This window comes from Rattus norvegicus, chromosome 18 (assembly GCF_036323735.1).
Source record: "Rattus norvegicus strain BN/NHsdMcwi chromosome 18, GRCr8, whole genome shotgun sequence".
Classification (NCBI taxonomy): Eukaryota; Metazoa; Chordata; class Mammalia; order Rodentia; family Muridae; genus Rattus; species Rattus norvegicus.
Window position 1 is genome coordinate 59,839,997 of NC_086036.1, and position 144,179 is coordinate 59,984,175.

Consider the following 144,179-nt stretch of genomic DNA (forward strand, 5'->3'; position numbering starts at 1 on the left):
CTAGCCAAGCAATTCCTGCCACCAACATGCACAAGTCCATTTGCAGAACAGGCTGCTAAAGGGACGATTGGAAGCCTTAAGGGATGAATCCAGTACGTGCATCATGGTAGTGCATGCCTTCAATTCCAACACTTGGGAGCCAGCGTTGGAGGCCATCTTGGTCTGCTGAGCCAATTACAGGACATCCAGGGCTACACAGAGAAACCATGTCTTTGAAACAAAACAACACACACACACACACACACACACACACACACACACACACACACAAATAAAAAGTAAAAATCAAAAACAAAGAAGAAAGAAATGACTCCCGTTGTTAGTCGCAGGCAACATAATATTGTTACTAATAAACCAACCAAGCACATTTTTTCCTGATAGGCCTGTGGATTTATGTAGCAGAGGCATGTCTTAATGACAGACCATCCACATTCCAGCAAAGCAACTGACTTAATTTGCCTGATGTTCTAATGAGTTGAATTTATGTAGTTAGGATTGGTGAGCATGGATGAGACTTCTTATTGCAACAATCTAGACTGCTAAGGCAAGAGGAAGGTGGGATTACAACCCCATTCCCAACCTGCATGGTTCAACCTTTTTCTGAAGAAGTGAGTGAAAAAAAAAACAGAAGTCATGCTTATCAGGTTTCTCAGTATGACTCACGTCTGTGAGAGACAGATAACACAGCAAAAGAACAAATCAATAGCCAAAGTTATTCTGTTAGGTTGGTATGTGGAAATGAGCCAAGAGTTTAACAGGAATGAGCATAATGTCTGAGTTTAAGTTAAATAAAATCAATCACACAGACATAACATGTGGTACTATGGTTTGAGTTGTAGTTAATATTAAAAAATACCGTTAGGGGCTTTGACTAAGACAACAAAAAGAAACAGCAAAATGAGAAGGCTGATTGCAGTATTCGATCCATCTTGCTTCACTTCTCAGAAGCAGATAAGAGTTTCAACACAAGTAATTAATTTGTGCTATGACTCCAGAGAGCATCCTTCTATGTGTGAAGGAGAAGACCAGCAAAGGCTATGGAGTCAGTAATTGTGGGTAATACCATCCTGGTGCCAATGGGAAACTGCAAAGGGTGGTCAATCCAAATCTCCGGATTATCCCGGGGGAGAGTGGGAGAATGGTGGCCTTTATCAGCTATTGGTTGAAGGCTCCCCTGTGGAGTGAAAAACCCACTGGCACCACTGACTGTGGACAAGATGGGCTTTGAGTAAGTCTTTAGATAACACATAAAGGTACCCACAGATGAATCTGGCAGACGTTAGCATGCTGGGGCTCAAAGCGATGAGTACCAGTAACATCTGACACAGTCTCTAAGAATTACAGAAAGAATATTCATCCATCTTGTTGTCCAACCATTATCTGTAAGACTCTGACTCCAGGTGATATGGGCAAGAAGAACTTTGAAAAGCCTGGCTATTTCATATAGTAGGGGCGCAGCTAATAAGGATGTTGATGACCACATTATTTGAAAATGCAACTTAAAGGCTTCTGTTTGGAAATGGAAGACATGTGGGTATCTGTCATTTTGGGTATCAAAAGATTCTTTCAACTAAACAGGTTGAATTTTAACTCATCTCCTCCCTGCAATCCTAAAACATTATAGTAGAAAATAATTGTGGACAAATACACAAAATATTGTATGACCCTTATGTCTGTTTCCCATGATAAGATTATTCTAGAGCAGAAGTTCTCAATCTGTGGGTTGCAACCACTTTGGGGTCATTATCAGATATCTTACATATCAGATATTTACATTATAATTCATAACAATAGAATTTTCAGTTATGAAGTAGCAGCAAAATAACTTTATGGTTGGGGGTCACCACAACATGAGGAACTGTCTTAAAGGGTTGCAGCATTAGGAAGGCTGAGAATCACTGTTCTAGAGGGGTGGTAGGAAAGGATAACTTTAATTTTTTAACCTTATTTTTAATGATAGTTCTTAAATGTTTTAATCTCCCTTTTAGCTCACCACCTACTAGAAGTAGTGGTAAAGAAAGGATATGAGTGAAGTAGACCTATTTTGAAAGGTTCTTTAGAACAACTCCTGTCTGTGTTGTCTAGAAATAGCAGTTTAGTTCACAGGTTAGCAATGGCAATTTGTTCCACTAGAAAACACTTCATGGATACACCCCTAGCCTAGTTCAGTACAGTCAGGATAGCAAACACAAATCAACAACAATGACACTATCTCACAAAGACAGCCAAGCCTCGGTGTATTGAAGACTTAGAACCTGTCTTAATTCCTTTCTCATTGCTAGTAAAGTTCCAGAGAGATATAGCCCATCCCCATAATGGTGGGAAAGCCATGACAGCAGCCAGTGAAGATGAGGCTGAAAGAGGAGTCTGACCTGTCATATTACATCAGCACTCAGGAGGCAAAGAGTACAGGAAGTAAGTCTACACCATAAATCCTCAAGGCTAGCCCCTTGGTGACCAATCCCAGAGGCTCCACAACTTTCTCAAATAGTACCAACAGCAGTGTTTAAATATATTAGCCTGTGAAGGACATTTCACCTTCAAACCCTGTCCGTGCCCAGTGCAATGCTTCAGAAGTAAGACTTGGGCAAGTAACAGGGATTTCATCAATAGATTTTTCCATCAATGGATCCATAATCTGATAACATTATTGGGAAGGGGTAGAAAATATCAGTATTACTGGAGGTAGCCGCTGGCACTGTCCCCTCCCCTTCTCTGTTCTGCTCTTCCCTACTTCCTCCTCCTCTAAGTCAGCCAGTCTTCCCTCTCCTGCTTTTATCCAGCTCCCTGGCTACCACGGGGCAAGGAACCATGATGTCATTCCTCAACACCAGTCTAGATTTATGAAGCCAAGAGAAGGTGGGCTGAACATTATGAAATCATGCTGTAATAAGCTTTTCTTTTTTTACATTGTCTCAGGTATTTCATCACATTTGATGAAAAGCTTGAACATAGATGGAGTACCCAGCTATTATTATTACTGCTCTATTCATGTAATTGCAGCCTCTCAGGAAAATAAAACCTTGCCAAGAGCAAAGGGATTGCTGTAGGAGGATCCAGAAACTGACTAGATGTCTCCCTAAGCATTTGTTGATGTCTAGCTTCAAACTATCTAAGGAGCTTGATCAAAAAATAAACCTAGCCTGGAATCGGTTTCCTGCAAGGATTATGATTCTATAAATGCTTAGCTCCCTCAGATCTGTGTGAACATTTAGTGCCTGATCTCCCTCAATGTGTAGTATTTTAGGCTTTTAGTGGAATTGTCATGGGCCAATGCAATGAATCAGACTAGTGGGAAAAACAGACTGGTTCTGACCTCAGAGGTACAGGAGAGTTCTGAGCCTTTTGTCATAGCCAATGAATCTTCTGACAAAGGTTTCTTTTCTAGGGGTGCAGAATAAAAGCTGGAGGTGTTTATTTGATCTCTTCTCCTCGGCATACCTAACTCCACTAATGATTACAGAAGCACACTCCCTGAACATTCAGTGGATTTGGAGTCCTGAAGAATCATTCCATTCTCTCATTATTCCGGATAGGCTGGTAGGAGTCTCTGAAGATGGCAAAGTGCATTTGAAGATCTCTGTCTGCCTAGGGCTGCATTTTGCTCAGAGTTTAAGCTACAAACAGAAATGTCTTCAGATCCAGAATTTCTGGGAAAGCCTTTATTCAGGGCTGTTTGCTTGTAGCAATATTTTAGACCAATTCTGATTTCTCTGGGACTGGTGGTGAGTGCCTGTAATTTCAGCACTTGAGAGGCTGAGCCAGATTATAATTTTAAAACCAAGTTGAGCTACATCGTAGAGTTTGAGACCAGTCTGTCTCCAGGAGCACTCTGCCTCTCCCTCTCTCTCGCTCCTCTCCCGCCTTCCCTCTGTGGGGTGTGTGTGTGTGTGTGTGTGTGTGTGTGTGTGTGTGTGTGCGCGCGCGCTGTACTGTGAAATTCTTATCTCTACTGTAACATTGACCAAAGGAAAAGGGCTGAGTTGCTCCCTAATCATGATACCATGTGCAAATGTGAATATTGAATTCTCGGTCATATTTTTTCCATGGCTCTTCAGGTTCCTTTTTTCCTCATACAGCCTTCATTTTTATGCATATAGGTATTTTGTCTGTATATGTCTGTGTATCACCAGGTGTGTGCAGTGACCTTAGAAGCTAGATGAAGTCATCAGATCACCTAGGACTAGAGTTACAACACTTATGAGCCACAATGTGGGGATCAAGCCCAGGTGATCCGGAAGAGGAGACAATGATCTTAGCTGCTGAGCCATCGGTTCAGCTCTGAATGTCACATACTTGCAGCCAGTCTCTGAAATGAGGACTTGAGAAAAACAAGGGTAAATGCAAGGAGACAAAGAGCTCAGCCAAGAGGGATACAAGAAAGGGGTCTTGGACCCCTTGGAAAGAGCAGGGGATTGATGTACTTAGGGACCGAGCAAGTCCTTGGTGGTTTTGTTCTAACTCCTGTTTAGAAATGAATAGAAACTGAAAGCGTGGAGTGATGGTGGAAATGGGATGTGACTAAACGGATGATCAGAACCTAGATGTTTGGATCTGACCAGTTTGGGCAACATCAGGAAGAAAGGACTTGGCAGAGGAAAGGGAAGTAGAGCCTAAGAAGTTTGTGCTGATTATGTTGACAAGTGTGTCTCTAGGAGTTTTTAAAATGCGATTTCCAAAACTCCGCTATGTGTGTAGATTAGTTTCTATTGCTGAATAACAAACTAAGCAAATAGGTCTTTCCTGGTTTCTGTAGATCAAGGGACATAGTTAGGCTTGAGATAGCTCATTAGACTATGACTAAGAATGAAGCAGGAGCTGTGTTCTCATGTAAAGATCTGTCTAGGGAAAGCCAGAGATACAGTTCTTTGTGGACTACTGGACTGGACATCTCAGCTCTGTGATGGTTGCTGGCCAGATGTCCTCTATTTCCTTGCCATGGGGATTTTCAGCATGGCAGCAAGCTTTCCTCGAAGATAAATGATACTCACTTTACATCCCCAGTTGGGAAATGGTGTCTCATCAACTCTACTGCATTCTCTTCTCTAGAATCAAGTCACCACAACCCCCCTCAAGGGACAGGGAAGACAGCAGGGCATGAATACTAAGAGGTGAGTAACACTGGAAACCATTCCAGAGACTGTCTATCAAAAACTCATATTTTCAGTTGAAAATACCAATAAATCCCTTGCTTTGTACAATTTCACCCAGGTCTTAATGACTTGTGTATTCTTTATACATATATGCATTTAAAATATTTTTCAAACTATATATTTTCTTGAGTTACATACCCTAGTCTCCCAGAAGCGCATCACAAATTGGTATCGATAAACGTTATTCTATACCATGGGTAGAACTGACTAGAATGTGAGAGAAATAGGTCAAATGTACGGCAGAATGTCAGCTTGATGCCAAAGAGAGATGCTCACTGAAGCCAAAAAGGAACTTTACCCTGGGTGCAAATAGAAGACCTTGATATGGCTGAGGAATTCTAGCAAGGCAGGAACAGTTCATCACTCAACAGTATGTAATAGTGGCAGTTTAGAGACACCTTATAGGTCCTGTGTAAATTAACAGGTGCCCGTTTTGCTGAACTCATGGCCAGCTCATTACTATTTACAAAAGTATTTGAATCACATCAAGCATGTAACTCAAAATATCAGGGTTCCAAGGTGTGACTTGTAGTTCACTGGGGAAAAAAATCCTTGCCTAGCATGTAGAAGGCCCCTGCATTAAATCATAGCACTAGAGGAGAAAGAGAAAAGTGTGACACAAAGAAAGACTGACTACCACAGAAATAAATTATTCAAGCTAATTCACAGCAGTGAAGATAAGAAAAGTCCCAACAGGCACTGCAGTTTCATCTAAGTTGAGGTACACAAAAGAGACCCATAAACTCAGCAGTTCTCAGCCTTGGCTACGTTTTGGAGCCACTCAGGTTTTGTTGACTGTGCTCTGCCCCCAGAAGGTTTGATTTAACTGATCTGAGGTGGAGTTTGGAAAGCTCCCCGGTAATTATGATATGCAGCCAAGGCTAGGCACCATTGAGCCACCAGTGAGGCATTGACTTGGTCAGGTGTGCAGGGCTTGAGAACAGGGAAGTGAGCGCCACCTACTCTCCTTTGCGGGCTACTAAGTCTGAAGAGTCAACTGAAAATCCTGGAGGACAATTTCAGGAGAATGGAAGAAGAAATTTCCTCACACCATTGTCTGCTGGAAGGGGTTTTAGCTTCCCAGTCTCATTCCCGCAAAAATTTGACACTAAAGTTAGAGTCATTCCAGTAACGTATGTTTTTCTTTTGTGTGTCAACTTGACACAAGCTGGAATTATCAGGAAGAAAGGAGCCTCCCTTGATGAAATGCCTCCGTAAGATCCAGCTGTAAGGCATTTTCTCAATTAGTGATCAGAGGGGGGGCAGCCCACTGTGGGTGGTGCTATCCCTGGACTGTAGTCCTGGGATCTACAAAAAAGCAAGCTGAACAAGCCAGGGGAAGCTAGCCTGTAAGCAGCTTCCCTCCATGATCTCTGAATTAGCTCCTGCCTCCTAGTTCCTGCCCTGTGTGAGTTCCAGTCCTGACTTCCTTTGGTGATGAACAGCAATGTGGAAGTGTAAGCTGAATAAACCCTTTCCTCCCCAACTTACTTCTTGGTCATGATGTTTTGTGCAGGAATAGAAACCCTGACTAAGACAATGTTATACCCTGTGTTTGCATGTACATTAGTCTGATTGCATTGCAATAACAGAATACTATGTACTGGGTAACTTCTAAGAACAAAAATGTATTTTTCATAATTTCAAAAGCTGTGACATCCAAGACCACAGCTTCAGTGAGAGGATTTGTTCTATGAGGTCTACTGCCCTCCTCCAAGATGGTTCCTCAATGCTGTGTCCTCTAGAGGGGAGAAGCGTTATGTCTTCACATGATAGAAAGTAAACGGGCAAGCTAGCCAATCATTGTATAAGCTTCTATTTTATTACATATCAATTATGTGAACTTATGGCATTGCCCTATGTAGATAGATGATGCTTTGATTATGTCTACTCTCTTACTACCTTACCCCATGCCTTCCTCTTTCCTAGTAGTTCTTCTATTTTCATATCATCATCATCATCATCACCATCATCATCATTATTATTACTACTATTGTTACTATTGCATGTTTGTGTGTATGATATATATGTATAAATATAGGTGCCCATATGCATCAGCATGCCATAGCAAACCTACAATGATCAGAGGACAACTTTCAGGAGTTATTCTTCACTTTCCATGGTGGGATCCAGGAAACAAGGTCAAGTCATTAAGTGTCCATAGCAATCACCTTTAGGTCCTGAGCCATCTCCCCTCCCATCAGCTTCCACTCGTGAGATAAAACGGGCACTATTTGTTTTTGTGTACCTGGCTTATTCTCTGTAACATGATTTCCTCTAGTTTTATCCAATTTCTTACAGATAAAATGGTTCACTCTTGTTATAACTAAAAAACAACTCTCTCTCTCTTTCTCTCTCTCTCTCTCTCTCTCTCTCTCTCTCTCTCTGTGTGTGTGTGTGTGTGTGTGTGTGTGTGTGTATACTACATTTAGAAAAAGATGATTCCATTAGTTGTTGAACACATAGGCTGATTCTGTATCCTGGCTGCTGTGATAAACACTGTTTCCCTGTTGGTTTTACTTCATTTGCTTCAGATAAATGTGCAGAAGCGGTATAATTGGATCATATGGAAGTTCTATTTATACTTTTTCAAGGAATCTCCACATTGTTTTCCACAGTGGCTAAATGTGGTGGTTTGAATGAGAATGGCCCTCACAGACTCATCTATTTGAATACTTGGTCACCAGTTGGTGGAACTTTCTGGAAAGGATGAGGAGGTGTGGTCTTTTGAAGGAGGTGTGTCACTGGGCTCTGAGATTTCAAAAGAGCAGTGATTTCTCTCTGCCTAGTGGCTGTAGACCACCACTAGGAAGATGTGAATTCTCAGCTGCATCTTTATTCTACAATCACAGATTCTAGCCCTATTTCTTATTTACATTTTGAATGTTATTCCCTTCCCGGTTTCCGGGCAAACATCCCCCTAATCCCTCCCCCTCCCCTTCTTTATGGGTCTTCCCCTCCCCATCCTCCCTCCATTGCTGCCCTCCCCCCAACAATCACGTTCACTGGAGGTTCAGTCTTAGCAGGACCAAGGTCTAGCCCTAACTCTTACCATGAGCCCAATTAAACACTTTCTTTTAAGCTTCTTTGATCACAGTGTTTTGTCACAGCAATAGAAAAGTAACTAACACACTAAACTAATGTGCAGTCTCACCAACAGTGAATAAAGAGTTCCTTCCCCTCCTCCTTCCTAGTTTTTATCATTTATGTACGTATGTATTCACTTATATATATACATGTGTATGTATTGCTATTGTGACTGGGGTAAGGAAAAAAAATCTCAAAGTAGTTATATTTTGATTTGTATTTTCCTGATAGTTAAAGATAGTACCTGTTTTTGTTTTTGTTGTTGTTGTTCATGTATTTTTGAGCTATTTGTAAAAAGCATCTTTTATAAAGCCCTTAATCCCAGTGACAAAGGGTGAGCCCTTGTGGGCCTCACCATCCCATAAAGGCCCAGAGTTTCAGAAGAGAAATATTCACACCATAGCTGCAGGGCTTGGCTCACATTGTCAACTGACCCTTCTTCATTGTTACAGCATCTGTTCACAGAGAAACTTGGGGAAACCTGGTAGCCCAGTGTCACTTATGGACCTCGTCTACACCCCTACCCTTTTGACTTCCCTGCTTCTTAGAAGCTCAAAGACCATTGCCTAGACCCCTGATGCCTGTCAGACCTGACATCCTTGAGAGACCAAGATGGTAATTTTTCTTTTGGGTTATCAAATTTATTCAACTCATGCCTCAGTTTTTCAGAGACTTCATAGATGGTTTCAAGTGTATGGTCTGGGGCATGATAGGAGTTAATTGTGAGTTAATTGTAGCCCATTACTTTCAAGGATGAGACATTTCACCAGAGGGCAACGCTAGCAGAAAGTCCAGGCAATGGGTCAGGAGAGGGCAATGACAGAGGTAGGCAGCTTTTAGTGTGCCTCACTTCTCACAGATGGCTTCACATGCCCAGCAACAGTAAGAGGAAAGACAAATGCGTTTGGGAGCTTGGAGCAAAACAACAGGGAAGAATATTAGGAAGGAAGAAAATTTAAATGGATTTGAAGTTTTGTTGGAATTTCTTGGTTCCTTTGAGAGAAAAGAGTTCAATGATTTCTTCAAATGTGTGCAAGCACAGTGGTTTAAGAAAGGAGATCTTCAAAGAAACTTGATTATGAAGTCTCTCCCTCCAACCCCCATGGGTGTGTGTGTGTGTGTGTGTGTGTGTGTGTTATAGTAGAACATATATTCTAGACTAAATACATTGGTAGAATAAATTACAAAAATTGACAAATTCTTATGGCACATTAGAATCATTTTATGTAATATTAGTCTTTCATGACTCCTGATTTGGGTTGAAGTAGAGATTTAAAGGTCAACACAAAACCACACTGTTACTGATGTAGAAGTTGGAGGAGGGAGAAAAGAGACCCAGAGAGAGAGAGAGAGAGAGAGAGAGAGAGAGAGAGAGAGAGAGAGAGAGAGAGAGAGAGGAAGAGGAGAGGGGAGAGGGGATGGGAGGGAGGGAGGGAGGGAGGAGAGGGGAGGGGAGGGGAGAGGAGGGAGAGAGGAAGAGGAGAGGAGAGGGAGGAGAGGGGAGGGGAGAGGAGAGGGAGGAGAGGGGAGGGGAGAGGAGGGAGGGAGGGAGGAGAGGGGAGGGGAGGGAGAGAGAGAGAGAGGAAGAGGAGAGGAGAAGGGAGAGGGGAGGGGAGGGAGGGAGAGAGAGAGAGACAGAGAGAGGAAGAGGAGAGGAGAGGGGAGAAGAGGGAGGGAGGGAGGAGAGGGGAGGGGAGGGGAGGGAGAGAGAGAGAGAGAAGAGAGAGCACTGTAAACACCCAGGCATCCCTGAGAAGTTTCTTACTTCCAAATAGAATGTAAAAATCAAATCTGTAAAGAAATATGAGGCCAAAGCAGGTGCTCTTGGAACAAGCAGCTTGGGAGACTCCGGAAAACACTGGAAGGTAGAAAAGATGGGAGGAGCAGTAAGCTGTATTCAGGAAGCTGCACAAAGGGGGCTGGAAGCGGGTAGGAGAGAGAACAGGAGGGAGGAGGCACAGGAAAAGTGCAACAGAAAGTGGCCTAACAGGGCAGACTCGGGGCAGAGTGCTCAGACAGAGTGCCCAGTCTTGAGTAAGATGTTACCAGAAGAGTTTTTCATTTACATCACACAAAAGGAGAGTCAGGAAAACACTGGTCCTGATGGACAAAGAGGGCAAGCGGATAACAAAGGGATTCAGAAGAGCAGAGGTTTTAATGTCTTCTTTTACTTCTGTCTTTACCAAAAGATATTATATTTTGATGTAAGGTCTGTGGGTTGCACTCTGAAAGCAACCACAGGCAGACATGTTGTCTCCCAGGGAACCAGTTCCCAGCAACTCTCGTGATTCCTGATCCTCATTCCTGATCCTCGTTCAGCCCCACCCAAGGCTGCTGCTGAGTATGGTAGGAAATTCCTTTGTCTTTTGTTGTGCTTAACTCTTAGGCCTGCTCTCCAGCCATAGCATCTCTGCTCTGTACCACACGACGTGGCTGGGGCCTAAAATAGACTGGAATACCCTCTGCAAAAAGCTGCCTGAAATTAAACCCACGGGGACTCGTGACGCTCAGTTGAATGGACGCCGGGAATTGCCAGCAGTCACTGGGGAGGAAGCAACAATTATTCTGAGCATTTGCAGGGGAGTGGGTGTTGCCTCTGAAGCTTCCCAGATTGCAGTCACCGGCGCTGCCCATCTCTTAGAACGCAGAAAAGATGACCACATTCCTTATAGCCCGAAGAACTTAACCTGGCTTCTGGAGAAGCTGTTAGAGCAGATCATCAAGCAATCAATGTGTAGTCAGCCAGAGTGGGCAAGGCCCGTGTTAGCTGCAAGGAGTAAATCAAGTTGGGCCAATTTAATTTCCTTCTATGATAGAGTGACAGGCTATGTAGATAACATACAAGCAATAGATGTAATCGACCCGAGACCTCAGCAAGGCATTTGCTCCCGACCCACGTGGCAGCTCAGTGACAAGCCAGCTTGCTATAGTTCAGGACAGGGGTCATCAACCCAGGAGTTCTTACACAAGATGGTGGGGGGATCTGGTTCCTGTCACACATTCCTCCTCTCTCCTCCTCACTGCAATAAGGTGTTGTTCATAGTCACACAGCTCTCTCTGGCAAACATTTCTTTTGTGCCTCTTCATTTTATGCACCACTGGCCCTTAGTACATGCTTATTGAATAAACATTTATGTTATAGTCATTGTTATTAGGGGCCAGACACTGGGAGTCTAACGTCAGCCCAGTAAAGTCTCAACATGCCATAACCCACTTATGTGTGCATGGGCGTGTGTCTATATGTGTGTATGCATGTGTGTGTATGTGCACACGTGTGTGTGTATGTGCACATGCGTATGAGTGTGTATATGTGTGTTTAAACTTGAATGACTTGTTAGAGTTTACCCACCTTGTTTTTAGAGATAGAGTTTTTTCATTGTCCTAAAGCTTAACAATTCTGCTAGGATGGTTTGCCCTAGAGTCTCCTTCCTCTGCCTCCACAGTGCTGAACACTACCAGACTAGTATTTTTAGATCTGTCCTGGGAATGGAACACAGGTCTTCATGATTGTGAAGCAAGTGTTTTACCAACTGAGCTGAAAACCCCTTTTGCATCTTTCGCAAAGTGAGAAAAAGTATATGCAATATGAAAAGCAGGATTTGGCTCCCAAAATTTATTAGCCATGTAGACTAGTAGCTTAGATATTAGGGTTTTAATAATTCATACTTGAACAAGACATAGGGAACTGACCAGAGGCACAGGGACATGAAACAAAGTTCAAGACCCACACTGGTGATTCAGGAATAGTTGGTCTATGTTAAATGTCGGAGACACTAGACCCCCAGGTGGCAGAAGACACCAAGAATCAGCAAGCAGCATGAAGTACGAGCCACCCAGCCCTGACAGGAGATCCTGTGCAGTCCCCGGTCCTACTTGTGGGAAGGATGAGGAGAAACTGAAATGAGTGCATATGAAGATGATGGGGTGATTCAGTGGGTAGGAAAATATCAGAGGGTGGAGCTCCAGGGAAACAGAAGCAGCACTCCACTAAAGAGAGGGTGTCAGGTGTAACAACTGTCACCGAGGGCATAGGAGCAGTAAATAGGCCTTGCATTGTTCCTCTGAGTAAAGAAAAAAAAAATCAATCACAGAATCTTATTGTTAAAGTTTTTCTTTTTCCAGCAAATAATACATACATACATACATTTTAATACTGAAAATGCTAGAAGACTTAAAACAGCACACATGGGTCTGGAGAGATGGATGAGTGAATATAGTATTTGCTGTATAAGCGTGAGAACTGAGATTTGATCCCCAATGCTAGGTATTGCCGGACTTAGTGACAGACATGAAGCTATCTGTAATCCCAGAACGAGGGGAGGCAGAGACGTGAGGGGCTCTGGGGCTTACTGCACAGTTTAGCTGAGTCACTGAGCAACAGAGAGCAATCACTGAAGACTCTCCTCAACTTCTGGCTTCTGTATGCCTCTGTGTGTGTGTGTGTGTGTGTGTGTGTGTGTGTGTGTGTGTGTGTGTGTGTGTGTGTGTGTGTGTGTTACACACACACACACAGTGTGATAGGGGACAAGCCACCAAAAAGAAGAGCAGGCCTTTGAGTCCATGAACAACACACAGCCTAGTATGTGTCCAGCCCTCCTCTCCCATGGCAGGGCTACTTCTGGAATAGTGATCTACGTGAGAACTGTGTAAGCACCCAGCCTCAGGTCTACATCGTCTGATGCTTGCATTAGAAACCTCTGTCTGAAGATGGTGGGCCTGCTTCATGAAGGAAGTTGAGGAGGTGAAGAACTGGACACTACATATCCCTTTCTCCCTTCCCATTTATGTTCTCTTTCCTAAGTTACAACAACTGTGTTCCTCATTTCTATAACAGATTATGTGACCGAAGCCACTTAAGGAAGGGTTTATTTGGCTCAGCTTGAGGGGACAGTCCTTCATTGGTGAAGAATTCATAGAAGCAAAGTCTTGAGGTAAATGGTCATGTTGCATGTGTGCTTATGGAGAGAGGAAGGCCAATGCTGGCTTTCAGTTCCCTCTCTTCTCTTTATTCAGTACTGGGTCCCATCTCATGGAATAGTGCCAACCACATTTGGGGCAGGGGGTTCTCTCACCTCAGTTAATCCAGTCTGAAAATGCCCCTGAAGACTTGCTCTTAGGCAGTTCTTGAGGACAACCAACCTTAGCCATCACAGATATTTATCGGGTCTCTACTTCACAGTATAGTGCTTTAGACTGTTCATTTGCTCTCTGAGGCAAATGTGATACAAGGAGATCTCTCCTTGTTCTCTCCATTTCCAGTGCATCGTACAGGGTCTGGCTGAGAGTAAACACTCTGAACTCTAATATCCTAGGGACTCTAAAAGAGAGATCTATCAACACTGTTCTAAGCCAGAAAATTCAGAGAGCACAGAGTGAGCGTGGAAACAGTGAGAGCTGGCAACAGGAGAATCACTTTTGTTGCAAGGAGTTCACAAGTCAGAGACTGAAAGATGTGGAACCCTGCGGAGCACAGAGGCTCTGTGTGATCTTCATGGCCACCCTAATGAAACTCCTCTCTCTCTTCTCGTGGGATAAGTAGCAGCTTTGCCAGGACAGCAAATAGCGTCCCTCTCTCCCTGGCTTTGGAATGATGAAGATCTGTTCTCACTCTTTTTCTCCCACCATCACTCAAGAACAGTGCCTCCCCTAAAGTTGGTAAGTAGCAGGAGAATAGGGATCTACAAGCTCTGAGGAGGCTTCCTAGTTCTTGCCCCCAAATTTCTAGTGAGATGTGGCTTGAAAGCTGTGACCTGTGTGACCCACAAAGAATAGAAGCTGTAGTAATGATTCTTGCTGAGTTTGGGACCCTCTGAAATTTCTCCCCACCATAAGAGCTAGGCAGAGCCATCTTTTCCCTCTAGAACCAGCAGGCCTCTGACTTCCCCAGTTTGAGCCGGTAACCTGTGACTCTATCTCCAAACAGCAGGCCTTCATTGAATCCTTCTCCATCCCCAAGGTGTAGGTCAAGTTCCACCTCTCCATACTCAAGCCTTTGCAGACAGACTCTATCTCTGATGGGGTCAAAGCCTCATCACCAGGACTTTGTTTCCCCTTTCTGTATCTATCTCCATTTAAGTCTTAAAGTGACTTTACATTGTCCTTGTGTCTTCTTATCTGTCACACATCCTGTGGGGACCCCTGGGGAACAGGGGAAAGCCCTTCATCCCAAAATCTTGACAGGAAAATAAGGAATAAAAGACCAGCGAGACTCACCATTAATTCCAGGCTGCCAGATTTCTACACCACCTTTCCTCGTCCCAAAAGTATTGTTGGTTTCAGAAGTTTTGGAACACATAGCAAATAATGTTTGAAAGTTGTGTGTATTCTAGTCTATTTCCTGCCAGGACAAACAGGCATGCATTTTTCAAGGACATTGAAATCCTATCATGTAGTTCTCTGTGCTTCTTTCCCCTTTGATATTTTATGGGCACATATTGTGTTGTTAAACATCTTCCCAAAGTGTAATTTTTTGTGGCTTCAAAACATGGCGCCATACAAATCCACTTTGCTGTTTTGCATTGTGTTGGGCATTCCAGACATGCCTATTTTCCATTTTTAAAGTTATTCATTGTTATAATGACATGACATGACATTCATGTAGAGGTCAGAGGATGATTTTGCGGAGCTGGTTCACATCTCCACCTCCCCATGGATCCTAGGCTTCTATGGCAAACACCTTTATCCTCCGAGCCATCACACCGGCCACATGGATTCGTGGAATCTCTTCTTACTTTCTCAGCCCTACCTCTGCCATCACCTTCAGGCCTGTGCTCCACTATTTAGTACTGTGACTTATTTACTTGAGAAGTTTTCAAACCCTGCCCTGTCTTGACCAGTCCCTCCATCAAGCATATCTCTCTGCTTTGTTCTCAGCTCTAAGTAAAGATGCTAATGGTTAGGCCCTAGACTCTGGTTTTAATTAGGGTTTCCATTACTGGAAGAGACACCATGACTAAGGCAACTCTTATAAAGGACAATATTTAATTGGGACTGGCTTACAGGTTCAGAGGTTCAGTCCATTATCATTAAGGTGAGAAGCATGGCAGTGTCCAGGCAGGCATGGTGCAGGAGGAGCTGAGAGTTCTACATCTTGTTCTGAAGGGAACCAGGAGAAGAGTGACATCTTCAGGCAGCTAGGAGGAGGATCTCATTGCCCACTCCTACAGTGACACACTTCCTTTTGCAAGGCCAAACCTACTCCAAGGCCACACCTCCTAACAGTGCCACTCCTTGGTCAAGCATATTCTACCTACCATTACCCTTTAGTTTTCCTCTGCTGTAACCAGCCCAATGCCTTGAGGACCAGCTCTCCAGGGCTGATCCAATACTTGGTTTACCTGTTCTTTCCCTCTTTCCAGTCTTAGGCCTTTGACCAGCCCCTTCCTTCTGAGTCTTTCTTACCCCATTCTTAATATCATTCTTTCCTTTCTATTTCTTGCCCCAAGTCTCATCCTGTACATGGATTTTCTTCTTGAACAGTCATGTCTCATTACTTATGTGTGATAATGAGGGCTGGTCAAGAAATGCCATTCCACCACAATCTATGGGTGACCCAACTCAACCTGTAGGCATCTCTCCTAAGGAACTAGACATAAAGCCTTTGGGACTCCTACTTTAGGTGGACCTACTGTGGGCCCTGAGCAGGCCTTTTTTTTTTTAACTTATAAAAGGTGAGCTCTCCTCTTTCAAGGGATCTTGGGTGGCTGTGCAAAACCAGTTAATTCTATCTGGAACAAAGGCCTAGCCCTCATTTCTAAGAAGAGACTGGGGCTTCAAAACTACTTGGATTCACTTTCTAGCTGTACACTCTTGGCGTTCAAGCAGGTTATTTTACTTTTTGTACCTTTGTTTGCTCTCTTGGCAACAAGACATAAAGATTAATGGGTAATGAATCTAACATGTGTAGAAAGTGCCTGGTCTTCAGCAAGTGGTCCGTGTATAGTTATACAAATATCCAGACCTTTCTCTCTAAGAGATGAGAGAGTATAAAAGGACACCCCATCTCCTTTTCCTTCATTTCTACCTACAGAACAGAAGAAGGCCCTGCAGTCAGGGAGGGAAGTCAAGGTTCAAATCCGACAAGGAAGGCAGAGTTTAGAAGGTTCCATTCTAAACCTGGAATGTTTGTCTTTGAAAGGGTGTGACTGTGTATCTTGCCAGAGTCTGATAGACCGAAACTATGCTGTGTTCATCTCCAAGTCTTCATGGCACCTAACAGATACTCAATAAACACAACAAATGCGATAAGCTAAGGTTGGAGTTAGAAGGTGAAGCTGGTACTTGAAGAGCTGAGGGTGAAGTCATCAATACTGAAAAACTGTCACCCATCTGGGAAACTGGTGATGCTTCCTGATACTCACGGAGCTACAGCTGTCTGAGCTGAGGAGAACACAAAGAGTTGTACACTCTAAACTGCTGGTGTTTGCTTTCCTTTATCCTCTACTGTTGATTATGAAGGAAGCAAAGTGGGCCTGACTTAGTCATGGTTTCTATTCCTGCACAAAACTTAATGACCAAGAAGCAAGTTGGGGAGGAAAGGGTCTATTCAGCTTACACTTCCATATTTGCTGTTCATCACCAAAGGAAGTCAGGGCTGTAACTCAAGCAGGTCAGGAAGTAGGAGCTAATGCAGAGGCCATGGAGGGATGCTTCATGGCTTGCTTCATGCTTACTGGCTTGCTTCCCCTGGCTTGCTCAATTTGCTTTCTTATAGAACCCAGGACCACCAGCCCAGGGATGGCACCACCCACAATGGGCTGGGTCCTCCCTCCTTGATCACTAATTGAGAAAATGTCTTACAGCTGGATCTCACGGAGGCATTTGTTCATCTGAGGCTCCTTCTTCTGTGGTAACTCCAGCTTGTGTCAAGTTGACACACAAAACCAGCCAGCACATTTGTAAAGGTTGAAAGGTGGGTACCACTGGCTTTTATTAGATTAAGTGGAAGGTTAAAGCAATACTACAGGACTTATCTGGCAAGTAAAGGTCAATTAGCTGTGCCGGAAGCATTAAAATATTCCTGTAATAGGGGAGCTTGAGTTTGTGAAAAGAAAATTTTAAAAAAATCTCAGACTTCATGGAATGGGAAAAAAAAAGATTTACCTTGTAATGGGCATAGAACTGGTGCTCAGGCAGATACCAAGGTTGGTGGGACTCCCCCTTGCTTTTGTGTGCCTTCCTTCTTAGAGTGGCTCTATCACAGTAGTCTACTGGAGCCTACATGTTGAAAAAGGTTCTGTCCAGAGCTTCAGCTAGACACATGACTGTGCGACTGTTCTCTGACACTGGAACCTCGTGTGTGATGGTTGCCAAATGTCACATTGTGGGTAAGTGGTAGAGCGATCACACTGAGGTCTGCTAATACAGAGCGTGGTTCTCATTCCACTGTATTAGGGGAGATCACACCTACAGAGGCAAAAGAATCCTTCCAGGAGTTTATCCCTGCTCTGCACCCCCACTGTATATCTGATCTGGAGGACTCGGGAATGATACTCAAAAGTTACATTTTAAAGAAGTCCTTCAGATGACCATGAGGTCGATGATTTCAATGTGTTGCACAACATGGTCTTAGGGTTGGAAACTGAAAGGAAAACTGACCAAGCATCCAGCTCTCTGTCCCCTGCCCCATATATTTAGTTTCAGAAACTCAGAGGTCAAAAAGGCTATTCTACCAATTCTTGGTTCTTGCTACAGGAGGTGGGGTGGTGAAAACAACTTTAGCTGAAAGTCCCTTCCCCTGGGGATAAAGAATTAATGCTACCTACTGTGGAAGGGACAGTTGGAGTAACCTGGAAGAATCTCCCAGAGGATGTGAGCTCAATGATCTCATTTGCAAGCACCCCATCCCAGACTCCTCTGAGGAAGCTGTTAGCATCATCTGCTTTCCTATTTGCCAGATAAAGGATAGGGTTCTTTTCTAATTCTAATCTGGTCTACTGGCACCAGCCAAAGCCTTTAAAGAACATTCTGGAATCTCAGTGTGCTCTTAGAAATACTAATAGAGCAGCTGGTGATGTGAGTATTGGGAAAGATAAGCAGAATTTTCATTGAAAACTTGGGGGAGGCAGAGCCCAACACTGGTTCTGAAGCCCCCTGCCTTTTCAGAGGAGGCTTAGGGGGGCTGACTGTGCTTTTGCTTTTAGTTATTTCTGTATTTCAAGCTGTATGTGCCAATCATCCAAGGAAATTAAAAATCTCAGAATGCCTTGTCTTCTATTCCAATAAATTATTTTAGACCAGCTGCAAGTCTGCTTGTCTTTCTGCTTCTTCAAACCCAAAGCTTAAAAACCTGTGTGCTTTTTTTTTCACTCCCCCATGTGATTTCTTTGTCTAGCTGAGAGGAAGAAGTGCTCCTATGAATTTTAATCTTTCCAGCATCCTTTTAAGGTGCTGTTTCTGGATAGTTAGTACATACTTCAGGGCAAGACATTCCTCTTTTGCTGTAGCTTCTTCAGGAACTAGAACAGAGATTCACAACCCTTTAAGGGGTCATATACCAAATATCCTGCATATCAGATACCTACATTATGATTCATAACAGTAGCAAAGTTACAGTTTTGAAGTAATGATGCTATGAAATTATTTAATCATTGGGGGTCACCATAACATGAGTAACTGTACTAAAGGATCATAGCATAAAGAAGGTTGAGATCCTTCACAACATGATCAGTAGAGAACCACTGACCTAGAATATTGTCCTTAAAAAATATTTATTCATAAAATATTCATTGGGCCTACTGTGGGCCGTAATGGGGGGCACTTGGTTATTCATCATGCATAATGCTAGTTGTGCAGACGCCTGGCATTTTATATATAAGATATATGTTAAATAGTAATGTAGGAATTAGGTAGCAACTGGAAAGATTGTGTTGCAATAGCTTGTCAAATCTATACTTACTGTGAGGATGAAGAAGAGTTCTTGTATGATTCCAGGATGTTTTAACTGAAAGGTGGGTCCTGAGCATCTGTCTGTGGAAGATGTAGCAGTGGGAGGGACGATGAAAGGGAGGAGAGAAAGCCTGAAGATGATTCTCCAGATAGGCAGAGGCCACACTCCATGTACGGTGTCAATCTTTGCTTGTGAAGCATTCCAGAACCTAAGGGTCTCTCCTTTTCACTTCTGTTTGAGAAGCCTCTGATGAATAGGACTGCACGGCAGGTTAGGAAACCAAGTGAAGTTACTGAGTATTTATCGTATTGCTGTTGTTGCTATTCAGGGAGATTTTATTTAAAAGTCAAAAGCAAAGAGAAACGTGGGAGCTGTAGGCACTGCTCTGTGCAAGGACAATCCGAATTGAAGGATAAGAAAGGACAAAGAGACAGAGGCCTCTGGCCATGTTGGCCAGATGGACTCACTATTTTGAGGCAGAAGTAAACTATGCACAAACAGACTGGTGAGCACTGGGATCGGTTTACTTCAGAATTTTGTGAATTCTGAGCACAGAAACGCATGAACATTTAATTTCCCAGGCAAAACACCATGTGTTGCAATATTTCTTGGTACTGTTGGCTCTGAAACAAAACATTTTATTTCAATCATTTATTAATCTTAATAATTGAATCTACTTCTTGATTGATTGGCAGCCAGAGAGGTAATCAATTATATTGATTAAATTTTTACCCATACTCAGGCTATCTAGATTTTCATAATGAAATTATGATATTTCACAGAATTAAGAATTACAGAAAGAGAGTAGGGGTCTGTCCTGTGTATATTCTTCATTTAGGTGTTAAGAGTAGTTTATGCATCTGATGTTGATATTTAATTATCAACATTGTAATAAAAAAAATAAACATTGAGCCTGGATTTCAAAATTCCCCCAAAAAGGGCCACCAGTAGGCCTACCAATTTATTTACTTTTAATAGATATATTTTGATTGTAAACCCCCAAAGAGGTTACTTCATGGGGATTTGACTGAATTTTATTGGAACACAATTTCCATGAGAATATTTATATAATTGTCTAGGAGTTAATCTTTTAAGTATTTTGACGAAATATTGCTAATAATGAACACTTTACAAAGCCTCACTCTAGCAACCATAATTGGCTTTTTTTTTATTAACTTGAGTATTTCTTATTTATATTTCAAATGTTATTCCCTTTCCTGGTTTCCAGGCCAACATCCCCCTAATCCTTCCCCCTCCCCTTCTTTATGGGTGCTCCCCTCCCCATCCTCCCCCCATTACCGCCCTCTCCCCTACAGTCACATTCACTGGGGGTTCAGTCTTAGCAGGAACAAGGGCTTTGCCTTCCACTGGTGCTCTTACTAGGCTATTCATTGCTACCTATGAGGTTGGAGCCCAGGGTCAGTCCATGTATAGTCTTTAGGTAGTGGCTTAGTCCCTGGAAGCTCTGGTTGCTTGGCATTGTTGTACATATGGGGTCTCAAGCCCCTTCAAGCTCTTCCAGTTCTTTCTCTGATTCCTTCAACGGGGGTCCTATTCTCAGTTCAGTGGTTTGCTGCTGGCATTCGCCTCTGTATTTGCTGTATTCTGGCTGTGTCTCTCAGGAGCATAATTGGCTTTATCATAGACTAAAGTTAATTTTTTCTGTCCTAGGGAGTTTATTTAACTACTGACTCTTAATCCCTCTGGCTCTTGGCCTCTGCTAACTGTAGTAACCAATAGAACTTTAAAGTTCACTTTGTATTTGATATCCTCCAACTTGGTTGCAGGACCGTGAGACTCAGAATTTTCCTTTTAAATAAGCTCTATTTTTACATGGACTATCTCATTAATTTTGTAAGAATTTCATTCAATGGATATCATGTATTTTGATCATATTCACCACCCTCAGTCCTCCTCCAAACTCCTCCCAGGTCCACCTCTGACCTCCCACCCCTTCCGAACTTTACCTCCTTGGTTTTTCTTCCATAAGGCACTGATTGCAATTTGTGCTGCCCAGATACTTATGGCTACAGGGCCAGACACTGGAACATGACTGACTTCCCAGGGGCCATATCTTTAAAGAAAACTGAGTCTCCTTCCCTTAGAAGCCATCAGCTGTCTCTAGGTCTTCAACTGGCAGTGGGGACTTGTACAATAAAGTTTATTAAATATCTTCAACATATAATAAAGTGTGTCAAAGTATATGTTTAGTCAAGTTTTGACAAATTTATATACTCATGCTATCACAATCTATCGAGTTCCTCTCTGCCTTTCCTAGTCAGTTATCACCTCCAGGTAACCACAGATCAACTTTCTGACCCTACCAATTATATTTCTCTTTCCTAGAGTTTACTAAGTATAGTGTCCTAGTCTTTTGTGTCTAGCTTTTTTCATTTAACATATCGTTTCAAATTGAAATGTGTCCATTAGCATGTATTCTTAGCTCACTTCCTTTCAATGTAGTAAATGTGACATTGTACTGATACACTTTTGTTTTCATACATTTGTCTGCTGGTGGATATTTGTGATGCTTTTAGTTTGAGGTTATTATAAATAACATTGTTGCAAATTTTCATGAGCAAGCATGTATGAACATGTATTTTCATTTATCTTGGGTAAATACCTAAGAGAAGGGCTCCATTTGCTGTCCATTATTGCCAACACTTGGTACTGTCAACATTTTACATGTTAGCCAATCCAGGTTATGTTTTTCAAAAGATTTATTTATTATTATATTTATATGAATACATGGTAGCTGTCCTCAGACACACAGAAGAGGGCATCAGACCTATTACAGAGGGTTGTGAGCCACCATGTGGTTGCTGGGAATTGAACTCAGGACCTCTGGAAGAGCAGTCGGTGCTCTTAACCTCTGAGCCATCTCTCCAGCCTCCAGGTTGTTTTGATCTTATATCATGGTACATGTTTATGCAGAAAGGACCTGAAGGACCTGTGGCACATTCATCACAGCTTCTGTGTTTGGCTGCTTAGATACAAGATGGGTTCTGCCTTGTGGATTACAGGGGTCACAGTGTCCTTTGAAGCCCAAATACACTGTTGGATTTCACTAGAAGCCAAGGTCAGATGAGCCTGATGAACTTGTTCTTCACCGCTTTTTAGTTGTAAATCTTTAGGTCCCTTCGTAGTCTTATTCCACAGTCTAACATCACCCCATAGGGTCTCCTGGGCCTACCAACACGTTTGATGAAGAAAGGCCACCAAGGATACTTCCCCTCCCACCCATGCCAACTCTTTTATTCTGTGATGCATTTTAGTGACAAAGACGAGGAGGGAAACGAGTGCCAGATGTATCTAGAATGGGTCTGAACATTGTCTTAGTCAGTGTTTTATTCTTTATTGTAAAGAGGTACCATGACATAGCAACTCTTATAAAGGAAAACCTTTAACTGGGGCTGGCTTACAGTTTCAGAGGTTTAGTCTATTATCATCGTGTGGGAAGCATGGTGGCATGCAGGCAGACTGGGTGCTTGGAGGACCTGAGAGTTCTACACCTGGATTCACAGGTGGCAAGAAGAAGAGAGACACTGTGTCTGGCTTGGGTTTCTGAAACCCAAAGCCCAACCCCAGCAACACACTTCTTCCAACAAGGCCGTACCTACTCAAACAAGGCCACATCCTCTTGATCCTTCTTAAGCTGTACCACTCCATGATGACCAAGCATTCAAATATAAGAGCCTATAGAAGCCATTTTTATTAAAACCACCACCACCACAACAACAACAATTGCATTCAACAGTACAGAATTTAAATTAAAGAAATGCTGGGCTCATCATGCAGTGGCAAAGCTGGCAGGAGGAAACTGCTTCCGTTAAAGCTCAAAACACTAGCGGAAAAGGAAGCCTACCACACTAGAAGAGAAACAAAGTACCATGCCCCTTGTTTTGAAAAAGAAAAAAGGGAAATTCAGTTAAGACTTTGAACATGTAGACCTGTCTTGTAGTAGCTGCTTTCCCATGCTGGATTCTAAAGCTCTGTGACAGTGATGTCTGCATTAGCTGCTTTCTCTTTGTGGTGAGTACATGCTTAGTAGTCAGAAACTTAAGAGATGAGAGGTCTATTTTAGACCATAGTTTGAGAGATCACAATCCATCATGGTTTGGAAAGAATGGTGACAATGGCAGCTTATAACCATGGCAACGTGACTTCTTGCATGTATTTTGGTGGATCAAGGAAAGGGAAAACTTGGAATGGGGCCAGCCTATAACCCATAAGGCCTACCCACAGAATCACCTTCTCTCTGGTGAGATTTTACTTCCTAAAGGTCCCATAACCTCCCCCAAACTGTGCTATGAGCTGTTGATCAAGTACTATAGTGTATGAACCTATGGGGAGCATTGAACAATCAAACCATCACACAATTCACCCCACGTCCCTGGCCTTGGGGTGTGGGGAGCAGAGAAGTCCTTAGTGAATGTGTGCTGTTGACGTGAGTGTAGCCATGTCAAGAGCATAGCCAAGTGCCTCAGATCCAGGGAAATGTCCAAGCCTTCTTCAGGTTAGCATCAGTGAAATGGCAGAGGCTTCCCCAGACTATGTGCATACCCTCTACAAAGGTTAGCGGGTTGGGGATTTAGCTCAGTGGTAGAGCGCTTGCCTAGCAAGCGCAAGACCCTGGGTTCAGTCCCCAGCTCCGAAAAAAAGAAAAAAAAAAAAGATTAGCTAAGCCTACCTTCTCGTTCATTAATAACCCTGTCTCTTCATTAAGGAAGTTAATGTATACAATAACCTCATCTCTTTGATTCAGTTGTATAAAATAAACACATTGAGCTTTCCAGGCTACTGCTGGTACATCGCCATCAGAGCCCAAGGCACACCCGATCCAAGCTTTTCTGTATACACGTGTGAGTGTGTGTGTGTGTGTGTGTGTATAGGTAGTTTCTTATTCCTAGTTGTTCCAGCAGTGAGGCCAATTCCTAATCCATACAAGTGGAGACATTAGAAGAATGGGAATGGGCAAATATTGGTCAAGTTTCTACCCAGACAATAGCACTTCAGTCTCACAGTTCAATTCTCCATATCTCAGGTTTATCTTGTTCTACAGCCAAAGACGTGGGCCTGCCAGCTGCCTTTGGCCTCCTGGTGTTCTGTTTAATGGATGACGTTCATTTTTAAAGTCATAATAGAGTTTTGTTTATAACTACATTTCAAGTACAAAAAAGCCAACCAACCAAACAAACAAAAACAGTCAAAGGTTTTAAAGGTTTTCAACAATCCTCAGTGACTTTAGAAATATTTTTACTGCTCACTCTGTCTTCAGTGAAGTCTGAGGAATAGAATTACATGACATTGTCTAACATGGACAATCCTAGTAACCTGTTTCCATGGGTTTTGGTTTTAACTTTATACTTCAATAGATTTAATTCTTAGAACACCAGTCCATTCTACTAAAAAATTCAATACAGTTTTCCCTTTGATTAAATTAATAGAATAAAAGGTGTAGATCTGGAGACTAATAGGAGCTGCAGTTTAGTCTTGAAGGATGCTTACGAGGAAAGACAACACTCACTCCCAGGGAGAGCTGGTGCACCCATGTTCAGGTCCAGATGTAGCCTCTGCTATTAAAAGCCTGGTGTTTCCTCTGTACTTCTCAAAGGGGTGAGGCCATGTTAGCCCTATACATGATCATCAGAGGCCAACTTAAAATGGCTTCCAAGGGGCTGGAGAGACAACTCAGAGGTTAAGAGCATTTGTTGCTCTTTTGGGACATCTGAGTTTAGTTCCTAGCACCCACATAATGGTTTACAAGCATCCATAACTCCAGTTCCGGGGAACCCCATATCCTCTTCTGACTTGATACATATACACATGTGGTGTTCTATATGCATGCATTCAAAGTACTTGTGCACATAAAGTAAAATAGATAAATCTAAAACAAAAGTTTTATTAATTATATTATTTACATTTCAAATGTCCTCTTTGCTGGTCCGCCCCTCCATGAGCTCCCTACACCATCCTCTCTTTCACTTCAAAGAGGGTTCTCCCCCACCCACTTCTACTTCATCCCTCTAGCATCCCCTTTTGCTAGGTCATCAAGCCTCTACAAGCTATCAAGCATATCCCCTCCCACTGAGGCCAGACAAGGCAGTCCTCTGCTACATATGTAGCAAGGACCGTGGACTGGCCCATGTATGCTTTTTGGTTGGTGGTTTAGTCAGTCCCTGGGAGCTCTGAGGCAATCCCACAAGATCCTCTCATTAGATACTTTTAAAACCTTTGGCAAAATAAAACACCCCTTCATGTCAAAAGTCTTGGAGAGATCAGGAATTCAAGGCACAAACCTAAACATAATAAAAGCAATATACAGCAAACCAACAGCCAATTAAATGGAGAGAAACTTGAAGCAATCCTATTAAAATCAGGGACAAGACAAGGCCACCACTTTCTCCTTATTTATTCAATACAGTACTCAAAAGTTCTAGCTAGAGCAATTAGACAACAAAAGGAGGTCAAGGGGATACAAATTGGAAAGGCAGAAGTCAAGGTATTACTATTTGTGGATGATATGATAGTTTACATAAGCAACCTCCAAAATTCCACCAGAGAACTCCTACAGCTGATAAAAACTTCAGCAAGGTGGCAGCATTTAAAATTAACTCAAACAAATCAGTATCCTCCCTCCACACATAGGATAAAACAAACTTTTAAGTGGTCCCTGAATGTTGCCTATTGCCTTCCTAGCAAAGGGCAATTCATTCTTCTTACTGCTTTGATATTGTGCTGAAGGAACATTCCTGAGATTATTCATGTTCCAGAGGTGTTCAAATGGGTAAGATGTGCCCTAAAACTTGTCTCTCCTTACAGCACTTCCTCATTCTCAGGTGTAATTTTAAAGCATAAAGAATAGTCCATCTAGGGCTGGAGAGATGGCTCAGTGGTTAAGAGCACTGACTGCTCTTCCAGAGGTTCTGAGTTCAATTCCCAGCAACCACATGGTGGCTCACAACCATCTGTAATGGGATCCGATGCCTGGTGTGTCTGAAGATAGTGACAGTGTGTACATAAAATAAATAAATCTTTTTTTAGAAAACTCTATCTAGACTCAACTTTTTAGGGTTTAAAATGTATGACTTTTGCATTAGGATTCTCCAAAGAGACAAACCCAGTTACATATATAGTATAAAGTCTTGGATCATATGATTATGATGGCTGAAAAGTCACAAAATAAACAGAGCAAAGCCTTGAGAACGAATAAAACCCATGGCTGAAAGACCTATCAGCCTGAAGGCAGAAAGGGACCATGAGCTCACTTGAACACTCAAGCACAGGATGCATTCTCTCTGGCTAATGCTTCTCTGCTACTGAGTCTTTCAAAAGCCTGAATGATATCCACCCTGTCTCAATCTTATCTGCTGACTCATGTGTTCTTTGGAAGCACCCATAGACATACCCAGAATAATGTATAACTAACCCTCTTGTCACCATTCTCATAAATTTAACCTTTACAACCTTGACCCAAAGTTACCTAACCTCCCTGTGCTGTTTCCTTATGTGCAGAGCGTCCAACAGCATCCAACACAGGGTAGGAGTAGGATGGAAATGAGGAAGATTTAGAAAAGTTCCACTGACTCTTCTCTAACTTAGCTACTGCTCCTTCATGGACTCCATTGCTGTTCTGATCCTACTCTTCTCCTTATAATGGTTCTGATACCTACATTTGACATTCAAGCCTGCATTTGATTCTTCCAAGAGGCATTGCCTCTTATTCTATTATCTGGCAGCCTCTCTTCATTATAAGTCTAATTGCTCCACTCAAAGTCTTTGATAAAGACCAAGACAGAGAACAGATGAGCTGGATCAGAAGGACAATGTTGTCTGTAACTAAGACTTTTGATATTGTGGGGACTGAACAGCTGGCTTCCTCCCAAACTGTCTAATTACTATTGATAAAAGAAAAACCCCAAAGTCATTTCCCTGTTGTTTCTCAGCTGCCATATTCATTCTAACGACCATGGGTTTCCATGGTGATAGTTCTTTGGCAACATTGAAAACTAGGATTATATCTGTGATGCAGGCCAGAGACACATGAGGGTGATGGAAATATTTGATGTAAAAGAATTCTCCCCTTTACACACAAATATCTAAAAACTATTAATTCGAGGCAGCAGCAAGGAAGAACTACATGAAAGGAAATTGATTTCTATTTAAATGGTATGTTCTCATCACCTTCCTTTAGCGTCTAAGCATTCATCTTTGAGTACCTGTGCTAATTGATTTCAAGTGCAATTCAACACAGTAGCTGTAAAATAATAAATCTCGGGCCAAAAGGCTAAAGGAGGGGACTTGAACAGACAGGGGACATAACATTTGGCACTTAAAAGATGCACCTGTGTCATCCTGAGGTGAATCTTGGAATGGTATCCTGAATGGAAGTGGCAAGAGTAATCCAGTCAGCAGGAGACTCATGGTTGTTTCTGTGGTGTAAAATCCCCTGGACTTGAAATCCACCAACTGATGAAGGTCTATAGACTTTTAAGCCACTGCTTGGTCTTAGATGGACTATTCCAAAGCAACTTTGAGCATCTCTGAAGGAAGGGAGTGCACTTCCTTGCAGCACCTGTTGCCTTCTTTGCCTACATCTGATGCCTATTATTCTTCGGGGCATGGAATGTTGGAAGGTGCATGGCTGAGCTGGTTCCTGTGAGATATGCCTGGGCCATAAACTTAACTCCAGAATAATTACAATGTGAAAATCCAGAGCCTGTGGCCAATATAAGGCACATGGACCTTTTGGATTTTGTGCAGCTGATTCTCCATGGGTTAATGTCTTCAAATCTTGCCATTTCTCATCCCTGAGAGAAGTAGGGGCTGATGGAGGCAGCGTCAAGAGCTAGGTTAGAAGACTAGATAGTAACAAAAGGTCGCAATCAATAGTCATCATATAGAGACTGGTATGTTTCTTTCCAGAGAAAGAATAGACGACATGAAAGAGAGAACCACAAATCCATCGGAATGCCCCATGCTAAGAAGCTACCCGGTCATGACAAAGCACTGTGCCAAGGCTGAAAGCAGTTTATCAGAGTGAGACCCACAGCCTGGGAACTGCACCAGCAGGTGGCTTAGTTTGGAAGGAAAGGACAGATGCCATTGTCAGTGTGCAGAGCCCAGAAGAGCTAGCATTTGAACCTTTCACTCTCTTCAAGGCTGACTCATCTTGGTGGTCCGGTGTTATAACTGGCTGTCACATTTTGTACCCGATGTGACATGCTCCGCAGCAGTATGGAATCCAAGTAACCCCTTGACATTCCCCAAGTTACACTTCAGCAGGCCAGTGCCACCTACAAGGGTTTTTCTCTAAAATATTGACAGCAAGAGTTTCTTTTTTGAGCACAAAAAGTCCTGTGCAGATTGGGTCTACAAAATCCAAAAGGAATATCTATAGAAGATCACAGCACAAAGCGATTTCAGGAGGCTTGAACACAGAAAACCATTAGTCCAAATGTCCAGTGCCTTCACTACTCAGTCTAAGACAGACTGAATGACCAATGGCTTTCATAGTTTATAGTCTTGTATAGATAGTGGCAAGCTTTGCCCTGTCAAGTGAATGCATCTAAATGTAAAATAATAATTTATGTCTTGTTCAACACAGCATAAGTAGTCTTCAAAGACCTCATCTCTCTCTGTGGTGATTCACCCATTCATCCATCTATCCCTGGTCTTTTTCTCCCAAGGAGTTTACCACCTTCTGGGGGAAGGTAGACAATGAATATAAACAAAGCATGTTTACCTGTGTTGTGGGTATACAACAAGGAAGGATTTTTACTATGAATGACACTTTATTCAGTCATTTTCTTTAGAATTTAAACTCTGGGAATTCAAAATTAACCTCCTTGCCTGCCAGCTTCCCGCACACACCAGGAAAAGTTCAGTCCTTGTGCTCCGCATTGTTCTGCTGTGCTGTGTGTCTAAATAAACCTTTTCTGATCTTCTTACCCACAATTTTCACTTGGGAAGACCAAGTCCTCAAGGATGGCATTGGGCACTGCTGTCAGGGTGAGGTTTCTGGTGCACTTATGCTTAGTTTTTGGACCATTTTTCTGGGTTGGTTTGGGCGGAATCCTCCTCTCGGCAACAAAGACTATATGCTTCCCACTGAATTTTTTCTCCAATTCATGAACTAGCCAGACTTGGATTTTCTGGAAAGATTTCAGCTGAGAAACTGGTACAAAAATCATGATAGCTGTCGGACCACCACCGACTTCAATTTTCTTGGCCCCGGTGATGTTGAGTTCCCAATGTTGCGACCTGAGTTCGTCTACAGCTTGGGCAGCATCTGAGATGCCAGACTTGAACTCGTCCGGCTTCTCACGGTTGGGTTTCAGCAATCCTGGCTCTCAAGCCGAACACGGTTTTGTCCTTACAGAGTGCTGGCTTACAAAGTGGCACAGCTCTTGCGAGGCGATACGAAAGATTTAAAACACAAAATCCTGGCCATTGGCAAGTTCAAGCCAATTCCATGTCCCATCCTAGATTGTTTCTCCGTCGTCTTCCACCTGCCAACCACTGCTGTGGCCTATTGATTTCTGACATGCTGTGATGTAAAATGGCCGTCGTGGTATCGTTCAACAGAAAGCTGACAAAAGAGGAAAGCAAACCCTTCTAGTTCATGCTGAGAGTTACTTTCCTCATACCAACTGTCCACTACAACCGACTCCAAATTATGCATGCAGGTGGGAGGCAGGAACAGCCAAGACAGCTCGCAGAGGGAGGAAGACGAATAAAATTTCCCCTACACCCATTAACTGGCTTCTACTTCTGAAGCTGTGAACAGCCAGAAAATTGTGGGAGAGGAGAAACTGTGAAATACATGTTTTGTTTTGTTTTGTTTTGTTTTTAACTAAACTTGTAGGGAGTGGGCATATGATCCGAGCATCTATCTGCTACTGCAGAAACTGTACCTCCTGGAAAACTGTCCCTTGATTGCAAAACAAAACAAAACAAAATTCCTCACTCTGAAATAGAGGGAAAGGCTTTGGGGATTAATCTGACAAGGAAAGAAACAGGCGTTAACAGGCAGGACTTGTTGGATGTTCAGGACTGTTTTTGTCTGCTAAGGGAGACTGAGTCAGGCTCTCCCTGCTCCTGGGCATAAGGGAACATGACTTATCTTCCTCCTGACTTGGGTCAGCAGGTTCTCAGGGAATACCTGCCAGCCCTTTCTCTCTTGTGTTTCCTGCCCAGTGAGCAGTTGATTCTTTCCCTTCAAGATCTGGACTGGGAAGGAGGGTTGAACATTTAGATGGTCTCCTTGGCTCCTAGTTCAGTTTTCATCACAATGTATAGCCTAGCACTACTTGTGCTGACTGGGAGCCCTCTGCCTTGCTAGGTGACCTTCTACGATATATTATACACAGTGGGGAGTAAGGGTAGAGGAGTTGTTTCCATACACTCTTGGCAAAAACAAACAAACAATAGCAACAAAACCCTTAAAAAAAACCTAAAAAAAAAATTAAATGAACGACCAACCAACCCCTTTGAGTTTTGCAGGACTCCTATAAATGGTCAGCATTGGACCTCACAGACAGGAGAGAACCTTTACTGCTCTACTTACGGCCCTTGGGTTGAGGATTTAGCTCAGTGGTAGAGCGCTTGCCTAGCAAGCACAAGGCCCTGGGTTCAGTCCCCAGCTCTGAAAAAAAAAAAAAAGAAAAGAAAAAAAACTACTTACGGCCCTTGCCCAATCTAAGTAATTTCTCATCACCTTACATTCTGCACTTAAAAATGTTTCAGTACTCTTCCCATGGCGCCCACTACAGCTGGAGCCTGGCCTTGGGCTTCTTATTGACCTCCAGCAGAACTATGGGGAAATGGCAATTCTCCACCAGAATAAGCAGTGCAATGCAAGGGGGAGCAGGAAGTAGCAATCAGGAAGGAGGATGGGCTTCTGGACATGCAAGGACATTTGAGAATGTCTGATGATGTCAGACATTGCTGGAGTTGAAACCGACTGCCTCCCCATGACCCCATACGTGTACCTTGCCACTGGGTTCTCCTCAGTATTGTTGTGCCCCCCAATCACTTAGCATGCTTATTACATGCACATGCATGCATAAATGAATGCATGGGTGCATTAATAGGTGAGCATAAGAGCGAGTCTGTAACTTCAAAGTGCTTACAATCTTTTGCAAGGCAAGGTTATCCTACATCAAACAATTAAAGAACAGCACAAGATGGAAACTAATTAATTTCTAAATGATCGAGTGCAGGCTATAAGTGCCCGAGTTTCAGAGGATGGAAAGATCAATGTAGGCTGGAGGAGTTAATGATGGCTTAAATATAATTCCCTGACATTATAGCACCGTGCTAACAGCAGTCCTGGTTTTAAAACTGAAGAGATGAAAGCCAATACGTAGAGCCTATTTACCCGGTGTGGCACGGCAGACCACCAGGATATGGGGAATTGAATTAATGACATTGGCCTTAGGGGTTAGTGCTGTTCAAGTGGACTTATTCTTACACAACTAGTGAGGCGCTATGATATGATTCGTTCTCATTGTATCCTTTTTTCTAAGTTTTTTTTTTTAATGGCAGTAAAAATTCACCCAGTATAAAACCAACCATGTTAAAGTTTAAAATCCAGCAGCCCTTAATGCGATGTACACTGCTGTGCGTCAAGCGCATGTTTACTCACATTGGTATCATCATCTCGGAAGAAAACTCATTATTTTTCACCCAGTTGTGTAATGTGACAGACAGAGTGGAGCCCTGGAGAATGAGGCTCGACTTCGCCTCTGAGGTAGATGAGTAAGCCGTGCAGGCAGAAGCCAGGGAAAGTCAGTTCCGTCATTTGTAAGCTGAGAGAGTTTGATTAAGACGACACCAAAATCTGCCAGCCTTAGACGGTCCCAGCTCTAACTTCAGCCTTCTTTCACATCTAAGGACAATTAAATAAAACAAATTTTTAGTTTGGTTATAATGGGCAAAGTCCCCCGGGTCTCTCTCTCCTCTCTCTCTCTCTCTCTCTCTCTCTCTCTCTCTCTCTCTCTCTGTGTGTGTGTGTGTGTGTGTGTGTGTGTGTGTGTGTGTGTGTGTGTGTTTATGAGTTTGCGTGTGTTTTAAGGTACGGGAATGAGAAAAAGGGGCAAGCAGCCGAGGCTAAGATGTGTGCAGATAATATATCAACAAGAGTAGAACTGAAGGAGATTACCTAGCTATGACATTTTTATTGCAGATTTTAGTTTCTGTTTTCTTATTGGACAGTGATTGAATGGTTGTCAGAGATAAATTAGCTTCTACTGATGAGCAATGCTGATATTCTGATAAATTTCATGTGTGATATCAAAGGTGAAAATTACTTCTTTTTCTTCCACTCCAACTATATTTTAAGGGGCTTTTGTTAGAATTTCATGCATGAATATTAAACTTGTATTATTTCACTTCCTTAACCCCCAACTCCTTCCACGTTCCCCACTGCTCTAAAATTCATGGCCCCTTCTTCTGTGATTATATCTGTATAGCTATGTGCCTATACATATGTACCTATAAATGGCTACTGCTGGGTCCATTTACTGTTGCTCATGTAAGGGTGGTTCTGATGCTGTCTTGTGCCCCAGCTGGCTATTGATCTGTCAGTAAAGACATGGGCCAATTTCTGGGCAGAAGGAATAGGCAGGACTTCCAGATATCGGGAGGCAAGTGGAAGAAGCAAGGGAGGAGACAAGAGTTCACCAGGCTTCAGATGGAGAAAAGTTGACCAGCCATGTGAGATCTCAAAATGGAGTGGCCACACAGGCTGCTCCTTCAGTCAGGCAGTTGGGGATGTAACTGAGCAACTAAAGTCAGGGCAGGTGGGAGGTACTGAGCTAAGAATGAGGATAAGGAGCCAGCACCCAAACCTCGCTGATCCTGGCCCACAGCTCCCTGCTCCCATGGGAGAGAGAGCTCATTGCCCAGACGTGTGGGCAAACCTGGGACTGCAGGGCAGGAGAGACCTCCACTTCAGCCCACCTTTGCCCACATCCCTGGCCCAAGAGGAAACTGCATAGGGCCTCTGGGCACAGGAAGATAAGGGCAGTCAAGCTTCAGGAACCCTGCAGTCCAGACTGTGCCCAGGTCTGAACGGACCAGGTCAAATAGCTACCTGTACCCAAATCCCATGGGAAGGAGAGCTAGACCTGAAGAGGGGCACATACGCCTAAGAAACCAGAGGAGATTACTCTCTGCCCACATTTCTGACTCTAGAGGAAAATGCGTAGCACCATCTGAGCCCCCTGTGCATGGGGACCCAGGAGAAGGAGGGGCAGGCCCTTCGGGTTGCTGCCCTCACAGAGAACTGAAACCCAGCCTTGAGGAGCGACTTGAGGCCCGAGACCAGAGGTAAGACCAACTTTTCTGCTCCAACTCACCTGCCTGGTGGACTCAGGACACACAAAGGCAAAATTTCTCTGGGACTGGACACTTCTGGTTTCTAGCGGGTGCCCGAACCTGGCTGCTCCTGCCCCACAGCTCCCTGCTCCCAAACCCCGTGGGAGAGAGAGCTCATCGCCCAGACTTGGCGATCCTGAGACTGCAGGGCAGGAGAGACCTCCACTTCTGCCCACCTTTGCCCATATCCCTGGCCCAAGAGGAAACTGTACAGGGCCTCTGGGCACAGGAAGTTAGGGACAGTTGAGCTGCAGGAGCCCTGGAGTCCAGACTGGGCCCAGATCTAAAGGGACCTGGTCAAACAGCTCCCTGCACTCAAATCCCATAAGATGGAGACCTAGAACTTCAGAAGGGCAGACACACCTGGGAAGCCAGAGGAGACTACACTCTGCCCACATTTCTGACTCTAGAGGAAAACACTTAGCGCCACCTGGGGCCCTGTGCACAGGGACCCAGGAGAAGCAGGGGCAAGCCCTTCAGGTTCCTGCCCACAAAGACTGATATGCTGAAAGCCAGTGGACACGCCTGAAAGCAGAACACTCTGTTACCATAATTGGCTGAAAGAAAACAGGAAAACAGGTCTACAGCACTTCTGACACACAGGCATATAGGATGGTCAAGCCACTGTCAGGAATAGCAAAACAAGGGTAACACCAGAGACAACCTAATGGCGAGAGGCAAGCACAGGAACCCAAGCAACAGAAACCAAGACTACATGGCATCATTAGAGCCCAATTCACCCACCAGAGCAAACACTGGATATCCAAACACACCAGAAAAGCAAGATCTAGATTTAAAATCACATTTGATCATGATGATGGAGGACTTTAAGAAAGACATAAAGAACTCCCTTAGAGAAATGCAGGAAAACACAAATAAACAAGTAGAAGCCCTTAGAGAGGAAATACAAACATCCCTGAAAGAATTACAGGAAAACACAATCAAACAGGTGAAGGAATCGAAAATGTAAATAGAAACAATAAAGAAAGCACAAAGGGAGACAACCCTGGATATAGAAAACCAAAGGGGAGTTGGGGATTTAGCTCAGTGGTAGCGCGCTTGCCTAGCAAGCGCAAGGCCCTGGGTTCAGTCCCCAGCTCCGGAAAAAAAAAAAAAAGAAAAACAGAAAAAAAAAAGAAAACCAAAGGAAGAGATAAGGAGCCATAGATACAAGCATCACCAACAGAGTATAAGAGATAGAAGAGAGAATCTCAGGAGCAGAAGATTCATAGAAAGCAGGGACACAACTGTCAAAGACAATGAAAAACAGAAAAAGCTACTGGCTCAAAACATACAGGAAATCCAGGACACAATGAGAAGATCAAACCTAAGGATAATAGATATAGAAGAGAGTGAAGACTCCAAACTCAAAGAACCAGTAAATATCTTCAACAAAATCATAGGAGAAAACTTCCCTAACCTAAAGAAAGAGATGCCCCAAAACATACAAGAGGCTAGAACTCCAAATAGATTGGACCAGAAAAGAAACACCTCCCGTCACATAATTGTCAAAACATCAAATGCACAAAACAAAGAAAGAATATTAAAAGCAGTAAGGGGAAAAGGTCAAGTAACATATAAGGCAGACCTATAAGAATTAAGCCAGACTTCTCACCAGAGACTATGAAAACCAGAAGATCCTGGACAGATGTCATAGAGACCCTAAGAGAACACAAATGTGAGCCCAGGTTACTGTGTCCAGCAAAACTCTCAATAAACATAAATGGAGAAACCAAGATATTCCATGACAAAACAAAATTTACACAATATCTTTCTACAAATCCAGCCCTACAAAGGATAATAAATAGTAAAGACCAATACAAGGAGGTAAGTTACACCCTAAAAAAGCAAGAAACTAATCATTTTGCAACAAAACAAAGAGGAGACAAGCACACAAACATAATCTCACCTCCAAATATGAAGATAGCAGGAAGCAACAATCACTATTCCTTAATATCTCTCAACATCAATGGACTCAGTTCCCCAATACAAAGACACAGATGCACAAACTGGATATATAGAGGACCCAACATTCTGCTGCCTACAGGAAACACACCTCAGAGACAAAATCAGACACTACCTCAGAGTAAAAGACTGGAGAAAACTTTCCAAGCAAATGGTCTGAAGAAACAAGCCATTCTAGAGAAGCCATTCTAATATCAAATAAAATCGATTTTCAATCAAAAAAGATAAAGAAGGGTAGTTCATATTCATCAATGGAAAAATCCACCAAGATGAACTCTCAATCCTAAATATCTATGCTCCAAATACAAGGGCACCTACATACATAAAAGAAACCTTACTAAAGCTCAAAGCACACATTACTCCTCACACAATAATAGTAAGAGATTTCAACACCCCACTCTCATCAATGGACAGATCATGGAAACAGAAATTAAACAGAGACATAGACAAATAGAAGTTATGAACCAAATGGACTTAGCAGATATTTATAGGACATTCTATCTAAAACAAAAGAATGTACCTTCTTCTCACCTCTCCAAAATTGACCATATAATCGGGCACAAAACAAGTCTCAACAGATACAGAAAGATAGAAATAATCCCATGCATCCTATCAAACCACCACGGGCTAAAGCTGGTTTTCAATAGCAGTAAGGAAAGAACGCCCACATATACATGGAAGTTGAACAATGCTCTACTCAATGATAACCTGGTCAAGGAAGAAATTGAGAAATTAAAGACTTCTTAGAATTTAATGAAAATGAAGGTACAACATACCCAAACTTATGGGACACAATGAAAGCTGTGCTAAGAGGAAAACTCATAGCTCTGAGTGCCTGCAGAAAGAAATAGGAAAGAGCATATATCAGCAACTTGACACCACGCCTAAAAGCTCTAGAACAAAAAGCAGCAAATACACCCAGGAGGAGTAGAAAGCAGGAAATAATCAAATTCAGAGCTGAAATCAACCAAGTAGAAACAAAAAGGACTGTACAAGGAATCAACAGAATCAAAAGCTGGTTCTTTGAGAAAATCAACACGATAGATAAAACCTTAGCTAGACTAACCAGAGGACAGAGAGAGTGTGTCAAAATTAACAAATTCAGAAATGAAAAGGGAGACATAACAACATAATCAGAGGAAATTAAAAAAAATCATCAGATCCTACTACAAAAGTCAATATTCAACAAAATTTGAAAATCTGGAGGAAATGGACAATTTCCTAGACAGATACCAGGTACCGAAGTTAAATCAGGAACAGATAAACCATTTAAGCAACCACATAACCCCTAAAGAAATAGAAGCAGTCATTAAAAGTCTCCCAACCAAAAAGAGTCCAGGTTCAGATGGGTTCAGTGCAGAATTCTATCAGACCTTCATAGAAGACCTCATACCAATACTATCCAAACTATTCCACAAAATTGAAACAGATGGAGCACTACCGAATTCCTTCTATGAAGCCACAATTACTCTTATACCTAAACCACACAAAGACCCAACAAAGAAAGAGAACTTCAGACCAATTTCCCTTATGAATATCGACGCAAAAATACTCAATAAAATGCTGGCAAACCGAATCCAAGAACACATCAAAACAATCATCCATCATGATCAACTAGGCTTCATCCCAGGCATGCAGGGATGGTTTAATATACGGAAAAACATCAACGTGATCCATTATATAAACAAACTGAAAGAACAGAACCACATGATCATTTCATTAGATGCTGAGAAAGCATTTGACAAAATTCAACACCCCTTCATGATAAAAGTCCTGGAAAGAATAGGAATTCAAGGCCCATACCTAAACATAGTAAAAGCCATATACAGCAAACCAGTTGCTAACATTAAACTAAATGGAGAGAAACTTGAAGCAATCCCACTAAAATCAGGGACTAGACAAGGCTGCCCACTCTCTCCCTACTTATTCAATATAGTTCTCGAAGTCCCAGCCAGAGCAATCAGACAACAAAAGGAGATCAAAGGGATACAGATTGGAAAAGAAGAAGTCAAAATATCACTATTTGCAGATGATATGATAGTATATTTAAATGATCCCAAAAGTTCCACCAGAGAACTACTAAACCTGATAAACACCTTCAGCAAAGTGACTGGGTATAAAATTATCTCAAATAAATCAGTTGCCTTCCTCTACACAAAAGAGAATCAAGCCGAGAAAGAAATTAGGGAAACAACACCCTTCATAATACTTGCAAATAATATGAAATACCTCGCAAGTGAAAGATCTACATGATAAGAACTTCAAGCCTCTGAAGAAAGAAATTGAAGATCTCAGAAGATGGAAAGATCTCCCATGCTCAAGGATTAGCACAATTAACATAATAAAAATGGCCATTCATAAAAATGATACCCTTCATAATAGTCCCAAATAATATAAAACACCTCGGTGTGTTGGCAGGATTAATACAGTAAAAATGGCCATTTTACCAAAAGCGATCTACAGATTCAATGCAATCCCCATCAAAATTCCAATCCAATTCTTCATAGAGATAGACAGAACAATTTGCAAATTCATCTGGAATAACAAAAAAACCAGGATAGCTAAAGCTATCCTCAACAATAAAAGGACTTCCGGAGAAATTACTATCCCTGAACTCAAGCAGTATTACAGAGCAATAGTGATAAAAACGGCACGGTATTGGTACAGAGACAGACAGATAGAGCAGTGGAATAGAATTGAAGACCTAGAAATGAACCCACACCTATGGTCACTTGATTTTTGACAAAGGAGCCAAAACCATCCAATGGAAAAAAGATAGCATTTTCAGCAAATGGTGCCGGTTCGACTGGAGGTCAGCATGTAGAAGAATGCAGTTTGATCCATTCTTATCACCCTGTCAAAGCTTAAGTCCAAGTAGATCAAGGACCTACACATCACACCAGATACACTGAAACTAATTGAAGAAAAAGTGAGGAAGAATCTCGAACACATGGGCACTGGAGAAAATTTCCTGAACAAAACTCCAATGTCTTATGCTCTAAGATTAACAATTGACAAATGGGATCTCATAAAACTACAAACCTTCTGTAAGGCAAAGGACACTGTTGTTAGGACAAAATGACAACCAACAGATTGGGAAAAGATCTTTACCAATCCTACAACTGATAGAGGGCTCATATCCAAAATACACAAAGAACTCACAAAGTTAGACTACAGGGAGACAAATAACCCTATTAAAGATGGGGTTCAGAGCTAAACAAAGAATTCACAGCTGAGGAATATTGAATGCTGAGAAGCACCTAAAGAAATGTTCACCATCTTTAGTCATAAAGGAAATGCAAATCAAAACAACCCTGAGATTCCACCTCACATCAGTCAAATGGCTAAGATCAAAAACTCCAGCAACAGCAGATGCTGGTGAGGATGTGGAGAAAGAGAAACACTCCTCCATTGTTGGTGGGATTGCAGACTGTTACAACCATTCTGGAAATCAGTCTGGAGGTTCCTCAGAAAATTGGACGTTGTACTACCTGAGGACCAAGCTATATCACTCTTGGGCATATACCCAAAAGATGTTTCAACATATAACAAAGACACAAGCTCCACTATGTTCATAGCAGCCTTATTTATAATAGCCAGAAGCTGGAAAGAACCCAGATACCCTTCAACAGAGGAATGGATACAGAAAATGTGGTACATCTACACAATGGAATACTATTCAGTTATCAAAACAATGACTTTATGAAGTTCATAGGCAAATGGATGGAACTGGAAAATATCTTCCTGAGTGAGGTAACCCAATCACAGAAAAACACACATGGTATGCACTCAATGATAAGTGAATATTAGCCCAAATGCTCGAATTACCCTAGATGCACAGAACACATGAAACTCAAGAAGGATGACCAAAATGTAAATGCTTTACTCCTTCTTTAAAAGGGGAACAAGAATACCCTTGGGAGGGAATAGGGAGGCAAAGTTTTGAGCAGAGACTGAAGGAATGCCCATTCAGAGCCAGTCGCACATGTGGCCCATACATATACTGCCAGCAAAGTAGATAAGATGGATGAAGCAAAGAAGTGCAGGCCGACAGGAACCGAATGTAGATCTCTCCTGAGAGACACAGCCAGAATATGGCAAATACATAGGTGAATGCCAGCAGTAAACCACTGAACTGAGAACGGGACCCACGTTGAAGGAATCAGAGAAAGAACTGAAAGAGCTTGAAGGCGTTTGAGACCCCATATGAACAACAATGTCAAGCAACCAGAGCTTCCAGGGACTAAGCCACTACCCAAAGACTATACATGGACTGACGCTGGGCTCCAACCTCATAGGTAGCAATGAATATCCTAGTAAGAGCACCAGTGGAAGGGGAAGCCCTTGGTCCTGCCAAGGCTGGACCCCCAGTGAACAGGATTCTTGTGGAGAGGCTGGTAATGGCAGGAGGATGGGGAGGGAAACACCCATATAGAAGAGGAGGGGGAGGGGTCAGGGGGATGTTGGCCTGGAAACCAGGAAAAGGAATTAACATTTGGAATGTATAGAAGAAACACCCAATTTAATAAAGATGGGGGGAAAAAAGAAAGAAAAAAAGGATGTTGATAATGGCATGCTTTTCCAGGTGGGAGATAAGAAGCACCTAACAGGGGCTGGAGAGATGGCTCAGCAGTTAAGAGCACCGACTGCCCTTCCAGAGGTCCTGAGTTCAATTCCCAGCAACCACATGGTGGCTGAAAACCATCTGTAATGGGATCGGATGCCCTCTTCTTATGTATCTGAAGACAGCTACAATGTACTTGTATATGATAAATAAATAAATCTTTAGAAAAAAAGAAGAAGCACCCAACAATGGTGTCAGAAGGCAAGTTGAAATTGAACAACTGAGTGTGTGTCTTTTATCCAAGTATTCAAGGGAAAGTGGGTGAAGGCTGGAAGCTTGACCCATTCCTGGATACTAGGCAGAGTAGCTAAAGTGACATATAACATGTTCATGTGTTTGTGTTTAGGTCTGATTGCTCAGGATTGGATAAACTATCAGGGGACTGTCCCTAGAGAGGACTGACTCATTCCCTTTGAGCAACCATCAGTTGTAGGTAGCCCGTCTTCTAGGAGTGGGCCCTTGTGAGATTTCCTTATGAGATTAGCATGCCAACTGGTTGTCATGATGTAGGTCTTGTTTGGGTGACCATGTTTCTGATATTTCATGGCTGCAACTCCTTGTCAAGTACAGAAGGCACGATCGTGAGGCAGACATCCTAGTCCCCTGGCTCTTATGTTCTTTCTGACTCTTCTTGCTTGATGTTCCCTGAGACAAATGTGTGGAGGTTGAGTTGTATAAATATCAGCTGGTGTTGAGCAGGGCGAGCCAACGCCAAGTCTTGACTGCTTCTCTTTCCCAACTTTGTGCACCTCATGAAAAGGACATATTGCCATTTCTCCAAATGGTTTCAAACCTGAGGCTTGGTAACCCAAGCGAATGCCCAGAATCTCTAAACTAATTGGGGCAAAACAGGGGTAACCGTGTGCTAAGTTGCCTGGGTTCACGAAGTGTCTCCCATAGTCCACGTGCTGCTTGAAAGCAGTTTTTGCATTGATGGTTAATTTTCTGTGTCAGCCTGACAGGGTTAGAGGATGCCTCTTGAGCTGGGAAAACTAACTCTAAATGTGATTGAGTCTGTGAGAAAGGTGTTTCCACATGCAGAAGTAGGTATGTAGTTCGGCATGTCAGTCAGTAGACTCAGAAAAGCTTCGCTGTCATCAGTGAGGGTGGGTGCCATCTACTGAGTATCAGGACAGAACAAAAAGGCAAAAGGGGGGTAAGTGTTCTTACTTCTGCAGTACTTTGAATAGCAATGGCCTCCATAGACTCGTGTTTGAATGCTTGTCTCACAGCAGGTGACACTGTTAGGAGGTGTGGCCTTATTGGGGTAGGTATGGCCTTGTTGGAGGAAGTGTGTCACTGTGGAGGTGGGCTTTGAGGTCTTATATATTCAAGTTATGCTCAGTGAGATAGACAGTCCCCTTCTGCTGCCTACAGATCAAGGTATAGAACGCTGATCTCCTTCTCCAGCACCGTGTCTGCCTGCACACTGCCATGCTTCCCACCATGATAACGGAACCAAACTTCTGAAACTGTAAGCCGGACCCAATTAAAGGTTTTTCTTCATAAGAGTTGCCTTGGGGCTGCAGAGATGGCTCAGAGGTTAAGAGCACTGACTGTTCTTCCAGAGGTCCTGAGTTCAATTCCCAGCAACCACATGGTGGCTCACAACCATCTGAAATAAAGTCTGACACCCTCTTCTGGTGTGTCTGAACACAGCTACAGTGTATCCATATACATTAAATAAATAAGTCTTCAAAAAAAAAAAGAGTTGCCTTGGCCATGGTGTTTCTTCAGCAATGAAACCAACACATTGTATTTAGCTAGATTCTCCCCTTCTCCTGAAATATAACCTGGTGGTTTTGGGTATCAATTTTGAAACTGGTATCATCATGACTAGCCAAATTCTCAGGCCTTTGAAGATGAGTGAACTACACAACTATCATTTTTTCTTTTCTCTCTTATTAGAGGTTGAAAGTTGAACTTTGGACCCAACTCATGCTAACTAAACTCTCTGTACCCAAGCTATATTCTTAGCCCCTACAGTCTTTCTTAGTCTCCAATTTGCCAATTGTGAACGTTGCCATCAGAAAAAGAAAACTATAGATATATCTGAAATTTTGGGTCTGTGAACCACTAGGTCATTGTTTGGATATTCAATTTATGAGAGCAAATAGACAATTACAGAACAGAATAAGCAAAGGTAGTTCACGGAACACATTCTGATACAAGACTTTCTGGTATGAGTATCAGTTTGTTTATCAAAAATATATGGAAACTATTCCATTATTCTTTTAAAAGTCACACAAAGGGGCCAATGAGATGGCTCAGCACTAAGGGCACTTGCAGCCTACTATGACAAACTGAGTTTGATCCTTTGAGCCCACATGGTGGAAGGAGAGAATGGACTCTGATGCATTTTCTTGTGGTCTTCACACCTGTCCCACAGTGTGCATGGACTCCCCCACAGTCACTAAATCAATCAATCAATCAATCAATAACCATTTTTAAATAAAGTCACATAAAACCACTTAGTATAAGCACAAATATTAAATTAGATTGTAGGCTCTGTGAGACCCAATTATGGCATTGCAGTTATGTAAAAGATTGTATTCTTAGATTTTTGCTGATCTGTGAGGTATGAAGTAATATCTCATACACACACACACACACACACACACACACACACACACACAGATACACACACGCGCACACGCACACACACACACGAAACAAAGAAATGAAGTAAACATTGGTACTCATTGGATCAGGCTGGCAGATAGGTTGAGTTAACTTTGTTGGTGCCTCTAATTTAAAAAAAAATATTGTGCTGTAAAATACAATGAAAAAATCTAAATCTATGAGTGATAGAAATGAGTTATCTCTCCTTCCCCTCTTCTGAGATGGTCTCTGAGCTGTGGGATGCTAGGGTTGTAAGAGGTCCCATTTTTTTTTGTTTAGCACTCTGGTAATAGTTACTCTATTGCATTAAACTGCACAAGGAAATTTCTATAATGAAATTCTGAGAGCTGTACTAATCTATAGGTAGAGAGATACAAGTTTAGAGGGCAGTTTGATACTATGTTCCCTTAACAAATTAGTAGTAAGTTTGTACCCGAACCTCTCAGCACCCCATTCATGAGTTCTGGGCAAGATTCATATCAGGCATATGATTCATATCAGGCTCCTTTGGAGCAACCTTAAAATCTAATCAGAAAGCAATTGGTTGCCCCCATGATATTCATGACACTATTATATCCATGGATACATCTGGCCACTCCAGTCATTATGGTAACTCACATGGTTCATAGCTCAAATTATCTCTCTATTTTCTCAACTTGTAATAATTCACTGTATATGCTATATATAATATCAGAAAATTTAAATTGCATATCTTTTAAAACTTTTATTTTCCTTTCATAATTTCATATAAATATATAATATACTCTGATAGTCTCACACTCAGGTCACATTGAATCCTGTCTTCTATCCAGTCGAGATCAGCAGGTATTTTGACCTTTGTATGATCAAACCAGTCCCTATGTCCCAGAGTTACCTTTCATGCCTTCTCTTTTCCTGGATCTTGGTATCATGACTCTTCAGTGCTGTTTAAATGAACATATTTTAGATTATGTCAAGATTCTCTAGTTCTGAGATGTTTAGTAGGAACTACTCAGTTTTCCAGAGGCTTAGTAGGAATTACTCAGTTTTCCATTACTGAAGGCACATTTTTAAAGTCAAGCTGCACCCTAGAAAAAGCAAGAAACTAATCGTCTTGGCAACAAAACAAAGAGAATGAAAGCACACAAACATAACCTCGCATCCAAATATGAATATAACAGGAAGCAATAATCACTATTCCTTAATATCTCTCAACATCAATGGTCTCAACTCCCCAATAAAAAGACATAGATTAAAGTCTTTTTTAATGGTTAAGTATATTTGGAAATGTTCAATATAGACTTTTTTCTTCTTGTTTTTCATTAATTCTTTGAGAATTTCATATGGCGGATTCAGGTTACATTCCCTCCCTCCAATTCCTCCAAGATCCACCCCTTCTCTTCAAATCTCCCTTCACCTTAGTGTCCTCATTTTATTAGAAACTCATTGACTCCAATTTGTATATCCATGTACTGAGCATGGTTGTCATGCCAGGGGTCAGTTCAATGATTTCCTGTTGTTGTAAAATTAAAATAATGCTGTATTTTATCCCACACTAGGTCTGGCAATGTAGTGCCTCATGGCATCTGTTTGATCTTTTCATCTCAGTCCCCAAAATGTCTCACTGGCTTTGCTCCATCCCATACCACACTGCCGATGGCTACTCTCTGAGCCTGGCAACAATCTCTCTATCCGTCTAGTTCCCGAGGCAGGTTGCCACCATGCCAGACATACACACGTCTCCAGCCACCACACAGTCTCTTGAATTCAATTAAATCACCACAGGAAAGAACACACAACACAATAACCTCTGATCCAACCGATAATAATTAATTGCCCACCTAGACATACAAAGTCCTGTACACATCCACCCCTTAAGAATATTCATAACAACCTGTACATGTGTAGAGAGGAATCTAAACATCTGCCTCCATGGTCTCTCGGCTACTCTCCCCACTCACTCCAGTCTCCTCCTCTCTAAAACTTTTCTCCTGCTCATCCTTCCTTCTCGTCCAATGACAGGCCTCATTCTATCTTGTACCTGCCTTCACCTGCATAGTGACATCATCTTACAACTTCCCATTTGGCAGATGCACACATTTTCATTGCCATTCATCAGTTGATGGACATCTACGTTGACCCCATTTTGTAACTATTGTGCATAGAGAAGCGGTGGACAAGGATGTGTAGGTATCTCTGTGGTGTCACATAGAGTCCTCTGAGTATATTGCTAAGAGTGGGATAGCTAGATTATTTGGTAGAAATATTTATATATTTTTTAGATATAAAGTCTTCTCTCATTCAATACATCCTGACAAATTTTCCCTCCCTCCACTTCTTCCTTTTCCCCCTGGATCCACCCTTGGCACTAATTTCCATCGTGGTTGCACCAAGATTCATTCCCAGCAGAAGTGAACAACTTTCCCCCTTTCCCAACACCCACACCAGCCTTTGACATCATTTCTTTAGCTTAGTCACCAAACTGTCTTAAAAACTAAAGGCGAAAGGAAAATGCTTTCAAGTGAGAGATGTCTTCTCCCACAGAAAATGCCTGTTTGGGGCCACATCAGAGCATGGGGTGACCTGCACTGCACTTGCTCTGGTGTCGACTCCACCAACCCAGAGAGATGAGGGTAATTGATGCAAGTTCCTGGAAGAGGAAGGAGCGAAGGGATTGAGGCTGACAGAACTCTTACCCTTTCAGAAGCACCTCTGCTGCACTTGCCTGTGGGATCTTTGGTGCTGTCGGGAGTAGGCTTATTTCAGAAATTAGATTTTCAATGTCTTACTAAAACCATGGTCCCATTCAATAAGTTCTTACCATGGTGCAGGAACTCTTCTAGGTGGTTGCCTGCATTTGTATCGTTTTCATGGTCAACACTCCCTTGATGAGATGTGGGCAACAGTACTGAGGCATGGGTGGCTCCGTGGACTGTGTTGCACCACCATTTAAAAGTTAAACAGTAAAGTAATGTTGTGTGTGTGTGTGTGTGTGTGTGTGTGTGTGTGTGTGTGTGTGTGTGTGCTCATCCTTGTATGCTGTGGTGGTTGGCATTAGTGTCACTCTGTGTCTTACTTTCTGATACAGAGTCTCCCAGTCAGCCCCGAGCTCACCTCAGCTGGATTGGCTGACCAGTGAGCCCCCACCCCTAGGACTCTGCCTATCTCCACTTGGGCTTAGCTTTATGTGAGTACTCAGATCCTGACCTTAGAACCTCCTTTCTGTGCAGCAAAAGCTCTACTTGCTTCTTTAGCATATTAAATGAATTCGAGGGTTATTTTTCCAGGTTTACTTCCTTCTCAACATTGAGGTTTCTTAGATGAGCAGGCATATTAATGATAATTTAACTTAACCAAATTCTTAAACACAAGTCCTGCATACACACCAATGTCACCTTTACAGTCATAATATCATGGTTTTTGAAAACTCAAGGAATTGTAGAAAGTAGCTGTGTCCATGGAGACTGATTGACCGATTACCATAGTGGTATGGAGAGGTGGGAATGCTGCATATCCAGAGGTGAGGTTGGAATGTTGTAAGTCCAGAGGCTAAATACCTTACTTGTGCTAGCTTTAGCCCTCTGGGCAGCCATTCCCTCCCCACCTCTGTATTGGAATTAAGGTCTTGTGACACAGAAGCCTTTTGGAATCTACTAACTTAGCAGACCACTAGCTTCCAACAATCCCCAAACTAAGAATATCACCGGCCAGCATCTTGAGCCTTTGAGAAAGCTCCTCCTGTGTCACTGTACCAGTTTCTCTGACATACCCACCAACATACTTTAAACTTGCCTTGATTTATGACTTTCTTTGTTCCGTAAAACCATAAAACTGCTTCTATGTTAAGACATTGTGTTTGGGGAGACCTGCATCTATGATCCCAGGCTATATTTATTTATATATGCTTCAGACTAAACCATGTCTTTTATCCCTTCCCAGAAAACACCCTTAAGGGCTGGGATGGTAACATGGTCCCATACTCACTTCTGCTTGCTAGTTCACCCACATTTAGCTCATGTTTAAGAGAATTTTAATTACTCTTTGATTACTTACATACTTGATTGGGCTCAACAATCCTGTTGCTACTCTATTTCCACTCCGTTTTGTTTTCACTCCTCTCTGTTAAGACTGTGCAACTTATGTTGATAGTAATAAAATAACTGATGGAATTCTGCGTGCCTCCTTCACCTCCTTTGACTTATCAGTTCTCCCGGGACTAATCATGCACTTGTATCTCTCATACCCTTGATGGTCTTTCAAATCCAAAGACAATCTAGTGGCCAGCAGTGTCTATAGGTAAGAGTCTTATAAACCTAAATGCTTTGAGGTATTATAAGAGGGACAGACAGGAAGATATACATAATTTAAATGTGTAGAGAGTGTGTTTGCTAGATTTAAAGTGACATTTCAGAACAACTTAGGAACTGCAAATAAGTTGGTGATATCATATCTACCCTCATCCCAATTTCCCTTGTAAAGTATTTCCCTTCTTACTTTAAGGCAAAAAAAAAAAAAAAAAAAAAGTCAGAGATCCCGAAGTTCATTCTCCATTCCCCTTCCTCCTCCAGACTCAGTGTTTAAGCCTCTTGTACTTGAATTATCATAAAAGCCTCTATAATTGCCTGAACATGTTAATTTATCCTGCAACTAGCTGGTTTTATCTGTCTGTATTTAAAGGATTTAAGGGGTGACAGGGAACGGCTGGAATGATGTGTTCAGTCTGTGCATGGGAGTCTGACTTCACGGATAGATTGCTAAGGGAGCTGGGACCATGAGAGGAGCTTTGCTGCTGACTGCCACCAAGCTGACTGTTGTTCCTATGTTCTGTCCTCCAGGCCCTGTTCCCGGAGCGCTCTCTCTCTCTCTCTCTCTCTCTCTCTCTCTCTCTCTCTCTCTGTCTCTCTCTCTCTCTGTCTCTCTCTTTGTGTCTCTCTCTGTCTCTCTCTCTGTCTCTCTCTGTCTCTGTCTCTGTCTCTGTCTCTCTCTCTCTCTCTCTCTCTCTCTCTCTCTCTCTCTCTCTCCCTTTCCTATCTTCTTCTTTCAGTTCTCTCATGTATCCCCTTTAACCCAGAGATTATAGCCTTGTTGGAGACAGGCAGATTACCCTCTCTGTCTGCCAATCTTGTTATTGTTGTTACAGTCAGAGCCAGGAGTAGCTTCACTGCACATATTGATAATCACAGCTGGGACTGTATAAGCAAAATCCAACCAGGAAAATAAGAGCTAGGAGATTGTCAGGGACCATGGAAAACCCATCGATTGCCGCTGTATCCTCTCCCTGTATGGCCATAGATGAACTGAGCTTCTGTTAACTTCTAGCAGGCAATGCTTTATGATGCATTATATATTTACAGATCCTGCACAAAGAAATGGAACTCCCGGATCCCAGTAGACCATGCTTCATTAGTGAGGAGCAAAGGCTGTTGCTGTCTGGGTCCAACATTTTCTATTCTGAAGCACAGTGAGGAGGAATGGCAACAGGTAAAGTGAAAGCTCTGTGGGCTGTATTAAGTTCCTACCTCAGAGAGAACCCCAAGACAGACATGCATCACCCCTTCTTTCACTAGGGTCTGACATTAGAAAGACCAAAAATGTCACCCTGCACTAACTAGATGTTGGAACTTGATCTGTTGTGGGCCCTTGTTGTTTATGCCATAGGGTTTGGCAGGGAGATGAAACAAGATATGTCATCCAAGCTGCACAAGCCTATATGACTTTACAGATCCATTCAGCATCGTGACGGAGTAGAGGTGTGGTATCAGGTACAGCCTGGTCAGGCCCCAGGGGGCACACTCCATCCAGGTATATAGAGGAGAGCTGAACAAAGACACTCTTACCAAATATGAACGAGATCAAAGAAAAGCACCAAGAGATGATATGTAATCCTGGGTTAAGGGCAGCAGAGAGAGAATTTACCCTTAGAACTGAAAGAGTGAATGAGTGGAGAAAGCAGGTCTCAAAACTCAGAGAGAGTAGCTGTCATAAAAAAAAAAGAAAGAAAGAAAGAAAAAAAGGCTGCCCCATAAAGGTGCATCCTTTGTTAGACTTGCCTGTTACAAAGGATGATCCACGTGAGAAGGGGGTGACAAAGATGACATCACCTCCTCTTCTCTCTAACTGGTAGAGAATTTTATTTTCTATCCAAACTAGGAAATGGGACATGGAATTCTAATCCAAATTTCCCAGATCAGTGACATAAGCCCATTCTGGAATCTCTAACACAGCCTTCCTGCTGTCTGTCCCCAAAGCCTCTGAGAGTTTACTGGGTGGTTTTTTTTTGTTTGTTTGTTTGTTTTGTCATGTATCCAATAATACTCCATTATCCTCACTAAGCTTTTGAATGTAAGGGAGGTGACCACTCCTATGGACCCAATATGTAAGTGGTTAGAATTTTAGAGATGTTTTACTTGGTTTACCAAAAAGGTCAAGAGGTCTCTCTGATTCTCTAGGCCTTTAAAAACTCTTGTCACTTTATAATGACATAATCCAGGCATCTTATTGACCTACCTCCAGGCCTAACATGATCCTCAAGCCTGGAGAATGACTGAAGAGTCCAATCAATGATAACAAATACCCCCAAAAAAGTCATAGACACCATTCTTTTAGGGGACTTTCTGAGAAGACTATGTATTTAGGAATCTTCAAAACATTTAGCACGTGCCCTCTAGCATCCTAATTTTGGGACTCCCATGGTACCTCGCATAGCTTTTGATTACAGTTGTGCCATGGTGTCTGGTTCTACTCTTGCCATCTACATAGCCATGTCAAGGTCTGGTGAGCAGAGCCAATCTTTGTTATTTTCAGCCCAACAGAGTGAGGAATAATCCAACCCCCTTTTTATAGATGACAACTGGCTCAAGATCCTTGTGTTCTAGCCCAGCAGATTCTTCATGGTCCTCCTACAGAGGAAAAAAACCCAGAGGCTGTAGCTTGGAAAAGGATAAAAGCAGTCTTCTCCCACAGTCTCCCACCTTCAACCATCTCCACAGCCCCACAGACATCTGCTCAGAATATACATCTTTTAAGAAAACTTGGTTTGAAAAATAAGAAGAAATAGGAGGAGAGAGAAAGAAGAGAAAAGGGGGGGAGAAGGCAAAAGAAAAGAAAGACAAGAACAGGAGCTAGAAAAGGAGATCACAGAGTCTCTTAGGACTGATCTATAACTCTGTGGTGGTTTGAATGAAAATGACCCCTACAGGCTCATAGGGAGTGGCATTTTTCAAAAGGATGAGGACACAAGGCATTGCTGGAGTCAATGTGGTCTTGGGGAAGTATGTCAATGGGGATGGGCTCTGAGATTTCAGAACCTTAAATCGTGGCTAGTGGCTCACTCTTTCTTCCTGCAGACCAGTTGTAGAACTCTCAGCTTCCTATCCATCATCTACCTGCACACCACCATGCTTCCCTACATGGTGACTCTATCATCATAGAGTCAGTTACCTCTGAACCTGTAAGCTAGCCCCAATGACATGCTTTCCTTTGTAAGAGTAGCTGTGGTCATAGTGTCACTTCACAGCAAGAGGAACCCTAACTATAACCAAGTTCAAATACATGCCTGAACTTCAATTCCATTGGCTATTGGCTTGGGCAGACAGAAAGTTCCATGCAACACACTCAGAGTTCAAGAGAGACCAGTTTTCCTAAAACCCTGCCAAGGTTCTCCATGAAAACATCACTTGTAAAAAAAAATATAGAGAGTTTTGTCTTCACACCAGGGACATATAGAGTTCTCCAGCAGAACAACATGGCACTTGTTTTGAGAAAGCTTTCTCTGATAACCAGGGAATTTTCAACATAAAAATAAACTAATATGCTAATTAGTTTGAAGGTCACCTGTGATTCTGCCTGGTCGGAAAGTGAGCTTGGTACAAGTGAAGTAGAAATGACACAGACCACATGTTTTAGTGCTTTGGTGTAACCTTGGGCAGATGAAAAATACTAGAAACAATGGAGCCTCATGGCATCTCTGAGGTTCTCTCTGAATTCTCTCCAGTGTGGTCATGACTCTGAGCTCATACAGATATGAATTAGAATTCAGATTTTACAACAGTTTCACTGGAAGGCTGAAGATATTAATTAATCTTTCTAAAGTGCAGCTGGCTTCTCCTTATAACGAACATAACAATGATTAATGATATCAGTGTCAAGACAATTCCTTCATTCGTTTAACAGATACTTTGCAATTACCACTGCGTCTGGAGAACTGTGTTCTGGAAAAATTGTTACTAAGTTCTACTTTCATTCAATTTACATTCTAGTGGGCAAAAGAGGATATCATCCCAGGGCCTGGTAAGCATCCTATTGATTCCCATTGGAATTTACTGATTCAGTGTGTGGTTCTCTGGAAGGCTTGGCTCTTCTAGGAAGATGCTTAGATGCTACTTAGAGACAGGGGTAAGGGAAGAATCAGAGAGAAGGGGAGACAGAGACAGAATAGCAAAACACAGCATGGAGGAAAGAAAGGAAGGAGAAAGAGAGAAGGGGACAGAGAAACAGGATGAAGGGGTAGGGAGAGAATGAGATCTGCTTCACCAATATGCACTGAAAAGCAATGGCCACCCACCAGACACTCAGACATCTTAGAAAGTAAGTGCTTAACTGAAGGCAGCATCAAGCCCTTCAGATCACAATTAGAAAGATGCCAGGTCCTCTACCTCTAGGTAATGCTACACCCACCTTGAAGATCTGTTATTCCTAAAAGAACACAATTCCGTCCCTTAACCCTTGAGGAAGCCAGATTTCCCTCTGTGTTTTAACTGCCTTCTTTGGAACAGCAAAGCTATGGTGAGCTCACTTTATATGGGGCATCTGCATGCTAAACTGGGTCAGAAAGTGTGGAAAATGGAAAAGTACGCAGAAGTAATTCTTTCGACAGACTCTGGGATTGCCTCTCCCACACGCTTCTGGGTTGGGTAGGCGGAAGAGGGAAAGAAGTGCTTTATTCTGCACACCTCCTCTCTGCCAAGCAGAATGGAGAGATCGTGAGTAAACAATATTTACTTTGCACAGCAATGGAAGGGACAGATGAACTGGCTGTAGCCTGAGGTCCCCCTGATCCCCTAACCTAGGAATCCAGGAATTTAAAGCTGTGTGGCTGGCTTCCCTGCACAGGTGAAGATGGAGGTTGAGCAGTCACTTGGCGCTAATAAAGGTCGGTGACAGGTGACAGTGTGTGACTTAGTATAAACAGGATAAAAGCTGGTGGCCCAATGCTCTGTTAGCTCTCAGCTACCTTGGAAGGCAAGAGAGGAGATCTAGAAAGTTAAAGTGACAAACCACACTCTACCTAAACAGGGTCAAAATGAGTAGGCCATTGTCTCCCCCTCAGAGCCTTGAGATATTCCTAAGACTCCTTCGTTTTTGCTCTGTTTGAAGTTAAATGTTTTCTTTAATACATTAGTCTGTGACGTTTTTATTGATTATCATGAGATAAATGATACCACTTTGAAAAACATTTTCTCTCTTTCATCATTTTAAACAAAGGGGATGATACATCAACTGGCAAAAAATTCTCCTTGAGTTTGTTATGGGTCCACATATTTTGAAGAATAGATTTTTTTTCCAACTAGAAAGAAAGCCAGAATGGGAAAGAAAAATTTAAGGGTTCCTTCTGCCCTTCTTTCTGATTTCCTTGAAGTTGAAAGTCAATCTCACCTGACCACTGCAAGATTGCCAGATTGGGTTGCTGTCTCCTAGCTGTTTATGTATTTAGTTCTTTAGATAGTTCCCAGGTCATAGGTCATGAAGCAGTTGTGGTGAGCTTTTTCCTAAGCCAAGGCTAAAATAGCTATGTCTGTGGTAACTGCCCACTCCATCAATAACTCCAACTCTCTGCCATTTTGCTCACTAGATAAGAGTCTACCAATCTAAGTCCACATAGCCATTGGTCAGCTTTCCTAAACCCATTGGTGTTCATGGACAAATATCAGCCTATTGCTTTGGAGAAGTTAAAGGCAACTTTCTATGGTGCTCTGAGGAACTATTTCCTATCTGAGTTCAGGTCAGCCATTTTGAAGATGAATATTTAAGAAACTAGCATCTATTCTAAGTTAAATGCCGTCAAGGCAAAACCTTTGACTCACACCAGCTTTCTGCATTCATACTGAAGACCCCACCCTCTGTAAGAGAGATATGATGTCTAGATCGGTCCCAAACCTTGTGGTGAGGGAAAGTGTCCTGCTCCAGATCTGACTTCCTGTGAAATGATATTTGTGTTCGTTGCTTTTCATTTGCCTATTGTGTTGCCCAAATTAAAGCAGAGATTCTCACAACCATTAAAGATCCAAGGAAACCAACCTTGAGTAGGCTTTACTTAGGTCTAGATGTGTGTGTGTGTGTGTGTGTGTGTGTGTGTGTATGTCTGTGTGTGTGTGTGTGTATGTCTGTGTGTCTTTGTGTGTGTGTGTGTATGTCTGTGTGTCTTTGTGTGTGTGTGTCTGTGTGTGCGTGCGTGTGTGTGTGTGTGTGTAAGAAGTCTCTAGTGAGGGCCAGCTAGCATTTTAGTGTGATCTCATCTCCAGAAAGAACTGACATGGAAGTTGTAGGGTTGTAGAGATGTGGTGTTCAGGGTTACTTTCCTGCTCCAAGCTTCTTGTGGTTCATAATCTACTCCAGACTTCTTGTCTGGGCACTCAAGACTTGGCTTGTTAACCCATGATGCTTTGCTGGTGCATAAATTTACCTTTCTATCCAGACCAGCCTACACAGTCTCCAGGACATGTTTTTTTTTTTTGTTTGTTTGTTTTTTGTTTTTGTTTTTGTTTTTTTTTATTTTGTTTGTTTGTTTGCTTGCTTGCTTGTTTTTTGCCCACTGCTCTTCCAGATCCCCTCCTTCTTTGGGTCCAGGTTCCATCCTGAACAGCTTTGGGACACCTTCTCTTATCACCTCAAAGACCTGATTTCTCCCTTCCCTGAAGTGAAATTCTATCATCATTACCCACAGGGTAAGAATCAGGAACAGCCCCCCACCCCTACCCCACTCTGGACCTGCAAAGCTGTTTTACAATCCTTGGATCAAGACTGAAGGTTTTCGAGTTGTTTTCTTAAGTAGGTTGGGAACTCCTCAGGGGACGGGATTTATATGTAAATCATCTTTGTGTCCCCTGGCAGACAGTAGGTGTTCAATCAGTATGCACTACATGATCAATATGAAAGTCACTCTATCTCCAGAACCTCGCTCAGATCCAAAACCACTCACTGACCTAGATGAGAACTTGTGTGTTGTGATTACAGACTTGGAAAAGAAGCATGTACATTAACTTATCCTACCCCTTCAATGCCTGAATGAACCCAAGTAAGACCTTATCATTTAAAATAAAGAAAAAAAAACGGGATTTCCAGAATCAGAAAGGTTCTACCCTCCCCTTTCATTTACTCCAGCATAAGTGTTGACGCACAACTTGGTGTAGTTTAAACATTGATAATTTTATCAAATGTCAGCTTCATTCTCAGAACTATTCTTAGTATCCCACATGTGGCAACTCTTTGGAATGGGTCCCAGCTTCCCTTTAAAGGTGACTTAAATAACAGTGGCCTCATAGAACAGAGGCACATAGCTAGAAGAAGCAGGATTTTATCTCCCTTGGCTTATTCTAATCACCTTGGATCTGCCCCTGGGATCCCCTACCCATTTTTGAAGTACTATAAACAGCATGGGATAAGGAATACTATTTATCTGGGGGACAGGAATGAGGATACACCATTAAAGACTTACGACTTCTTCATAGGTACTAGAAGTCATGATGAAATGTTTCATGTGGCTGTTTTAGAGAAAAGAGAAAAGCCAGTAACAGCTGCACTAATACCCAGAACATGTCTACCAGTTATTTTAGGTCTACAGCATGTGATCGCCTGCATCCTATAAGGGCTGAGGGATATAAACATATTAGTATTATACAAAACTCACTATTAGCCAACAGAAAACACTTGGAGTTCATTCATTATTAAGGACTATGCAGCAAAGTGTTTGCTGACTGTCCACTATATTCCAGCTGCCTGGGAATTATAAATGATCAATTCTTTCCCTTGGAGAATTCACTATCCAGAAGAAAACAGACATGTAGATACACAGTCATATAGAATCAGACTGCAGGAGCAGAACGGTGAAAGTTTGGTGTGGGAGAGGCTGTCTCCTAGCAAGCTCTCTGTTCTCACATTTACACCCAGTACCCATTGCATTTCCCATTCCTAGCAAACTAATATGGTCTATGATGCTCATGGAGGAAGAAGGGTAATTTGATTGGCAGTTCATCTTTCAGTCTCTGTAAACTGTCCCAGAGATAAAAAAACAAAACAAAACAAAACAATTCTAAATCTTCTGGAGAAAGCAGTAAGCGTGGGAAAGAGGAAAAGCAGAAAAAAGAGTGGGTGGGGAGAGATGATGACATGGACCACTTATCTGCTCACTCCCTGAACTCTTTCTCTGAGTCTTTAGAATATGTACTCTGTGGTTTCTTCTGCAAACAAACAAAAGAATACACACACATGTGTATATATGCATATATATGTATACATAAACATAAGTGAACTTACACACATATGTAAGCCCATACACGGACATGTATGTAGAAAGAGATACAACACACACACACACACACACACACACACACACACACACACACATATATATATATATATATATAGAGAGAGAGAGAGAGAGAGAGAGAGATGAACACATATACCATATATCAGAGCTCACTTCTTTTTTTAATTTTTTATTGGATATTTTATGTATTTACACTTCAAATGTTATCCTTTCCCCTGCTTTCCTCTCCCCTCCCCCTACTTTTATGAAGATGCTCCCACTCCCACCCACCCACTCCCACCTCAACACCCTGGCATTCCCTTACACTGGAGAAATGAGCCTTCACTGGACTAAGGGCTTTTCCTCTGGTTGATGCCAGACAATGCCATCCTCTGCCTAGTATGCCACTGGACCAATGGGTCCCTCCAGGTGTACTCTTTGGTTGGTGGTTTGGTTCCTGGGAGCTCGGAGGAGTCTGGTTGATATTGTTTTTCTTTCTATAGGATTGCAAACCTCTTCAGTTCCTTCAGTCCTTTCTCTAATTGTTCCATTGGGGTCCCCATGCTCATTCAAATGGTTAGCTGTGGGCATCCTCATCTATAACAGTAAGGCTCTGGCAAAGCCTCTCAGGAGACATCCATATCAGCCTCCTGTCAGCAAGCATCAACAACAATGACTGGATTTGGTGGCTGCATATGGTATGGATCCCCAGGTGGGGCAATCACTAGATGGCCTTTCCTTCAGTTCCTGCTCTACTCTTTGTCACTGTATTTCCTCCCATGAGTATTTTGTTCCTCCTTCAAAGAAGGACTCGAGCATCCACATTTTGGTCTTCTTTCTTCTTGAGCTTCATATGGTCTGTGAATTGTTTCTTGGGTACTCCAAGCTTTTGGGCTAATATCAATGAGTGCATACCATGTGCATTTTTTTGTGATTGGATTACCTCACTCGGGATGATATTTTCTAGTTCCATCCATTTGCCTAAGAATTTCATGAAGTCATTGTTTTTAATAGCTAAATAGTATTCCATTGTATAAATGTACCACATTTTCTGTATCCATTCCTCTGTTGAAGGACATCTGGGTTCTTTCCAGCTTCTGGATATTATAAATAAGGCTTCTATAAACATAGTGGGTCATGTGTTCTTGTTACATGTTAGAGAATCATTTGGGTATATGCCAAGAAGTGGTATAGCTGGGTCCTCAGGTAGTAGTATGTCCAATTTTCTGAGGAACCACTAGACTGATTTCCAGAGTGATTGTACCAGTTTGCAATCCCACCAACAATGGAGGAATGTTCCTCTTTCTCCATATCCTCACCAGCATCTGCTGTCACCTGAGTTTTTGATCTTAGTCATTCTGACTGGTGTGAGGTGGAATCTCAGTGTTGTTTTGATTTGCATTTCCCTGATGACTAAGGATTTTGAACATTTCTTTAGGTACTTTTCGGCCATTCAATACTCCTCAGTTGAGAATTCTCTGTTTAGCTTTGTACCGCATTTTAAAATATGATTATTTGGTTCTCTGGAGTCTAACTTCTTGAGTTCTTTGTATATTTAAGATATTAGCCCTCTATCAGGTGTAGGACTGGTAAAGATCTTTTCCCAATCTGTTGGTTTATCCTATTGACAGTGTCCTTTGCCTTACAGAGGTTTTGCAATTTTATGAAGTCCCATTTGTCAATTATTGAACTTAGAGCATAATCTATTGGTGTTCTTTTCCGAACCTGTCTATGTATTTGAGACTCTTCCCCACTTTCTCTTCTATCAGTTTTAGTGTATCTGGTTTTATGTGGAAGTCTTTGATCCACTTGGACTTGAGCTGTGTACAAGGTGATAAGAATGGATCAATTTGCATTCTTCTACATGCTGACCTCCTGTACAAGAACTTCAGAGTAGCCTGGGACAGGATCCTTCAGGTCTCCTTCTGCACCCAGAGCTAAGGCTGTCCCACAGCCCTCAGGATCCAAAACCTGCCCGGAGAGAGCTGGTCTCCCAGGAGTGAGAGAACATGTATCAAAGTATAATGTCTAATGTCAAACACAACTAGGTGCATCCCTGGGTTATTTTCACTTGCATTTTTCCCTCTCTCTGCATTTTTCCTCAAGTAAACCCCTTTTCTAAAGACAGGGTCTTGTCATGCAGTCCATACTAGACAAGTCTGCATTCCCTTTGGAGTGCTGGTATCCCAAGTGTGTGCCACAACACCCAGCCTAGACTAGCTTTTCTGATGGTCAGTCCTTGACCACTGCCTCAAAATGGTAGCCCCCAAAAGCCAAAGCAATTCACATCTGCTGATGGTTTTACATTAGAGCCAGTCCTAGTGGCAGTCAATCTTTTTGAATGTTAATCTCAAATTCTTGGAAGAGAAAATATCATTGCCTAGGGAGGAATAGGTACCATTCTTCGCTGTTGATTTTTTTTTTTTGAAGGAGACATTTTCCGTTGAGCAGCACTGAAGACAGCAGTCGCCTGAGAGCAAGCATCTACTTGTTGCACTACCTAAAAGGATCCAAAAGCTCATAAAATGGGTCCTGATTCAAAACTAAGGAAACAAACCTCACTGGGCTACAGATATTATCATGTTCAACTATTAGCTCCTCAGTTGGTGCTTCACAAACAAGACTTATCATAATTCCTGAGATTTTGCCTTATAACAAACACAGTCACTGCTTCCTGAGAAAACAGAAAGAAACTGCTATAGTCCCAGTGACCATGCTTGTACAGAAGAGGCTTTCCATCAATGTTTTGAGAACATCCATGCCTGCAAATCTACCAGGGCACAGTAACAGTGTGCGTGTGCGTGCGTGCGTGCATGCGTGTGTTTTCAAAGCATGCATGAAAGCTTGCATGGTTTCTTTGTAGGAAGAAAAAGGATCTTTCTTTTCTTTCGTTCAGGATTTTTATTGGTTTATCCAAAAAGCCAAGGATTGACCCAAGAGCCATTTCAAAGTTATATGACTTAAACAATTTGATGGAGTAGGTGAAGCAAAAGACCGAAATTTGAAGATTTCTAGCTTGGAGCATAGATGACTTGTGCTAGGGCATATTGATCCATACTCATTCAGAGAAGGAAGAACAGAGAAAGAAAACAATATGTTAGGTTCAGATTATAGTGCTCTTTAGATGACACTGGTCTGTGGATAATAAGATGTGTTATCTTTATAATACTGGTCTATACATACTACAGGTCTTGAATCTGTCATGTTCGAGACAAATCTAACAGTTGAAAGTTCAACTTAAAGTATTCTACTCTATGATTCCTCACCCCCAAATTTCTGAGACATGAGAAATGCTGATGGCAGCTTAGCTAGATGGTAATGCCAAGGAGTGGAGTGAAAAGGATGGGACATACAAACAGACAGACAATACAGAAAAACCAGTGATGGCATGCTTAGCTATCTCAGTAGGCAACTGGAGCTCAGTATGACAGGGACGAAGGGATGAAATAAGGTAGCATCTGTTATGTGAATCTAAAGGGACACAAGGACCAGACCTCAGAATCCAGAGGAATGACAATGAGTGACCAGAGAGGCAACGGGTCACAGCAACCAGAAACATGTTTATGCAGAAGACAAGGTCAGCACCTGAGCTCAGATGGACTTAGACCATTCCTGACCTTGGTGCTAAGTTTTGTTTTTCTTTTTTTTTGTTTTGGATAGTGGTGAAAAAAGAGATTGAGAAGTGTATTACTTTTTCAAGAACTTTGGTTTAAAGGGAAAAAGAAATTGGAAATAATAAGGTGGTAACAGTGCTATAAATAGTAACAGAATCTCCAGAAACAGAAGTTATACTCTCAATTCTGGAATTAAACATATTCAGAGAGGAGCAACTTCAGGCCTGAGACCAGAGGTAAGACCAACTTTTCTGCTCCAACTCACCTGCCTGGTGGACTCAGGACACACAAAGGCAAAATTTCTCTGGGACCGGAAACTTCCGGTTTCTAGCTGGCACCCGAACCGCACTGATCCCGGCCCACAGCTCCCTGCTCCCAAACCCCGTGGGAGAGAGAGCTGATTGCCCAGACTTGTGGGAAATCCTGAGACTGCAGGGCAGGAGAGACCGCCACTTCTGCCCACCTTTGCCCACATCCCTTGCTCAAGAGGAAACTGTATAAGGCCTCTGGGAACAGGAAGATAGGGGCAGTCAAGCTGCAGGAGCTCTGCGGTCCAGACTGTGTGCACCTGGATCTGAATGGACACAGTCAAACAGCTCCCTGAACCCAAATACCATGGGAGGGAGAGCTAGACCTTCAGAGGGGCAGACATGCCTGAGAAACCAGATGAGACTACTCTCTGCTCACATTTCTGACTCTAGAGGAAAACACCTAGCCCCATCAGGGTCCCCTGCACACAGAGACCCAGAAGTAGGGGCAGGCCCTTCTGGTTGCTACCTTCATGGAGAGCTGAAACCCAGTCCCAAGGAGCAACTTCAGGCCTGAGACCAGAGGTAAGACCAACTTTTCTGCTCCAAGTGACCTGGTTGGTGGACTCAGGACACATGCCCTCAGGAAGAGCTGAAAGCCAGTGGACAGGAACGACTACACGCCTAAAAGCAGAACACTCTGTTCCCATAACTGGCTGAAAGAAAACAGGAAAGCAGGTCTATAGCACTCCTGACACACAAGCCTATAGGACGGTCAAGCCACTGTCAGAAATAGCAGAACAAGGTAACACCAGAGACAACCTGATGGCAAGAGACAAGCACAGGAACCCAAACAATAGAAACCAAGACTACATGGCATCATCAGAGCCCAATTCTCCCACCAAAGCAAACACTGAATATCCAAACACACCAGAAAAGCAAGATCTAGATTTAAACTCACATTTGATCATGATGATGGAGGACTTTAAGAAAGGCATAAAGAACTCCCTTAGAGAAATGCAGAAAAACACAAATAAACAAGTAGAAGCCCTTAGAGAGGAAACATTCTGGTGACAGGAGATGCTGGTGAGGATGTGGAGAAAGAGGAACACTCCTCCATTGTTGGTGGGATTGCAGACTGGTACAACCATTCTGGAAATCAGTCTGGAGGTGCCTCAGAAAATTGGATATTGCACTACCTAAGGACCCAGCAATACCTCTCTTGGGCATATACCCAAAAGATGCTCCAACATATAACAAAGACACATGCTCCACTATGTTCATAGCAGTCTTATTTATAATATCCAGAAGCTGGAAAGAACCCAGATGTCCTTCAACAGAGGAATGGATACAGAAAATGTGGTACGTCTACACAATGGAATATTACTCAGCTATCAAAAACAATGACTTTATGAAATTCATAGGCAAATGGATGAAACTGGAAAATATCATTCTGAGTGAGGTAACCCAATCACAGAAAAACACACATGGTATGCATTCATTGATAAGTGGATATTAGCCCAAATACTCGAATTACCCAAGATGCACAGAACACATGAAACTCGAGAAGGATGACCAAAATGTGGATGCTTCACTCCTTCTTTAAAAGGGGAACAAGAATACCCTTAGGAGGGGATAGGGAAACAAAGTTTAGAACAGAGGCTGAAGGAACACCCATTCAGAGACTGCCCCACATGTGGCCCATACATATATAGCCACCAAACTAGATAAGATGGATGAAGCAAAGAAGTGCAAGCTGACAGGAACCAGATGTAGATCTCTCCTGAGAGACACAGCCAGAATACAGCAAATACATAGGTGAATGCCAGCAGCAATCCACTGAACTGAGAATGGGACCCCCATTGAAGGAATCAGAGAAAGGGCTGAAAGACCTGAAGGGGCTTGAGACCCCATATGACCAACAATGCCAACCAACCAACGCTTCCAGGGACTAAGCCACTACCCAAAGACTATACATGGACTGACCCTGGGGTCCAACCTCATGGGTAGCAATGAATATCCTAGTAAGATCACCAGTGGAAGGGGAAGCCCTTGGTCCTGCCAAGGCTGAACCCCCAGTGAACGGGATTGTTGCGGGGAGGGCGGTAATGGTGGGGAGGATTGGGAGGGGAACACCCATATAGAAGAGGAGGGGGAGGGGTTAGGGGGATGTTGGCCTGGAAACTGGGAAAAGGACTAACATTTGAAATGTAAATAAGAAATACCCAAGTTAATAAAGATGGGGAAAAAAGAAGATATTCAGAGGGCAGATATTCCCAATATAGCTGGTTTCAAACTATCAGTGTCATGTCAACTGTCTTAAACTTTTTCTGAAATTATAACAACTAGCCTTTGTGAGTTGGTAAGAGTTAGTTCCAGCATACCACTGGGCAGGACACTAGATGGACAATATGGCAGCAAGAACACGGTGAAATAGTTTGGTATGAGAACACACATATATATTCATAGCATTCAGACTGAGCCAGGAACATTGGAAGTCAGGCTGGACTACATAGACCCTGGCTGTGTAATAAAACCCCATCTCAAGACAATAAACAAAGAAATGAATCAATGAATATTTTTACAAGAATGCGATAAGATTGATGGAACTGAGCCCTGAAGGAAGCTGAAAGGGATGAGGTAGTTAGCATAATGAGCAGTTGGAATGGAGAGGAGATATAATGAAAGATCAAACATGGAGCAAGTGTAGTGCGAGCTTCACAGGCAAGGACTCATTTTGACAGGTGCCATCTGCCGAGCATCCAGGCAGGAGGCGGGAAGCAGAAGGAAAAACCACTACAGTGATGGTGGAAAGTGCGCCGTGAAAGCCTCAGGTCTCAGTGTGAGGTCCACATCTTCTCAGCTCCCCTGCTTTAACACTAAACTTCTGCCTCCATCGTTAACAAATTATTAAAGATCTACTTCAAGGGAGTCTCAAAGTGTTAAAGGAGCAGATGTATGATCACAACTGAAAATGACAGTAGATACTCTTTATTGAGCATAACTACCTGATAGGCTGAGCATTTGCACAATAATCTCATTAAGCCCTCACAGTAACTTCATGAGATGAATTCCTTTAATTAGTACTTATTAATTATGCACGAGTTTCATTCTGACATTACTATTTGTGTACAAATAGTACATATGTATTTCCCAAGTCATATTCTAACCCTATTACCCTTGCTTGGCCTCCTGCCCTTCTCCCTAACCTCCTTCCTCATGAAGTGAATTCTGTTAGACCCAACTTAATAGATGAGAAGCTCACCTCAGCCACCCAATAAGTTTTCCAACAGTAAAGCATCTCTATCAATTGCTGCACCAAACCACGTCCTACGACAGCTGAGCCATGGATGTCAGTGGCATGAGTCTCTTCCACAAAGAAAGATAGCAGAGTTTGGAAAAGCTAAACCAATAGCCTGAGAAATATATTCATTTGGATGTGAAAGAAAGAATCACTTCACAGCACTCACCAGTGATGCCAAAACCCAGTGCCAATCTCCATGGCACTATAAATGTTTCCTGAGTAGGATGGGAAGATGATCCACCCCGCACGAGTCTATCTTGACTGGGGTGTCTGGAGGGCTTAGGGAACCTTGGGATTCTTAGGAGGGAAATGCACAGAACAGGAAAACTAGAACATTTCACTCTTTTCCATTGGATCAGGCCATATCTATAGTTGTCTAGAAGGAAAGGAAAGTTCCACAGAGATCTATCAAGTACCGCTTCATAGGGAGTTTAACATTGTCTCAGCCCAACACAGGCCTACGCTCAAATCAACATTAGTAAGGTCTAGTTCCAAAAGAACTGTCCTTGGTACTTCTCCCTTGTGTTCATTTGGAATGGAAAATAAAAGGAATTCTTAAGTGTTCTGGAAATCGAAAGTCATGTTATTGATCTTCAGTGACTGTCACCTAATACTCCAAAGATAACAGCAATGCCTGGTTTTGATATATAGCTCTGCTCATCTCCTGAGCCGGCATGAACATTGGTAGCATGGCTGACTGCTCTCTCCAGAAAGATTCCCCTAAGAAATGAAAGTAAGAAAGAGCAGAGCACAGATATCTAGCGCATCATTTCTGTTTCTGTGAGAAGCTCTTCCCATGGGAACAGGACACCTAGGTTGGCTGAAGAGTGTCATGTGTTGGGAATTATTTCCTGTGTCTTAGAACAAAGAGATTTGAGATAGTCCAAGCATCTGAGGGTATGACAAACTGCCTCATATTTTTGAATGAAAAGATGATAGTTCACCTCTCTATGACAGAGGACTTAGAGTGGATCACAGTACCATCTGACCCTTTTAATACATGGCTTGCCATCTCAGGCAATGGTGCCATGAAGGATGGTGTGGCAGACAAAAGGTTAATAGAACACTGAGCATTTTTTAATTGAAAAAATGACTGTTAGACCTCATAGCAGACTCGATGGTAATGAAATCACAGTCATAGCGCTAGTCTGTGCGTTTCAGAGACTTGTTATTCATTGAGAGTGAGCTAATGAATGTAGAAACACACTCCTCGCCCTCAACAGGAATCTGAGTTCAAAAGGGCACTAGGTCACCATGCATAATATTTTTCAAAGCAAATATATATGTTAAAAAGCCCACCTCCTCTTTTCAGTTATTATTAATTTGCTATCACCTGGGAAATGAACACGGCATGTTTACCAAATTGCTATCATGTCTGATTTGTTGATGTGTCTGACCCAAGTTATGTATTCAGTCAAACCAGCTCAAATAACAGGCGATTTTTCATTATTTTCACTTGGGTAATAGAAAAACAATTAACTTCCAAGAACATTCTCTGAAATGATGGCATAGAAAACAAAAAAAAATTTAGTCTTTTTTTTTTTAATCAACTAAGCTTCTAAAAACCAAAATGCTGAATAAGAAAGCACTCGGGGGTTGTGCTGAAGAGTCTAACATCAACTTTACACAAGCTAGAGATTCTGAAAGGAGAGAGAAAATGCTGCATGAGATCTGGCTGTGAGGCATTTTCCTAATTAGAAATTGATGGCTGAAGGCCTAGACAATTGTGGGTGGCACTATCCCTGAGTCGGTGGTCCTGAGTTTTACAAGAAAGTAGACTGAGCAAACCAGTAAGCAGCACCCCTCCATGGCCTCCGCATCAGCTTCTGCATCCAAGTTTCTGCCCTGTTTGAGTGCCTGTCCTGACTTCCTTCAATGGTGGAAGTGTAAGCTGAATAAACCCTTTCCTCCCCATTCTGCTTTTGGCCATGGAGTTCCATCACAGCAATCAAAACACTAACTAAGACAGGGTGTGTCCGTTCGGATTTAGGAACTTCCTCACATGGACTTTGCAAACCTTACTGAGCACCACGTGTCTACCAGATACAATATTTAGTCACATGTCGTTTTCAAAATCTTCTGGGGTACTTTAGTATCTATAGTCTTTTGAGTATTGTGGTCCATAGAACGGAGCCCATTCAAAGATGAGACAGAGCCATCTTGAAATGAGTCAGGGCTTCCATAGAAACACGGACCTATGTGTAGCTCCCTCAATAGTTCACCGTCTCACAGGGCAAGCATGTTTTGAAGAGGACTTAGTGATCAGGCCAAGTAGCAAGAGGGATAACAATGAAGCATCTGATGCATAGATGCTCCCCAACTCAGGAGCACCCTGTCCACTCAGGTCCAATATGCCACTCATGCTAATAATACCTTGTTACTCTTTAAAAAGCAGATGGAGAGTGATGGAGTGGTGATGTAGATGCAGTAAGCATTAGGTATCATTTATAAAAGACACAGGGTGAGGCAACAGCATATGGGTGGCTGGACAATGAACTTCCCAGTGAAGACCTCATAGTTTAGCAACTACTGATAATCACTGTGATGCCTTTAAGTCACCAGAGCACAGGATACTGAGTAGGACTTCCACAGTCTTCCTGCCCCCAAACAGAATTTTTTCAAGGGACAACACAGACCCATACAAGCCCAAGTGAGAGTTTATTTACTCTCATGGTAAATCACTATTTGTCTGATAAGTGCAAATGCAGAAAAGTGGCTTTTGTCCAAGAGCTGTGCTGATTCTGAAAGTGACATGAGACCCATGATAGCAGTCACTACAAGGGATGACCTCACAAAGCACCCCATCAGTGTTATAGGGTTCACAGAATACTCTCTTGGGTTTCACTATATTTCATGTCCTTTTCATGACTTTAAAGGGCCAGAAGAAATCAGTGTGCTGATCTACTTTAAAACAACCGATTTTTTTCATTTTCATATATTCATTATACATAGAACCGTATTGCATAACAGCAGTTTCATCCAAGTGTATAATGTCCTTTGACCATATTCACTCCCAATGCTTCGCTCCCCTCCCCTTTTTCTTCCTTCCTATAATCCACCAGTCCCCCTTCTTCCTCACTTCTAGTTTCATGTCATTCATATATATATATGTATATATATGTGTATATGTATATATATATATATGACATGATTTCAAATATCCATACAAAGCCTAGGATTTATAGATGAAAGAGAACATAATATTTATCTTTCTGAATATGATTTAATGCACTTAATTTGATAATCTCCAGTAGAATCCAATTTTCTGCAAACAATGTAATTTCATTCTTCTTCATAGATGAATAAAGTGCATGTGTGTGTGTGTGTGTGTGTGTGTGTGTGTGTGTGTGTGTGTGTGTGACATTTATTGCCTTTATCCATTCCTCTGTGTATGAACACCTAGGTGGATCCCATAACTTGGCTGCTGTGAGTAGCATTGCTATAAATATCTGTGTGCACCTATGCACAGCGGTGCTTCTCAGCTCCTGGGGAGCTTCAAAAATCCAAATGGCAGGTGGGGAAGAAGGGCTTTTCAGTTCTCTGAGAAGGTAAGACTGGACGTTTGCCCTTTGACGTCCTCACTATCCAGAACAGACAATAATGGAGTGGACAGCATGACAGCATCTACACAGACAGTTTGGAGATGGTAGAGAAGCTCATTGGGGCTGATTTTACACGCACAGTCTCTGTTGAAAACTGCTAACCCCCAGTTCATTGTCAGCTGCTTGGGTTATCCGAGGGAAATAATATGTATGTAGACCCAATAGAAAAACATAAAAATAATAAATGAAACTAATAATGCAAAAGACATTTGGGAAATAAGACGTCCCTTCTGACATGAATAACACTGGAAGCCTTAGGGAAAGAAAGCTGGAATATCAAATGAAAGATGTAAATTGTAGAAATTGAACCCATAAATATTCCTGTGGAGGAAGAAGGAGGCAACAGCTCTATCTCACAGAGCCTGGCTGCTCATCCAGGATGAAGTAAAGGATGAGATCTGCCTACGGGCCCTACCACAGATAGTCAGAGATCAGGAGCAGGAAGCCATGGGAGGAGAGGAGAGAGAGCTTTTCAGTCTCTGCCTGTTCAGGTTAATCTGAAATCACCATTTCTGTGGGGGCTGCAGGAGGCTGATGGCAGGCACCCTAGAGTAATCACCTCCTTGTTCAGCCTTCTGGTTCTTGGTGAAGGCCTCCCAGCCACCATTCCTCTCCCCTGAGGTGGCCAACCGAGGAAAATGAGTAGTGCCGTTGAAAACTTTCACAAAGATGAACAGAAAACTGCATATGGAAACCCTGCTCAATATTGATCAAAATGTATCCTGATCAAGCCCAGTGCCACAAAATGGAGCTATGAAGGGGTTGGGTCCATTCTGTTTGAAAAGGGACAACAGTTGAGGGAGCTGGAGGAGCATCATGTTCAGAGAAGGCTGGAGGACCATTGTGCTCAAAGGAGGCTGTTCTCTTTATTTCTGTTAAGGTTTTCCTGCTCTCAGTGGAAGGGCTGCTTGCCCGTCACTTGGTTGGTCATTGTCCACTCAAGCTCATTAGGAATGTTCAGAGCTTCTCTGGACAGCAGCGAATATACCAAACACACCAAGTCTCACCATATTTCATCTGTCTTTGGAGCATTCATACCACCATCCTTGAAATACAGCCTTGACTTGTTTCTCCTACCAGCCAGCAAATGGAAACTCGGAGCTGTGAAGTCAGTTGTAGATCCCAGGGAGCCCAGCCCAGTCTGCTCCCTCATTTATCTGAGATGCAAAGGACAAAAACAATATGGATAGAAAACACTCAGGACTTCGGGTACTCCTCCCTAACAAACTTCAGGTAGCACACAAGCGATAGACCCAGAATTCTGTCCTACATTTTACCAGTTCTATATACAACCTTGATTCAGTATTTTTTTTCATTCTCTCATATTTGTACATAGTATGTTTTGGTCATATTTACCCTTCTGATTTCTACTGGTTTTCTTCCTCTTCGAAACAACCACTCCTTTAATTTTTATGATGCATACCTCTGTTATGTGTACATGTGTGTGTGTGCATGTGTGCATGTGAGTGCATGTGTACAGTCATGTGTCCCAATAAGGTTCATGAGCACATGTTTAGAGGCATGGGTGGGATCATGTTTAGGAGCATGGGTAGTTTGCCAATGGCTTGTACCACTGAAGAAAATATATGTTCTTTCCCCAGAAGCTGTTAACTGCCTATAGATCCTCAGGGAGAGGAAGAATCTCATGAGCCCTTTTGTCTTGATTTGCTAATTTCTCATCCTAGAAAACTTCGAGGCCCAAGCTTGTGCTAAACCCAGAGTCCTCAGTGGTAAGCAAGCATACTTGGGTGACATGCTTTGGTGCATTACGTCATAGACCATCCTAAGTCAGGAAGACTTCACCCAAACTAATTACATCCTGGATGGCAGTCAAGAAAGCCATATTCTGGATTGCTGAGGATTAGGGTTTCAACAGATCTTTGTTTGTTTGTTGCTAAAAGGGAGAAGAGAGATCCCAAATTACCAGCTCCTTTTGGTTTGTATTTACTGAATCAATGCTTCCGAATCTCCTGATGTTCTCCCCACAAATATTAAAAATATTCACAGTGTTAGCATAGTCCCTGGAAATTGCTGCTTAGTTTCATAAGAATCTCTACTCATTTGTTCTTCCAATATTAATTACCCACATATTCTTTGAAAGGCACTATCCTAAGTGTTGTTAGGAGCTTCAGAACATTTAAAATGTATTTACCCAAAGTAATGGTCCTGAAGACAAAATAAAAAAACACCTGACCTTTGGTCCGCCACCATTTATGTCTCCTTTGCTCACTGTGAGCTAAGTTAGAATTCTGATGAACTATGTGTCTGGTTACGCGCCTTCTAAGGCTATGCTGGTAGAAACAGGCTATGTAGCCAGGAGTGAGACACCATCTATGTGTAGGATCTTCTGCTTGCCAATGTCTATGCCTAAGATGTGAGGGTGATAGTTAAAAGTCATCTGGAGCTATTTAATTAAATATTAAGTAATCGAAATTAGATAGTATTATAAAGTCAATTGCACGAGCCACTCATGGGTACTCAGTAACATCTGTGGCCCTTGCACATGATTCCTGCCACTACAGCAAGTTCTGTCAGACAGCACTAGTTTATGCAGTAGCTCAAGTGCAGGGAGCTGTTGCTTTGGGAAACTGAAATGGTTACCATTGGAAAACAAGTGCTTGAACAGGGGAGGGAAGTGAAAAGGTGGTGTATTAAGGTGGGATGGAAGTCACTGCCCACAGTGATGAGTGGAAACTGTGAGCCAGGCCCCTGTGAAGGTCCTTGGTGCAAGCTTTGTGAACATCACAGGGCAACTCTTGTCGTTGTGCCCTGCAGAAAATGTCATATGCCAAATAAAGTGGCATCTCCAGTTGAGGTAGCCATGTGGAACCAAGATGTGCCCTTAAGCAATGGCTGGAAGATTGGGGACATCCCCTGGGCTGAATTTGGAAGATCTGGTGAGGTGCACACCTTCAGAGATGAGAGAAGGGACCCACAAACAGGGAGCTAGGGGGGAAGGCTCTTTCTGTACTCTCTAGATACGAAAGGTCAAGGAAGAGCAGCATTTCTCTCCTCAGGCTTCCAGAAACTATTACTAGTGCAAGAGTTTTTAATTGAATTAAAAAGCAAACTTAGTGTGAAGATTTACCCAAATGCATATGTAAGTTATATAAGACAAGCCATGTCTTGGTAAGAAGATACGAGGATTCATTGTAGAGTCTGTTTCTTAATGACGCATCCCTCAGAAACTACTGACACCTCTGGACTGTCAGTCCCTCCCAGGGGCACAGCACTCCAGAAGTCCCGGTTTTATCGAAGAATCAGTCTCTTGCACAGTTCCTCTGGGCTAAGAGATCATGGTAACACTTGACATAGCTATTGTCTTCTGCATGCTATTGAAACAATGCACTGTCTTAACCCTAACTGGGGGAGCATAGCACTGAGTGACAGCCCTCTATGACAGCTTATCTAGTGCTTTTTAAAGCCTAAGTCCTTCCCTCTTTGTTTTCTGCCATTTCTAGGATACAAGGCTGCCAGGTCTTCACCAGAATCTCCAAAGGATCTAGGCACATGAAACACAGTTTTTAATGCTGCAGAATCATGGAAAATTTGGGAGAAAGGGTCATAGGATAGATGCTTTCTACACAACTCTCATTTACTTGCCCTTTCCCCCTCCTCTAGTTCCACCCCCTTCCCAACCCCAGTTGTCAGTGCCTCTCCTGTCCTTTCCAGGGAGGCCTCTATGTTCCTAGAAAGCCTGAACACAGACATGGACACCGGCCTGATTTCAGCCCAGAAGAACTCATCAAACATCCATTCCTCACCACAGGCCCTGCCTCGCAGCAGCTCAGAAGAGAACGTGTTTTTTATTTCAGATATATTCAGAATCACATATCTTCCCAACAGCCCTAGGAGGAATCACAACTCTTATTCCTATTTTGTAAGAAAGGAAATTAAGGCTTTGAGAGGCTGTACGATGTAATTAAGGTTACCAAGCAGAGGGGTCTGAACACAGACATAGGTCTGCCTGAGTCTAAAACCCAGGACCTAACGCTTACTCCTTGTCTGAATGATTTAGGACCTGAGCAGCCATAGGGGGAAGGGAAGAAAACACAATCGGAACACAGGGGAATTTTCCAGAACTCGATCCAGGCTGTCTAAAATGATTGTAAAAATAGAACCCTCTGGAAAACATGCAGAATATACTTGGTAAGAATTTTAATGAACCTACTTGGTAAGAATTCTAATGAACCTCCAGGCTTTGTTGCACACGTCTAAGCTGTATCTGTTGTAGGTCAGAAATGAAGGATTTATTCTGCCCACGAGTCAGAGAATAACTATTGTTATTATTTAGCATTGATTAATTGTTCCTTCAGCCCCCCCAAGACCTCTCTCTACACAGTTCTCAGAAAATCGTTATACTTCGAATTTGCCTGAGCCTTGACATCCGAAGAAAAGGAGCTTTACTGTGAGCCTTTGAAGAATAACCTGTGTGTGAGCGACTGTGAAAGTAACCACACAAATGACACGAATCAACCCACAGTTGCCTGCTTCATGGATCTTTCCTCGCTGCTACCCAGGGTAGGTCATGATGAAGATTCAAACGAAGAAAGGGAAATCAGACTTCAAGCAGCTTACAGAGAGAACCGGGCAAGCTGCACCAGTCTTCCATGTTCAGGATGCTGGGAAATGTATAAATATTGCATAACACTAATGAGGAGGGGGTAACCCTTCAGGGGTAATTACAGCAGGGAGGCCTCAGCCACATTCATGCAAGCCTGATTAAATGTAACATTGTAAAGGGAGCTGGGGCGGTGAATTTTCCTCCTGACATCCAATAACACTCCCTGACCCTTTGGATATTGTCCTCCCTGGAGGTCAAAAGTATGAATAAATTATGGTTCTGACAACTTTGACATGGAGTGGTGTGGGAATGGACAGCTCTCTGGGAAAAGAAAATCTGACACTAGGGTTGTGATCACAAATATAAAAAAAATCTATATGCTAATATTACCACATTTAGGCTTGTTGGGAAGAGAGCAATAATCCCTCTTGCTATATTCAGTGAGAAGGCCATGGGCTCTTGGAGCACAAAGTGACGATTCAAAGTCTATCATCCAGCAGAGCAAGGAGTTACTCGTACCTCTTAATGATTCTCAGCCATTGGAAATGGTCAACCCAGGGACAGTGCCATCCCAAGGCATTGCCTGCAAAACAGTGTTGTTAAACAGTTAGAGGAGGAGCCATTTGTTATGGGTAGGCACCCTCATTTGCAGAGACAACTAAGGCAAGGTCATCACCTGAAATCTGTGAAGCTAGGAATTTATCATAGCTTGGTGAAGAAAGATTGTCTCTTGTTTTAGGTTTTGTCAGTAGATGGGGGATGTGCAGAAATCAAGGCCTGGAAGGAGGGGGGTGGAATTACTCAGGTGGCCTTGGGGAGGCTGGCTTTTGGATGAAGGCCAAAGGTCAATGTAAAGAGCCCATCCATCCATCCATCCTAGCCTGGAGCCTATTGGCCTTGAGTTCAAAGATTCAGCACCAGAGACATAAAACCTACCGTATTTGTCATTAAAGCAACTGGTAACATGTCCAAGCACAAGGTCTATATTGCTTGAAAGGCAAGATTGATAGAAAAGAGGTATCAAGCAAACCCCTCTGTCCTTGGATATCATGACCTTGATTGGACTATTGTGATGGTGGCATGGTTACGTGTTCAGCAGCCTAGGCAGGATTCTTTCTCTCCTGATCCAGGTCCAGATGCCTCCAAATGCACAGAGACACGGGTCCCAGAATGCTGCACAAATCCCAGCTGTTTAAAGCCCTACTGGCAGTTACATGGCAAAAAAAACAGCAAGGAGGTTTAATTTTGCAACATAGGCATTGTCCCACCCTTCCACTCTTGTGATGGACTCCTTGATTGCTTCTCACATTTCCTTCCCTGGAAATACTTCCTCAGAATTCCTCCAGACAGTGGGTAAACATTCAGGATGTAGGGTCTGATCTCCAAGCCTTAAACATAACATAGTGTGGTGAGCACTCTGATGTGGGATTCATATGGCTGCCTCTGGACCAAGGCACTCTTGTATCCAATAGCAGGAAACCATGACATGCTGAGATACACAGTAGTCAACCACAACACAAACCATCAGTATTCCTAGCATCATGTATACACAATGCTGAGAGACCCTTGTCATCATGATGGGTTAGGTTAATTTTAATGTTTGCTACTTTTCAACAGGATGATATTTATCCGAGACCTAGCAATCTCTGAAAAGTTGCACATGGGGTGAGTATTTTCACTTCTCTCCCTCATTCTCACCCCAGGCGGCAAATGTTGGCTGCTGATGGCTAACAGTTGAACACCCTTCCAGGAATACTGCTAACCAGAGGGACCCACCTCAGTGAGCGTGCTTCAGATGAACCAATTCAGAGGAGAAAGGGCATAGCTGTGGATTAAATAGGGGAGTCCTTGAAGAGCATTGCAGACTCATACTCTTCACAGGGTAGCTTAGGTAACACTAGGTAACTTAGAACAACAGAATTTATTATCCAACATCCCCAAAGGCCAGAGATCTAAAATCAAAATGTCAACAGAGTCCCCGTGCCCCTGAAGGTGTTAGAAAAAGGCTCTGCTTCATGATTATTTTCCCTCTGGGTTTCTAGTTACCTTGGTTTGGATAAACATAATTCTCATATTCATAAGACATGGATGTTCCTTTTACAAAGGTTACTACTCACATTACATTGAGTGTTTGACTTCAGAATGGACTCATAATTTCATGTGAAACAGCCCAGTTGCCAAACAGTCACATTCTGAGGTAGGTGCAGGAGATTAGAGTTACAGCATATGAATGCTGGGGTGCCTAACTCATCTTATAACCAGAGCTGTACCCAGGCCTACATCTTCCCTCGTCTCAATCCTGCCCAGCTTCTTCCCACACTCTCTTGTAGACATTCACACCCTAATACAGTTTTCCAGTTTGTGAAGGTTCTTGTGGTGGGGTTGGTTTTGTTTTTGTTGGTGGTGGTAGTGGTGATAGGGTTTTTGTTTGGTTTTGTTTTTTTGCCTCCTTGTTTTTGTTTGTTTGTTCATTTTGTCGACTCGATACACAGGCTAGAGTCATCTGAGAAAAGTTAACCTTAATTGAGAAGATTTCCCCTATCAGATTGGCTGCAGGCATTTTCTTGATTGAAGGTTAATGGAGAAGTTTCTAGCTGACTTTGGGTGATGTCATTCCTGAGCAGATGGACCTATGGCATATAAGAAAGCAGGCTGAGCATGTCAGTACACACTTCTCCATGGTTTCTGCCTAAGTTCTTATCTCAAGGTTCATGCCTTGAGTTTTTGCTTTATCATCTGCGGTGGAGTGTGACCTAAGACTTGTCAAGAAAACCCTTTCCTCCCCAAAGTTGCTTTTGGTGTTTTATGGTGGCAAGGGAAACCCTAACTAGGATAGAGCTACTTTAAAAATTTCATTGACTCCATGTCAATCCAGGTCAAAAGTTGATTCTTATATCTAGTTTGTCCCACTCTCTGCTCCCCTCAGTCCCTGAGTACCTTGGTCTTAGACAGGAGGGCGTCTTGATTCTTTAATCCTTCCCATTGACGTTGACCTTTCATTTGCCCCTTTCTTCTCTTCTGCTAGGTCTTCTGATGCATGGATGCTCACTTGGAGATGTCATAGTCTTCTCTATAAACACTGATTCCCTACTAACATCTCATGTGATAGACACTGGTTGGGGAATAGAGGTGTCATGGAGGGGATTCTGAGATGAGAGAAATGGACTCTTTAACTTGATCACCCTCCCACCCTTGACTTCTACCTCTGAGTGGGAAGAACTGAAGCCACCTGTTTCTCATCATGTCCATCACGCAAAGGTAATTTATCCAGTCTGTCACTGAACCCTGGGAATTTAAGGTGCCTTCCTTTTGCCTTCCTGCCATTTTTCTCCAAGTTTCTTGTCCCCTCCTGAGGGGCACAGGGAAAAGATGTCTGGGTCTCTTATATGAGTGTGAACCTTGAGAAATCACTCTATCAAATCTCCAGGTGACTCTCTAAAGTCCCTGTTGTTGTAAAAATATAAAAATAAAAAAGATATAGTTTGTCTTTTACCCTGCTTGGTCTGTACCTCAGTGCCCCAAGATAACTGCTAGATATTTTGGCGGAAACACATCCCAGCCGCACACTTTCCTACATTCAAACCCTCACATAAAAGAACACACAACACAATAATCTTAGATCCAATTGATAAGATATAACTGCCCACTTAAACATACAAAGCCCGGTACCATCCATCCCTTAGGAACATTAATAACAACCTGTAAATACACAGAGCGGAATCTTAACATCACCTGCCGTGGCTTCTCACCCTCTCCTCTGTCTCATATCTTCCTTTCTGTTCTAATCTCCTCCTCTTCCTTCAAACTTCTCTCCCACCCATCCTTCCTTCTCTTCCAATGACAGGCCTCCTTCTATCCGGTACCTGCCCCTCACCTGTACTTTACAAATTCAATGGGGAGAAGGTTCTGGTGAAGTCACCTGATTCCTGTGTATGTGACTAGGCAGCTGTCCTTGGGGCAGTGGAATTAGCATCAAAATACAGATAACTTCAGGGCAAACCACAAGTCCCTATCAATTCCTTATCCCTTGGGGTGAGGGGGGTGTGTCACAGCAGACTTCACTAGACTAATAATTCTCAGATGCCTTCTGCCTTTTCCCCTTCCCTGCCTTTCAGCTCAATTATTTCCTCATGTTGACCATGGACAGAGACAGGGAAAGGAAAACAGGGCTCTGGGATAAAGTGAGGCAGCACTGCTATCTCTAGGTGGGCCATAGGAACCTTTACACTCATCTATGTACAACTGTCTTTAAGACTTTGACTGAAACTTGTGATTTAGTTGCTAATTCTGATGTCACAGAAAAGAACTGGTGAATATCCAGCTCTGAGATTATTCACCTGATATCCATGCTCCCAATGTAGGATGATGTCATTATGCAGCAAGGCAGGTCCAGGATAAGGCAAAGCCTATCATTGGATGAGAAGGAAGGGCAGGCAGGGAAAGGTCTAGGAAGGAGGAGGAAGAGGAGGAGGAAGAGGAGGAAGAAGAGGAGGAGGAGGAAGAGGAAGAGGAGGAGGAGGAAGAGGAGGAGGAGGAGGAAGTGGAGGAGGAGGAGGAGGAGGAGGAGGAAGATGGGAGCCAGAGGAGGAAGAGGATTCCAATCCAGGTGGTCTCGGTCAATTTTATCTTGTCTAAGAGGGCCATTTCTATCTTTATTAATTGGCAGTGAATTTCTGTGGATGTAAATCTAATTGTTAAACTACAAGTTTCTAGAGCTTTGATCTTACCAGGCTACAGGGAATGTGAGCAAAGTTCCCAGCAGGCAAAGAGACAACCTGTCTCAGTTTTGGTAGCTATGCTAGGCTATAGAATTCCTGGGGCTAATATGCCATGCTAGAAGGCTGATGGAACTCGATGTGTGTGTGTCAGGCATGGTAACTACTGCCTAGTGGACCACAGAGAGAGAGAGTGGCAGAGTAGCAACCGGAACAAGCAGATCGACTCACAGGAACTGATAGCAAACGACCATTTTTTATTTTTACCACACCAGTTTCTGGGGGCAATGTGTCTGGAGCATTCATCTCCCTCCATAAAGACCGGATGCCTCTGTTGCCATTGTTGTATACACAAACAAAAGCAGCCTGCAACTGGCCATCGCCATCATCATTACATCATGGTCATCACTGTCACCATTAATTACATCATGATCATCACTACCAGATTACATCATGGCTATCACCATCACCATTGCATCATCAATGAACTTGATCTCTTTAACTCTTAGGATATACAAATAGTCTCACATGCCTTATTTTCCTTTCTTTCATTCTCACAACCACTCTGGAGTAGTGTATGATTGACTGTCCTCATGCACAAGAGAGAAAACCTGTTCTGAAACTAAATATCTCAGCTGGGGGATTCAAGGCTAGGAATCAGTTTTCTGACACTAAAGTCTAAGCTTCATCCTGCTGCTACCCTGGCTCTCGGCATTTGCCCTTATTTTGTAGAGGGAGGGAGAGAAACAAGGCAAAATGGCAGCCTTCAGCATCTTCAAAAGCTGATGTGGAATAACAGTAGGGCTGTTCTTTTTTCATAAGATTTATGTTTCATTATTGGTGGATTGATTGTGTGTGTGTGTGTGTGTGTGTGTGTGTGTGTGTGTGTGTGTGTGTAAATGCCACGTGTGTGGAGGGGTTCTCATAAGAACCAGAAGAGTGTATCAGATTCCTTGGAGCTGGAGTTATAGGTGGTTATGAACCGGCCATGAACATGGGCACTAGAAACCAGTATGTGCTCTTAACCTCTGAGCCATCTCCCCAGCTCCAAGTGGGACTGTTTTGAAGGGAGAATAGTTACTTGTGGCTAATGTTTGCCCCTGGCTAGGACTAGCCTGATAGATTCTTGTCCAGCCTGCTCAGTCAGACACCCCCTGGGTTTCCTCTCTTCTAGTTTTCAAAAGATAAGAAATCAATCCCCTGCCAATTCTGTTTCCTTTGAATTCTAAGCACATATGTTGAAAAAGAATCACCAATGCAAGATGAGCCCTGAGGACTCCAGAAGGTTTGGAATATGTGAGAGGGCTCAGTAGATGGTTGTTCTTTGGGTATGAGCTGTTGCTTCATCATTCGCATAAATTTGAAATCAGCACTCAGATGTCCACACCTATGAGCTGTTTGTAAATCTGAAATAAAATGGAAATAATGGTAAGAAAACTAAAAGATAGTATATAGACAGGGAAAGGGAGTGGGGGATTTAATAGAATGGCTGTGGTCCGACTAGTTCAACAATGACTGTCTAACAGTGGAAGTTCCAAGAATCCAGTAGTTGTTCAGTCCATAAGGCTGGATGTCCCAGCTGGTATATGCCAGAATCCAACAAAACAGGCTCTAATGCCAGTGAAGGAATAGACTTGCTAGCGAGAGCAAGAAGACAAAGGAAGCGCGCTTCCTTCTTCTGTATCCTTTATACAGGCTAACAACAGAAGGTGTGGTCCAGACAAAAGGTGGATCTCCCCATTTCAAAAGGTCTGGATTAAAAGTGCATTTTTACCACTTCAAAGATCCAGATTAGAAGTAGGTCTTCCCACTTTAAATTATTTAATTAAAAAGAAAAACCCTCACAGATGTGCCCAGCCATTCTGGTTTTAGTTAATTCTAAATGTAGTCAAGTTGGCAGCCAGTAAGAGTCATCACACTGACTACACAGTGAATTACAGGTCAAGTTGGACCACAAAGTAGGACATTATCTACTAATATTATCTAGAAACAGCAATGCAAGCAAACAAAAAGCAATATGGCCTTAATGTAGCTGAGCTCAATGGTAGTCCTCCCACCTCACAGCGCTCAGTGGGGGATTTCCTTCTTCACAAAGCAAAACCTCTTCAACCTACCTGCAGGAGAATTGACTGCCTTGTCTTCAGGGGCCAGGCTAAACACTAAAGTGTAAGAAGCTCGCACTTTAGCAAGCATGTAGAGGTGGAGCTTAAACAGGAAGAGGAGAACGTTTATACTGTCTACCTCACCACGCTCTTGTGGGCCATACCTCCAATAGAAGATGGTTGAAGAACTCTCTCACTACTTCATCTCCCTCTACTGCTCTCTCTACCTTATGGAGGCCATACATTTTGCCACAGAAAGATGTGAATCTTGTGCTAAGACTTAGCCGGAAAAGAGCAGTGGTTAAGAGGAATGAAGAGGGAAAGGGATGGGAAGGCTTATCAGAGTATGTTGTGTCTGGTCAGAAGAAAGAGGGACGTCAAAGAGAGGCTTCAAGTCCACAGTGAATTCACCATTGCTCCATTAGATTTCATTTACAAAAAACAAACCCAAAGACAAGGTGACTCAGGACTCTAAGGATCAGCAGTCATAAATTATCAAACTCCAAGCGAGAGACTTCTGACCACGTGGCCTATGAAACGCAAGGCCAAATGCCCAATCTATACACCATTCAAAACAAAGCCCGCCATAGCCCACTGTGAGCTACAGCCAAGAGCAGACTGTATCAGCTCATACTCTGACTGTCCCGAATTTGTTCTGGGATCAAGTGGGAAGATAAGGATCCAGTGTAGGACGTGATCGCTAGTCCCGGTGAGGAGTAGGAAGTGGCTGCTGCTGCTAGAATGATGAATTTCCAGCGACAGCGTCTTAGAAGCCAATACCAGGCCTACAGAGTAAGAATCCAGGAAAGAGAGGAACAGGTACAGAGACAGGTTGCTAAGGGCTGGGCAGAACCAGAGCACAGAGCCCAGCATCTCACCTGTTAGAAGCTCCTTCACCTTCCTTCAGAGGGAGGAAAAAGACATCTGGTGGAGCGTGAGGGAAGATGGTGGGGACAATGGCAAGAAATGATCAGTCATTTGGTGAAAATAAAGCTTGTTGTCTGTGTGTTCAAATTAGCCGCTTGAATGCAGTCAAAACGCTTTAGAACCCAGTGCTTAAAAGTAATTAGGAGATGGATTTTTGCATTTTGTCACACAATACCATTAAGAGGTAGAGTTCAGTCAACATCTGAAACTTATTAAGAGACCTCAATGGGAGATAGCCACACTTGCTATCCTGAAATGACGTAGAAGTCCTCTTGTGGCTCTCTCAGGCATAATGTGACTAGACTATGTAGGCCACACACAGGTGTCAGCAGGCCTACAAGAGGAGCCTACCCTGTCTGCCCCCGCCCCAGTCACTTTGTAACAGTTCAATACATCATCATCGTGGCCCCTGTCACCTCTGACAGCAAATATGATTTTAGTGTCAGAGAGCTGACAGAAAGCACAACATAATTTACAGCCCCATTCAGCTGGCTGAAAAGCACACTGGACTCCCAGAGGTGTGGGATATAGACAGGAATCTGTTGGCCAGCAATTACTCCTAGAGGTAAGCAGTACTTCCTGTTGAGGGAAGGAGCAGATGTGAGTGAAAATATTGAGGGTGGTTATGATCTGTAAAGTCCACTTAGAAAATCATTGCTGATAATACATTCCGCCATGATAAACTGCTAGTGAGGAGTTGCTCACTGGAGTGAAGCTTTGCAGTTTATAAAGGGAAAGGAGTACTCACTGCCTTCGAAAGTCGTTTATGAGTGATATCATGGACTGCTTAGGAACGACATGCTTTGAAATGTCCTGAATTCAGGGGCTAGAGAGATGGCTCAGTGGTTAAGAGCACTGACTGCTCTTCCAGAGGTCCTGAGTTCAATTTCCAGCAACCACATGATGACACGTAACCATCTGTAATGGGATCTGATGCCCTCTTCTGGTGAGTCTGAAGACAGCTACACGGCACTCCTATACATAAAACTAAATAAATAATTCTTGAAAGGAAGGAAGGAAGGAAGGAAGGAAGGAAGGAAGGAAGGAAGGAAGGAGGGAAAGAAATGTTCTGAATTCATCTGATGGCTCTTTGAAGTTGGAGGGGATAGGGAAGGTTCTGAGGAATCGATCTCTTATTACAAATAATTAGAACAAACCAAGGATGAGACATTCAGGCTCGGAGCTGTCTACAAATGTGGAAAACATTGCATAGTTGACTATTTTAAAGGATACTCGCTGACTTGCCAGAAGCTCTGGGAACTGAGGAAATCTGGAATCCAGTCTGGTTCGTTTTTAAAGTTTTGTGTAACCTCCATTCTATACGGGACAATCAAGAAGCACCGTGGGTACTGGGGCCAGCCAATCCGCTCAGCTTTGAATCTTGGTTTTATGACTTCTTTTCTTTCTCTCTGCTCTGGGGCCAATCACATGACCACTCAAAGCCCCGTTTTTCTGTGCTATTATGAGCAGGCAAAAAGTATAGAGAGATACAGAATAAAGTGAGATGACATGGGAGGAGGGCAAAATGCAGTGGCCAGCACAGTGTAGTAGCTCATGGATGGCAGGCTATGGGAGATACATGGGTCAGTTCAGCAAGCTGAGTGAGTGCCTCTTACGTGCAGGCACATAGAGTTGCATGGGTGGGAAGGACAGATGATGCAGGAAGGAAGAAAATGAAGACTTGGGTGGGGGGTTGACAGCTGGGCAATGTGCCCTGGAATAGAAAAGACAGGAAAAAAAGTTCAGACCAGGGAAGCTGTATTGATGTCTCTGTCTCCCCACCTATGGAAGAGAAGAGCGAGTGGCCATCCCTGCCATTGTCTTTTGGAGTCCTTAACTCCACTGGGGTATAGGCTTTTAAAAAACTCATTCAAGTGCACATGCACTTAGGAATGGGAGAGGCGAAGTTTGCATGGGAATAGCAGTCGAGAGAAAAATCTTGTCTCTCCTGGAAACCTCTCCACTACCAAAGGACAAGCTTGAGAGCCTTAGGAAGGGTAAGAAACTTGTGCCATCGCTAGACCTTCCGATGAGTCTATAGTCACAGGTTTAATCATCAGTAGCCTTGATCTTATTGTTGAAAAGGATCTTCCTATTTATGTTGCTCAATAAATCTTCCAAATCTGTTTATATGTATCTGGAAGGAAGAAGGAAAGAAAGAGGGTTTGTTTATACACACGACATAAAAACAAGTCGTTCTTACGAGTTCATCCAGTCAGACCCTGGCAGAACATCTATTGTAGGATATTGCAGGCTGGAGTGTGCCCTCAGAAATCCATACAGTCACATGTTAGCCTGTAGTAAGCATCCCATGACATGATTACCTCTAGAGAGAGGACCTTTAAAGTAGTAGTTAAATTAATGAGGTCATTTAACTAGTCCCTAATTCAGTAAGACGAGTCCCTAAATGAAGAGATTAGGATGAGCGCATGCAGAGTAGAGGTGATGTGAAGACACGGGATTGGTATTACCATTCACAATCCAAAGGGAGAGACAAATCCTGGGATTCCGTGTGTGCATTGCTGAACAGTGTGGAAGTTCTTTGCTCAAACAACACAAAACTAACACCTCAGCACGTCCTAACTCATTCTTCAGCGCCACAAGTCTTGTGTTGGTCAATCTTTAACCAGTAGATCACAATTGTTTGTGTGTCAGGTAGATTCCTTATTCACCGACTCATAATTTGTGGTAGTAAGTAAGGGTTAAATTCATGGGACTGCAAGAAATTATTGATGTGTGCATGCATGTGTAGGTGTGTGTGTGTGTGTCTCCTTGTGCATGTTGCCTTGCATATGCATGTGCATGTGTAGACATGTATGTGTGCATGTGCATATTTATGTCTATTACATGGGTGTATGTGCATGTGCGTGTATTGTGTGTGTGTGTGTGCATACATGCCCACCTTAAGTTCTTAGGGTCCCTCAGTTAACCTGCGGCTTGCCAATTCAGCTAGGCTGAGTCAGCCGGTGAGTTTTGGGGAATCCACCTGTTTTCTCTTCCCCAGTGCTAGGATTACAAGGTCATACTGCCACACTTACCTTTTTAAGATGATTTGTAGGGACCAACTTTATGTCCTCATGATTTCATGGCAAATGACCTTACCAACTGAGCTGTTTCCCAGCACCAGGATCTGTTTTTAAAAAGTAAGCACTAAATAACACTTACAGGCCATCCTTGGAGGCCTCTCACACAGCAGATGGGAAAATTCAGGCTGTAAAGGTGTAGTGAGTTACCCAAGATCACAGCACTCACTATCTAAGGGACGCTCCACCATACCGCTGTCATCTGAACAGAGTAATGGTGATATTGACTCATGATAGTCAGTTCAGTTCAAAGCCCACAGGACTGCCCTATCCCACTTCCAGATGCCTCTCTCTAGTCCTCAGCCTTTCTTACAAATTGCACAAAACAAGACAGAAACTAAAACATGGAGTAGGATTTCTTTAAGTGAACACTGGAGCCATTCCAAACCCTTACGTTATATCTGTTCAACCTTTCTTGTTTCTTTGCCTGTCAGTCATCTGTCTAGCCACAGAGGATTTTGGTTCATGGAATATATTGTTAAGTGTAGTCATTGGACTGAACCAACACAAATAGCCAAATAGCTAAACAAGTTTCAAAATTCAAATCAAATGAAAACTGAAATCTTGATCCAACTGAGCATGCTCCATAATTAACTCTTAGACTTCTCCCCACCTCTATCCATAGCCAGGCAGAACATTTGGCCTTATCTCAGAAGGGGCCATTTTATGCATATCCGTTTAAGGTTAAGAAAATAATCTTTTCAGGATTATCAGAGGAACCCAAGTGAGAGGTGATTTCCCTCTCATGGGCTTGAACTTGGGAAGACTTTCAACATAATAGTTGACATATAAATGACATTTATAATAATTACTTGGGGGCTAATGACAGTTTAAACAATAAGAAGCCTAGTTCCAAACTTCCTTGATCAGCAGTGTTTGCTGTGACTAAGAGCCCGGTAGACGGCAGGCATTGACTTTGTCTAACCTTTGACTTGCAATAAAGATGCAATAAAGTAATTGGTTAAAATAGAGACATTCCCGATAAAGAATGTTTGCTTTTTTAAAGCGACTGGCTAAAATAGGAGCACATCTGATAAATGAGTTTATGGGAAGTAGAAGGCCAGGGTTTACTAATTAGTAGGGGTTCTGGTTCCTGTGTGAATTCTCTACTTTTCCTCTTTGATGGGAAAGGAAGCAATGAAAAGGTCGTGTGGTGGTAACCATCACCTTGTAAGTACCTTCAAGAAGAGGTGGTTGCTAACATGCTGCGATATGTCTTAAAATTCCCTTGTTTACAGCAATAAAGAAAGTGTGGAATTCTGGTACACATTTAGTCACACACCTGTGCTTACTATCGGGAAACCAATACACTTTGACCTGGTTTTTTTTTTTTTTTAATAGTGAAGCAGACGACAAACACAAGAAAGGAGGACTTTCTAAGTCCTCACCTCTCTGAATTCTTTATAGTCTATACCAGGGTGCGGGGTGGGGGTTGGGGGTATCTATAAATGTCTCAATGAAACTTGCTTCCTTAAGAATTTGTTCTGCATTAAGTTCCTCTTAATAAGTGCCAATTTTTTAATTGAAAGTTTATTTCTTTACTTAAGTGTATGAAGGATGTCATTTAGTACAATTATGAATAGGCTAGAACAAATCTTATATCATAATCATAATAAGAACGGCAAGGAAAAGGGCATTGTGAGTAAGCACACATTAATGGCTGCTCACCGTTTGTGTCCCTCCAATAACAGCTAATGGAGCTGGATGGCAGCCATGTTAACTCTAGGCACTGGATAAGAAACCTCCCCATCCCCTATGCACCCCCTCTCCCCACTCTCCTCTGTGAACTGACCACCCCTCAGTTAGTTGTTCTTAGCTTGCCCCAGTATCTAAAACTTAAATTCCAGTTCCTGGAGCTCCAACTTTTTTCTGCTGGGATAAGCTATTTCACAGTAAGGACATCGATACCCCCCAACCAACTGCAAGAGGGTTAGAGCAAGTAAAGCAATCCTTAGAACCTCATTCTCACTGCAAACGAGATGTTCTTTGTAGAACTCAGCAGAAGCAGAAAGAAAATTATTATGTGTGGTATAGCTACCCTGGGCAACTGAATCCAAGAGCATCAGATAACAGCTTCAGGGAAAAGAAGGCCTCACCTTCCCTCACCAACCAGTGGATACTTAGGGCATACTTTGTGGGCGCTATTTCTGGATACACCAAGGCAAACATTTTTAAAGTTAGTTTTCATAATTCCTTTCAAGGTTTTTGAAATCATAGCATAATTCTATCATTTCTTTCATCAAACCCTCTATCCCCCTCCTTGCCCTCTTTCAAATTCATGGCCTCTCTTTTCATTAATTGTGAAATGCATATATGTAGTGTTATGCACACCTTAACAGTAACCAACAATTTTGCAATTGAACTTACATCCCACTCAACAAAAAGAAAATCGGGGCAAATTTTTAAATGCCTCTGCTTTCAAGGCAGAATATTGTCTTTCCTGAACAGTTGAAAACGGATCTTTTTACTCAAAAGACTTGCCTATAATACAAAGTAACTTCAGTTAACCAGGATCCACTTAGTTGAGTCTTTGATGGATGAATACTTCTCACGTTGAATAATTTTTTTAATCTACTCATCATTATTTTAGGTCAGAAATATTTACAGTCTACTCTCTCAGCAAACTTTAAGTGCACGGTCACTAAGCCACAAGTGTACGGTCACTAGGCACAAGTACATGATTACTAGACGCAAGAATAAAGTTGTTAGCCACAGTCACCGCTGTACAATAAACAGATCCCAATCAGCATCCCTCAGCTTTTAGTCATTTGATCAACCACTCCTCTGTCTTCTTCTGTGAGTTCAAGTCTTAGATTCCACCCACGAATCCCACCATGCACCCTGTGCCTTTCTATGCCTGGCTTATTTCGCTTAACTCAAGTTCCCCTGGGTTCACTAACGCTGCTACAAAGGGCAGGTTTCCTTTCCTAAACTCTCAGTAATAATCCATGCTTTAGGGCTCTACAGATAAAGTATTTTCAGTGCATAGGCTGGCTCCATATATTGCCTGCTGTAAATGCTCCAAGGGATGTGGTACACAGGTCTCATTTTTATATATTTGGTTTTACTTCCTTTAGATATTCACTCAGCAATGAACTCTCTAGGCAATGTTGGCAGTACTATTTTTTCAGTCTTTTATTTTTCATGCATTTTAATTAAAATATAATTACATCATTTTTCCCTTCCATTCCCCCCTCCCAGCCCCTCTGGGATCCCTTTCTGCAATTTTTAGATGTTTCCATATACCCCTGACTCTCAAATTGATAGCCTCTTCTCACTGGTGTGTGTATGTGTGTGTGTGTGTGTGTGTGTGTGTGTGTGTGTGTGTGTCTGCGTGTTATGTGTACAAATATACAAATATGACCTGCTGACCCCATTTTTGTTGTTTGTTTAGGTTGTTTTTGCTGTTGTATATGGTTTCAGGGCTGACCACTGTGTTAGACAACCAATGGGAGCTCATCTCTGGGAGAAGCTAATTCTCCCTCTCTCAGCAGACATTACTTGCCTGTGGTTCCTTGCTCTCGGGTGTGACCCTGTGAAGTTTTCCACCTCCCGCATTAGGTTGTCTACTGATATTGCCATTGTTCAGATCTTTCAACAATTTCTATGAGTGGATTTTCACAACAGACTTCCTGGTTTTTTTGGCTCTTTCCACACCCAATCCCATGATGCTTTGTGAGTCATAGATTTATTCAGAAGCTGTGAGATAGATGTATCCATGGGGCTGGGCTTCCTACAATATGATCTCTGCTCTGAAATTACCATATGTAATTAGATTCTTTAGTTAACCAGATATCACACATGAATTTTAAAAAAAAAATCTAGAGTTTATAATAGTTTATAATCACCACGTGCCAAGCACATTTAAGCTGTGTAGTAAGTATTTGGGAGAAGGATTTATTATTCTCTCAATTTTACAGAGAATGTAAAGTCTGATTCAGAAGTCACTGTATCTGTATCTGGGGGACTGGAGGCATAGGCCTGAAAAGAGAACTGCCACATTTCTGTGTGTGTTTCATTGGTCAAGATTTAATTCTGGCCACAGATTAAGTCCGGCGAAGACATAGAGGCTTAGGAAAGCTTTAAATACATCAACTGTTCATATGAATTGCATGACAAACCTCAAGTGTCTTAGTATGTCTACTACACTGATGGCCAGGTTCTATACATTCCCTACATATGGCACCCAATCTGATTTATCTATCTGCCCCCATCCAGTGTGACTTCCAGGGGAGCCAAAAGGAGCATTGGTAGAATTGTCACTTGAAGGGAAGCAGAATCCTTCTCTATTTCTCCAGGTGAATACTAGAACCCTCTGCCGTGGTTGTAAATAAGATGCAGTATCAGAACGCAATACTAATGTATTGGTTAAGAACTCACTCTGAGGGAATAGCCAAATAATAACTGGCCTAACTTGAGGCCCATCCCACAGGCAAACACCAATCCCTGACACTATTAATAATATTCTGTTATGCTTGCAGACAGGAGCATGTGTCCTCCAAGAGGCTCCACCCAGCAGCTGACTCAGACAGATACAGACACCCACAGCCAAACAGTAGATGGAGCTTGGGGACTCCTGTGGAAGAATAGGTGGAAGGATTGAAGGCTCTAAGTGTATAGAAACTCCACAGGAAAGCCAACAGAGTCAACTAACCCAGAGTTCTCAGAGTCTGAATCACCAACCATACATGGGATGAACCTGGGCCTCTCTACACATATGTAGCAGATGTGCAACTTGGTCTTCATGTGGGGCCCAAACAAATGGAGAGGGAGCTATCCCAAAAACCTTTATGTGGGATACATTCATTCTTCTAGTTGGGCTGCCTTGTCTGGCCTCAGTGAAAGAGGAAGAGCCTAGCCTCACAGAAACTTGAAGTGCCAGTGAGAGGGGGATATCCAGGGGCCCCATCCACTCAGAAGAGAAGGGAAGGGGGGGTGGGGAAAGATTGTTAGAGGAGGTGACCCAAAGGGGGCAGTGAGTGGGATGTAAAGTGAATAATTAAAAATAAAAAATACTCACTGGGCTCCAGTCTAAGTTCTATACCTGTGTCTCCCATTTGGCTCTCATAGCAACCTCTGAGACACAGGGAATTTGTCACTCAGTTTTACTTACTGATGGAAGATTCGGGCTCAAGGAGATGGACTGTAAATGTCGAATGGAATTTGCTGTTTAGTAAACGAAAGCAGACTTGATTACTGAGGGATGACCAACATGTGACTAACATAACATAGATAACAACCTGTGAGTAGCATAACATATGTGTTCCCGCCAAATCCCTATGTTGAAATCCCAACACCCCCCCTCCATGTTCCCAGTGTTGGGCCTCTGGGAAAAGTAGTTGCGCTAAACCAAACCAAACCTTTACAGTTGGCATTTTAGCTAAGAGTCCATTTTTAAAATATAAATGTGTGCGTCTGGCCATGACCAAAAGACAAGTGCATTCAAGAGGCATTCTTCTACCCAAATGTTTACTTCAATGAAGGCTATAAGTAAGGATTCTTGTCAACCCTTGACAGAGCTAAAATTACAGAAATCTTGACTGGAACTTATTTCAAAGGTTTTGAAATCTTTGTTAGTTAGTTCTTTGAGAATTTCATACCATGTATTTGATCCTATCCACTCCTCCCCAGTTCCTCCTAGATCCTCCTCTCCCTCCCTCACCTACACAACTTTGTGTCCTCTTCTCTTAAATACACTGAGTCCAACTTGTGCTGCCTGTGTACTCCTGGGTATGCAGCTGTCCACTACAGCTGGGCTAACATATTGTTTCACATTCTTAAAAAAAAATCTCTTCTCCTATAGATAGCAATGGCCAATAGTTCCTCAGCTGAGGTGTGGGAATTTGTGTCCACTTCCCCTTTCCACTCAAAGACTTTGTCTGGCTTGAGCTTACAAACACAGGTCACGTGCATGCTGTCATACCCATTGTGAATTCATAAATGTAACTGCCTTGTTGTCTCCAAAACCCAACATTTCCTTTAGCTATTCACCACCTCTAGCTCTTATGACCTTTCTGCCCCTTCTTTGCAATGATCCTGGAGCCGTAGGAGGAGGGCCGTGGTGTAGGTGCCCCATTCGAAGCTTAGCACTCTACAGATTATATCCTCCTACTCTGTGCACCCTGACCCCTGGTGGGTCCTGTGCTAATTGCCATCTATTGAAAAAAGGAGTCTTCCTGATGAAGGTTAAGAGATGCACTCATCAAAAAAATTTTTAATAGAGATTTCGAGGTTTATGAACTCCAGACTGTATATTTTTAACTTTGTCTTTTTTTTCCCCCAAAGCCTACAGCACCGAGTAGTCACAGGCTGTCTCCCATTCAAGTACTATCTAGGCCTGACCCTGCTTAGCTTCTGAGATGAGACAACGAGATCAGGTGTGTTCAAGGTGGTATGGCCATAGACAACTTTGTCATTTTCTATATAATCCAATTTTTTTTCAAAATGCCATTACACCACATCCCTCATATCTTTCCCCCAAATTCACAGTTCATAAGTGAGGGTAACAATGTGAGACTCACGCAGGCCCCCCACATGACTCTAATTTGAGATGGAGCCCCCGGCAGGCCTCTGCTTTGTTCTACATCACAGAATTACCAACTTCGTTGATACGGTTTACCAAATTGAATTGACCTCACACTGAATCGCCCAGCTCTAGCATCAACCAGGGCATGAAGAGTACATTAAGAGGAGTTCTTGCCTGTAACTAGGTTACGTTCACCCAGACAGGATCAGGCCTCAGAAAGGAACCATCTCGGCTGTAAAACGTTTAACCCAACTATTTGAAACCATGGCCCTCTGTGACTGCTAGGAGTCGGTGGGGCTTTTAACAGCTCAACTGTTCCACTGACCTATTTATTTCTGGGATTTGGCTCCCTTGGCAGTAAGGGAGCCTTCCTGGAAAAAAAAAAAGCAGCATCAATGAGAAGAAATTTCATTTAACCTTCATCAGCTAATGGGCACAGGGCATCAAGTGGCAGTCCAAGGGATGCAGAAGGACTGGTTCTTATTCCTATGCCCTTGACTCTGAGACTTGTCTCCTATGGATTCTCCAGGCTCTCGCTGAGCCCTGGGAGAGTTTGCAGAAGTTCCCTGGAATGCAGAAATGGGTGGAGAGCCACAGTTAGGGCTCAACTTACAGTGCAAACATCAAGACAGTTGAAGTTCAAAGTGCTACCCCACCCTGGCCGTTTGTTGCTCTGGTGGCAGCAATTGAGGGCAGGGAGAAAAGTGCCAGGTGCCAGGCACCAGCCAAACTAGTCCAGGCTGAGTTGGAGAAGCAGTCTGTGTGGGCAGGAGAACATTACATATCCTCTCTACGGCAAAGAGCTACTGTGTGAGCAAGGAGCTGAGCACGTATCTGAATATAATTCAAAAAGGAAAAGTGGAGTGGGAGCAGACACCCCTCCTTTAGCCCCAATGATGGGGTCTTACTTACGGAAAGACATTTCTCAGATAAACTGAGCCAGGGACAATCCATGAGCTTAGCCTTGTGGAGAAGTACACACATAACAAACACACACACACACACACACACACACCACAGCTGACCCTCTAAAGGACTGTTCATCGAGTTTCATTTTAATGCATACAGGAACCACACTGTTCAACTTGCCATTTTTCTGCGACTAATAGATCCCCACGAGAGAGAGCCAGTGTTCAGAACCCACGGATCCCCGCGTTTCCAAACTTTTGTTTCCCCATTGCTACCTCTGGAGGAACTATCTCGTGTGTTTATCTCTTTCAACATAAGATAAGCTAGGCACAATTAATTTATTAGGAGTCCTTGACTGATTGATTCAGGAAAGTTAATTTCATGGAAACAGGCTTGACCTCTGCAGCCCAGCTATTGGCAGCCTGATCCTGAAGAAGTTGGAGTGCATCCTCTCTACCAATGAGCTGAATAGACTGTCCGATATTTTCCTTGCATCCTGCGCATTTGAAGCTGATCTGATCTGGTCATTATCTTCCACTGCCTTAGTCCCCCTCCAGCTTTCAAGGTCCTTGAGGGATCAAAGAGCCTATGAACTCACTTGTTTGGTAACTGAACCTGTGGACATTGGTGTGTCAGCATGTAAGAATTTGAATTAGGGGACAAGACTCAGTTAGGTAAGTGGTTGCCACACAAGCAATCGGACCTGAGTTCAATCCCCAGGATCCTTGTAAGAAAGCCAGTATTGGAACCTGTGCTTGGTTGGGTTTTGTCTGTTTGTTTGTTTTATAGAATTTTATTTTTTCTTTTATTGGATATTTTCTTTATTTATATTTCAAATGTTATCCCCTTTCCTGGTTTCCCCTCTGGAAACACCCCATCCAGTCTCCCCAACCCCTGCCTCCATGAGGTTGCTCCACCCACCCACTCCCTCACACCTCCCCGCCCTGGACCCCCTACACTGGGGCATGGAGACTTCACAGGACCAAGGGCCTCTCCTCCTAGTGATATCCGACAAGGCCCATCCTTGGCTACAAAGGCGGCTGGAGCCATGAGTCTCTCCACGTGTACTCTTTGGTTGGAACTTGGCACTTGCTGGCCAGTCAGTCTAGCTGAAGAGGTGAAGGCCAGAGTGGTGAGAGATCCTATCTGAAAAATAAGCAAATGAATAAATAAATAGCAAACAAACAAGATGAGTGGCACCCTAAGGAAGGACGTCAAAGGTTGAACTCTGACCTGCATACACACAGGCACCGCCCCTGCATGCATACACATACGTACACATGCAAAAAAAATTGGACAATTAAATAAGCAATCATAACAGAAGAGATGGTACACTTTCTAACACTATGCTCCCTGATCAGAAGGAAGGACATAAGAGTCCTCAGAATTCAGGATTTGGGGATTGGATACAGTTCCAAAGCTGGCCAACAAACAGAAGACTCAGAAGCAACTGACAGGCAGCGAACATCATCTGGTGATTATCATGTATCTTCTGATTCATCAGAGATCCAGCCATGCAAGATAAGGCTTCAAAAGGAATTTTAGATTGTTCTGTGTTTAACATGAAATCGGAGAGATGGGTTGTTCTTATATCTTCATCCTCGCCACTATAAATTAGCAGGTACCTTTCTCTCAAAATATCTGAGGCTTTTGTTATAGAGCCAAAATTGATCAAAGGTTACAACAATCTAAAAACAAAAGAAAGGGAGAGAATTCTCTGGTTGCTCAGTTGCTAAGCAACCCTGTCTGTCCTGGTAACTGGGTCCCAGGGCCTTTGCCTTCATTCGCCAATATTCGCTCCATATATAATATATACTAGCATGTTTATTCTCCTGTAAATGTCTGGCAAATAAAAACCAATGAAGCCCTTTCACTGAAATTATTCATGTGCTAAAACCTTTCATCCACATCACTGGTGTGACGGCTGACAATATCATGCCAGCAAGCTTTCCAAATTAGTTCTTGTTCTGGTATCGTACTCCTGGGCCTCCTTCTTTAATAAAAGAAAAAAGGAGCTACAGTTTTATTTAAGCTTTCTATAGACTGGCATTACGGCTCCTCAATGCTGATGATTAAGATGTCACATCTGTTATAGACACTTTTTTCCCCTCTCCTAGTCGCTGACAACTTTCTAGAAAAAAAAAATCAGACCTTTTGAGTGATTTCCCCCAGTTAAAAACTTTTGGCTTGCCTTTAGTGCTAACCTACACAAGAAAATTTGAGCGAATTGCTGTACATTCCAGAACCCCCCTGAACATCCAAATGCAATATTTCTATGACTTGCCTGGGAACAGAAAAGGGCAACTCTTTTGGGCTCTTGACAATCTCCATCCTCTGCCTCCATGTAACCATCTCCCCCCTCCAGGAGATCACAGCAAGGAGTACGTTCACTGTCTCTAGTTTTAGCTTCAAGAACCCATTGCAGGTTTTCCACCTATCGCTCACATGACCACAGACACCCAGAAACTTACTTAATTTTCTCTTCTCCACTCACCCCATAGCATATCACTGGAACTCCACTACTTGGAGGACATATTTATGAGCCTGAATTCCCAGGGCTTTGCCCTCTCAAGTGAGAGACACAAGTTTCTACCCCTGCTCAGATTTCCAGACGGTAGGAGGAGTTTGAAGAAGGAAGGACCAACCCTCTTGCCATAGGGAAAACAGTTCTCTTCTTTCTCACTAATTCTCTCCTGCTTCAACTCATAAGTTTCTACTTCCTTCCCTGGAGGAATATGGTGAAGAGGCACACACTGCTAAACACACAGAAGCTAAACCTTTGGGAGTTTGAAATCAAAGAAGAGTTATTATGGAACAAGAAAGCAATGAATAGAAATAAGAAATTTAAGGAATGCCAATGGCCTTTGACAAAAATTATTGGACCACCTATGTGCTGGGTCCCTGGAACTACACAAGACAAAAAATATACAGTGTACAGAATATGAATGCCAATATCTTTACATTTACTATGCCTTTGGGTAAGACAGAACTCCAAGTTAATTCCTGTCGAAGCATCTCTGCAGTCAAAGTCTTCCTTGTCTTGGTGTCAGCTTGTAGTAGTCACTAAGCCTTCTGAAACAGGCTCCTAATTGGTTATTCTAGTCAGGGCTGACAACAAAGTTCAAAGCGTACCTCCAAGTGCCTTACGCTAAAAGAGGGATGTGTTAACTTGCATAATGGAGACTTGTGGGGGGTCTCAGGCACAGCTAGATCCAGGACAACCAGTGATGTTGTTACAGCTCCATTTCTTCCTGTCAGTTCTTCCTGTCTAGCCTGCCTACTGCATTGTGCAAGGCTGTTGCACGTTACTCCAAGTTCATGACCGCTTGCTGAATAATCTGAGTAGAAACAGATATAAGTAGACACATTCCAGGCAGAAAAGTCCCTGGGTTCTCATTGGCTTAGCCCGAGGCAAACTCTGCTGCACCCACCAGGCTAGAGATGTGGATGTCTACAGCAAAATGAGTAGGTGCTGCTCAAATAGTTCTCTGGCCAGATGAGAAGGGGTGTTCTGGGCAACAAACAATAACACCCACCCTAGAAACCCCTCTGCTATCCCTTTACCCCTTTATGCCGAGAGCTACTATTCCAAAGCTCTAATAAAACTCCATGTCCTTCTGACAAGCAGTATCTCTTCATTATTAGTTAAATATGAACATGTTCCAGGTCCTTAGTAGGTTTTTAAAAATAATTGTGAACAAATAAACAGCCTTTCTTTGAGGGTGCTTACCTTTATTCCAGGCATTCGCTCCAAGCCCCGCCTTCTGCTTGTCTTCAGCTCCTCCTTCTCTGTTCTACCAATCAGCAGTTCTGTTCTTAGAAGGCTGCTCCCACCCACACACCACCCCACCCCCGCCGCCATGTCTCTCTTTAGTTCTTTTTGTGCAGTTCCGTGTGACATCATCAATCTAGGTGAAGTTTTCACTTCTCACCCGATCTACTTTCTACCGGTCTCATCCTTTGCAACTAAGTCAAGCATCTCTTCTCGGTGGAACTGCCTCAGATTGCCTATCTGAAGTAGTTGTTCCTCGCTCTGCACTCCAGCAGCTCGGTGGGGACGGGGGTGGGGGAGTGTTCTGGTTACTGGCATGCTTGCATTTCTAGGAGATTAGAAATTCCTGGATATCATGATGTCTTTTAAGCCCCTTTCCCTTCCCCAAGCAGATAGCAAGTGTTCACTATGAAATGAAACAAAAAAGGCTTAAACGTTTAAAGGTATCTTAGTGGTATGTGCCCATCGGTGAGCCCTGGTTTTGGCCCCTGGCCCTGATTGTTGGTCGATGCATGTGTAATTAAAATGCATCTCTGAGCTTCTCTGATGAAGCAACTATAAGGACCATTATCAGCATCTCCTCATGCAAGTATGCTATCTCACAATGGGGCAGTAGAACAGTAAGATAGACCGTGGGGCAAGCCTCCTTCTGTTCTCCCAGAATTTCAATGACTATTCTAAGCATCGGGGAATGTAGTCAAATACTGAGCATTCCACCGTGAGCTGGGAGGCACTGTTTTAAAACCCAGCCTTCCTATCTTCTGTCCTACAGAAAGAAGCATTGCCCTAGATGAAGGAACAGCATCTGAGAGGACAGGCTTTCTAAATTCTTCAAGAAGCAAGGAAAAGCACATGCTTCACCTCATCAGACTTCCTGGGAGAATTTGAGACATCTGCAGCAAGTGGGAATGTCTTTACACAACAATGGTGTGGAAACAACCTCTGGAAAAATCTTACGAAAAGTCATTTCCACATCGTCTCTCCAGTCCTCTGCTTCCCAGACTTCTTGTGAACCTGGACACATTTGAAGATCTGGCTTCCCTCAACACATGAGAGGCCCAGTTGAACATGATCTCCCTCACAGCCAGCACTTAAATAAAAATTTGCAAATTTTAGGAGTTTCCACATGAGTTGCTATCTAATTCCCAAGTGAAATATTACATACTATAGATCAGACAGTTTAGCATGGAGCCCTCTGAAATAATAGTGGGACCAACTTCTGGACCAGAGGATGTTCTGACTACTAGAATATACATTCATGTCTTGGGGGAATCTTTTGGGATTGAGTCCATGTAGCTTGTATAGAAGCACATCCAGGGTATGGATCTGTGATACAATGATTGAGAAACAGTGGTCTTTTTTTTAAAAAAAAAAACTTTTTAAAATTGTATTTTTTATCAGCTTACAAGGTAACAGGTTTCCTTGTGCCTTTTTCATAAACCTTAGATTTATTTATCCTCTTCTCCCCATCTCTCCATTCCCTTGTCCCTGCTTTGACAGTTCCATTTTTAGGATTCCCCATTCACTCTTCTACCACAGGGGTTCTACCAACCTCCTCAGTCATACTTTTATCTCTATGACTCTTTCAACCAACTCTGAAGACAAAGTGACAGGTCTATAGGCAGGCTCGGTGGCCTGTGTAGACACAACAATTTCTATCTAAGAAGCATCTGTTTTGTTCTAGGCATAGGACTTGCCTCTTATTCTCGTCAGTCCTGAGAAATAGAAATTCTTATCTATTTTTCACGGATGACAAAATGGGTAGTCGAAGAAGTTATGCAACATTCTCAGAAGCTCTTGGGAAGGAAGTAGCAGACCCTCCGACATTTATTTAACCATGAAAACTCTACTTTAAGGTACATGCTCTTCCCCAAACACAAAGCATGCTGTAATCAGAAAGAAGTGCCCTCAGGGAGCTCTAATTCCTCCTTTAACCTTGCGTGGCTGTCTGAAATGGTGGCTTTTCAAATAATACTGTTTACTTGGAAGTAACGCAGAACACACAACACAAAATGATAAAGACTTTGAGAGGCTAGGATGTGATGGGGGAAAGGATTTCTGACTAATAGATATCTGCATGCTAAGAGAAGGTCTCCAGGTTGAGACCTGGCCGAAAGTGAAGAATATTACAGAATGGGAGCATAATGTCTGGTGATTAATATTCTATGTGTGTGTGTGTGTGTGTGTGTGCGCGCGCGCATGTGTTAAAGTTGGTACAGTAGAAGGGTATGCTGGAAGATGCTGGTGCAAGGAGTTTCCACTGGCTCAAGTTTGCCTTGGATGGCTTTCTTCCCCACAACCTTTGGAAAACTTGAATCTCTGACTTTTATTTGCTGTTTCTCCTTCTAAATGGATTTCATAGTGCCAGCTCAAGAATAAACAGAATCTTCTTGCCCAATGGGACACTATGACAAGTGTCCCCAAAGAAAACTTAGAATGGTTTCCTGGCATCAAGTAGTTTAAGTAGTCATACACAACCCTTTCCACACCATTGTTTTTAATATGGTATTTACCATTTTTCCATTTCTTTCATTGAAATAAACCTTTCAACCACAGAGAATCATAATTAATTTAAGGCAAGAACTAGTTCCTACATTTTGATGTTTCCAGTGTATGATTAAAAAAAAGCAATTTCCAAATAGGCATCTTTGAAACTTCATGCAATATTGAGTGGTTCTGCTAAATAGTTTTCAGATGTGCTGTTCATATGTTATTTGTTAAGAGCTGATGGCGGTGTTAATTTGTGATAGAATCCTACAGAATGTCAAGTTCTATTTCTGACTAATAGATATCTGCATGCTAAGAGAAGGTCTCCAGTGCATCTGTGACTCAGGCAAACTTTCTGCAAAGCATCCTGGGATGCATTTCTTTTTACAGGCATCTACTTAGCTGTGTGTGTGTGTGTGTGTGTGTGTGTGTGTGTGTTTAACTTTTTGTTTTTTCAACTACTATATAGTCTCCTTCAGAGTGAGGTATGACTTTTTCCTAATGCTGGAGGCTGAATTATCTTGCTTAAAAATTACTGATTCTGGGATGAGGAGATAGCTCAGTAGATAAGGAGCTTGCTGTGCAAGCCTGAGTATTTGAGTCTCAATTCCCAGAACCTGTGTAAAATCTGGGTGGATAGGATACCTGTTTTCCAGTGGCAAGAAGGGAGGGGGAGCCAGAAGCATCCCTAGCAGCTTCTGGGCTAGCCTGATGTATTCATCAGCGAACAACAAAGAGAACTTTCCAAACAAGATGGAAAATGAGAACCAACACCCAAGGTTGTTCTGATCATGTGCACACACACACACACACACACACACACACACACACATACACATACATACACACACATACACACACACATACATACACATACATACACACACATACACACACACATACACATACATACACACACATACACACACACATACACACACATACATACACACACATACACACACATACACATACATATACACACGCACATACACACACACATACACACACATACATACACATACATACACACACATACACACACATACACATACATATACACACGCACATACACATACATACACACACATACACATACATATACACACGCACATACACATACATACACACACATACATACACATACATACACACACATACACATACATACATACACATACACATACACGTACACACACATACACATACATACATACACACACATACACATACATACACACAATACACATACACACACATACACATATATACATACATACATACACACATACATACACACATACACATACATACATACACACACATACACATACATACACACACATACACATACATACACACATACACATACATACACACATACACATACACATACATACACACACATACACCTACATACACACATACACACACATACACGTACATACACACATACACATACATACACACACATACACATACATACACACACATACACATACATACACACACATACACATACATACACACATACACATACATACACATACATACATACATACACACATACACATACATACATACATACACACATACACATACACATACATACACACACATACACATACATACATACACACACATACACATACATACACACACATACACATATATACATACATACACACACATACACATATATACATACATACACACACATACACATACATACATACTATACATAGAGTTTTCTAGAATATTGTATCAGTTAACTAGCTTGACTAGAAAAAGAGAGTTATTTAATTTTACAATGACTTGTGTATACCTCACAGCGATTGTGGGGGACTGACACCACAAATGGAAAGCCATTTTGACCCTAAGAAGTGGGCAGGTACGGTCTTGTCTGTGGACTAATGTTGAATGTCATTGACAGTCAAGATGTTAGTAAATCAAGTAGCATACAGACAGCATAAAGTGTGGGACATAAATGGAACAGAGAGAAGGCATCCTCAAGGAGACAGAGGAAGATGTAAAGGAAAATGGTTAAGATGAAGAAAAAATAAAATAACTTACTGTGTTAGGGCAGTGGTTCTCAGCCTTCCCAATGCTATGACCCTTTAATACAGTTCCTCATGATGTGGTGAACCCCCACCACCACAAAATTATTTTGTTGATGCTTCATAACTGTATTTTTGCTTCTGTTATGAATTTTAATATAAACATGTGAGATACAGGACATTTGATGTGATCCCCCCAAAGGGGTCATAACCCACAAGCTGAGAACTACTGTGTTGGGTGGGGAGGTGTCAATCTAAGGCATCTGTGTTCAGTGGTGTCTAGAAGCTTAGCAAGAGCAGAATAAAAGACCTGGGCTTATTCACATGGGGACTTTGGTAAGATGTTTCTATGGGGTGAAGGGGTAGAAGCCCAAGGTAGGTGAGGCATGAATACAGGGGAAAGAATTAGAAGAAGAAAGAGATGAACAAGGGTCTCAAGAAGTTTGATTATAAGAAGGAGCAAAGAAGGTGATAGGTGATGGAATCATGGATATGAGGTTTGTCTCATTTTTAAAAAATAACTCACCATGAAAATGAACTTCTACCTACCCCCTTCCCTCAACGCTATGTAGCCCAGTCACAGTCTTTCTTTCAGGAAAATTTCCAGATTAAAACTGCCTCTTTGGCATCACCAGCCATACAGCCATTGTGGTTGGTGGGCCAATTACATAATGATTGAGACACCTCTTTTAAGAAGCACAGGGGATTGTCTCGATGGGAAATGGAAAATCCAATCCCCTCGTATTGATCTGAGAGATACAGAATAAATGTATATTTCACATAAGCGCGCGTGTGTACACACACACACACACACACACACACACACACACAATTTGGGTTGACTAGAATGATCATACACTGGGAAGTTTCTGCAAGTTGCACAAACCAAAAGACAGCTCCTGGGTCCAAGGAACCAGAAGCTGAGGGACTAATGGTTTAGCCTCAGTCCAAAGTCGAAGCTCCTTGGATGTTTGCTGGTATGAATCTCACTTGAGGACTGGAGAAACAGGGACCTGATATCTGTGGAAACTATGTCAGCAAAGATGAGTGTGCTCAAGAAGAAACAGCTTGCAAGCATATGGGCTTCCTCTCCTACTATGATTGGTTGTATCTGGGCTCTAGGCTATTGAAGATGCTGCCCACATTCAGGGAGGGACTTCCAGCCTCAGTTTGCTGACCCACTTATCTCTGGCAACAGCCTCACAGACATGATTAGGAATGTGCTTAACTTCCTTCCTAGTATTCCTCTATTTAGTTGAGTTGACAATCAAAATTAACACATTCACCCCTGCTGCCAAGAGTCCCATTGTTTACATGGCCTTCATCCAGTGAAATCTGAAAACTGATCTCTGGCAAGATCATGATCTATGTCATGTATTTTCTATTTCTTGGGAGCATAAACCCTAAAGTACATGTTAGATGGTATCTTACCACAGATATTCTATGTCTGTTCATGTGCACATATTGGGGTGTGTGTTGATGTATGTGCATGCCCATATGGAACACAGAAGTAAATCCAAACTGTTATTCCTCAGGTACCAATAGCTTAAAGCTCACCAAGCAGGTCAGGCCAACTGACTAGCAGCCATACCTGTTTTCACCTCCTTTGTTTTATGTGTACATGTGAGCATCACCATGACTGGCCTTTTTTATGTAGGCCCTTGGACTCAAACTCAGATCTTCATGTTTGCAAGATTGAGTGGCAACCCCAGCCCCATGCTGAACATTTAATTGGCATATTTGTTACTAGACCCCACCTCCTCAAGGTAGAATAGGACCCTCCTATGAAACAGATAAGTTGCTTTAGTTCCCTGTCTCTTGGTGACACTGGCCTCTTCCTGGATTCAAAGAGAATTTGGTTTTGAAACACAGATGGTTTAGTTTTCTATATCAGCACTGTGTTCATCATGTGTAGAGGTTTACTGAACACACACAATATAAATCCATGCCCTCCTATGCTCAGTTTGGAATATTTGTGTGCAGTATACATCCCAGTGTGTGAATGACAGGTTTTATTCTGCTCTAGTGTGATGACAGAAAGGAGAAAGGCCTCCTTCCCTCAAGAACATCAGAGACTTGAAATTACCCAGCATGTTACCTCTAGGGAAGCTCTGTGCTTCCTGAGCTGTAAATGTTGAGTCCTGCAGGAATCCCTCTCAGAGCTGAAGGACAGCTAATGGTGTTTCAGTCTGGTGCTTACTTTGACCTGGGAGAACTTTTAGGTCTCTCAAAAACGAGAAGCTTGTCTTTGTCCTGATCATTATGAGGCAGAAAGGCTGTCCAAGCAGATCTTCATGAGTCAAATGTATAAAGGCATGGTCACCATGGAAACCCCCAAAGTCTCCACCTCTGGTGAGCACTTGAGAGCCCTCTTGTCTTCCCCAAATGGGAGATGCCCCCTGAACCTGTCAGTTTTATAAGCCTGCCCCAGCACTCAAGCCCTTTGTTCACAGTTAGACTAACTCCATTCCTGTCACCTCTACTATGGCCATGATCCATTTTCAACCATCCTGGTAAGTTCAATAAAAATTTACATTTCTTTTCCAATTCCAGCTCTTGATGGCAAAATGCCCACTATCCCCTGCCACCATTCCAGTGAGGGCCATCCGGAATGCTTGAAGCACAAAATCTTAGTTTCTGTGCTGCCCGACAGGCATGCTTCTTCAAAACACCTCACTCCCCAAGGCCACTTCCATTCCTTAGATCTTTGTTTAAAGATTTCAGATGAATTAAAGGGAAGGGTGGCTGGGTAGAGTGACATCGCTTATGTCCTTTGGGCCACTGCCTCCTCGGCTTTGCTGCCCTTTCTGCCCTAAAGCTGCATGCTCTGCTCAGTCATTGTGACTGTCTGTCACCGTCACGCTAATTGAAACAGAATTCCTTAAGGTCATATCTGAAGTGCTTTATCTAACCATCCTGCCCACATTTTTCTACATCATTTGACACATTTGACAACTCCCTCCCACCCTCATGTCATACAACACCCCCCCCATACCCACTCCCACGCTTCTTTGAAATTCTCTCTTCCTGATTTCTGTAAATTTCTCTGAAATCCTTCTAGTACCTCTGTCTTATTCAACCTAAGCTCCTCACGCCTCTCCTCTTATACATCCTCTGAAACATATGTAGAACCACACTGCGGTCCTTCCTTCAGACTCCCTCATCTGTTCCTTGAATACCATTACCACCTCTCATTCCCCTAGACTGGGATCCAGAAATCTCTGAGCCTTTCCTCTTCACAACTTCCATATCCAATCCATCCCCAGATGCCACTGGTCCCTTCTCCAAAATATCCCGAGACTTACACCATTCCACCCTCTCATTTCTAGCCCTTTTGCCCATCAAGAATTCCTAAGCATACTCACTGAGCCTCAACAACAGAGACTTCCCATGTGAAACTAACATTTCTGCTCTATTCTTTGAAACCCTAAGCATCCCAGTCCCATCAGCTAGATTTTCTCCCAAATTAGAGTGTGAACTCTTTGCTGCCGTCAGACTCTACTCATCATGTTGATACCACAACGGTTTTGCTTGCCCTGACGATCCACATTTAGCATTGATTCTTTCCTCCTTGGAAGCTCTATTCCAGCTTTCCACATTCATTCCAAGGGTCCTCATCGAACTTTCCTTTCTTCTCCTTCTCCTCCTCCTCCTCCTCCTCCTCCTCCTCCTCCTCCTCCTCCTCCTTCTTCTTTATCTTCTTCTTCATCCTCTTCCTCGTCCTCTTCCTCCTCCTCCTTCTGTTCTTCTTCTTCTTCTTCTTCTTCTTCTTCTTCTTCTTCTTCTTCTTCTTCTTCTTCTTCTTCTTCTTCTTCTTCTTCTTCTTTTCTCCTCCTCCTTCTTTTTGTGGTACTTAGTGACATTTGGCCACTGCTTTTAGATCTAATTCTTCTTGATTTCATTTCTGGTAGTTCCATATTAAAACATAGTGCTAATTATTTTCTGAAACTATATCTGAAATATAAATGAAAGACTTATTTTGACCGTATCACCAAAGTAGGCATTATTAATGCTGGAGAAGGTATTTGAAGATTAATTTTGATGGTCTGTATCGGTGGTGAACTTCGGGTTGGGATTTAAGTATGACAGTACCCTCTAACTACTTTCTGTGTTTCTGCTTTGTTTTTGATTTTTGATTTTCTTTTTTATTTGTTTTGCACTGATTTTTCCTTGAGACAACATGATACTATGTGGCCCCGGCTATCCTCAAACTCTTGCCTTAACCTCCTAATTGTCACAATTATAAGTGTGGGCCAAAATACCTCATTCATTGTTCATTCTTTAATGTAAATGATTAAGGGGGTGTCCTAATCTAAAAAAAACAGAACTGGTAGAATGAACATATATTTATTTACATATTAAAAGTGAATCTATTAGTGGCTTAAAAGTTGTGGTTCAATAATGGCTATCTCCCAATGGAAAGGTAGTTGTTCAGTCCATGGGACTGGATGTCTTAGCAATCCCAATCTGGTGTTGGCATCCAAGAGGGTTCCTAGAGAGTGTCTGGTCTTCTGTCTACAATGGCATCTGAAAGAAGTAGGTCCTGATACCAAGGAGACCAAGGAATGCCACAGCAGCAGAGTAGATAAACTAAGCAGTGACAATAAGGTCAGTAGGCGAAAATCAAAAGTTTTCTTTTTCCATGCCCTTTTATACAGTCTGCCATCATGACTTATGATCCCGGTTTAGGGTGGGTCTTCCTGCCTCCAATGATCCAATCAAAAACAATCCCTCATAGGTATGCCCAGATGTTTAGGTTGGTTCCAATTGTAGTCAAGTTGAAAACCAAGATTAGCCATCACATGAAGGGTTTGTTTTTCCTAATAAAGCTCTGTAGACAATAGAGGTACACCATTTCTTCCAATCCAAATGGAGATTCTAGAAACTTCCATATTCCATGAAGACAAACTAGATATGATGTAAGATAGATTCACTAACAACCATGTGACACAGCATGGAAGTCTGCAATAAAAAAAAAACACAAGCAAATTGCAAACCATGTATTCCTCAACAAAAGCAGTCATGGGATGGAACCAAGGTGATCCTTAGAAGTCAATGGACAACAACACAAAAGTTTACGAGCATACACACACACACACACACACACACACACACACACACACACACACACACACACTAAAACTAAAACTAAATGAATCAAACTCTCAAATGAGAAAAGTAATAAGATAATCCCAAGAAAGTTAAAAAAAGAAGTACAATTTCTACAAATACATTATAATTAATAAGATTAAAAACCCACCCTTCATAGAGAAGCACATTTGGCAAATTTCACTAAGAAATCAGCTGAACACATGGTTCCTCAGAAAGACAGAAGGATAAAATTTCAGATCCTGGATTTCAGTTGCAAAGCAAGTAACTATGGGGTCTTGGCAAGCTCCTTAAATTTTCTCAGCACAGGCTTGCCATGTGCAAAATGTAGATAACAAAACAAGCTTGCCTCACACGCTGCTGTCAGCACTAGAGGATGTTAGATATTCAAAAGATACAGCACAGTGCCTGGCTCACAGAACAGGCAATAAACAACAATCATTATGACATCACTCTAAAGCCCTGGGCTTAAACAGAGCAGTAGATCTGCCTGGCGTTTGGGTTGGAGTTAACTGCAGTGATTTTAACAATTCTATTAGCTGACTATTTTCATTCTTAAGGGGCAATCTGAATTTCTCATCAGAGGAATCATGTCTGGAACTCTCTGAACTAAACAGTTAACACGATCATGCTTCACAGGCACATCCAAGCTTAGTGCTACCTGTTTATGCTATCTTCTGTCAGAGATAGTTCTTTAATGTGTGCCTATTTGAGGTTTATAGCTTTTCCAGTATCTAACGTTGAAAACCTTTTTTTTCTCTTTTTTCCCTTATTACATCTTAGGGATGGGAGTCCATAACCTAACAGTTAAAGTAACAAAATGTTTTAAGTTACCCCACCCCACTAAAACAACACAAAGCACTGTACTTAGTGTGGGACAAGGACTCAGTATGCATGGTTTACTTAAGAAGTGTCCTTAGGGAAAGAGTGGGAAAGTGAGAAATGGAGGTGACAGGACCCGTGAGTTATTTCAACAATGGGGTTGCCACTGTGGAGACTTGGAGCTCGGTGCCTTTAAGGATGTAGGAATCTATGGAGACTATACCCCACAACTGTGCTACTGAGGCATGAGGAGGCTGGGTCCTTAGCCACAGTTTCCTTCCAGCCTGGGGTGAGGAGGGTTCTTTGGAAAGTCAATATTAGCAACAGAGAAAGCCTACAATAATTGCCGGCAGGAGAGAGCTGTTGGCATGTAGGTGAAATGGGTATGAATCCCACTGGGAAAGACAGTATGGTCAACCCTGCACTCAAACTTTGAGTGACTTGTCCAGGACCCCAGGTGTAAAATGAGTGAGAGATGAGGTGCCATACTTAGAAAATTCTTTCCAAATCTGTTCCAATCGAGATTGGTTTTTAAATGTTTATTGAAATATATAATGTATACATTTTATAATTTACAAAATTTTAGAGTTCATAATATATACAATAGGTTTTGATCATATTTTCCTTCCTCCAACTTCTCCCAATCCTTGCCACCATCCTATCAACTCAGATTAATGTTCTTTATCTCTCCTGAAAAAAATAGTAAAAAATAAAAAAAATAGTAACAAAATCCCAAAAAACAAAAGTCAAAACAGACCAACAACAGAAAATAAATGAGACAAAAAAGTGGTCATGCACGCGCGCGCGCGCGCACACACACACACTCACACACACACACACACACACACACACACACACACACACACACACACACACAAAGAGAGGATCCATTTTGTGTTGGCCAAATACCCTTCAGGCATGGGGCCTCCTGTGGAGTATGGTTGATATACCCAGTGTCACTCTATTGAAGAAACCTAATTTTCTTCCCAGCAGGTATCAATTATAAATATCTTCTTGGTTAGCAGTGGGACTTTCTGATCACTTCCTTTCTCAGAGCTGGGACTTTGTCTGTTTTGAACCTGTTCAGGTCTTCTGTTCTGTCCCAGTCTCTTTGAGTTCATATGTGCATCAGTCACGCTGTGACTGGAAGACATGGTTCTTTGGAATCAACCACAACCTCTGACTCTAACAATCATTCTGTCTCCTCTTCTGCACGGAGAGATCCATGAGATTTATGAAAGGGGTTTGTGAAAGGCACCCCATTGGGTGCTTCAAAGTTTCTTACTCTCTGTACATTGTTCAGTTTTTGTACATGCACATATAGCTAGAGTTGAATGATGCAATGATCTGTGGGTATGGCAACATCATTAGGAGTCATTTGTTCCTTAAGCAGAATAATAGCAGGAGTTTTTCCCCTAGGCCTATGATCTATTTAACCCTCAGGTTCTTGGCCACTTAATAGTGCCATGAGTGGGTTCCATTTTATGTCTTAAATTTAATTGTATATGTGATTTGTTGCATCCATAACTATGTGCCACTATGGCGCCGATATGTCTTGTAGGCAAGTCTCTGTTGTAGGTCACAGTGTTTATAGCTAGGTGAAATTGATAATTAATTTTTCCTCTGGTTGCCTGCAAAGTACCTTCCATCACTGTAAATGCTAGTCAGTAGGGATGAAGGCTTGTGGTATTTGGACACTGACTAAATAAGATATCATCCTAATGTGCTGGATCTCATCTAGATTGTTTTTTATTCAGATATCCCAATCCCTAGGAAGTTCTTAATACTGGTGGCTTTCAATAAAAGGAATCGGAATTTCATGCAATGTGCTCCATGGTGTAGGTGCTGCTCCTTGTTCCCTGTTTGGGTTTCTCCATATCAAAACCCTGCCATTGTTTTTCTTGATAGCAGGATATATATGATTGGCAAGTGCACAGACTCAGGATGCTATCACTTATACCTGATCCACTATAGTGTAGAGATGTGGCTCTCTGAAGTCTTCAAAACCATTTGCTTCCAACTGGAATTATATTTTTTATACAACTGTGATGGCTATTCTTGGTTGTCAACTTGACTACATCTATGACAAACTGAAACCCAAATGACTGGGAATACTATGAGGGATTTTTTTTCCTTAACTCAGTTATTTGAAGTGGGAGGGCCAACTTCTGATCTAGGTCTTCAAGGCGTGAAGACACACTTTTAATCCAGATCTTTTGATGTGGGAAGATCCCCCTTTAATTGAGACCATGCCTTCTGTTGACAGCCTATATAAAGGACATGGAAGAAGGAAGCTCTCTCCCTCTCTCCCTCTCCTCCTCCCTCTCCCTCTTTCCCCCCATCTCTGCTTGTTCTTGTTCTCACTAGTAAGTCCATTCTTTCCATTGCAACTTCTTCCTTCAGTGTATACTGAAAATCAGCTGAGACATTCAGCCTGATGGACTGAACCACTTGGACTTTCTATTGGTAGACAGCCATTGTTGAACTATTTGGATGTGGCCTGTAAGTCACTCTACTAAATCCTCTTTAGAAAGATGATAGATAGAGAGATAGATAGATAGATAGATAGATAGATAGATAGATAGATAGATAGATAGATGATAGATGAGAGAGAGATGGATAGATAGATGATAGATAGATGATAGATGAGAGAGAGATGGATAGATAGATGATAGATGATAGATAGATAGATAGATAGATAGATAGATAGATAGATAGATGATAGATGAGAGAGAGATGGATAGATAGATAGATAGATAGATAGATAGATAGATAGATAGATAATAAATGTAGTTAGATGATACATAGCTGATCTATGATACATAGATTCATTCTATAAGTTCTGTTCTTCTAGAGAATCTTGACTAATACAACTTCTAACAACAAAAATAACATTTACACATTAAATCTCTCAGAATTCTATCATCAACTTTATGTGTTTTATGGTTTCTGGACAAGAGAAACAAAATCTAGATAGCACCATTTTCAGATCCAAATATTGAGGCTTAGAGAGGTAAAGCAAATTATAGGAGATGGCAAAAGAGTTTTTCATAATCACCCTCCACTTGATTGGACTGCTGTTTCCCTTGAAAGGAATAGAGTGTAGGTCAGATTGAGGTCAAACCCACAGCTCATCATAAAGTCAAGGAGCTTTCCCATCATAACCCAAAAGATTCAGGGTTGTATTGTTATTTTTTAAAATAAAGGCACAAAAAGTCCTATTTCTTTTTCACCCTAGAAAACTTGGATGCTGTCAGTTGCTTGACCCAATCACCATGATGCATGCCTTCATGGCGAGAATAAAAGGTGTTTGTCACATAGTGAACGTTCATCTTACAGAGAACACAAAGCAACGGTGTGAATGGCTCTCATAGCTGTGCTTGGGATGAGTGCACTGTATGATGCCATGTATGCAAGTCCAAACACGGGAACAACGCAAAGGTCTGTTAGACACCAATGTAGTCTCTCTCTCTCTCTCTCTCTCTCTCTCTCTCTCTCTCTCTCTCTCTGTGTGTGTGTGTGTGTGTGTGTGTGTGTGTGTGTGTGTGTGTGTGTGTTTGATGCATGTAACATATGCATAGAGGCCAGAAGGTAGCTTCAAGTGTTGGGTCTCAGGATCTCGGGTGTCATCTGTCTTGTTTTACAGACAGGGTATTTTCATGGGCATCGAGTTAGGATGACTAAGCTAGGCTGCCTGACCAGGCATTTCAAGAATTTGCCTTTCTATTTCTTCAGCTCTGGAATTACAAGTGTGTGTCACCACACCCAGATATTTTTACTTAGGTTCTAGGAATCAAACCCAGATCCTCCCTGAACAGAGTTCTCCAAACAAGCAAACAAGCAAACAAAAAAAACAAACAAACAAAAACCAATGGCTAAGAAATATCTCGGAAAATGTTCATCATCCCTAGTAATCACAGAAATACAAATTGAAACAACTTTGAGATTTTTCTTTCCCCTGGTAGGATGGCAGAGACCAACAAAACAACTAACAAGAAATACTGGAAGCTATTTGGGGGAAAGGGATTCCTAATTCACCGTTGCTGGGGTTACAAACTGGATCATCCACTGTGGAGTTTTCAAAAGGCTTAACATAAGTCTCCTATACAATCCAGCTGTGGAACTACTCGGTACTCTGCATCACACTCTACAGAAACTCGTTCAGTCATATTCATAGCTGTTCTGGTCACAACAGCTAAGAAACAGAAACAACCTGAATGTCCTTTCAATGAGCGGATAATGAAAATGTAGTGTATATGCATTATAGAACACTGTTCAGCTGTAAAGAAAAGTGAGATCATGAAATTTGTAGGTAAATGGATGGAACTAGAAAAGATCAGAGACAAACATTGACTTGGCTCCAACTTTCCAGATACCGTGGAGTAACCACAGAAACCAGGAAAGATGAAAAATGGACCGTTGCTGACGTGGGGGTGAGGGAGCAATAGAAAGGGGAGTGGTGGGTTACAAGTGATTCAATGAGGGGAAATGAAAAAATTAGGGGCTCTAATTATGTATGGAGGGTGGGGAAGATTTTAAAGGAGGAGGAAGGAGGATTAAATAACAATAAGAATGTCTGGGAAATGTCACAAGAAACTACATTAACTTTCTGCATAAAAATACCTATAGTACACATAGGTGGGTGTATAAATATACATATAAGATTTAACTGAGAATCTCCTATCTGGCTTGACAATGCTCCTTTCAAGAGCCAAAGACAACGTAACAACCACAGCACCAGACAAGGAGTCCGCTTTTGAGTTATTGGTCAGGGCTGTTCAAAGGACTGCCAAGCTATTACAGTGCATTGCTGACCACTTGAGATTGGATAGCCTATCAGGGTCTCATCCTCTCTCTCTCTCTCTCTCTCTCTCTCTCTCTCTCTCTCTCTCTCTCTTCCCTCTCTTTCTCCCCATCCCCCTTCCTCTCTCTTCTCTTTCCCTCCCTCCTTTCCTCCTTCCCCCTCCCTCTCCCTCTCCCTCTCCCTCTCTTTCAGCAGTCCCTGATTATCCATAGCTCTTCATTTATGGGTGGAGCCTCATGAAACTTTCCTCATCCACGTTGACATGTCAACTGGCATTGTCATTATGCAACTGTGTCTTGTTTAGTCAACTGTATTGCTGAAATCTCATAGAAACAACTTGCTTGTCATTCCTACAAGAAACTAGCACCACACACTCTTGCTCTTAGAGTCTTTCTGCCCTCTCTCTTCCCTGAGCTGTGGGTGAAGGGTTGCATTCTAGACGTGCCAGTTAGGGAGGGACAACCCATATTCACTTAATCTCTGGATTTTGGCCAATTGTGAATCTTGGTAACAGTCTCCATCTGCTGAAAAAGAAGCATCTTTGATGAGAAGTGAGAGATACGTTTATCTATGGGTATGAGGATTAGGATATAGAGTTTAGCTGGAACTTGTATTGGTTTAGTAAAATGGGAGCAGCAGATTCTCTTTTAGGGTCTGTGGCCCCTCTGTAGCCACTTGTAGTTGGCAGGATTTACAGTAGGAGGCATGAATTCCCTCCCATTGACAACATGTAATTGGCTGGGTTTACATTAGCAGGCATTAATTCTCTTCCATTGACAACATGTAGTTAGTTGGATTTACAGTACCAGGCATGAATTCCCTCCCATGGAGTGGACTTTAAGTCCCTTTAGGCAGTGATTAGTAGTGCCATGATTGTAGCGCATGGCATGTCTTATGAGGTTGGCCGTCTTTGTGTGTTTGAAGGTTCAGCATGACAGCCCGATAGAACTTTTCATTGCTTTTATCGTTTGGAAGCTTGTACATCACCTTTGGATGAAAGCTTGTCTTTCCCAGCTCAATCCTTCTAAGCCAGTGGTTCTCAACCTGTCTGAAGAAACCCCTTTGGAGTTCAAATGACCCTTTGACAGGGGTCATCTAAGACCATTGGAAAACACAAATATTTGCATTCCAATCCATAACAGTCACACAATTACAGTTGTGAGGGAGCAACAGAAATAATTTTATGTTGGAGGTCACCACAACATGAAGAACTGCATCAAAGGGTGGCAGCGTTAGGAAGGTTGTGAACCATTGTTCTAAGCCATGCATCTAAAATAATAGGTTCTTATAGTCAAGTTGTAGAAGCAACTACAGGCAGTGGCAATTCCTTACATGCATTTAGGAATCTCTTGCTCTCTCTGGACCAACAATTTGAACACTACCCAATGGGGTTTTGTTAGGTACTCTACAGCTCTTGGGCAAAGCATTATCATCTCATGTGATATAACTATGAATTCTCTCTCTCTCTCTCTCTCTCTCTCTCTCTCTCTCTCTCTCTCTCTGTGTGTGTGTGTGTGTGTGTAAATTTATATGTATGTAAATTTATACAATAATGTTTCCCAAAGGCTTCTTCAAACATCCTTACTGTTATTTATCTCTCCTGCCTCCCTCTCCCTTTGTATTATCCTCCCTTCTCCCTCCCCAGTGAAATAAAGTTGCCCAAATTTTCCCCTTCCTCCCTCCATAGCACCTTCCTACCCCTTCACTATAGCACCCATCTACTCTCCATGGATCTTATCCACTTTCCTGGCTTCAGTGGTTACTGCAGGTTACATTCAAGTCCCAATATTCAGAGCTTGGATCCACAAATAAGAAGGATAGAACACGTGACATTTGTATTTCTGGGTCTGGGTCAGCTCACACAGTATAATATTTTCTAGTTTCGTCCACCTACCTGCAAGTTTAATTATTTTTTCTTTTTTTTTTCGGAGCTGGGGACCGAACCCAGGGCCTTGTGCTTGCTAGGCAAGCGCTCTACCACTGAGCTAAATCCCCAGCCCCTATTTCGTTTCTCTTTCTAGTTAAATAGAATCCATTGCGTACATATGCTACATTTTCACAAAACCATTAGTCAGTTGAAGGTGGTTTCTGTTTCCTAATGATAGTGAAGACAGCAAGTGTCTGTGGAGTGAGCTGTTGAGAGCTTTGCTTATATGCTAAGGTGTGGTGTAGCTGGTTTGTACGGTGGATTCCCATTTAGCTTTTCCCTGCATTGGTGCCACAGAGGCTCTGCCACTTTGCAATCCCACCAATAGTAAATGAGTGTTCCCCTTTCCCCACATCCTCCCTGGGCATTTGCTGCCAATTGTATTCTTTTTCTCCCCCGCTCACAGTTCACATTCAATAAAACAAGCAAACAAACAAACAAAATCAGGGTGATTTCTGTGACCGGTACATCAGATAGTCTGCCCACGACACAGCTCAGCTCATTCCTAATAGTGCAAGAAAGACTAACCACCCCCAGCTCTATAGGAAATACATATATTGAATCACACCACATCTTGTGTTTAAGCATAAGAGATTTTCTTCTGACTGCTCAGTGCTGCCTGGCAGATAAAATGGTCCAGTGCTCACTTCTGCTTTAAGAAACATCCTTTGCTCTTTTGGACATTAGGCTCGATGGTATCACTGCTAGGTTTCCAGCTAGCCGGGCACACTTCACTACATTTGTCAGTGAGCTGGAAGGCCTGGACTGGTCTCAGAATCTTATTCGCAGAGTGGCCAACAGGAAGATCATTTATATCTGTAGAAGGATACTTCTATCATCAATAATAAAGTGGCCCCTATAAGAGATACCTTCATCAACCCTGAACTCCATAATCCTGAGCAATGGCACACATGGGATCTGGGGCCAAGGGAATGCCCATAGGTTCCACTCCTCCTTGTGTCCTGGGTGTATTAATCGGTGCCAGATGACAGAAACGAGAATCCACAGGAACTCTCATCACTTGACCATTGAGTCTCTTAAATGCTTCGGCCCTATCACTGAAAGCAATGATCTCTGTAGAGCACACAAAAGTATAATCAAGAGGGTAAAAGAAAAACAACATATTTCCCTCTGTATTCACTTCGGCTGATCTCTCTGAGTTGTCCATCTGGCACAACAGCTGTGGCTTTGAAGTTGGGGGCAGGATGCCCAATTGTTTGCATTTCCTGAATACATCTTGCTATCAGCAGGGTCGAACCACAGGTCTCTGAGACAAGATGGCAGAAGGATGACTGCAAGTGGTGTTCCTGATCTTAGCCATTCTGAATGGGGTAAAGATAAAATCCCAAAGAAGTTTTAATTTGCACTTCTCTAATCACTAAGAATTCTGAACACTTTCTAAGATATTTCTCAGCCATTTTGTTTCTTTTCAAATTCTATGTTTTTTAACTTTTTCATATAATATACTCTGATCATAGTTTCTCCTCCTCTAGTCCTCTCCCAGAACCTTTTCACATTCTTACCTCCCTCCCATCCAACTTCATTTTCATTCTCTCTGTCTCTCTCTGTCTCTGCTTCTGACTCTGCTTCTGTCTCTGTCTGTCTCTCCCTCTCCCTCTCCCTCTCCCTCTCCCTCTCCCTCTCCCTCTCCCTCTCCCTCTCCCTCTACTTCTACCTCTCCCTCTCCCTCTCCCTCTCCCTCTACCTCTACCTCTACCTCTACCTCTACCTCTACCTCTACCTCTACCTCTACCTCTACCTCTACCTCTACCTCTACCTCTCCCTTTGCTCTCCCCAGGTCAGCAGCCCTGGATTTGCCTGTGACCAGATTCTTTAGAGAGGGTAAATGACTTAGACAATATCATCCTACTAGCCAGAATCCTGATCCTATTCCTGTCCCTCCTTACTACATAACAAACACCTCCCACCTCTGTGACCTACAGGCTCCACTGGTCTAGGCAGGAAAGGGTTAACCAGTAGCCACCTTTCCACCAGACAGCTGGTGCTCCCCTTCCAGAAGGAATCCTGCTCCTGGATTCACAAACAAGCCAATCCTAGCTCTCTTCCACCTGGGTCAAGCAATTTGGTACACGTGACCTTTGTTTGAACGAAGATCTGGTCCACAGGACAGCTCGTGCCACAGCAGCCACCACTGATGCTCACTGACCTCCTCATCATCTGAGAGCAAACCGGTAGTGTGGGAGTCATCAGGCAGACAAGAAAATGGAGCAGGGTAGGGAGTAGATGGGGGAAGACATTAACAGTTTCTATTTTTTACTATGAAAAGAGATTTTTTTGACACATTAAGTAAAAGAATTTTAATACATTAGCACATGTAGGGAGGAAGAGAGAGAGAGAAAATGCAGAAGAGCTTTCCTAAAGCAACTCCTCACTGCTCCAAGGTGCCTTCTGGTAAGATAAATGGCTTAGTCTTTACCCTGGCTTTTCTCTCCCCTAAGCATCTCAAAAGCAGATTTCTTTTTTTCTATTCAAACCACCAGAACATGGCTGAAGGGGATTTCAAGCTATACAATGAATGTAGATGTGCGTGTGTGTGCATACTCACATTACTACATATTACACACACACACATACAAACACTCATACCACTACATTTTACACACACACACACTCACACACTCACTCACACCACTACATATTACACACACATACTCACACACTCACTCACACCACTACATATTACACACACATACACACACTCACACCACTACATATTACACACACACACCACTACACATCACATACACAAACACACACACACACACACACACACACACACACACACAGTGCTCTCCAGAGCACACCACCTTTGCCTCTTTGAGGAGGATGCTCCTCTGGGGCTTTGTAAGAATACAAATGAAGATGTTTGTCTGCCTTTCCTTGTAGAAACTGAATCTAAATCCAAATGTCTTTTATCTATCTACTTATTCTTCTCTCATACAATACATCCTGACCACATATACCTCCCCTCTCCCCTAGATCTACTCTCCTCCGTTTCCCTTCAGGAAAGAGCAGACTTCCCAGGGATAGCAACAGAACAACAAGTTAAAGTCAAACAAGGCACAAACCATAATCTCCAGGCTGTGTGAGGCAACCCAGTAAGAGGAAAAACATCTAAGAGCAAGCAAATGAGTCAGAGACGCCCAGCCGGCTGGTGGTGGCTCAGTCCTGTAATCCCACCACTTGGAAGACAGAGGCAGGCAGATCTCCGAGTTTGAGGACAACCTAGTCTACAGAGTGATTTCCAAAAGTCACTTTTTTAAAGATCCCAATTACTGCCCCCACCTGTCGCCTCCTCAAAGAATCCCTCCACGTTCCCTCCCCTCTCTCCTTCTCCTCAGAGAAGGTGCCCCCCACCCTACTGGGTATCCTTCTACCCTGTCACATCAAGTCTCTGCAGGGTTAGTGCATCCTTTCCCACTGAGGTCAAACAAGGCAGCCCTGTTGGGGAATAGACTCCACAGAGAGGCAACAGCTTTAGGGACAACCTCTGCTCCAGTTGTTGGGGGACCCACATGGAGACTGAGCTACAGGCTGCCAGGGGCCTTGGTCCAGCCTGTGTATGGTCTTTGGGTGGTGGATCCATCTCTGAGAGCCCCCAGGCTCCAAGTTAGTTCATTCTGTTGGTCTTCTTTTGGACTTCCTATTCCCTTCAGGTTTTCAATCTGAAAGTCATTTTTAAAGAGCAATAGTGGTTTAACCAGAACAGATTGGACTAAACCATCCAGTTTTAGAAATTTATTAACTAGCTATAGTCTTTCTTCCAACCAATCTTCGTCTTGTTTGAATCCACTTGATTTTATAAAATCCAACTCAAATAAACTTAAAAGTATCTGTAAGGTTAAACTGGAGGATAAACGCTATGACTTTTCTGACCAAAGCTATGACTTTAAAAATCAACATTGCCTATGATCAAGTAATTGCACTCTGTGGGTAGACCTTAAGGAATGAGTCATACGAGTGTGCAAATGTTTATATACAGGAAATTTATAGTAGCAAACTAAAACAAGAGGAAAAATATCTACTAATAAATAAACATAGTTTTCTGAGCAATGATACACTTCTATAAAAAAATACAAAGCCTGTGAAAGTGATAACATTAGCATAGAACAATGTTAAGGAAAAGCTAACGGCTGACATAGGATCTGAGGGATAGGTATGTCACAGAAACGCCAAGGTCAGCATCAGAAAAAGTCTGGCAAGATAAACAGTGAGTTATTGTTCATTTGTAGAAATGCACATGACATAAATGCTATCTATACTTTTTTCATTAAATAAAGTATTAATGGCTAAAAAATCGTGAAAACTTTTTCAAAATCTAAAGTAACTTTTCCATCTCTGAGATCACTTCAGTCATGGGACCGCCTCCCACGATGGCAAAACCACTCACTGATGTACCAGACACCTCAGTGTTAGGACAAGCTGCCTGATGGGAACCATAAGCAACTAATGCTAGAGAGCCCTAGTGCTGGGCCTACACTTCCGCAACCCCTTCTTATGATTCCTTAAAAATACTGGCACAGCTATTGGGGACACATCTATTTCACTCTTTCCTTCCTTCTTTCCTGGGTAATAAAAAAGGAAGACAGGAGTCCTTGAGGGAGAGAGTCTGATCATTATTTGATGAGCTTTTCATTATGGTGAAAATTTTTAAAGCATAGACATAGAAAGAACAAAGAATAATCTTTGATCAGAATGTCACTTGAGTCATTTGAGAGTGGCCCAGAGTACCTTGAACCCTAGTAAACCAGACAACAGCTGGCCAGCAAGTATGACTCACCAGCTGGGAGGCTCGGACCTAGGGCTTCCCCTCAGCAAAAGTTGAATGGTGGTGTTCACGAAAGGTTGCAAGACTCGTTCGTTTAGTCAGAAAGCTCCGGGTGATGCTTGGGGTTTGCTATGGATCGTTCCAGCCTCTCAAATCGATCACTGCGTATTGACTGAGTACTGACTGTTTGCTGGGCTTCGTGCTAGGCATTTTGGGAGATGTGCAATAAACATTCGGTCCTCCTCAATTATGGCCACAAGCCCATGGGTAACAAAGTGGGAGCTGTCTCAGAAGGCAAATGACGATGTGAGCTAAAGAAATGCAGAGACAGGACACCCTGAGGGCAGGAAGGCCAGGAGGGCTTCAGAAAGGAGTAAGACATAAGCTGGAATCAAGAACAGAAAAGATTGCTTATCAAGAAAACGGAAGTGTATTAGGGTACTAGCTACAACATACCCAATGCCAACATCTTTACACTGTGGCTGACAGAACAGTTGGGCTGGGGGCTGAGCTCCCCTCTCCGTGCAGCTGTTCAGGGTCTCAGCTGCCAAGGGTTCTACTACCTTTCATACATGTTCTTCAACAGAAGAGCACACATACAGGAACGATGGCCTAGGATCTCAGAAGGATGTTTATATACTCCAGGCATGACATCAGCTCATGTCACTCGTCACACATGCCTTTGACCTTAAGTAAGCAAGTGGCCCGCCTAGATAAATAGTTACAGAATTGTAAGTAATGGAAAATTTCACAGCTTTGAATACCTACCCGTTTAAGCAACCATTCAATGTTCAATACAAGGTTTTGTGTTTCATATCAGAACCAAAGAAACTGGGTTGAAAACCTTCTGCAGTGTCCTTGTCTTCCCAGAGGGGAATCTCTCTAATAACCCTGTGAGCTGCTCTCAGAAAAATGACATTGTCCATCAGGCATACTGGGCACTTACAGCCAGAAGGAACTGGCACCGTAGAGCTGGGGTGGTCACCCCTGGGAACTGTGGAGAATTAGACAACTAGACAAAAGGGTCATTCATCTTCTTGGACTCCTCGGCAGAGGAGCTTTAGAAACTACTATCTAATGTGACAAAGAGCATGCAAACTAAAAGTAAAATTAGGGAAGGTGATAGCTTACTCTCTCAAGTGTGAAGACCCGTGTGATTCCCAGAACCCATATGAAGAGGCTGGGTGTGCTTACAATCTCAGCACTTGGGAGACAGAAACGGTTGGACATCTAGAGCTCACTGTGCCAGCTAGTCTAGCCTAATGCATAAGCTCTACACACACACACACACACACACACACACACACACACACACACACACTCATGTGCACACATACATGCATGCATAAAACTGGTAAAGACTTTTGTGAAAGTCCGGCCATTAGGATGATACTATTCTAATACAATACTCTGATGTTACTCTAATTATCTGTATGGGTTGTGATGTCCTATATATCTTACTGCTCAGGTTTGCACAATAGGAAATTAGGATATAAGAATATGGAGTGAGGAAGGACTCCACAGGACACATGATGGTGACTCTTGTTGCACCAAGGTATTGTTGCACTGCTCCCAATGGTTTCATTATGCTTGTCTGTTTAGAAACACTGCAACACCCTACTTGCCACCCTGACTATGCATGAGAGAGCTCAATTCAGATCCCAGCCTTCACCTTGGGCTTAAGATATGACGAGACTTCAACCATGGGTCACTGGTGACTGTTTACTGGTTTCCAAATGCCACATATCCTGGGCATCATTTCTTCAGCAAGGAAGAAGATTCTGTGGGCTCATTAACTACCAATAACCAAAGGAATGGTGTGCAGATACTAGTTTAGAAAAAAACAAAAACAAAAACAAAAAACTCAAGTAAATGGACTTAGCGAAGTCTGCCAGATTGCTTTAGCTGGTCTTTCCTTCCTGGATAGGACATTTATTTGAAGTATACATATATATATATATGTATATATATATGCACACACATACATACATAAACATGTGTGTATATACATGTGTGTATATATACATATACATATATATGCACATACATACATACATATACATGTGTGTATATATACATGTGTGTATATATACATATACTTATACATATACATACACATACACATACATACAGCCAATGACAACCACTTAACTAGTATGACTAGGAAAGCACTGGCTGGGATCCTTCTCGGGAATCTAAATAAAGTAGTCTTAATTTATTAAGCAAGAAAAGACACTAGGTATGTATATTTTATTAGTGCTTTTCCCATATACTAAAGAGCTTGAATTAAGTGATCTTACTGTGACCTGTCTTCTTATTATCTTATGCTATAAACAGACACAGGCCAGTGTATACAAGGTCTAGGAATAAAATAGTTGAAGAAGTGTCCAGAACTCCTGGCTTTCCCAGTACAGCTCTGTGCATTTGCTGGTCCTCTTATTCGCCATCTCCCTCAAGAGCTGGTTTAGCAGCAGCCCCCATCACACAGGGAGTCATAGCTAAAACAGCAAAGGGTGCCTATTTAGTCCAAAAGTGTTTATCGAGTGCTTAGTACATTTAGACACTGAAGACCAGCTCTAAGGAATACGGCAGTCTGTGCTCTCAGATTTTCTACCTAGGTCTCCAGAGCTGAGACCTATGATGACTCAGCTCCCTTTTAGATAGACATGGATACCGATACCCTGAGAGGAGAAGGGTAGCCAGCAACCATCTCACCTTACATGTCTGAGGTGGGACATAGGCCCATGTCTGCTAGCCATGATGCTGGGCTGTACCATGGCATGCTGCTCTCCAGCTCCCTCACTGGATTTCCTTGCAGCTATAACAATGGCTACCCATAGGACCCTAACAGTAGAGACACAGGGAAGCTCACACTGGAGAACTATGACGCCCATGCAGCTTTGACTTTTGTTTGCTATAGGTACAGGCAAAGCAGCCCTCCAAGTACTTTTGGACTTTTGATAGGAATTTCAAAGACAAAAGTGACCTCTAAATATTTATATAGATTGCCTAAGAAAAATTCTCTTTTTACATAAGAATATATTCTAACATAAGAATATATAATCAAATATATTAATATATTATATATTATTTATATGTTATATATTTATTCTAACATAAGAGTATATGATTAAATACATATTTAATTATAGCTAATAGACAAGAATTCTGTACGAAGTAGTTCAAGAAGCCTCTGACTTTTGTGTTATGGAATAGATGAGTATAATAGAGGTCAGAAGTGTCACTTGTAAAATATAAAGATTTTAATAACAACTTATTAACAATGAGGAAGGGTTTTTCTTCTTGCCAAAATAGCGTGCAGATAAACCCCACAGTACGTCCAACAATCTGTTCATAATGGCTGCTGCTTAAAGAAGTCATGGTCTCATGCCTAAAGGTGCCGTTGCTTCTTAATGTTTTTCAAGACTTTTGCTTTTATAATAATGTTTTAATTTTTGAAATTTGAAATTATAATACAATTAAATAATTCACCCTTCTCTTTCCTGCCTCCAAGTCTTCCCATGCACCATCCCTTGCTCTCTGATTCATGTCCTCTTTCTATAATTGTTACATATTGGTAGATTATTCTTAAATACATAAATAGAGTCTGCTCAGTTACACACATGTGCACATGCACATACACACACACACATATGCACAGATACACACATGCACATGCATACACGCATGCACATGGACACATACACATACAGACACACACACGTGTATACATACACACACACACACACACACACACACACACACAGGTACACACAGCTGACCACTTGGTATTGGATTACCAACTGGGAAGGCTCTTCTCTAAGGAAGTCCATTTCTCTCACTTTTAAGATTCTCCCATTGCTCATAGCTTTTTGTCTATGGTTGAGGCACCAGAAGCCTTTCCCCGTCCATGTTAGCGTGTCCATTGATGTCATCATTATGCAGCCCTTGTTTAGTCATCCATGTTGATGAGAGTTCATGGGGAAGCCTCTCAGATCTTTAAGAGTCACAATCTCACAGCAAACTTCAAGTTCCTCTGACTCTTACCCTGTCGCCCCCCTTCTCCATGCACAAGGATCACAGAGCCTTAGGCGCAAGAATTGTGTTGACATATCAGTTGGGACTGACTGCCACATGATCTCTTGTCCTCTGCATTTTGATCAGTTGTGGGATTTTTGGTTACAGCCTCGATGTGTCATAAAGACAAGTTTCCTTGATAAGCAGTAAGAACTACACTTATCTGTGAGTATCAAAATAACTATTAACATGGTTTTAGTAACTATTCTGGTTCAGTGAAGTGGGAGTTGTAGGTTCTCCTCCAAGATCCATGATTTCACTATCAACTAATTGGCTGTGTTTCCAGTACTGGGCAGGCTTTCCACTTGGTGAGCAGACCCTAAGACTAATTAGAGAGCTGTTGGTTATAGCCAAGGTATATGCCATTACTGTACTTGCTGGCTATTGTTGTGATTTGTTGTCATATCTGAGTAGGATGGTTTTTGGCTCTCTTCTTTGGGAACTTGTATGGCACCTTCTGGTACTATGAAAATCAGTATTGGTTTCAGGAAAGGAGTTTCTGGGCCCCGTACCTGAAATTCATGGTGTCTCAAGCAATAGGGACTTAACTTCCACCTCTGAGAAGTAACAAAGGGCAGTAGCAGCAGGCTACACATTTGAGGAATTGTTTGAACTGACCTAACCAACAACTCGAAAAACAGCTTCTCATGCCTGATACTGGGGTTTTTATTAGACAGTCTATGGCTCTTGTGGGGACTGTTGTCAGCCCAGATAGAAATATTTCACTTAAATTATATGTGTGTATATACATACAGACTTATATGAATTATATGTTATCATAGATAGATAGATAGATAGATAGATAGATAGATAGACAGACAGACAGACAGACAGATGGTTGGTAGATAGATGACAGATAGGATGATAGAAAGAGAATAGATTGATTTGATAGAAGATAGATAAATAGAATGATAGATAGATAAAAGATAAATGATTGATAGATGGAATGCTTGTCTATGGCTTTTTTCAAACACCATTACTGCTATTCTACTTTCCTTCTGTATTTCTCACCTTCTCTTCCCTATTTTTACCATTTCCCCCTTCAAATCACTTGCTAGTCCCCTCTTTGTTGCTCCCCACATGCTGCCCTTATATGTTCTCTAAACTGCCCCTAAGTTTTTTCTACACTTCCTCTTTTTAGATTACAAGGGACTTACAGAGGAGCAAAGGATGAATTAACCTGAGATAAGGGCTGGGAGAAAGTGATCCAATTCAATTCTTAGCCTCTAGACACCCATAATTTTTAAAATTGAGATTTAGAAGATAGAAAATCATAGGCCGGTGTAGTGCATAGATCTGTAATTCCAGTACTTATATCAGACAAAGGGTTTGATATAAGAGGATTCCAAGTACTAGGCCATCCGGAGCTCTAGAATAAGATCCTGTAATAAAAAATAAAGAAAAGAAAATTTAAAAGCAAACAAACAATAGAATAGAAGTAAACCACATGAAAAGATTAAGCAACAGCTCTGGCTAGCATTTATTATTTACTTTCTCCCTAGAGATTCACCGCATCCGTGTGGCATTAAACCCCATTACCAGCCTATGAGTAAGCATTATCACCTCGCTTCATAAGTTACTCTGTCAGCGAGTGGCGTTTGGCTCCATACCAAAGTCCATCTGATGCTAACCATCATCGCCTGTCCAGCATTAAGCGATAAATGGCAGAGTGTTTCTGGGAAGCAGGGATGGGGATAAGCGAGAGGAAAGGAGACAGATCAGGTGGTAATAAGCCAGTGTTTAATGAGCGCGTCACACATGAGGCATTCTGGCAGGTGTCTGCTATGAAGATGCCCAGCACATTCATTCTCCAGCCATCCCTGACTAGGGTGTGGTCTCAGCAGGTACTTAACTTGTTAAGCCAGGAACTGAGCAACTCCAATTCATATTCTTTGTCCCTTGCCTTTCATTGCCAGTGACTTCAGCATGATTTGTCCTGCATGCCATCTGAAGATAGCCGGGTGACTATTTCATACATGCCTACATATATACATTTATATACTCTATATAAAGCATTTGGCATAGCCCCTGGTATATAGCACTTGTTGGCCAGTGTTTCTTTTTTCTGATTTTTTTAATTTTTTATTAGATATATTTCTTTACTTACATTTCAAATGTTATTCCCCTTCCCAGTTTCCTGTCCATAAGCCCCCCTTCCCTCCTCTCCCCCATATGGGTATTCCCCCCATACATCCTCCTTACTGTTCCCCCTCTATATTCCCCTGCATTGGGGTCCAACCTTGGCAGAGTCAAGGGCTTCCCCTTCCACTGGTGCCCAACAAGGCTATTCTCTGCTACATATGCACTTAGAGCCCTGGATCAGTCCATGTATATTGTTTCAGTAGTGGTTTAGTCCCTGGAAGCTCTGGTTGGTTGGCATTGTTGTTCTTATGGCCAGTGTTTCTTATCATTACAATTTATTTTGCCAGAATATTGAAAGTAAAAGGGAAATTCGATGTAATGGTCAAATAATTAAATCAAATAGAGGGAAGCTGGGTAGTGGGTTTGTGGACAACTGGTCTACTATCTTTCCCTGATTTTGAGTGTCTGTATTTTCTTCATGCTAAATTCCATTGTCCTTGTATCTAAGTCCTTCAAAACCTAAATTTAACAAGATCTCTGGGATTATATCCCAAGATAGGTGTCTTTTAGGATAAAACTATCAGTAGACATATAATATGATCCATATATGCAATTTTAGATATTTGTACACCCATATATACTCCAAACATTATCATGCCCACACATAATCAATATAAAATTAATAACAGGATGCTTTGTTTTCTTTTGTTCCACCAAATCTTTAATATATAGTGGTTTTTATTATATACTTGCAGGATCTCTCACTTTGCACTAGCTATAATTTTAGTAGTGCAAGCAGCCACATGAGGTCAGTGGCTAGTGTTTCTAGACACTTCCCCTTTAGCACAAGCTGATACCATTCCTTTAAAAAAAAGCAAAACATCCCTGGCACTAACTGTGGGTGGAGAGGTGGATCATTAGAGTGGCAGGTGGTCCCATGGTCTCTTTGCCTCCAGGGAATTTGGAAAGAAGGAATCTGTTTCTGCCAAAAGCAAATCACAGGAACCCATCTAAGGCCCTGCTGATAATACATTCATAGAGATTCACACCCCAGCACACAAACAGGCTGTGGCTAAACAGGTTTTAAAAGAAAACACCTTCAGGTCTGTAATCACCCCCACAACACCCACAACCCAATTCACAGTCAACATACTCAGCTACATCCCAGCACTCCCTTGTAAATGAGCGCCAAGGCACATACTTTTCCTAGTAATAACATGGCTGTGAATAATTTATTCCTTTTTTTTCTTAAGTTTCCTGAGCATCTGCTATGTTCTAAGGGCTGGCTCATGACTGACTTCAAGGAGGACCTTGTATGTATGTATATGTATATATGTATGTATGTATATATGTATATATATGTATGTATATATATGTGTGTGTATATGTATATATGCATATATGTGTATGTATATATGTATATATATGTATGTATATATATGGAGATGTATACCCATATACCCATTCTCTCCTCTTTAGATACCCATTAACTATCTGCATCCTCACAGAGGCCAAGACAAGAGGACACCTGTATGACAGTCACACAGCTGCTTGGTCAATCAAGGAAAAGCTATGTGGTCCCTGGTTGATTTCTTTCTAAAGACAAAGGGCGGTGGGGGATGTTGTTGCCACACTTAAATCGTCTTCTTTTAGGAGGCCATGAGGAAAGACGTCCTCCACCTCATCTCACTTGGTGACACAGGGAATTTTATCATTGCACCATAGGTTGCAAGGACCAAGTATAGACTTTTGTAGGGAAAAAAAAACCCACAACATTGTTATTAGAGACTGAAAGAAAACCACCAACAGGGCCAGTTAGAGGTGCAACCAAATAACTAGATTGCTTTTCTTCACCCAATAGCACTTCCAAATGCTCATCATGCTGGGAAGTAGCTTCAGACTTGCTGTTCCACATCCTACTCCGGTCTGTGGCCGAGGGGCACGGAGAGCTCACACGGGTGGAATAGTATGTTGAGGGACATATTAGGAAATAGCATGCTGTGGTGGTTTGAATAGTAATGGCCCCCATACACTCATGTTTTTGAATGTTTGGCCCATAGGGAGGGTGCTCGGCACTATTAGGAGGTGTGGCCTTATTGGAATGGGTGTGGTCCTTTTGAAGGAAGTGTATCACTGTGCACATGGGCTTCGAGGTCTCATATATCCAAGCTAGACCTAGTGTGGTGCACAATCTTCTTCTGCTACCTGTGGATGAAGATGGAGAACCCCCAGCTTCTTCTCCAGCACCATGTCTATCTGCATGCCCCATGCTTCCTGCCATAGCAATAGTGGAATAAACCTCTGACTGTAAGTCAGTCCCAATTGAATGTTTTCCTTTATAAGAGTTGCCATGGTCATGGTGTCTCTTCACAGCAACAAAACCTTAACTGTGAAACATGCTTACTACAATGTAGGTCTCTACTCTCCACTGCCCTTTGAAATCACCATCACTGCCTTCATTTTAAAGGTATGGAAGCTGAAACACAAGGGAGAGTAAGGACTCTCTCTCTCTCCCTCCCTCCCCCTCTCGCTCCACACACACACACACACACACACACACACACACACACACACACACACAAATGGCAGATCTTTCTGCTCTATTTATATGAAAATCAGAAATCGTCAAGGTGCTGACCAAGCTCTTGCACCAGAGGGTTGTTAGCTGGCCTTAAAAACCCAGAGGCTTATAGCTCCCCATGCTGTAATAGTTCTCAGCCTTCAAAGCTTGCCCACGTCTGTCTCTGAAATGGCTCAGCTACTTTCTTACATGTGCTGGGAAGACAGAACTAAACTCCCTAGGAGTTCTTCTGATCTTTGTTCAACCAGATCATCCCCTCCTACCCAGGATAAGGACCATAAGCAGACAATACAGAAGATACTTTTGAGAAATATTTACTGGAGCTGGTTGTTGCAAGACCACAGCATAGTAAACCATCCACTCAGCAGAAGTGAGAGATAACCTGTTGACACAGCTAGAAAGGGATTGTGACTTTCTTGTACTCTCATTATTCCACCAATTACATGTGGCCTTTTGAACACGTAGTGGCCACTTCCCATTTCCACCATTCACAAGCCTTAAGTATGCGATAATCCTAAGCCTTGTTTGTACCAATCACAATTTTTTGCTTAGTCACTGAACAGATGTGGAACAATTGCTGAGTTGGTCATGAGGGAACCTGCAGATTTTTTGAAAGGTGTAACTGGGACAGAAGTTACTGGAAGAGAGATCAGTTGAGTTGAGAAAGTGGGAAGAGTGTGTCTTTTTTTTTCTTTTATTGGGTATTTTTTATTTACATTTCAAATATTATTCCCTTTCCTGGTTTCCCAGACATAAGCCCCCTATCCCATCACACTCCCCTTCTTCTATAAGGGTGTTCCCCTCCGCATTCAAACCCCATTTGTGCCCCCCAACATTCCCCTACCTGGGGGTCCAACCTTGGCAGGGCCAAGGGCTTCTCCTTCCACTGGTGTCCAACAAGGCCTTCCTCTGCTACATATGCAGCTGGAGCCATGGGTCAGTCCATGTATATAGTCTTGGGGTAGTGGTTTAATACCTGGGAGCTCTGGTTGCTTGGCTTGTTGTTCTTATGGGGTTGCAATCCCCTTCAGCTCTTTCAATCCTTTCTCTAATTCTTCTAAAAGGTTCCCGTTTTCAATCCTTTCTCTAATTCCTCTAATGGGGTTCTCATTCTCAGTTCAATAGCTTGCTGCTAGCATTCGCCTTTGTATTTGACATGCTCTGGCTGTGTCTCTCAGGAGACATCTATATCCAGTTCCTGTCAGCATGCACTTCTTAGCTTCATCCATCTTATCTAGTTTTGGTGGCTGTATATATATGAGCCACATGTGGGGCAGGCTCTGAATGGCCATTCCTTTGGTCTCTGCTCCAAACTTTGCCTCCATATCCCCTCCTATGGATATTTTTGTTCCCTCTTTTAAGAAGGAGTGAAGCCATCCTTCTTCTTGAGCTCATGTGGTCTGTGAATTGTATCTTGGGTAATTTGAGCTTTTGGGCTAATGTCCACTTATCAGTGAGTGCATACCATGTCTGTGTGCCTTTTTTAAAGATAGCTAGTAACAAAAGAAACGAAAGACGCAATAGCCTGTTGCGCACAGGCAAAGGAAAACTTATTCAAATACTCAGATCCTGAAACTGCACACCAATGAGGAAGAGCAGAGATGTGAAAATAAGAGCAAGCAGAGGACTCAAACTCTTCCTCAGAATGTTTGGTCAGAGTTCATCCAGTACTGTGGAAGGTCCGCAATAGGCTCTAGTGGGTGTGGCCATCTAGAGTTTTCCAGGGTTTACCCAGGCTAGTCTTCTAAAGGCAGGTCTAAGGACCTGGATAGTCATAAGTAAAGTGAGGACTTTGAAGCAGGAGTCCTGGCTTCAGCAGCGTCCAAGTTGGAGTGGTCCATGCAACTGCAGAGTCTAAATGTGACCCTGAGGTATTTAAAAAGCTGGACTGTGAGCTGGACAATCCAGCCCCTTGCAAGGCATCTACAATAGGATTTACCATGGATGCCAGTAGCACAATGTCTGAATTAATGTTGTCTACAAATCTCCCCTTGGGATATCAGCCCCAGCACCCTCACCCTGCATGGCAGTCACCCTCCTTCTGTCACCTGAAAGATGCATGGCAGTCTCTACTATAGGTCCTCCCATGGCTCCGTCTGAAGTTGCCCTTGCTTTTGGAGTCTTGAGAAGGCTTTTAGGTGCAGACCCAAATTTCAGAGTTGTTAGAGTTGCTTCAAGTCCCACTCCTAGCTTTGGTTAATGCACCTGTATTCCTGAGTGTATTCTTTTCCATTTCCCTTTTATGTGGAAAGGATAGTTTATCATTTTGTAGGCAAGTCAGGCTGATTCCAGAAATCCAAACATAGTTTCTTTCTAAAAGGAAAAAAAAAAAAAACGTGTGGCCTTCAGGTCTCCATCTTCGTCCAGAGATGAGGCTATCCCACAGCTCTCAGACCTAAAAACCAGTCTGCCAGGAGCGCTCTCACTCCTAAGCCCACAGGTAAGACCCCATTTTCGCTTCACTGACTGTCCAAGGAGAGACCTGCCAGAGCATGCAGGACTCAGAGCCACAGGGTAGCCTGGGACAGGAACCTTTCGGACGTCATCTGGGCCAAGAGCTAACACTGTCCCACAGCCCTCCAGACCCAAAACCTGTCCAGAGAGAACTGATCACCCAGGAGCACTCTCCTCAGAACACAGGCTCACAGGCTCACAGGCTCACAGGCTCACAGGCTCACAGGCTCACAGGCTCACAGGCTCACAGGCTCACAGGTTCACAGGCTCACAGGCTCACAGGAGAGACAAGCTCCAGTCAGAGACAGCAAGACCAACTAACATCAGAGATAAAACCAGATGGTGAGACAAGCACAAGAACCTAATCAACAAAACCAAGACTACTTGGCATCATCAGAACCCAGTTCTCCCAATACGGCAAATACTGGATATCCCAACACACCAGAAAAGCAAGATTTGGATTGAAAAATCACATCTCATGATGATGATAGAGGACTTTAGGAAGAACATAAATAACTCCTTTAAAGAAATACAGAAGAACACAGGTAAACAAGTAGAAGCCCTTAAACAGGAAACATAAAAATCCCTTAAAGAGTTAAAGGAAAACACAACAAACAGATGAAGGAATTGAACAAAACCATCCAAGATCTAAAAATAGAAATTGAAACAATATAGAAATCACAAAGGGAGACAACCCTGGACATAGAAACCCTAGGAAGAGATCAGGAGTTACAGACACAAAAGCATCTCCAACAGAATACAGAAGATTCAAGAGATAATCTCAAGGGCAAAAGATACCATGGAAAACATTGACACAATAATCAAAGAAAAGGTGAAACACAAAAAGTATCTAACTCAAACATTCAGGAAATCCAGGACGCAATGAGAAGAGCAAACCTAAGAATAATAGGTATAGGGGGATGTTTGCCCAGAAACCGGGAAAGGGAATAACACTCGAAATGTATATAAGAAATACTCAAGTTAATAAAAAAAAAAAAGAATAATAGGTATAGAAGAGAACAAAACTTCCAAACTTAAAGGGACAGTAAATATCTTCATCAAAATCATAGAAGAGGAGGCCGTGGGCAGCACCCCGCGAGCGAAATTGAGCCTCGGGATCACAGGTAAGACCAACTTTTCTGCTGCAAGAAAGCTGCCTGGTGAGCTCGGGACACACGGAGGCAGAATTCCTCTAGGACCGGGCACGTCCTGTGTTTACCGGAAGTCCCACACCCGTGGATCCCGGCCCGCAGCAGCTCTCTGCTCCCAGACCCCGTGAGAGAGAGACCCAACTGCCTGGTCAGGTGGGCACTCCTGAGGCTGCAGAGAGGAAGAGACCACCAACACTGCCCACCCCTGCCCACATCCCTGGCCCAAGAGGAAACTGTATAAGGCCTCTGGGCTCCCGTGTGGGAGGGCCCAGGAGCGGCAGGACCCCTGCCTGAGACACCGCCTGAACCTGAAGGAAACAGACTGGATAAACAGTTCTCTGCACCCAAATCCCGTGGGAGGGAGAGCTAAACCTTCAGAGAGGCAGACAAGCCTGGGAAACCAGAAGAAACTGCTCTCTGCACACACATCTTGGACGCCAGAGGAAAACACCAAAGGCCATCTGGAACCCTGATGCACTGAAGCTCCCGGAAGGGGCGGCGCAGATCTTCCTGGTTGCTGCCGCCACAGAGAGCCCGAGGGCAGCACCCCGTGAGCGAACGTGAGCCTCAGGACCACAGGTAAGACCAACTTATCTGCTGCAAGTGACCTGCCTGGTGAACTCAAGACACAGGCCCACAGGAACAGCTGAAGACCTGTAGAGAGGAAAAACTACATGCCCGAAAGCAGAACACTCTGTCCCCATAACTGACTGAAAGAGAGGAAAACAGGTCTACAGCACTCCTGACACACAGGCTTATAGGACAGTCTAGCCACTGTCAGAAATAGCAGAACAAAGTAACACTAGAGATAATCTGATGGCGAGAGGCAAGCGCAGGAACCCAAGCAACAGAAACCAAGACTACATGCCATCATCGGAGCCCAATTCTCCCACCAAAACAAACATGGAATATCCAAACACACCAGAAAAGCAAGATCCAGTTTCAAAATCATATTTGATCATGACGCTGGAGGACTTCAAGAAAGACGTGAAGAACTCCCTTAGAGAACAAGTAGAAGCCTACAGAGAGGAATCGCAAAAATCCCTGAAAGAATTCCAGGAAATCATAAATAAACAAGTAGAAGCCCATAGAGAGGAGTCACAAAAATCCCTGAAAGAATTCCAGGAAAACACAATCAAACAGTTGAAGGAATTAAAAATGGAAATAGAAGCAATCAAGAAAGAACACATGGAAACAACCCTGGATATAGAAAACCAAAAGAAGAGACAAGGAGCTGTAGATACAAGCTTCACCAACAGAATACAAGAGATGGAAGAGAGAATCTCAGGAGCAGAAGATTCCATAGAAATCATTGACTCAACTGTCAAAGATAATGTAAAGCGGAAAAAGCTACTGGTCCAAAACATACAGGAAATCCAGGACTCAATGAGAAGATCAAACCTAAGGATAATAAGTATAGAAGAGAGTGAAGACTCCCAGCTCAAAGGACCAGTAAATATCTTCAACAAAATCATAGAAGAAAACTTCCCTAACCTAAAAAAAAAGAGATACCCATAGACATACAAGAAGCCTACAGAACTCCAAATAGATTGGACCAGAAAAGAAACACCTCCCGTCACATAATTGTCAAAACACCAAACGCACAAAATAAAGAAAGAATATTAAAAGCAGTAAGGGAAAAAGGTCAAGTAACATATAAAGGCAGACCTATCAGAATCACACCAGACTTCTCGCCAGAAACTATGAAGGCCAGAAGATCCTGGACTGATGTCATACAGACCCTAAGAGAACACAAATGCCAGCCCAGGTTACTGTATCCTGCAAAACTCTCAATTCACATAGATGGAGAAACCAAGATATTCCATGACAAAACCAAATTTACACAATATCTATCTACAAATCCAGCACTACAAAGGATAATAAATGGTAAAGCCCAACATAAGGAGGCAAGCTATACCCTAGAAGAAGCAAGAAACTAATCGTCTTGGCAACAAAACAAAGAGAGTGAAAGCACACAAACATAACCTCACATCCAAATATGAATATAACGGAAAGCAATAATCACTATTCCTTAATATCTCTCAACATCAATGGCCTCAACTCCCCAATAAAAAGACATAGATTAACAAACTGGATACGCAACGAGGACCCTGCATTCTGCTGCCTACAGGAAACACACCTCAGAGACAAAGACAGACACTACCTCAGAGTGAAAGGCTGGAAAACAACTTTCCAAGCAAATGGTCAGAAGAAGCAAGCTGGAGTAGCCATTCTAATAGCAAATAAAATCAATTTCCAACTAAAAGTCATCAAAAAAGATAAGGAAGGACACTTCATATTCATCAAAGGAAAAATCCACCAAGATGAACTCTCAATCCTAAATATCTATGCCCCAAATACAAGGGCACCTACATACGTAAAAGAAACCTTACTAAAGCTCAAAACACACATTGCACCTCACACAATAATAGTGGGAGATTTCAACACCCCACTCTCATCAATGGACAGATCATGGAAACAGAAATTGAACAGAGATGTAGACAGACTAAGAGAAGTCATGAGCCAAATGGACTTAACGGATATTTATAGAACATTCTATCCTAAAGCAAAAGGATATACCTTCTTCTCAGCTCCTCATGGTACTTTCTCCAAAATTGACCATATAATTGGTCAAAAAACGGGACGCAACAGGTACAGAAAGATAGAAATAATCCCATGCGTGCTATCGGACCACCACGGCCTAAAACTGGTCTTCAATAACAATCAAGGAAGAATGCCCACATATACTTGGAAATTGAACAATGCTCTACTCAATGATAACCTGGTCAAGGAAGAAATAAAGAAAGAAATTAAAAACTTTTTAGAATTTAATGAAAATGAAGGTACAACATACCCAAACTTATGGGACACAATGAAAGCTGTGCTAAGAGGAAAACTCACAGCGCTGAGTGCCTGCAGAAAGAAACAGGAAAGAGCATATGTCAGCAGCTCGACAGCACACCTAAAAGCTCTAGAACAAAAAGAAGCAAATACGCCCAGGAGGAGTAGAAGGCAGGAAATAATCAAACTCAGAGCTGAAATCAACCAAGTAGAAACAAAAAGGACCATAGAAAGAATCAACAGAACCAAAAGTTGGTTCTTGGAGAAAATCAACAAGATAGATAAACCCTTAGCCAGACTAACGAGAGGACACAGAGAGTGCGTCCAAATTAACAAAATCAGAAATGAAAAGGGAGACATAACAACAGATTCAGAGGAAATTCAAAAAATCATCAGATCTTACTATAAAAACCTATATTCAACAAAACTTGAAAATCTTCAGGAAATGGACAATTTCCTAGACAGATACCAGGTATCGAAGTTAAATCAGGAACAGATAAACCTGTTAAACAACCCCATAACTCCTAAGGAAATAGAAGCAGTCATTAAAGGTCTCCCAACCAAAAAGAGCCCAGGTCCAGATGGGTTTAGTGCAGAATTCTATCAAACCTTCATAGAAGACCTCATACCAATATTATCCAAACTATTCCACAAAATTGAAACAGATGGAGCCCTACCGAATTCCTTCTACGAAGCCACAATTACTCTTATACCTAAACCACACAAAGACACAACAAAGAAAGAGAACTTCAGACCAATTTCCCTTATGAATATCGACGCAAAAATACTCAATACAATTCTGGCAAACCGAATTCAAGAGCACATCAAAACAATCATCCACCATGATCAAGTAGGCTTCATCCCAGGCATGCAGGGATGGTTTAATATACGGAAAACCATCAACGTGATCCATTATATAAACAAACTGAAAGAACAGAACCACATGATCATTTCATTAGATGCTGAGAAAGCATTTGACAAAATTCAACACCCCTTCATGATAAAAGTCCTGGAAAGAATAGGAATTCAAGGCCCATACCTAAACATAGTAAAAGCCATATACAGAAAACCAGTTGCTAACATTAAACTAAATGGAGAGAAACTTGAAGCAATCCCACGAAAATCAGGGACTAGACAAGGCTGCCCACTCTCTCCCTACTTATTCAATATAGTTCTTGAAGTTCTAGCCAGAGCAATCAGACAACAAAAGGAGATCAAGGGGATACGGATCGGAAAAGAAGAGGTCAAAATATCACTATTTGCAGATGATATGATAGTATATTTAAGTGATCCCAAAAGTTCCACCAGAGAACTACTAAAGCTGATAAACAACTTCAGCAAAGTGGCTGGGTATAAAATTAACTCAAATAAATCAGTTGCCTTCCTCTATACAAAAGAGAAACAAGCCGAGAAAGAAATTAGGGAAATGACACCCTTCATAATAGACCCAAATAATATAAAGTACCTCGGTGAGACTTTAACCAAGCAAGTAAAAGATCTGTACAATAAGAACTTCAAGACACTGAAGAAAGAAATTGAAGAAGACCTCAGAAGATGGAAAGATCTCCCATGCTCATGGATTGGCAGGATTAATATAGTAAAAATGGCCATTTTACCAAAAGCAATCTACAGATTCAATACAATCCCCATCAAAATACCAATCCAATTCTTCAAAGAGTTAGACAGAACAATTTGCAAATTCATCTGGAATAACAAAAAACCCAGGATAGCTAAAGCTATCCTCAACCTCAAAAGGACTTCAGAGGGAATCACTATCCCTGAACTCAAGCAGTATTACAGAGCAATAGTGATAAAAACTGCATGGTATTGGTACAGAGACAGACAGATAGACCAATGGAATAGAATTGAAGACCCAGAAATGAACCCACACACCTATGGTCACTTGATTTTTGACAAAGGAGCCAAAACCATCCAATGGAAAAAAGATAACATTTTCAGCAAATGGTGCTGGTTCAACTGGAGGGCAACATGTAGAAGAATGCAGATCGATCCATGCTTATCACCCTGTACAAAGCTTAAGTCCAAGTGGATCAAGGACCTCCACATCAAACCAGACACACTCAAACTAATAGAAGAAAAACTAGGGAAGCATCTGGAACACATGGGCACTGGAAAAAATTTCCTGAACAAAACACCAATGGCTTACGCTCTAAGATCAAGAATCGACAAATGGGATCTCATAAAACTGCAAAGCTTCTGTAAGGCAAAGGACACTGTGGTTAGGACAAAACGGCAACCAACAGATTGGGAAAAGATCTTTACCAATCCTACAACAGATAGAGGCCTTATATCGAAAATATACAAAGAACTCAAGAAGTTAGACCACAGGGAAACAAATAACCCTATTAAAAAATGGGGTTCAGAGCTAAACAAAGACTTCACAGCTGAGGAATGCCGAATGGCTGAGAAACACCTAAAGAATTGTTCAACATCTTTAGTCATAAGGGAAATGCAAATCAAAACAACCCTGAGATTTCACCTCACACCAGTGAGAATGGCTAAGATCAAAAACTCAGGTGACAGCAGATGCTGGCGAGGATGTGGAGGAAGAGGAACACTCCTCCATTGTTGGTGGGATTGCAGACTGGTACAACCATTCTGGAAATCAGTCTGGAGGTTCCTCAGAAAATTGGACATTGAACTGCCTGAGGATCCAGCTATACCTCTCTTGGTCATATACCCAAAAGATGCCTCAACATATAAAAGAGACACGTGCTCCACTATGTTCATCGCAGCCTTATTTATAATAGCCAGAAACTGGAAAGAACCCAGATGCCCTTCAACAGAGGAATGGATCCAGAAAATGTGGTACATCTACACAATGGAATATTACTCATCTATCAAAAACAACGAGTTTATGAAATTCGTAGGCAAATGGTTGGAACTGGAAAATATCATCCTGAGTGAGCTAACCCAATCACAGAAAGACATACATGGTATTCATCATTGATAAGTGGCTATTAGCCCAAATGCTTGAATTACCCTAGATCCCTAGAACAAAGGAAACTCAAGACGGATGATCAAAATGTGAATGCTTCACTCCTTCTTTAAATGAGGAAAAAGAATACCCTTGGCAGGGAAGGGAGAGGCAAAGATTAAAACAGAGACTGAAGGAACACCCATTCAGAGCCTGCCCCACATGTGGCCCATACATATACAGCCACCCAATTAGACAAGATGGATGAAGCAAAGAAGTGCAGACCGACAGGACCCGGATGTAGATCGCTCCTGAGAGACACAGCCAGAATACAGCAAATACAGAGGCGAATGCCAGCAGCAAACCACTGAACTGAGAATAGGTCCCCTATTGAAGGAATCAGAGAAAGAACTGGAAGAGCTTGAAGGGGCTCGAGACCCCAAAAGTACAACAATGCCAAGCAACCAGAGCTTCCAGGGACTAAGCCACTACCTAAAGACTGTACATGGACTGACCCTGGACTCTGACCTCATAGGCAGCAATGAATATCCTAGTAAGAGCACCAGTGGAAGGGGAAGCCCTGGGTCCTGCTAAGACTGAACCCCCAGTGAACTAGTCTATGGGGGGAGGGCGGCAATGGGGGGAGGGTTGGGAGGGGAACACCCATAAGGAAGGGGAGGGGGGAGGGGGATGTTTGCCCGGAAACCGGGAAAGGGAATAACACTCGAAATGTATATAAGAAATACTCAAGTTAATAAAAAAAAATGTGAATGCTTCACTCCTTCTTTAAATGAGGAAAGAGAATACCCTTGACAGGGAAGAGAGAGCCAAAATTTAAAACAGAGACTGAAGGAACACCCATTCAGAGCCTGCCCCACATGTGGCCCATACATATACGGCCACCCAATTAGACAAGATGGATGAAGCAAAGAAGTGCAGACTGACAGGAGCCGGATGTAGATCGCTCCTGAGAGACACAGCCAGAATACAGCAAATACAGAGGCGAATGCCAGCACCAAACCACTGAACTGAGAATAGGACCCCCGTTGAAGGAATCAGAGAAAGAACTGGAAGAGCTTGAGGGGGCTCGAGACCCCATATGTACAACAATGCCAAGCAACCAGAGCTTCCAGGGACTAAGCCACACCTAAAGACTGTACATGGACTGACCCTGGACTCTGACCTCATAGGCAGCAATGAATATCCTAGTAAGAGCACCAGTGGAAGGGGAAGCCCTGGGTCCTGCTAAGACTGAACCCCCAGTGAACTAGACTGTGGGTGGGAGGGCGGCAATAGGGGGAGGGTTGGGAGGGGAACACCCATAAGGAAGGGGAGGGGGGAGGGGATGTTTGCCTGGAAACCGGGAAAGCGAATAACACTCGAAATGTATATAAGAAATTCTCAAGTTAATAAAAAAATAAAAATAAAAAAAATCATAGAAGAAAACTTCCCTTACCTAAAGAAAGAGATGCCCACAAACATACAAGAAGTCTTCAAAACTCCAAACAGATTGGACCAGAAAAGAAACTCCTCCTGTCACATAATAGTCAAAATACCAAATACACAAAATGACAAAAGAATTTTGAAATCAGTAAGTGAAAAGGTCAAGTAACATACAAAGGCAGACCTACCAGACTTCTCAACTGAGACTATGAAAGCTAGCAGATCCTGGACAGATGTCATACAGACCCTAAGAGGACAAAAATGCTACTATATCTAACAAAATTCTCATTTAACATAGATGGAGAAACCAAGATATTCCATGACAAAACCAAATTTACACAGTATCTTTCTACAAATCCAGCCCTACAAAGGATAATAGATGGAAAACTCCAAATAAGGAGGAAAACTACACCATAGAAAAAGCAAGAAAGTATTCTTCTTGCAACAAACCCAAAACAAGAGAGCCACATAAACATAATTCCACCTCTAACAACAGAAATAACAGGAAAAAACAATCATTATTCCTTAATACCTCTTAACATGGATGGACTCAGTTCCCCAATAAAAAGACATAGACTAACAGACTGGATATGTGAACAGGACTCAGCATTTTGCTGCATACAGGAAACACACCTCAGTGGCAAAGACAGATACTACCTAAGAATAAAGGCCTGGGAAAAAATTCCAAGCAAATGGTCCGAAGAAATAAGCTGAGTTGCCATTCTAATATCAAATAAAGTCGACTTTCAATCAAAAGTTATCAAAAATATAAGAAAGGACACTTCATACTCATAAAAGGAAATATCTACCAAGATGAACTCTCAATTCTAAACATCTATTCTCCAAATGCAAGGGCACCGACATTCATAAAAGAAACTTTACTAAAGCTCAAAGCATATATTGTACCTCACACAAAAAAAGTGGGAGAGTTCAACAGCCCACTCTCATCAATAACAGATTGTGGAAACAGAAACTAAACAGAGGCACAGTGAAACTAACAGAAGTTATGAACCAAATGGATTTAACAGATATCTATAGAACATTTCATCCTAAAAAAAAAAAGAATAAACCTTCCTCTCAGCACCTCATGGTACCTTCTCCAAAACTGACCATATAATTGGTCACAAAACAGGCCTCAATAGATACAAGAAGATTGAAATAATTCCATGAATCCTATCAGATCACCACAAACTAAGGATAATCTTCAATAACAACAAAACCAACAGAAAGCCCACATAGACATGGAAGCTGAATAACACTCTACTCAATGACAACTTGGTCAAGGAAGAAATAAAGAAAAAAATTAAAGACTTTTTAGAATTAAATGAAAATGAAGGCACAACATACCCAAACTTATGGGACACAATAAAAGCAGTCCTAAGAAGGAAATTCATAGCTCTGAGTGCCTCCAAAAAGAAACTGGACAGAGCAATACAAAACAGATTGACAATACACCTGAAAGCTCTAGAACAAAAGGAAGCAAATACACTCAAGAGGAGTAGAAGGCAGGGAATAATCAAATTCAGAGCCGAAATCAAGCAAATAGGAACAAAAAAGAACTTCACAAAGAATCAACAAAACCAAGAGCTGGTTCTTTGAGAAAACCAACAAGATAGATAATTCCTTAGCCAAACTAACCAGAGACACAGAGACAGAATCTAAATTGACAAAATCAGAAATGAAAAGGGAGACATAACAGAATCTGAGGAAATCAAAAAATTATCAGATTCCACTACAAAAGCTTATATAACAAAACTGGAAAATCTGGAGGAAATGGACAATTTTCTATACAGATTCCAGGTACAAAAGTTAAATCGGGATCAGATAAACCATCTAAACAGTCCCACAACACCTAAAGAAATAGAAGCAGTCATTAAAAGTCTCCCAACCAAAATAACCCCAGGACCAGATGGGTTTATTACAGAATTCTATCAGACCTTCATAGAAGAGCTAATACCAATAATCAATCTTCAAACTATTCCATAAAATAGAAACAGAAGGATCACTACCCAATTCGTTCTTTGAAGCCACAATTACACTTCTACCTAAATCACACAAAGACCCCACAAGAAAGAAAATGTCAGAACAATTTCCCTTATGAATGTTGATGCAAAACTACTCAATAAAATTCTCCCAAATTGGTTCCAAGAACACATCAAAATGATCATTTACCATGACCAAGTAGGTTTCATCCCAATGCAAAGATGGTTCAATATATGGAAATCCATCAACATAATCCACTGTATAAACAAACTCTAGGGAAAAAAACACAAGATCATCTCATTAGATGCCAAGAAAGCAATTGACAAAATTCAATACCCCTTCATGATAAAAGTCTTGGAAAGATCAGGAATTCAAGGCCCATACCTAAACATAGTAAAAGCAATATACAGCCAATATACATCAAACTAAATGAAGAGAAACTTGAAGCAATCCCTCTAAAATCAGGGACTAGACAAGGCTGCCCACTCTCTCCCTACCTATTCAATATAGTAATTGAAGTCCTAGCCAGAGCAATTAGACAACAAAAAGAGGTCAAAGGGATACAAATTGGAAGGGAAGAAGTCAAAATATCACTATTTGCAGATAATACGATAGTATATTTAAGTGACCCCCAAATATTTCGCCAGAGAACTCCTAAACCTGATAAACAACTTCAGCAAAATGGCTAGATATAAAATTAACTCAAACAAATCAGTAGCCTTCCTCTACTCAAAGAATAAATAGACTGAGAAAGAAATTAGGAAAATGGCCCCCTTTACAATAATATATAATATAAAATACCTTGGTGTGAGTCTAATCAAGCAAGTAAAAGATCAGTATGTCAAGAACTTCAAGTCTCTGAAGAAAGAAATTGGAGAAGATCTGAGAAAATGGAAAGATCCCCCATGCTCATGTATTGGCAGGATAGTAAAAATGATCATTTTGCCAAATCCAATCTACAGACTCAATGCAATCCCAATCAAAATTCCAACTCAATTCATCATAGAGTTAGAATTTGCAATTTGCAAGTTCATTTGGAATAACAAAAAAACCCAAACTAGCAAAATCTATACTCAACAATAAAAGTACTTCTGGGGGAATCACCATCCCTGACCTCAAGCTGTATTACAGAACAATTGTGATAAAAAAAAAAAAAACAACTGTCTGTTATTGGTACAGAGACAGGCAGGTAGATCAATGGAATAGAATTGAAGACCCAGAAATGAACCCACACATCTATGGTCATTTGATCTTTGACAAAGGAGCTAAAACTATCCAATGGAAAAAAGACAGCATTTTCAACAAATGCTCCTGGTTCAGCTGGAGGTCAGCATGTAGAAGAATGCAAATTGACCCATTCGTAGCTTTTTGTACAAAGCTCAAGTTCAAGTGGACCAAGGACCTCCACATAAAACCAGATACACTGAAACTAACAAAAGAGAAAGTGGGGAAGAGCCTCAAAACATAGGCACAAGGGAAAATTTCCTGAACAGAACACCAATGGCTTATGCTCTAAAATCAAAAATCTATAAATGGGACCTCATAAAATTGCAAAGCTTCTGTAAGGCAAAGGATACTATCATTAGGACTAAACGGCAACCAACAGATTGGGAAAAGATCTTTTTACCAATACTACATCCAATAGAGGGCTAATATCCAATATATACAAGGAACTAAAAAAGATAGACTTCAGAGAATCAAATATCCTTAATAAAAATGGGGTACAGAGCTAAACAAAGAATCCTCAGGTGACAACACATGTTGGCGAGGATATGGAGAAAGAGAAACACTCCTCCATTGCTGGTGGGATTGCAAACTGGTACAACCACTCTGGAAATCAATTTGGAGGTTCCTCAGAAAATTGGAAATAGATCTACTAAAGACCCAACAATACCACTCTTGGGAATATACCCAAAAGATGCCCCACCATGCAGTGGCCTTATTTGTGATAGCCAGAAGCTGGAAAGAACTAAGATGTCCTTCAACAGAGGAATGGATACAGAAAACTGGGGTACATTTACACAATGGAGTACTACTCAGCTACTAAAAACAATGACTTCATGAAATTGTTAGGCAAATGGATGGAACTAGAAAATATCACCCTGAGTGAGGTAACCCAATCACAAAAGAACACACATGGTATGCACTCACTGATAAGTGGGTAATTCTCCAAAAACTTGGTTCTCCAAAAACCTAAGAAAAAATTTACAGATCATATGAAGCTCAAGAAGAAAGAAGACCAAATTGTGGATGGTTCAGTCCTTCTTAGAAGGGAGAACAAAATATAGAAGGAAATAAAGGGACAAAGAGTGGAGCAGGGACTGAAGAAAAGGTCATCCAGAGACTGCCCCTCCTGGGAACCCATCCCATATGCAGCCACCAAACCCAGTCACTATTGCTGATGCTAAGAAGGGCATGCTGACAGGAGCCAGATATGAGTGTCTCCTGAGAGGCTCTGCCAGAGCCTTGCTGATACAAATGAGGGTGTTTGCAGCTAACCATTGGACTGAGCACAGGGACCCTAATGGAGGAGTTAGAGAAAGGACTGAAAGAGCTGAGGTGGTTTGCAACCCCATAGGAAGAACAACAATATCAACCAATCAGACCCCACCAGATCTTCCAGAGACTAAACCACCAACCAATGAGTACACATGGAGGGACCCATGGCTCTAGCCACATATGTAGCAGAGGATGGCATTGTCCAGCATCAATAAGAGGAAAAATCCTTGGTACTGTGAAGGCTTGTTTCCCCAATGTAGGGAAATGCCAGGGCGTTAAGGTGGGAGTGGGTGGTCGGGAGTGGGAGCATCCTCATAGAAACAGGGGGAGAGAGGAGGAGGTATGGGAGAGGGAAGAAAGGGGAATAACATTTGAAATGTAAATACATAAAATACCCAAGAAAAATAAAATTTTAAAAATGTGTCTAATTCTTCACATTGAAAAAAAAAAATCAAAGCACATAATCTGAGTGTTTCAATAGAACGATGCCAGGGTTGGTACAGTACAGCATTCACTCATGATTTAGAGCTGTAAATTATCTAAGGCTGGTGTATATGTCAGTGTAGAGAACTTGCCTGGTTTGGGCAAGATCCTGGATTCCATGACCTATGACAACAACAAAAAAATAGAATTAAAAACAGAGGAAAACCACTAACTTGGAAAAGACCAGCAATGCCTGAGCTCCAGTTTGCTGTGAGATCTAGTCCTCTACCTAAGTCAATTCTGCCCTAACTGATAGGCTGGGTGTCCTGGATCACAGCCTGTTGCAGAGTCAGGGCTTGGCCCATGGGTATCAGACCTTCCTCAGGTAGCCCCATCCCAATATACCATCAAGTGACTCTGGTCAGCATAAGAGAGAGAACAATGACCCTTTATTTCTACAGTTTAAGCAGGAACCATTAGGGGTCTTATGCATGCAAATAGCACCTCAGAAACAGAGCCCTGGAATTATCCTGACCTCTAACCATGATGTCTAATCTAACATCACAAGTTAACTCTTGACTATCCACACACTTCCCTCAAAATAGGAGCAAGGGGACAACCAAGGCTGAGACATCCATGACCTGGGCAATGGCTCTCAGGCCAGGTGAGACGCTGGACTCTCCCACCTCAGGTCCAAACTCCTGAAATAAGTAAGGGCAGATATCTGTAATTTTTTCATTCTTATTATTTCTTTTATTTTTGAGATAACATAATATTAATTCTTGCTTCCCTTTCCTTTCTGCAAACCCTCCCATCCACCCTCCTCTCACATCTATGACCTCTCTTTACATATATATCCCTAAATACACAAAGGAACCTGCTTGATCGGTAAACCGTTACTTCTACGTATGTTTTCAGGGCTGGTCTTTAGTATTGGTTAACAATCTCCTCCCAGGAAATGTTACTATATAGCTGGGATGCCAATCCCCTGATATATGATACAGGGAATGTAGGGGCAGGTGGGGGGCCATGGGAGAGAAAAAGTATTTGCAAAAGAATAAAAAGCAAAAGAAGACACAAGAAGAAGACAAAATCTTCCCCCCACACAAAGGATTTGCCAATATTGGCCCTGCTCTGAGCCCCCTTCTGCTTCCCGCCCCCTCCCACATTCCAAGCAGCCTACTAGAAAGCGGAAAAAAAGACTAGTGTAAACCAATTTTTCCTTGTTAAGAATGCTCTATAAGGATTGTTTTATTGCTTTATTTGGAGTTTGATTTTTTTTTCAGCATAGCAAGCAAAAATGAGCATTAGTATTCCACACACCCACAGAGGTGACCTTTGGTATTCTAGGAAAGTAACATAGCAGATTGTTCACACTGGGATCGTGTTTGATGCTATTTCTTTTCTAATAATGATTCCATAATTCAGGTCATTACATAAGAGCATTAGAGGGACCCTTCAAGGCCATACATCCAGCCCAGCACCCCATGAGGGATCAAGGAAGCGCCATTCAAGGAACACAAACACTTGTCCTCACAGGAATCTGAGTTTCTATCTCAACATAGTCCCCTTCTAACAATAAGAATTATGTTATCCATCCGTAAAATGGAAACCCTGAGTCCCATCTCCATAGTATTACAGAATCGAGAAGGATAAATAAATCAATGACAGATTCAACTCCTCCTTATTAGAGTCTAAAATCCTGTATGTTTTTAAACCATTTCTACACACAAAAGCATTTTATGTTCTTGCCACTAATACCTGACGTGTTCTTTGGCTTTAGTCTCATTTGGAGGCAGACTCAGGGGCCACCTTGGCAGGAGTTTTCATGTGACAAATATTTTCTCCTAGCAGTTCGCCAGAGTGCCAGGAAGTCATTATTGACATCCATTAAGGAGAAAGCTGTATGATAATTGGAAAGGGACCTGTGTTGGCTAGTTTTATGTCAAGTTGACCCAAGCTAGAGTCGTTTTGCAGAAGAGAACCTCAATTGGAAAACAAATGCTCCCAATAGATTGGCATGTGGGCAAGCCTGTGGTGCATTTTCTTGATTGTTAATCGATGAGAAAGTGCGCAGCTCACTGTAGATGGTGCCACCCATTGGCTGGTGGTCCTGGGTACGATAAGAAAGCAGACTAAACAATCCATAAGGAGCAAGACAGTGATCAGCATTCTTTGGTGGCTTCTGCCTCCAGGTTTCCACCTTGAAATCCTGCCCTGACACCCCTTTTCAGGGGTCTATAACTGGGACACGTGAGATGCAAATCCTTTTTCCCCAAGTTACTTTTGTCATGGTGTTTTATCACAGCAATGGAAACTGTAATTAAGACAGAAATTAATGCCAAGGGTAGGATATTGCTGGGACAGATCAGAGCATGTGTTTTAGAGAGGATTATGAAGGTGTTTGGGACTTTGAAAAAGCCACCGGGTGCTCAGAGCTCAGTGGGCTGTCCCAGGGGAGTGTGGAAGATAAGCAGATGATGTATTCCTGACTTGCAAAGTATCAGAGGGGGTTGTAGAACATGCCATAAAGACTCTATTGGGGCCATTGGTATTTTTAATAAGGAACCACCAAAGTGAAAAGTCTGCTTTACTGGGCCAATGGATACCACTGGCCATGGATGAATCAGCTGTAAACAAGAAGAAACCAGCATCATTGAGGCAAAACCCTCTGGGAAGTATTTCCTCTTTGTTATCATATAGAAAATGTGGTTCTAAGAGGGACAAGGCTACATCGCATGCCAGCAGCCAGACTTGGCAATGTCAGAGACACTCGTGTGGTACTGGGTTTGAAAGCATTAAAGGGTCATTGAGAGCTGCTGAGGCTTAGCCCTGTGTGGTAGGACTGGAGTCCCTGAAGACAGGCTAGCTGAGGCCATTGGTGAAGGTGCAGCCTCAGTTGCAGTAGAAGGCTCAGGAGTGTAGGAGTTCTGGGAAGAAGCTGAGGATTAGCACCATATGGCAAGGTCAAAGATCGTGAAGAGAGAGACCCGGTGAGAGAGAGACCCAACCGCCTGGTCAGGTGGGCACTCCTGAGGCTGCAGAGCGGAAGAGACCAACAACACTGCTCACCCCTGCCCACATCCCTGGCCCAAGAGGAAACTGTATAAGGCCTCTGGGCTCCCGTGGAGGAGGGCCCAGGAGCAGCAGGACACCTGCCTGAGACACCACCGGAACCGGAAAGAAACAGACCGGATAAACAGTTCTCTGCACCCAAATCCCGTGGGAGGGAGAGCTAAACCTTCAGAGAGGCAGACAAGCCTGGGAAACCAGAAGAGACTGCTCCCTGCACACACATCTCAGACGCCAGAGAAAAAAGCCAAAGACCATCTGGAACCCTGGTGCACTGAAGCTCCCGGAAACAGCGGCACAGGTCTTCCTGGTTGCTGCTGCTGCAGAGAGCCCCTGGGCAGCACCCCACGAGCGAACCTGAGCCTCGGGACCACAGGTAAGACCAAATTTTCTGCTGCAAGAAAGCTGCCTGGTGAACTCAAGACACAGGCCCACAGGAACAGCTGAAGACCTGTAGAGAGGAAAAACTACACGCCCGAAAGCAGACCACTCTGTCCCCATAACTGACTGAAAGAGAGGAAAACAGGTCTACAGCACTCCTGACACACAGGCTTATAGGACAGTCTAGCCACTGTCAGAAATAGCAGAACAAAGTAACACTAGAGATAATCTGATGGCGAGAGGCAAGCGCAGGAACCCAAGCAACAGAAACCAAGACTACATGCGATCATTGGAGCCCAATTCTCCCACCAAAACAAACATGGAATATTCAAACACACCAGAAAAGCAAGATCTAGTTTCAAAATCATATTTGATCATGATGCTGGAGGACTTCAAGAAAGACATGAACACACTTAGGGAAACACAGGAAAACATTAATAAACAAGTAGAAGCCTACAGAGAGGAATCGCAAAAATCCCTGAAAGAATTCCAGGAAAACACAATCAAACAGTTGAAGGAATTAAAAATGGAAATAGAAGCAATCAAGAAAGAACACATGGAAACAACCCTGGATATAGAAAACCAAAAGAAGAGACAAGGAGCTGTAGATACAAGCTTCACCAACAGAATACAAGAGATGGAAGAGAGAATCTCAGGAGCAGAAGATTCCATAGAAATCATTGACTCAACTGTCAAAGATAATGTAAAGCGGAAAAAGCTACTGGTCCAAAACATACAGGAAATCCAGGACTCAATGAGAAGATCAAACCTAAGGATAATAGGTATAGAAGAGAGTGAAGACTCCCAGCTCAAAGGACCAGTAAATATCTTCAACAAAATCATAGAAGAAAACTTCCCTAACCTAAAAAAAGAGATACCCATAGGCATACAAGAAGCCTACAGAACTCCAAATAGATTGGACCAGAAAAGAAACACCTCCCGTCACATAATAGTCAAAACACCAAACGCACAAAATAAAGAAAGAATATTAAAAGCAGTAAGGGAAAAAGGTCAAGTAACATATAAAGGGAGACCTATCAGAATCACTCCAGACTTCTCGCCAGAAACTATGAAGGCCAGAAGATCCTGGACTGATGTCATACAGACCCTAAGAGAACACAAATGCCAGCCCAGGTTACTGTATCCAGCAAAACTCTCAATTAACATTGATGGAGAAACCAAGATATTCCATGACAAAACCAAATTTACACAATATCTTTCTACAAATCCAGCACTACAAAGGATAATAAATGGTAAAGCCCAACATAAGGAGGCAAGCTATACCCTAGAAGAAGCAAGAAACTAATCGTCTTGGCAACAAAACAAAGAGAATGAAAGCACACAAACATAACCTCACATCCAAATATGAATATAAAGGGAAACAATAATCACTATTCCTTAATATCTCTCAATATCAATGGCCTCAACTCCCCAATAAAAAGACATAGATTAACAAACTGGATACGCAACGAGGACCCTGCATTCTGCTGCCTACAGGAAACACACCTCAGAGACAAAGACAGACACTACCTCAGAGTGAAAGGCTGGAAAACAACTTTCCAAGCAAATGGTCAGAAGAAGCAAGCTGGTGTAGCCATTCTAATATCAAATAAAATCAATTTCCAACTAAAAGTCATCAAAAAAGATAAGGAAGGACACTTCATATTCAT

At 42.3% G+C, this 144,179-nt stretch overlaps 3 pseudogenes; all 3 read right to left on the bottom strand.

Annotated features, from left to right (window-relative positions):
* Positions 1–28,939: 28,939 nt before the first annotated feature.
* Rps7-ps4 (ribosomal protein S7, pseudogene 4) lies at positions 28,940–77,617 on the bottom strand (annotated as a pseudogene).
* Positions 77,618–87,665: 10,048 nt separating this feature from the next.
* On the bottom strand, positions 87,666–87,787 carry LOC120098412 (5S ribosomal RNA; annotated as a pseudogene).
* Positions 87,788–110,438: 22,651 nt separating this feature from the next.
* Prdx1-ps4 (peroxiredoxin 1, pseudogene 4) lies at positions 110,439–111,031 on the bottom strand (annotated as a pseudogene).
* Positions 111,032–144,179: the final 33,148 nt, after the last annotated feature.